Source organism: Leiobunum rupestre, chromosome 10 (assembly GCF_980474605.1).
Source record: "Leiobunum rupestre chromosome 10, qqLeiRupe1.1.hap1, whole genome shotgun sequence".
In the NCBI taxonomy this organism is placed as follows: domain Eukaryota; kingdom Metazoa; phylum Arthropoda; class Arachnida; order Opiliones; family Sclerosomatidae; genus Leiobunum; species Leiobunum rupestre.
In genome coordinates, this window is record NC_143393.1 from 6331471 (window position 1) to 6469749 (window position 138279).

Below are 138279 nucleotides of genomic sequence, written 5' to 3' on the forward strand. Positions count from 1 at the left end.
CCTCTAGGATTGTGAAAAAAGATCAACCTGATCATAAAGTTCACATATAATTCTTAAGTGCAACCAAGACCTACTGAAAATTACAACAATATCGTAATAGAGAGTTTCGACAACTCGTGAAAATGCATGGACACGTTTACACATTTTCATGAGTTGACGAAACTGTCTAGTGACAGCTGACGTTTTCTACGGCGAAATAAATTCAAATTATTGTAATCCGAACATAAAATTGACACTCCCTTCTTTTCTGAAGATTTCACTAGTATTTATGGCCATCAACGTAAGATAATAGTAATTCTAGAAATTAAAAATAAGAAAAAACCACTGTTGTACAATTTAAAAGGCTTTATTATAAAAACAGCTACGGCCGTTTCGACGCCAAACACCGGCGTCGTCGTCAGGCTAAATAACAATTGAAACAATAACAAGATCTCGTCTGAGGCGATAGACAGAGTAAATACAATTTGAGTAACACTCGCAGTGAGTTAACCGTCAAACTAAATATTAGGGAATCTGTGGAAATCATCAAATTGAAATTAGAAAACAAACTCATTAATAACATAGATGGCCTGCGAACGAATTGGTGTTACAATATAGTATGTTGTTCAATTCCAAACGCTAATATATTCCGTGTGGTTGGTTTCTCTTTCTACATCGGTTTTGTGGTTTTATCCTGACGGTTAACTCACTGCGAGTGTTACTCAAATTGTATTTACTCTGTCTATCGCCTCAGACGAGATCGTGTTTTGGTTTCAATTGTTAATTAGCGTCGAAACGGCCGTAGCTGTTTTTATAATAAAACCTTTTAAATTGTACAACAGTGGTTTTTTCTTATTTTTAATTTCTAAATTATGTACAAGATTTGTCCTTCATTGAGTTAATTTAATAGTAATTCTGCCAACAAAAAGAAAAGTACTAGCTGGTCGTCAGTAGCTAAAGTATAGTGTTTCGTATGTGTACGAACTTCAAAGCCCCTAGTTTAACAATCAGTTAATTAAGTGTTTAGAGGGCTACCAAATAATAAAAATAACATTATACTCCTAAAAATATTCAAAGTAATTGTAGCGAAGGAAAAATGATTCCGCATTTTGAAGTCGCAGACGGTGATTGAGCAAAAATTGGAAGAAGCCAAAAGGTGTCGGCTATACGATCCATTTTATTCCGCCATTTGGATCGCTAGTTGCTAACGTACAACACTAACTAATTGTTAAAATTATTGAAATGCCTCTCCTAAGTTCTAGACACAGATAAGATAAGCCATTGGGCGTATACTCTGCGCAATAATTAAATTATCTTATCAACGATTTTTTATCCGCAATATAAAAGCGAACAGTCTCGTTTGCACAGGTTTTTCGGTGTTAATCGCGGTTTTGCGTCGTTCAAACAACTACAGGTTACCTTCAGCTCCTCAAATAAAATCATGTCTTACTGTGGACGTGAGTATGCGTTTATTTTTCATTGTTTGTATAAATCGCGGATAGAACACGTATCGTTACCTTTTGATTGAAGTCTTTATTGGTCGCGTTATTTTATTTTACGAATGAATGAACTGGTACCCCTCTCCTTCGAAAAAGCTATCTTTAGTTTTAAGGTACACGAAGTGATTGTAAGATTTAGTTACCTTTTGAATTTGTTGATATATTCTAAAGAGGAACGTTTTTCTTCGGACATTGTCGTGTATTACCGCTATACATTTACGTTACAAATTGTTCAATTTAAGGACATCTTTCTTTTCAACAAAAATTCAAATTGAAAGTAATAAGGCCGCTTCTGTACGTATCTTATCTCGCGTATTTATGAATGTTCCACCTCTCTAAGACTTTAACCTTACCTTAGTACGAACACTCGAAATTCGATCGATTGGCGAGATACGCTCCCCTAATCTTAAATATTTGACTGACACCTTGATGTTAGACATAACGAAATGTCACGAGTAGATACGGCGAAAGCTTTCGGTTCCCTAGCTCGCCTCGAAGCTGCGCCCATAACGCGTCTTAAATCCTATAAGGTAGATGAGAATCAGTTCTCCATGGTGAAATTGACGTCATCGATATGTTTTATCCCCGACCAGATGGGGTCTCGAGGCTTGGATTAATAATACTATCAGCTATACTGCGAGAACAATAGTTAAAATACAACTACCTGTATGATAATGAATACGCCAGTGATTCTGATGTAACGTATACTTATAGCTACTAGTTATCGTCCCATTGCCGAATGGGTTGAAGCTAGCGCCGGAAGCGTACCTGATAACGCCGTCCAGGGTGGATATGACGTCAGCGACCCAATCTACGTCGGAAGAGCCCACCAACAGGGTGACATCATCCCTGGTAAAGTAGTTCCTTCCCACGGAGTTTGTTACATTCCTTACGCCGGAGAAGAAAAGGCATCCGGCGATTACCAGGTAAAACCGAAAGGTGAATATTGGCACCTGTTACATAGATCTAAAAGACAAACCCTACCGTCTCAGGTACTTACCAACCCGTACGGGTGCCAATTGGAATGGCAATTTTGTTCCGGCGGAGCCATTCCTCCGGGAGCCATGCAAGGCGGCACCACTTCCGACGGCGAGCCATTGTACATCGGCAGACACGAACACGAAGGCACCATGACTGTCGGCAAAGTCCATCCCAGCCACGGATGCGTCTACATCGCTTTCGGTGGCCAGGAGCACAACTACCAAGATTACGAAATCCTGGTCTGCAAAACTATCGTTTTCTAAACCGAAACTTAATTCGAAACTATTTTAAAAAATAAAGGAGTTTTTGTTCTTTATTTGGTTCCATTTCAAAACGTTTTACACAAAAAGTATAAGCTGAAGTTTTATTTCATCGTCAATAGAATAAGAGCCAAGTTTAAATCATATTTGGTCATTCAAATTAAACCAAAATGCAAGATCGGATTCATATTATTGTCTGGATAATACGTTTGGCAGAAGTATTAAACTAGCGGTTTTTATAACTCCTTAAAAAATGGTTTATATTAAAGTTATGATTAAAAAGTTTTAAAGGGGGTATCTCTTTGTCTATTTACAAAATTTAACAAACGAAGAAAAAAAGTAACAATTTGCATTTCTTCAATTTATACACGAAAGGTGGTAGGTTTCGAAAGATAAGGAAATTATTTTAATCAATGAACCAACACCTCATTCTTAAGGCGTTAGTCACCAGAACATTTCGCGCGATTCTTTAAATGCTTGACACACCTTTCTACTTACTGTAAAAAAGAGCTCTTAAATCTTCTAGAAAAATAGAACATCTAGGCACTGGTATGGTTTAACAGTTACATCTTCGCAATAGTTAAATAAAAATATTAACTATATTGATGTATAAAAGAATTATATGGTACTTCACTAAATATTAAGTAAATCACACTTCATAGTTCATTCTTTTAAATTAAATTTTTTTTCAACGTTGATTTCGCGAGGAGTACCGTAAAATAAGTTCGCATAAACGTTTAATAGCCCAGAAGGTCGAAACCTATCGGAAGTTACTATTGGTTTTCCTCAATTGCTTCATCCAGGGATTGGAGGTAGCGACGGCTTCCGGTTGCTTGGGTGTCGCTTCCGATTCCGCTTGCTTTGATACTTCCGGTTTGGTGGTTAACTCCTTGATGATAACGTTGGGAAGACCGTCGTTGGTTTGGTTGGTATGGGTGTTGGATGGCAACGGACTATTGACAATTGTCTCTTTGGGAATAATTGTGGTGGCAGTGACGACGGGAATGGCGGCGGAAACTGGCTCAGGAGGAGGAGGAGAAACGACAGCGGCGATTGCCGCGGCCACTACAGGAACTAGCGGTTTCCTCACAGTGGGACTATGGGAAATAATTATGGACGAGACGGCACAGTCAGGCTTGAGGGTAAAAATTAACAAATGGTCTGCCAAAATAACAAAAAGGAACTTTGTCTCACGTCTTTAGCACTTACTTTGGACTCGGGTCGCGACTAAGAGGATCCTTCTTTTGCAGCAATTGCCTCTTCCACGGCGGGATCGAGCTCAAGCGGCGCTCTTCGAGTTCGCGCTGCCTCAGCTCCTCGGCTTCTTTCTTGGCTTTCTCGGCCGCTTTCTTGGCCATCATCTGTCGCTTCCATTGAGGAATGACGCATCCGTTCACGTCGATTTCGGGCACTTTCTCGACGAACTTTTCCGTCACGAAAGTCTTTTCCAACTCCGACTGTTGTTGTTTCTCCTAAGGACGAGAAATTACAAACAAATTTTAAGTTGACAACAGCGACCATTTCGAGGCTAAAAATTAAATGACTTACGATTTCAATTTCCTGTTTGACCCTTTCTTCTTTCATTTTCTTGACCCCTTCGATGCACTTGGACTGTTTCAACTCGGCGATCAGTTCGTTCTTTTGAAGCAAAACTGTCCTCTCTAAAAATAACGATATTTTAAGGACGGTAAAGATCGGTTCTCCATAAGCGATAGAAAGGTTTACGATACCATTTCCGGCCGGTTTATCCATCTTCTTCAACTGTATAGTTTGCAACTGCTCGACGGTAATGTTAAATCCGGTTGAGGACGCCGAAGACACCGTCTGAGTTAGAGGCGCGTGACCTTCGCTTTTGATCGGACTTTTGACCATGGGAGGTGGTTGAGGAGGAGCTGGCGCGTTCGAGAGGGATGGAGCGCTACTTTCCTCCGAAACGATACTGGGTGGTTCCAGAGGCGCGATTTCCTTTTGACTACTCTCGACGACCGGCTTGTTGACTTCGACGTAACTTTTGATATCCACTTTAGACTTATCGACGCTGCGATCCCGACAAAGAACCTCCATGGACTGGGCCTTTGTCAAGGGAGACTTACCCGAGACCACGCTACCGTTCTTCGGACTTCCCACCACCTTGCGCAAGTACTCGGATGGTTTAATATTGGTGTCCGAATCGGGAGGGTCGTTGAATTGCGGAGGAATGAACGGAAGGTTGGCGTGAGCACTCATGACTCGAGATTTCCTTTTCCCGCCGTCCTCTGAAACGGCGTCATCGTCTATGACGGACGCGTCGTCCTTGATGTCCGCATTCTGCGGAGGCATCGAAACTGGCCTGGATTTATCAACGGCGGGACTGGTAGCCGTTAACGGATTTTTAGGTCTGAGGACGACCTTTTCGGGTTGGATCGGCAAATGAACCGTATTGTTTTTGGGCAGCGCGACCGATTCGGTTTGCATGGGCGGTTTGTTTTCGGCCGGAGGTGGCGGGGGCGGTGGCGGAGGAGGCGCGGGGCTGGTCGGGTCCGACATTTGACGACTGAGGACGTCTTTAGCTTTACGTTCGATCTGTTGGGTAAAAGGGCTCGATTTGCTTTCAGTCAGGCCCAATTTAGCATAAGAGTTGTTGTTGTGGTTGTTGTTGTTTTCGTTGCCCAAAGTGGCGCCTTGGAACAGTGCCCTGGCCTGCTCTATATCCTGCTTCAGCGTAAACGGCAATTTGCGTTCTTGGTTATCTCTAGTTGATTTATTTGATCTAAAACAAATAATATTTAGAGGAACAAAATACGTACAAATTTAAAAGACTACGAAGAAACCTACTTCAAACTATCGCTCTTAAAGGGCTTTCCGTCCATATTTTTTTGGTTATTGACAGAAACGTTGTCGATTTCGGAGTACTGAACAATGTCAGAGCCTTCTTCCTCGGCTATGTCGTCTTCGACTTCGTGGTAAAATCCCTCGTCGGTACTGGTACTGCAAGCCTCCGAAGATGGCAACGATTGGGCTCCGAACTGGGTTCTATGATGGTCATCGTCCCCGCCGACGCGAACCACGCTTCGATTCTTAATATTGGTGGTCAAGGCCGGATCCTCGTAGTCCGGAATGGGGTCACTGGCGTCCGATAAACTCATAGAATCGTCTGAATTATGAATTTCGGCGTTTACTGGAAATCATAAACGGAATTCTTCATATTCCCATTTCATGAAATTTATTTAAAAAATGCCAAGAATTACCGAGCGTTTTCCCGTTCGATTTGTGCGAACCTTCGCTGTCTGATTTTCCGCTGCTGGACTCGAATAACTGCTTCACGCGGTCATTCGAGGTCATACTAGGTTCGTGCAAGAAAAATGGTTCTTGGATCTTGCTGATATCGGTAGTGACGCCAGTTTTGCAACTGCCGTTATCGGTTCGCCTACGCGTTGACGCGGGAATAGCGCATTAGCCGTTTGTGGTAAATTGTTTTTTCAAATGTCAAGGTAATTCGCTCCGTTTACCTGGTACTGACGCTACTCTCGCTTCCGTTTCTTCTGTGGTCGCTGTTGGGACTTCCGTGCAGGTGAGAAGAGCCGCTGGAAGAAGACGAAGAATGGCGAGCGTGAAGGACACCGTTTCCGTTGGTGGGCAAGTGATGGTGGTGGTGTCGCGAAGGGGAGTGCTTCCGGCGAGGCGGGTGCTGTCCGTTGACGCGAACTTGCGCGCCTGTGGCTTCGGAACTGGGATATCCGTCCGACCAACTCTCCTCGGAACCGGTTGATTGACAGGAACAACCGTCAGAGTCCTAGCGAACGAATCAAAATCGGTACAACCAAACCCATCTTGAAAGAATCACTTGGCCAAATGCGAACAACGCGTGCGTCGAACGTTAAAAAAAAAGCACGATTAATCATAAGTTCCCGGTATACCAGATTAGATTAGCGAGAAATGTAAACTAATTTCTATAGTTTTTTGCGCAACAATTACGAAGCTATAGATAGAGAGGGTTGCAATAAAATTATACATTCTCATTGTTAAACGTATATTTCGAGCGAGTGGGCTTCAATTAAGCTTTCCAATGAATTTTATTTATTGAGTTAGATAAATATACTTATCTATAAGGACTGGAAAGACGATGCTTTTACTTACCGAGCGTCGATGAACTTGGAGAGGGTTTGACCTCTGTTGCATAGGCCGCCTGCAAGTGCAACGCCTTTGTCCAGGTTGACCGCAGCTCGTGGGCGGAAGGACTGCCGGCACTTCGTCTTGGTGGCGAGGGTCCGAAGCGTGCGCGATCAACAAGGCCAAACACTGTTGGAATAAAAACGAGCCGTTAGCACGGTTACGGAATCAATTGGACCTTTAAATCAGCTAGCCAATTCAGCTCAAAAGCGGGTACAGTCACGTTTTATTGAGCGAAACGGTATCTATCTTAAAAAGCGATAATTATCCTTCACGTAGTTGTGTCAAGAAAACCTACTCAACTTGAATATTACCCCGTTCGCTAATTTCCCATACGACTAAATTACCCCTATCCTCTAGGATATTACTAACAGGTATAAAATTCACCGTATCTTATCTATGGAAAGATATAAGTCTAAGCCTAAGAGACCTTCAAATTGCGGTTAAGCCCAAAGTAGAGGAGATACGTTTAAAGCTTGTCAAATAAACTACTGGACTTGAATCTAGATTGGTTGTTATAGAACAGCGCCGCTCGTAGCACCACGGTGTCCGATATTGGATATATTTCCACCCAAATATTAAACACGCGCGTAATATATTAAACAAACAGATAGTTCTCAAACCTATTAACATTTAGCATTTTTACACACGTGCTTTCTATTTGGGTAGAAATGTTTCGAGATTGTCTCGGTTGGTGCGCTAGTGGGCGATTCTAGTCCAATCGTTTTTTGTTCAAGACTAATGAGTTTCATTGTTCGCGGAATGAAGCTAGTTAGAAAGCGATCATGTGACCCGGATTTCACCACATAATTTTTCAAGTTCTCCGTAATTAAAGAAAGTCACGGCTCTATCGAAAAAAAGGTGAAAAGCAACCCGACAAAACGCTTCCAGAAAGTATTTGTAAGATTGAGCGAAAAGCGAAATGTGTGCCATCTATTAGTGGCAACGCATACTTAAATACGGAATATCCGGGGAAAAAATAGTTAAAGAGTAAAACTATTATTCAAAATGGACCTATTTTCCTTTCCGTATAAAAATATTAAAAGCGCCGTTAAGGGCAGGCTACAGTCTGGCTATGGGGTCTCTAGGGTCCATAGATTTCTTAAAAAGGGGTCTATCTTTTTTTTAAATTTCTGTTACCCCCCCGGAAACAATTGTTAAAAAACAAAAGCTCAATAACTCAGCAACAAGGGACCCGATTTCGGTAGCCATAATAGGTTCAGCAACCTGTTTCAAAAGCTATTCTAGTGCCTTGGATGGTGCCGGCACTTGCAAAAAATTTGAGGTAAAACAACCGGAAGTAACGCTTACCTCCATGTGTTCATTCTCAGCAGCGTCGTTTAAGGGACTTTTCCCGAATTTGTCCAAGAGTATTCTGCCACCGTGTTTGATGAGCCACCTGAGAGTCTCCATGTGACCCCTGCTGGCGGCGAAATGGACGGGGGTAGCGCCGTCGTTGTCCCTCATATTGGGGTCCACCCCTTGTTCCTCCACCTATTCGAGTATTAATAACACTTTAATTAAGTATTTATCCCGGTTAAAGGATTTTTCTTAACAAGCCATCCTACCATCCATTTGACGCATTTGATGGCTCCCATTTGAGCCGCGGCATGGATCGGAGCCATGCCATCCTTAGCTCGCAAGTATAACGAACCATTGGCTACTAGGACTAAGTACTTTAATACTTCCAGATGACCCTCTTGAGCGGCGAGATATACTGGAGTTACGTTGTTTTCCATCTGAGCATTTGCACTGTAAAGTATACGTAAAAGACAAGAGCGTTAAAGAGGTAACTCAAACAAACGTAATTTTATAATTTAACACTATTTTAAGGGTTTAAATTAGACCAAGGAGCCTAGTATGACATTAAAATGGTCGTAGCTAACCTAATTTCGATCGTCGGGGGACCACCCAACGCAGGGTATCACCCAAAAAACAAACATTCAGGAAGTAGTAGTTCCGCGTTTCTTCAACAGATGCCACCACCGCGTAAGGCAACGAATCTAAACAAAACACAGGATGGCGTCCATTTTTAACTTCGCCCAATCTCCGCCTCACATCGTGAAAAAAAACGCGTCTAGAACGCGATGCGAAATTTCAGCTCAATAAATTTACTTTTATCAGCGTGTCTTCACTAAATTCTCTTCCCGATAGAATATTTAAAAACATTTTTTTTAAACAAACTATTTCCACCAAAATCCGGATTTCGAAGGTAAAAATTCAGTCAGTGCGTTGAAGCGAGACGATTATTTTTTCCCGCAAAACACAGCGTGGCTAAAGCTCATAGTCACCGAAGAGAAGCGGTCACTCACCGGTCTCATTTTTAATTGGAGATGATACAGAACCGGCGGTCTGGCTCGCCCCGAGCTAACTCTCCAGCTAGCTTCATCTGGTTCTTTATCCCGATCACTTTTATTAATGGCCATCAGAAGCTAAGGCTTGGTCTCGCGTTTCAATAAAATTAGCCAAGCAACCACCTTTTACGACCGATTGCCCACGACTTAGAGCGGAACGGGACTGGAAACGTCCGAAACATGACGGGGAACGCGCCAAGGCTTTACGGAAAACAGACATCACCTTCAACACTGAAAATAAACGCTCTCTTTTATAGGCCTACGTCTTTCTTGGTGGTTTCTTTTTGCCTAAAAGTGTACTCTCTTTACCCTAAAACATTTTATTCGCTTGTTCCGGGGATGATAATTACCCTGGTTCATAAACTATTCGCTTGTTTCGGAGTATTAGGGCTACTCTTTTTACTCCTTCTGGAAAGGAGGTGTAAATGGAGCAGTGTTTCCACTCTGCGGTAGAGATTTTCGCCTATTTTAGGGGCAATTTTACCAGTTTTTGCCGGTTCTATAGTCGATTTTTACCGCCGTTTTCGCCGCAATTTCCCCCCATTAGATTTACCTTAATTTTTTTTTTAGTGAGGGTCACTGCATATTTTACTTATCTTTATTTCCAATCTTAGATTTGGGCAATATTTTTTTATATAATTTTTTTTTTTATTTCTTCAAATGTTATACATTTTTTATTGGTATATATAAAAATTGAATGGGCGGACATAGGGTCAGAGTAGAGGGACTACAGAGACGACGATTTTTTAGTTTTTCTGACTGAAAATATTGAAAAATATTTTCGCCGCAATTTGCACCGTTTTCCATGGTTTTCGCCGCTTTTTCGCCGGTTTTAAAATTTATGGTGCCCACCGAGACAGTTTTCGCCGAAAACGCCCCTTTTCGCCGCAAAGTGGAAACACTGAAATGGAGTAAATCGGATTTTGTCGTCTGCTAGCCAGAATTTATTTGCTAAGCCACGGGCAGCCATTATGGAATACCGTTTTTACTTTGACTCAAACTATTCGCCACCACAGAATCGGAGTAATATTACGTCATTAGGGATGCACCGAAGCCACCGATATATCGGCTATTCGTGGCCGATAATATCGGCAGTAATATCGTACGATATATCGGCCGATATTAACAAAGTTATCTATCATAACAGTAGTGTATATGATAAAATCATTGTAAAAACGGTTCTGTGCACTGCCAAACCATTTTACTCTATTTATTCGTAAAAAAAAGTTGGCAAGAGCATATTCGAATATGTTTCTTTTCATTTTACCAAAAGTAAATGAACCAAAGTTATCAGACTGCTATACATGTTACTCTCCATGTTGGAGGCGTTTTCCTTATAAAGTTACATTTTGACCTCGAATTTGAAATTTTGCGCGCTCCTAGGCCAAAAAAAAGGTTTTTGTTTTTATGAAACCATTTTTATACATAGAAATAGCTATACCCACATTTCTCAGGTGCAATTCATCGCGTCAAAAGTTGATGGAAATTAGCTTTTATTTGACTCGATTTTCTCATAATTTTCATCAGAAAAACGCCCTCCGATTCTGAGCGCGATTTCGATTTCATTTACTTCTGATTTTACGTGATACATATTTTCTATCACAAATCGAATATCGTTGTTTTTTATTTGTTTATACTCGTAACCCCCTGCCAAAAAGAGGTATGATCTAGCTTCTGAAGTCTGGCGTCGGTGGCGCGGCCAATCAAATAAAATGTTATCATTAGTTAGTTAATCGAAAATTTTCTTATTTTTAAATGTTTTTCTGAAAATATTTTTCTAATACCGGTATCGGCCAATATCGGCTTCGCTTAATCCATTAATACCGATGTTAGAAAAAAAGGCATCCCCATAGCGTTACTCTTTTTACCCTACTCCGAAATCCCGGAACAAGCGAAAAGAAACAACCTAATATTGTCATAATTTAAGCCTTGGTTTGATTCTCGTACTTGATTACGCGCGGTTTTTTCCCCGGCAATAGTAGACTGGAAATAATCCCGCCAGACGAGGGCGTTCTTCCCCCTAATTACTGTAAATAGATCTCGTTTAGTTGTTGCCTGGCGCTATTAATCTCACTGACCAGAGCCTGGCTTCTTTTCGCGTTCGATTCGCTGACGTTATTTTAATTGGATATGTTTACTTTTTCGGGGTGGAAAATTACGTTAGATGGGTCATTAATATCAATTTCGGGAGATGTTTCCCGCAGCTTGCGGTTCTAAATGGTTTATCGTGGGCTTTCAAGTGACGTCATTGTTGGTATACAGTGATAGGTTAGCCCCGTCTCTCGTTATTATTATTATAAGTAAATAATATTGTTATATAAGTGTGACACTTCCTATTCTTCACATGCAAAAGTTAACCTATGAGCAAAAGATGTGTATGACGTGAGCGCCCCTAGCGGATTATTATTTTTAGAATAGTTTTTACATTGAAGCCAATATAAAAACCGAGCGTGGCGCTGAACTCCTACACGTTATAGTACAGTTTATAGGGGGAAAATCCTTGCTCGCGGGATTTCGACGAATGTGTTGGCCGCTGTAGCGCGAACAGCGCGTGATCAAAGTTGTCCGTGGTTTTACTGAGAGCTATTCAAATCACAAGACAGACTGCATTACGGGCTTCGTGGCCCAGTGGCGGCCTAAAGGGGGGGGGGGGGGTCCGCCCCGGGTACCAGGGCAGCAGGGGGTGCCATCGGAGAAGATCGAGGGGGGGGGGGTTTGCGTCCGCTTGTTAACGCGTCACACAGCCTTTGACAGCGCCTAGCTAGGGGAGATTTTCTTGTGATGACGTCACTCCGCTACTAGCTCTCAGTAAAATATTCCCCAAAGTGACAAACTTATGGAACAATCTTATAGACTTATGGTATTATTTATATTTAAGGAATTGGACATGTAGGAAAGGTAAACAGTTTATCTGGTTTTATTTATCATTAGGGAATCGCGGGTAACACGTAAAAAAGGTAAAGAAGAATTCTTAGCACTGAACGTTGAAATGGGAGGACACGTTTGCTTAAATGAATGGACACGTTACAGTCAAATTAGAGGGACTCTTAGCACAGACTACGCCTTCTGGAGATGTCTTCATCAACCATGAGGTTTGGGGAGGAACGCGTTGAAATAGAACTTTCTACGTTTCCAATGTCCTGCAGGTATTTATAAAGGAGGCTTATGTTGCCGGAATTTATATATGAATACACTTAGAATTAATAATAAAGACCTATTTGGACACCGATGATTATCATAGAAACGGGTGTGGTTTACAGATTTGATTTTGAAAATGTCCTACATTAGGTTCACTTTGAGGAATTTTTAATAAATTAATTAATAAAGTTTAGTAGTGAAAATTGTTTAAACAAAGTTTTACAATATTTCGGGAAATATTAGAAACTAATTAGTATCGTATGCAAATTTGTTGGTATTGTTTAAATTTGGGTGGAAAATAGGCGCTTCAATAAATGCCGCTCTCTTTTTCTTTCCTCTCCAACGCGCACGCGCGAGCCACTGAATAAAATAGTCACGTGTTTATGTTAGTTTTATTTGTAAGGCTAAAGTTGATTGCGCGTGCGCATTTTTTTCTTTCAGGTTGCGCGTGCGAAATTGATTGAGCCCTTCTATATTCAAATATTAAGCAGCGCGTTCTTTAAAATATAACACTTTAACAAGTATGTGTGGCTCTCTGTATTACTACTTAAATAAAAGTGTCTATTGGGCTACTTTTAAATACGTTTTGGGCGATAATCTGAGAAGCGACCTGGCAACCATGATCCGTATAAAGTTTCCCGATAACATTGATCGGAAAAACGTGAACTAGAAAATGCAACAAGCGTATTAGATAATGAAGTCCCCCAACTCGGGAATTGGGGAAATAATAATGGTAAAAACTGCAGAAGCTCTGATATGTTGACGTAAGATAATTAATAAACGCATCAGCGAGCAAAACGTTAAACCGAACAGAAGCGGTTCCAAGTGGATCCCTACCAGTCTCGGGGGACCTTTATATTTTTGGCCAACTTCGGCAGAGCCCAATAATTAAATAAAAACCCAGCAGTCTGCGAATTAGCGCGCGCGCCAGGTGATTAACGACTGTCACGACATTGCCTAAAACTCTCAATCAGGAGAGCCCCACGACAGAGCTGGCCTCCAGGGCGAACCAAAGTGGCCCGGTCAACGTTTCGGTGTCCCGAGGGATTCTAAATGATGTATAATTTGAGAGGAATTTCTTGAGAATAGGGAAAAATATCAGGGTGTTTTGTTTGTGTAGTGAATACGAGATTATTTCGATACAGCAGAGCTAGAGAGAGAACGTTATATATATAGCCTAAGCGTAACCTAGCCATACTCAGATAAATGGATGAACTAAGACTATTTTATTTTCTTCAGTTTGACTTCTGTTGTCAGCTTTGAGCGATTTGGGTGGTGTACAGACGCCAAACTGATATTTGGGTCAAGAGTCACTCCTCGCCTATTTGGATGTAGAGACGCCTCAAATTGACACTTTTCGTAGGACTAATTATAAAGCCATTTAATTTAAACACGAAATATTAAACGTATAAAGGCTGGTTTTCACTAGGTCAAAAACGCCACAACGGTGACAGGCGACGCAAAAATATTGCATTAGGCCTAACGGAAATTTTTCGCGTCTACGTTCACCGGCCTTTATACTTCAATGGTGGCAAAGTCTATGTTTTATTTTCAAAGGTGTTTTTTTATTGTTTAAAACCAATTTCATTGTTTAAACCGTTTTAAATTAGGATTAATAAACATTTTAAATTTTTCTTCGTACTTATTTTTCCAATAGACCCGTAATAAAACTAAATAAAGTAATATTATAGGGGATGGCTAACCATTAGTATTTATTACCTTCGTCTAAATCGTCGAAGTCATCCAAGTTGTCTACTACGTCACGGCCAACTTTGATCAGGCGCTGTTCGCGCTACTACGGCCAACACATTCGTCGAAATTCCCCCTATAAACTGTACTATAATGTGTAGGAGGTCAGCGCCACGCTCGGTTGTTATATTGACTTCAATGTAAAAGCTATTCTAAAAATAATAATCCGCTAGGGGCGCTGACGTCATACACATCTTTTGCTCATAGGTTAACACAGAAACGTCAACGAAGGAGATGGCCGCTGTAGCGCGAGAGATGCGCGAGAAATCAAAGTTGGCCGTGACTACGAATAGTCTGTAACCTAAACATTATTTTTATAATATGCTATTGATAGGGTGTCCGTACGAAATTTGAAGTAGATGATCTACTTTTTGAGGCGGAATGATATTAGGCGTGGTATATCCTTCCTTGTTTATCATGACCCCACGTCAGGAATTCTCCATCAATACATTCTTGGCAGATTATTTGGACATTAAATTGAAACTTTGACTTCGACGGTCTTTTTATGAGCTTCTGTAAGAGACATAAAAGATGCACCTGCGTGTGACTTAAGGCTGGTTTTCACTAGGACCGAAACAGGACGGCAGCGACGGCGGACGCAAAAATATTGTATTAAGCCTAATGGGGATTTTTTGCGTCGAAGCTAACCGTCGTGGCGTTTTTGGCCTAGTGAAAATTAGCCCTTATATCGGAGAAACGGTAGGGGTCGTTTAGCTTTAACCGTTGTTATGGAAAAGAGATTTCCTAAGTGAGTAATAAATATTTACAAAGAAAGTAATAAATTTGTCAAGATGCAGAATGCTGTTTATTGCTTCCACCGAAGATAAAAATTACGACGGTGATTTCTTTAGTTTCCAGAATATTCCTTTTTCAGATACGGAAACTAACGCGAGTTTTATAACGGGACAAATGCTGGTTTCTCGTCATAAGGGAGTTAGGGGATTAAGGGGGAAGACTACAGTGGCCATTGTCTACTTTCGCGCTATTTCAAGCTGAACTCTTTTAATTTTGTATTTTAACTTATATAATTAATATTTATGTGTAAAACAACCTCTTGTTTAGTGACTGAAATAATTTCTACAATTTAAAATTTAAAAGTAATTACGTTATTACGTTTTAATTCGGACCCCCGGAGCTAAGCAAGTTGGGCAAGCGCCCAAACTACCCTTTAGCTAGGACCTTATATCTCGTTAACTATTAATATTAGAATTATTAAAATTATTTTAAGCACTAGAGGAAGGTTCAGCCTAATAAGAAAAATTTAATTCAATTATGTAATTGTTAAAACAGAAACGTTCAGCTTGAACGAAAAAGAGGCTTTTACTGTATTCTTCCCCCTTAAAACTACGCTGTTGACACCTTTACGCCTAAATGTCGTTTATATTATTTTTTTTTGTGTCGAGATAGTACGAAAATTGCTCGTACGAGTGCGCACGATTTCGGTTCCTCCAATGGTATTATTGGGATTTTTTTATTATCGTCTAGCTGCTATAATTTCCTGTATCAAATTTAGAAATTAGGTTGAGCCTGTTATTTATTTAATTATAATAATAATAATTAGCTAATACCCAAGGTACCACCTTAGGCCTAGGTCACCTAGGGACTTTTACTGCCATCTAGGGGCAACAAACACAGCACCCCACACAAGGAGAACGCAACCCGTCAAAAGTCGTGGATTTCCTTGCGTACAGTTTTCATGGGTTAGACGTTTTAGCGCCTGTTTCCGTCGGAAGGGGAAAATACGGAAATTGTCTTCCCCCCGCCCGTAAAACGTTCAGCGTAAAGACTCGTCCAATGAAATTGGTACACAACACTGCGTTAGCGTGTTTAAAGGTTAGCTGAGTTATCTTTGTGTTTGTTGCTCCTAGCTGCTATTAATTCGGTTGGCTGGTTACAGTGGCGTAACCAGAAATTCGCCAAGGGGGGTTGAAGTATGTGAATGGTAAGAGGGGGGTCGAGAAGGGGGTGGAAATTTAGTACAGTTAAAGGTAGGCCCAAGGGGGAGGGATCGGGACCCGGAAACCACCCCCTTATCTACGCCACTGGCTGGTTACAATAAGTAGAAGGGCGGTGACAAGGTCTACATGCCGAGCTAACCAACAGCTCCTTAGACTAATATTATAGAGTAAGCATAAAACGGGTTAAAGGTTTCAATAGATTAATTTCAAATATTTTTTATATCTCAAATATATCGGACATCCCAACTACCCGAAAACATAGCGTTTAGGTTTCCCCAAAGATATTAGGCAGTTAACCAATATCGTTTTTGTCTTACTTAACTATTACGTTACTTATGTTAAAACTTGGGGCATAAAGATTATGTAAATACCATCATAATAAAATTCATATTTTGGGCATCAATACCTCTCCAAAATTTGCATAATCTTGTATTTACTTAATTCCTTATTTTTCCAATAGAAGGAGTTTCTATCCTCGTATTTCAAACTTTTAACAAGTTCTACGTTTTTCTGGGAAGGACGTATCGTTGACCTTGCAATTAAAATGATTGTTAAACAAAAATAGGTAATTTTGCCTAAGGTTGCAATAAAATATAAAAAAAATGAATTTTATATATAAAAAGGAAATATGTCGAAAAGCATAAAGGAAAATAAAATAAAAATTCTCGACTCGTGCCGAAAGAATTAAGGGTTTTTAATCAAAATTCCTTTAAAAAATGAAGACCCGCTGGTCATATTTCATTTTCTTATGAATTCCGCTTGCTATTGAAGGAAAAATCAAACGAAATAACGTTAGGAAATTAATAAAACCACCATTTCAGCTTTTAATAAGATAAAAAAAGAAGTATTATTAAATAATCTTACGTGTTAATTTATAAATATCCTCTTTAATTTTACGGTTTAAGATAAAGGGAATTGAATAAATTAATTTGGTTTACAATAGAACAAATTTAGCAGACTATTAATGGAATTTGCCCATTAACTATAGATTAAAATTCAATTAAATATAAGAAAAGGAAAAAAATGTATTTTACTTCAAAGGATGCGGTTCCTTAGAAATCGACGCCATAATTGACAAGTGTTTTATACGGAAGGTCAATACGTATTGTCATTTGAAATAGCGAAAGTAGCATAGAGGACAATCATAATTTGCAGCGCAATTAATTTGAAGCTAACAAAGGTTATCTCGTTACAGATATAGTTTTTTTTTCTTTCTTAGAAACACGGCGTTGATATAAATACAATGGAAAAAAATATCAAAAGATTCTAATGGGTTAAATTTGAAAACATATTCAATATATATACAATTTAGATAAATATTGTATTGAGTTACGAAGATAAATTTTAAGTTTAAAAGATAAATTTAAGTTTAAAAGATAAATTTAAGTTTAAAAGAAAAAATTTAAGTTTAAAAGATAAATTTAAGTTTAAAAGATAAATTTAAGTTTAAAAGATAAATTTAAGTTTAAAAGATAAATTTAAGTTTAAAAGATAAATTTAAGTTTAAAAGATAAATTTAAGTTTAAAAGATAAATTTAAGTTTAAAAGATAAATTTAAGTTTAAAAGATAAATTTAAGTTTAAAAGATAAATTTAAGTTTAAAAGATAAATTTAAGTTTAAAAGATAAATTTAAGTTTAAAAGATAAATTTAAGTTTAAAAGATAAATTTAAGTTTAAAAGATAAATTTAAGTTTAAAAGATAAATTTAAGTTTAAAAGATAAATTTAAGTTTAAAAGATAAATTTAAGTTTAAAAGATAAATTTAAGTTTAAAAGATAAATTTAAGTTTAAAAGATAAATTTAAGTTTAAAAGATAAATTTAAGTTTAAAAGATAAATTTAAGTTTAAAAGATAAATTTAAGTTTAAAAGATGAATTTAAGTTTAAAAGATGAATTTAAGTTTAAAAGATAAATTTAAGTTTAAAAGATAAATTTAAGTTTAAAAGATGAATTTAAGTTTAAAAGATGAATTTAACTTTAAAAGAAAAAATTTAAGTTTAAAAGATAAATTTAAGTTTAAAAGATAAATTTAAGTTTAAAAGATAAATTTAAGTTTAAAAGATAAATTTAAGTTTAAAAGATAAATTTAAGTTTAAAAGATAAATTTAAGTTTAAAAGATAAATTTAAGTTTAAAAGATAAATTTAAGTTTAAACTTAAATTTATCTTTTAAACTTAAATTTAAGTTTAAAAGATAAATTTAAGTTTAAAAGATAAATTTAAGTTTAAACTTAAATTTATCTTTTAAACTTAAATTTATCTTTTAAACTTAAATTTATCTTTTAAACTTAAATTTATCTTTTAAACTTAAATTTATCTTTTAAACTTAAATTTATCTTTTAAACTTAAATTTATCTTTTAAACTTAAATTTATCTTTTAAACTTAAATTTATCTTTTAAACTTAAATTTATCTTTTAAACTTAAATTTATCTTTTAAACTTAAATTTATCTTTTAAACTTAAATTCATCTTTTAAACTTAAATTCATCTTTTAAACTTAAATTTATCTTTTAAACTTAAATTCATCTTTTAAACTTAAATTCATCTTTTAAACTTAAATTTATCTTTTAAACTTAAATTTATCTTTTAAACTTAAATTTATCTTTTAAACTTAAATTTATCTTTTAAACTTAAATTTATCTTTTAAACTTAAATTTATCTTTTAAACTTAAATTTATCTTTTAAACTTAAATTTATCTTTTAAACTTAAATTTATCTTTTAAACTTAAATTTTTTCTTTTAAAGTTAAATTCATCTTTTAAACTTAAATTCATCTTTTAAACTTAAATTTATCTTTTAAACTTAAATTTATCTTTTAAACTTAAATTTATCTTTTAAACTTAAATTTATCTTTTAAACTTAAATTTATCTTTTAAACTTAAATTTATCTTTTAAACTTAAATTTATCTTTTAAACTTAAATTTATCTTTTAAACTTAAATTTATCTTTTAAACTTAAATTTAAGTTTAAAAGATGAATTTAAGTTTAAAAGATGAATTTAAGTTTAAAAGATGAATTTAAGTTATAAAGATAAAATTAAGTTTTAAAGATAAATTTAAGTTTTAAAGATAAAATTAAGTTATGAAGATAAATTTAAGTTTTAAAGATAAATTTAAGTTCTAAAGATAAAATTAAGTTATGAAGATAAAATTAAGTTATAAAGATAAAATTAAGTTATAAAGATAAAATTAAGTTATAAAGATAAAATTAAGTTATAAAGATAAAATTAAGTTATAAAGATAAAATTAAGTTATAAAGATAAAATTAAGTTATAAAGATAAAATTAAGTTATAAAGATAAAATTAAGTTATAAAGATAAAATTAAGTTATGAAGATAAAATTAAGTTATAAAGATAAAATTAAGTTATAAAGATAAAATTAAGTTATAAAGATAAAATTAAGTTATAAAGATAAAATTAAGTTATAAAGATAAAATTAAGTTATGAAGATAAAATTAAGTTATAAAGATAAAATTAAGTTATGAAGATAAGGCGTAATTAGGAGATCGTGTTAGGATTGTGACGCAGGAGTATTATGCACAGCCTCTTTGCGCTACATATAGTCTCCCTACGCGTTTTTTAGAGCCGCTTAAACCAAGGTTTTGGGGGTTCAACCCCCCCCTTGAAATTTTCCCTCAAAACCCCCCCTGAAATAAAATCCTGGATACGCCCATGGCTTAAGCTATCTATTTTAAATCCTTTGTATAAATTTTGATAAAATAATAAATTTTTAAATAAGAGATGTAACTTAGTAAATGTACCGCGACAAATTTAAACTACCTTAAAAATTAAATGGCCGTGTTCCCAAAAAGTTCTTCTCACTTAGAGCGAACGTAGTTTTCAATCTAAACCAACAAACTACCTTATTCCTCACATTTTAAAGGGGTTAAAGGTTAAAAGATAAAAATAAAGTTTCCCTGGTGGATGATCCAAAGGGTCGAATACAAATTCTAACAAGAATTACGAATAGGCCACCACGGGAGACTAAAAACACCGTTAACAGAAAACATTTTGTTATTTTTTTTTTAACATCCGTGACAAAGAAACTGTACTTGTTATAGGCGAAAAACAGTTCTAGTCGTGATAAATACCGTTTTCGAAATCCCGCTGAGTGTAATATACGAAAAAAAAGTATAATATAAAGAAATTTATTAAGAAAAATATTATCTCCAAGAGATATAAAGTAGATTCTTCTCAAAGTTTTTGGTTAGTTTTGAAAAATGGTCCGTGAAAAATTAGGAACTCGAGTATTTTGGTGGTTTCATTTTTTACTCTCCGATGTTTCGCCTCACGAGTCAAACGCGTGATTGAATTTTTGAAAAATTGGATTCTTTGCTACTACACCGATTCCATTTATTATAAATCTTCGAAATTTTTTCAGGTTCGTAAAGAATAGACGCATTCACATCATATTGCCTACAGGGAAATATTCAAAAAGGGGCTAAATCCACCCGAGGTACCTTCCTATTTAATAATGTTTGAGGTAGATGGCGACTCTATGAAGTTTATGAAAAATAAACACTTTAAAAAGTTATTCATTAATTACTAAATTATAGTACTTTTAATTCTTATTAAAAATATTTAATTTTGTAATTAAAATTAACAATTTATTTTAACAGTAGTTAACACTCTCCGCCATGGATGGCACTATAATACAATTTTACACTATCCAATCAGGGAAGATAATTTTGTATTTAAAATCTCGACAAAACCGTTTACCCCTAAAAACTGAAAAATTTCATCCAATCGTTGAAAATCAAAATTATGACGTCATGTTGCTATTAGAGCGCCATCTACTAACAAATAACGCCAGCACCACGTACCTCGAATGAATTTTTCTCCTTTAAAGTCGTCTTTGCCCGTTAAAAATTGTAAATCGATCTATTGCCCGAGTATTTTCTAGATATAATGTAACGTAGTTCCGATTTACGAAACACCAGAATTTCCCCTTCGTATTTTGAGAGTAAAAATTTAATTCTCCGTTCACTAATGCAACTGGCTTTTCAGTATTTTTATAATTACATTAGATTCGTTGCTCTAACACCAATTAGCAGAAATTAATCTAAGCTAGGAGCAAGAAACACAGCACCCCACATATTATTCGCACACTATACAACACTCTGGCTCTCCCAATTTATGATTATTGTTCCCCTATCTTCTTTCCTTTTTCTCACTCATATGATCTCAATGTGGTGCATTATATTCTGGATTCCCATTACTTTTATATCTAATCCGCAGTCTGTATATAAGTCGGCAACGGCTTCACAAATGTTTACTGTTCAATAAATAAATAAATAAATAAAGGAGAACGCAACCCGTCAAAAGTCGTGCATTTTCTTGCGTACAGTTTTCATTGGTTAGACGTTTTAACACCTGCTGCCGTCGGAAGGGGAAAATTCCGAAATTATCTTCCCCTTCCCGCCGTAAAACATGCTGTGTAAAGGCTCGTCCAATGAAATTTCTACACAACACTGCGTTAGCGTGTTTAAAGGCTAGCTGCGTTCTCCTTGTGTTTATTGCTAAGGATGCTACCAAATTTCTTTAATTTCCACGCATTTTTTAATGATATAGTTTTTCAACTTAGACTAATTCTAAAGTGTATGTATGGATTTAATAATATTTAGTGTATTTATTTTTAAAATAAATGCGAGCTAGGTTATATTGTCCAAAATGCCTAATATAAATATTTAACCATACGTATATGAGATGTTGAAAAATATACTTTAAAATTAACATTATCAAATGCATAAATTGGGAAAAAAATTACTTTTAAAGCCAATAGATGGCGGTAATATTATCGAAACTCTCTTAATACAACCGTTCTTTAAATTTCCCTACTCGTAGATCGTTATAAAAATCATTCCATAAAATATTCTACCGAAGCAATTCTAAACGTCCAAGTTGGGTCATCAGTGAAAATAATGTGCAGCTTCTTCCTTTTAAATACACGGCTGAATATTCCCTACAGCTTTTTATGATTATTTGATTTATTTAAGGGCTATGAAATAAACGTAACCCACTATTGTACAATAATTTTTTTTTTATTTATTTAAAAATACAAAAAAAAAATTATTGTACAATAGTGGGTTACGTTTATTTCATAGTATATTATGTACAAGAGGGTCCATTCTCACATATAGTTATTTAAGGGCACAATGGGATTTTGTTCTCTCTGCACCGGTCAAAGGAAAAAATATTTCGAGAAGTCGAAATGACAAAGTCTCCTCCTCCTTTTACGGGCTTCAAAAGTGGGGAAATAAATTTATATCGTCTGACAAGAAGAATTTGACTTCTGAAATATTCAAATTATTAACTCTCTCGGTGCTTTCATAATAAAACTGTTTTCGATGTGCTAAACCCTCAATGCATAAATAACGCGGTACGGAAAAAAAATATGACATCTTTATTCAAATTAATTTTCGCGGCGGGAGAAGATGAATAAATTAAATGTAAATCTTCCGATGCAATCTAACCCTGACTCGCCCTCAGCGAAATAAATTAATTTGTTCATGCTATACAATAACAAAGAATGTTTATGGCTTGGTATTCGAGAGTTAATTTTAGATAAATTATCTAATCAATAATTTAAATATTAACTGTTGTAGAGTTGTTAATTTTCCGAAAAAATATCCGGAAAGTTAATCTCAAATCGAAAAAGAAAATTTGACACATATATTACTTTTTAAGGGTTTTAATACTAGACTAGTCTAGAGGTTTAGTATTACTTTGGGATTCGATAAAATGAACCGAAAATGCCGCGAAATTTTAATTGACGAACAATATTATTCTAATCATGGAATATAAACCCTAAACGGAGAATTTTCTGGAAAAAAGGCCTCCGTAATTTTCCGGAAAATTATTCTTTGGCATAATTTGTAATAATTATGTTCCATAAGTTAGCCATCTATAATTTTGGCGATCTGTGTAGTGACGTGGAATTGACGTCATACCAAAAAAATCACAGCCTCTAAACACGCGACTTAAATAATTATACATTTATGATTGAACTATACGCGTAACTGTCGTATTTTACAGTTCCAAATTACCTTGAACGACATGGTAAAAGTTCATTTCCGATTTACCAAAGAAAGAAATTGGAAAACCAAGACACGTTCAGAAGAATTTAGCGAGTTTACTTTTTAAAGTAACTGGCGAAGAGCACGAGAAAACGTGTTTCTTGGCAAACTGCCAGGGGATTTTTTGATTGAAGATCATCCGCTCCTTAAAATCGCCTTCGGATCGGCCGAGAGAACATAATTACTAGCCACGGAATGAATGTTGCTAATTCATTTCGTAACAGTTATAATCGCGAAACACATTTTCAAGTCAATTTTCTTCCATATAAATCACACGGAAGTTATTACGGTGCATTTTTTCTTTATCATTAAGTGAAAGTGTTTCGTACAATACATTATTATGATGAAATACAATTAGGATGATTAATATTCCGTGTAAAATCATGGTATGGAACTGAAAGCGTTATCATTCGAATAGTTAGAATACAATCTACTGTATAGCAAGAATGTATTTATTTATATTTAGGGCATCATGAGGTACGTCTAGTTTGTCAGAATTCTAACTCGGAAACTCAGAAATGTTTCATTCTGAGAAACTAGCCGGCCACCTGAATTAAAGGCTTCAAAAGTCGCTTGATGACTTAGGCCTAAGGTGGTGCCTTGGGTATTAACCTAGCTGATTATTATTTATTATTATTCTTCTGACCGGAAATAGAATCATTTGTTTTTACACCATTCAGAGCCAAATAGTCAGAATATTTTCGAGGTATTTGGCCGACAGAAATCAAAATGGCGGGGTGTAGTGTTGCTGATATTGATGTGACACTATACGATTCCGAAACAGATATAAATTTTATTTAACTTGTAAAACAGCGGGAATACGAAATAACGGAGAATGGTAAATAATAGTGTTGTTAATTTTTCGCAAATCGGAAAAATTAAAAATAATAATAAGGGTTTTTAATGTTTTTAACTTTTTATCAATATAAAATGTCTAATAACAGTAAACATACTACAAAACATTAATAGTGTTACATTGTTAATCAGGTTTAGTTTTACTTTCAGATTCGAAACAATTAGGCAAAAATTCCGCTTTATTTAAATAAATTTGCAAACAATATATTAGACTAATCATGGAATGAAAACGTTTTTTATTTTTTTCGTAAAAACACGGAAAGTTTTACGGAAAAAACCCTCGGTCATTTTCCGACTTGCAACACTAGTAAATAATATTTCGTCATTATTGGTCATTTAACAGTTATTTTAGTACCTATTCATTTAAAATTGTGCTCTAGACCCAAGGCCTAACAGAAACACGTACTTTTTCTTTTGATTTTTTAGATGAATTTTATAATAAAGAAATTCTGTTTCGAATCTTACGCTAAGAATTTTTCTAACTCAGAAAAAATATTTTTGTCCAGTATGACAAACTAGACGCACCTATGGTCTAGTTTTCTCACGGCACGAAAGGGGGAACGAAATTCGTCACCCACGTGTGCTTCAATCGCATTACGACGAAGAAAGTATTGGGGACCCAATGAGATACGAGGCTGAAATAAATACATGATTGTTCCAACGAAGAGAATACCTTCATGGAGGTATAAGATTTAACTCGATAGTATTAAAGACGAAATTGACGGTGTTCTATATTTGCTAAACCGCGCAATAAATTAGCAACCACGTACTCCGAATCTGCCATCGAAACGAGAAAAATTCGCATCGGTACGAAATTTTAAGCAGATGATCTACTTTTTCAGACGATATGACACACGTATACCGTTTAGCCTTCCTTGTTTTTCCATAACCCACGTCAGGAAACCATACCTCTAACCTAGTTCGGCCCACGCTTAAACTGCACGTTGTTTCATATAAATTTACCGAAAACACAGGTCCGTAGCCAGGATTTTTCAGTTTAGGGGGCCAGGAAAATTCCTAAGGAGTACCCTTAAAAATCAATGTTTTTCGTAAGACCCTTAATTAGCTTCAATGGCGTTTGACATTGGAACACGTAATTTAAATAAATATAAATTAAATTTAAATAAAAGGTAAATCGAAAAGCTGAATATTGAGTTACGTTACCATGACTGATTATTCTCGTGCTAGCCGATAGCGAAACTAAAATGGTGTAAACTTAAAACTCGACACAATTAAGTGTGTATAGTTATAATGGTGGAAGTGATACTAATATAGTGAAGCGAATGTTCGGAAAGTAAATAATATAGTTTGGACTTAACTAAATGTAATACGCGAGTAGGGTACTATTTAATGATTTTGTTTACTAACTTTGATATTTTGGTAGGCGCACAATATTTTTAAGGGGACACTCTCAGGTTTTTTGAGGGGCACAAATTATTTTTGAGAGGGCTGAAAAGATAACAATCTGAAGATGAAATAATTAAAAAATATTTGGCTAAATTATCAGTTTTTTTAATGAACACTATTAATTTGATATTTATTATCATTTATAATAGTATAATTATTTAACATTGTTTTATATTTATTCTGAAAATAATAATGTAAACAAATTCAAATACTTAAATTGTAAAACATTTTGGTCGTAAATTCCCTAATAAGTTCCTTTATTTAAAAACATTGGGAAATCAAAGATTAAAAATTTCAATACGAATTAGTTCAATACAATATTATCTACATTAAAACATTTTGGTCGTAAATTCCGCAAGAACTTTAAAAATACTTTTAACATCAGGAAATCCAAGAGTTCAAATTTCATTACCATTTGTACGAATTTTAAGTGAAATATTTAATGGGATTTTTGTATAATTAACTGTTTTTCCAGGAAATTGTTAAATATTACAGGAAAGTGCCTTATAAATTGGCAAACGAGTCGTAATTAAATTCTACATACGTATACCAGATTTCCAGCTAGTGTTACTACTCATCCGACGAAAAAAAATAGTTTTTTTTGGCGTTTCACGGGTGAAGTGTAGCCATCAATTTTGGCCCCTTCACGGCTGAAATAGCCACTTCCGCTTCGTGAGAGAACACTTTGCGTATTAAATGTTCGCTCAAATGAAACAATTAGATAAAATATCCTGCTGTTTTATTTAATGAAACTCAGCGTATTGTTTGTGCTGGTCGGTAGCTGTTGTTTGATCACGTTTATGGTTTGTTTATTGTTGTGGTTTGCACTTTTGGAAAAGGCTTCGAAATTGGATTTTTTTTAAAGATTTATCTTATTATTTTGAAGGGACCTTAAACGTGCGATTTCAAAAGTTTTACAAGTAGGATTTTTGAAATTTAAAACACAGAATTTCAAACGTTTCAATCGAAGGATTTCCAACGTTACAATCGAGGGATTTCAAACGTTTCAATCGAGGGATTTCAAACGTTTCAATCGAGGGATTTCAAACGTTTCAATCGGAGGATTTCCAACGTTTCAATCGGAGGGATTTCAAACGTTTCAATCGGAGGGATTTCAAACGTTTCAATCGGAGGATTTCCAACGTTTCAATCGGAGGATTTCCAACGTTTCAATCGGAGGGATTTCCAACGTTTCAATCGGAGGGATTTCAAACGTTTCAATCGGGGGATTTCAAACGTTTCAATCGGGGGATTTCAAACGTTTCAATCGGGGGATTTCAAACGTTTCAATCGGAGGGATTTCAAACGTTTCAATCGGAGGGATTTCAAACGTTTCAATCGGAGGATTTCAAACGTTTCAATCGGAGGGATTTCAAACGTTTCAATCGGAGGGATTTCAAACGTTTCAATCGGAGGATTTCCAACGTTTCAATCGGAGGATTTCCAACGTTTCAATCGGAGGGATTTCCAACGTTTCAATCGGAGGGATTTCCAACGTTTCAATCGGAGGGATTTCCAACGTTTCAATCGGGGGATTTCAAACGTTTCAATCGGGGGATTTCAAACGTTTCAATCGGGGGATTTCAAACGTTTCAATCGGAGGGATTTCAAACGTTTCAATCGGAGGGATTTCAAACGTTTCAATCGGAGGGATTTCAAACGTTTCAATCGGAGGGATTTCAAACGTTTCAATCGGAGGGATTTCAAACGTTTCAATCGGAGGATTTCCAACGTTTCAATCGGAGGATTTCCAACGTTTCAATCGGAGGATTTCCAACGTTTCAATCGGAGGATTTCCAACGTTTCAATCGGAGGGATTTCCAACGTTTCAATCGGAGGGATTTCCAACGTTTCAATCGGGGGATTTCAAACGTTTCAATCGGGGGATTTCAAACGTTTCAATCGGAGGGATTTCAAACGTTTCAATCGGAGGGATTTCAAACGTTTCAATCGGAGGGATTTCAAACGTTTCAATCGGAGGGATTTCAAACGTTTCAATCGGAGGGATTTCAAACGTTTCAATCGGAGGGATTTCCAACGTTTCAATCGGAGGATTTCCAACGTTTCAATCGGAGGATTTCCAACGTTTCAATCGGAGGATTTCCAACGTTTCAATCGGAGGATTTCCAACGTTTCAATCGGAGGGATTTCCAACGTTTCAATCGGAGGGATTTCCAACGTTTCAATCGGGGGATTTCAAACGTTTCAATCGGAGGGATTTCAAACGTTTCAATCGGAGGGATTTCAAACGTTTCAATCGGAGGGATTTCCAACGTTTCAATCGGAGGGATTTCCAACGTTTCAATCGGAGGGATTTCCAACGTTTCAATCGGAGGGATTTCCAACGTTTCAATCGGGGGATTCCAAACGTTTCAATCGGAGGATTTCCAACGTTTCAATCGGAGGGATTTCCAACGTTTCAATCGGAGGGATTTCCAACGTTTCAATCGGAGGGATTTCCAACGTTTCAATCGGAGGATTTCCAACGTTTCAATCGGAGGATTTCCAACGTTTCAATCGGAGGGATTTCCAACGTTTCAATCGGAGGGATTTCCAACGTTTCAATCGGGGGATTTCAAACGTTTCAATCGGAGGGATTTCAAACGTTTCAATCGGAGGGATTTCAAACGTTTCAATCGGAGGGATTTCAAACGTTTCAATCGGAGGGATTTCAAACGTTTCAATCGGAGGATTTCCAACGTTTCAATCGGAGGGATTTCAAACGTTTCAATCGAGGGATTTGAAACGTTTCAATCGAGGGATTTCAAACGTTTCAATCGAGGGATTTCTAACCATTTAAACGTAGGGTTTTAGACGATTTAAAAGTATGGTTTTAGACGTTTCAAACGTAGGGTTCCAAATTTTAACAGTCAGTATCACATGTTATATCCTTGTAGAAATGCGTTTCAAATATATTTGAATTTTCGAATCTCTTCCAATAAGAATTTGAAATTATCGAAATAAATCTTTCCCCGCCTACCAATTAATACTTCTATGGGAAAACCATTCATCATATTGAAAAATCTTTAAAAACAATCGCTGAACAGCAGATTGTCGAAGAAACCACATTCCAGCAACTCTATCATAGAAACTTGAAAACACAGTCCAGTGAACCCAATAGCAGATGGTGAAGCGGTTAAAACCTATTACAAGTAATAGTAGGAAACCGTCTTAAAGGAAACCTTAAAATCGTCCACATTAAGACAGTATTTAGGAAGACATGGCGGTAATTAATATGAGCAGGCTGTAGGCACTAGGTACATAATCAACGAGGTAGGTCCAGCCCATTTTCACGGCCTCGCAACAACGTTAAAACTAGAAAAAGGGGTTCAACATGACACGCGTACATCCGTTTTTCAATTAATTTCTTTTTTGCTCCTAATTAAAGGACCTCGCTTCGGGACACGGCGCGCAACACCTCGATCTTTCGTGCCTCTTTCTTAGAATTTTCCCACCACTAAAGAACGATTGCCCTTAAGGTAATTACGCACCCAGCCACTTCGCACTTCTAACAAAGGCTAGGATAGAGTTTCCTACCTTACGTATCAAGTGTTAGATGACCGCGTATACAATAAACCATCGTATGACGTAGATAAAGGTATAATATTCTTTGCAGTTGTACCGATGTCTCAACTGCCCAAAATTGATTAATTATACTTTTACCGTTCTTCTATATCGAAAAATTGCGCTTAGATTTTCTCGATTTTAAGACGAAATTTCTAAATAGTAGGATGGTCTAGTTCCAGAGTGTGGAGTGAATGCTCCAAGATAATTATATTTACAGCAACATAAGTATATAATATTCCTCTGAGAACAGAAGTACCCATCTAGACCATAACACGTACCTCGAAGGTTCCAATTGGCTCAAAATATCCCGCGTTAATTATTCCGCCTGGCGATGTAAAATTACATTTTCTAGAGGTATTTACTCATATTTTGAACAATTAGAAGTTTCATTTAAATCAAGGAAAACCTATGCGTATTGTTCCATACCAGAGTGACTGAGAAAAATCATATCACCTCGGGCAGGAAACGAACCTACGACCTTTGGATTACCATCCCAACGCCACTACCATTGGACTACCGAGGCCACGAATAATCAGGCCTCGGACATCCAATTTGAGAATGACTCGATCTGGTTCACAATATTGATGGGATACATTTAACCCGTTCCTTGATTTAAATGAAACTTCTAATTTTATTAATTCCTGCGTAATAATAAAAATAATTTATCAATATTTTGAACAAGATGGCACAGGCCATAATAGAATCATCACCCCTGTTATTTATATTCATAATTATTGCCTCCGTGGTCGCTGAGAAATTGAGGGTCCAAAGTTACGCCCCCCCCCCCTACGAAGGCACGAACGGGTATCAAATCTGAGACAGTTATATACCCCTTTCATGGATGTATCGTTCATATTTGTCGACTCAGTGGTCGCTGATAAATAAACCGACGGTTTCGCGGGGACTTTCGCTTAAAAGTTTTGTTCGGGGGCGAAAAAAAAACCTTTAATTAACAACAAAGGTTCGGCACTGGTATAGATAGATAGATAGAACTATTACCAATCGAACGACGTATCAATTAAATTTTATTGAGTGCCGTTGGAGAAAAATCGCAATTTCGTGGGGACTTGGAAGTAACTTTTGCATTTGGGGGACAAAACCCTCCCTTTGATTAAAACCACGTCGCTGCTTTGGCATGGTTGGATAGAGATAACTAATACAGGGTGACCAGGGAAAGGCTTGGAAAATTTTATAGGAAAAATAGGAATTTTAGAGGCGAATTACAGGAAAATATAGGAATAGAAATAAGCAAATTATAGGAAAATATATTAAACTAAATAGGAAAATATAGGAAAATAATAAGGTAATTATTGCATATCGGTATATTTTGACTCGAATCACCTAGAATATTGATAATTTTTTGTTCACTGCTTTCTTGCATTATTGGATCACTCAGCGGATTTACAAAGCCCGCACATTTCAAGATTTGGTTCGAAAGTGGCAGTTTTTTCACTAGATGTTCTATGACAAGTACTTAAAAAATTATCTCATTTTCAAAAGCTCGTGAAATTTTAGGAAAATATAGGAAAATGGGGGAAAATAAAGGAATTTATAGGAAGGAATTAAAAATATAGGAAAATACCAATCAAACGACGTATCAATTAATTTTTTATTGAGTGCCGTTGGAAAGAAATCGCCATTTCGCATGGACTTCGAAGTAACTTTTGAATTTGGGGGACAAAACCCTCCCTTTGATTAAAACCACGTCGCTGCTTTGGCATGGTTAGATAGAGGGAACTAATACCAATCGAACGACGAATCAATTAAATTTTTATCAAGTGCCGTTGATGAGTAATCGACTTTTCGCGGAGTCCCTTTCGGAGCTAGCGCCACGTTGTATTCATCACCACCGATAACAACGTGTTATTTACTTGTGGTAATAATGGTATTTTGAAAACATGTGGCAATTTTTACCGTTGAAAAACATTTTTTTCTAAATATATATATTTTTTATAAACGGAAAACCACTTTTGAAAATTTAGTCTTTCACAATCAATTTCTCTCACGAATGCTTTTAGCGAGATTGGCGGCTACTGTCTGAAAATCCGCTCTAGAAAGGAAAACCCCTCTTGATTTGATGGCGGAGGCGTCTCTCGATTGTCATTCAAAAGTGACGGCACATGCAAAAAACTATCAAGTAAGAGCTCAACGGAAGATGCCCAGATATTAATCTTCCAAAGCACGCGACTGCCAAACTGATCTAGTGGCCAAAGGAAATATCGAAAACTTCACCGCGAGGGTTTCGTGAACGGCGAAATTTTACCATAAAAAAATCTAGCAAAAAATTAAATATTTAACACGTCAAGTACTCATTTGCCAAGTACTAGCAGAATCAAAACACGGGTACCATGGTCTAGTTTTTTCAACGCGCCATAAGACGTATTTTTTAGGGAACCAATGAGATTACCTGGTCGATCTGCTTGTACTTTTAAGGGTACGAACGTACTAGCTGACCGTGAAGTGGATCCTCCCTTAGTTCAAAGTTTTTTTATGTGATATTGTGGATAATTAATGATAGATTTTTCCGAAAAAGTTGAAATGTAAGTGATACGTCAATTACAGTATAGTTTTTGGCGTAAATGTGTAAATTTTGGAAAATGTAAAATAATTATGATATGATAATGTTCTTATTGTTTATGCGCAGATAATTTTCTTATTGTTTATGCGCAGATAATTTTCTTATTGATTATGCGCGGATAATTTTCTTATTGTTTATGCGCGGATAATTTTCTTATTGCTTATGCGCAGATAATTTTCTTAATATTGCTTGTGGCTCGCGTGGCACGCAGGGCTTGCCACCACCCTCCTACGCATTGTAACCCGGCCACCTGAATTAAAGGCTTCAGAAGTCGCTTGATGACTTAGGCCTAAGGTGGTGCCTTGAGTATTAGCAAAGATAATCTAGACTACGTATTAGCTAGCTGATTATTAGATAATTTTCTTATTGCTTATGCGCAGATAATTTTCTTATAGTTTATGTGCAGAATATTTTCTTATTGTTTATGTGATTTTCTTATAGTTTATCATTATTTATACAAAATAGACGACTTAATAATAAGAATCTTCATTGATTAAGATCAAAGTGTAGTATTTTGCCCATCAGCTGTTAAACAAATCTAAATTGGAATCGATCTATGCAAACCTACAATCTCCCCCACAATACTCTCAACAGAAGGTTACCACAACCTTGATGCATGTAGCTTCACGAATTGATATTCCTTCCCCCCCCCCCGTTGCATCTCAGCAATGGCGCCCCCTATGAATCTAAACGGCCCAAAAGCGGGTTCAACCAAGTCCTAGTTAAAATTATACCCGTTCTTATAATGACATCCTTCTACCATTTTTGAAAGAAACGATATTAAGGTCAAATTTTAAGTGACAATTAAAAGCCCTACCTAATTTAATTTGAGAATATTTTTAACGTATAAAGACTGCTTTGACCTTTCACACCTTTGAAGGTGATAGCATTAGTCATTCTTTTGACTGTTTACCGGCGCCACGTGTGAAGACCCGAATGAGTTTTTTACGACTTGAAATAATTTAAAGGCAGAAACTAAAGTATAATATCATCACGTTGAGTAACTTTAATGGCTCCAGAGATAAAACGAAATACGAGCTGTATAATTTGTTTCCTCTAGTATTATAATTATTGAAATAGCCCCGCCATTAAATAAATACGTGCAGTTTATACTTGGCGTCATAATTTGTTTCTGTTTCTGTAAACGAGTTATTTCTGTTTGGTAAGTTTACATTTTAGAATCGTGAAAAATTTTCTCGAATGGTGAAAACCAGGCTTATTTTATAATTAAATTATTAAGATTTGATTTATTGACATTCTAAGAAATAATGACTAGTTAGCTTTCTCCGATTATTATTATAGTATTTATCTATGTATTTTGTTTTTGCGTCTTCCGTTGGGTTTTAAGAAAATGGCGGATAATTTTTAGCTTGGAACTTAACACCGAAACGAAGATAACTCTAAATAGTGTTCGCAATTGTTTATTCATTATCCACAAATTTTCCAATTTATTTAAAAAAACGTTGGTAAAACGAATATCATTTTAACTTATTTAATTATGTTTTTTACGCAACCAAGCATTAATTTGAATAAAAGTGGTATTTATTTAAATAATTGTTTGTTTTATTTAAATAATAGGTTTATTCACCTTCGATTATTTAAACATTTTACAATTTTTATTCAACTATTGGTTATTTAAATAAATATTATTTAAATATAGCCGAGCTTATTTTATTCATGGATAAAAATTAATCGACTGCCGAATACTAACTATAAAGTTCTGCCAAAAGTGTGTGATATTTAATCAGAAGTAAATGAACCGAAGTTATTGGAATTGACCTGAAAATTGGGAGGCATTTTCCTTACGGAAATCTAGTTAAAACGAAGCTGATGTATAGAGCCATCTACTTTCACGATAAATTGCACTAGAGAATTGTGGGTACTATATATTCCCCATGTAAACGCTGTATATAACTCTTGTTATTTAAGCGCGCGTTATTTCAATATCACGTGTTATTTTAACCATTGAAATGTAACTTAAGCCTAACAATGGGTGCCTAACTGTTTTCTCCGAGAGACGGTAGGTGGCGATAGTAAAACTTAGGCTCTATAGCTACTCAGCGCGTCAAATTTTAAAGGATGCTTTAAACTATGGCTCTATAGACCCATTCACATATTTCCTACAGGGAAACATTCAAAAAGGGGCGAAATCCACCCGAGGTACCTTCCTATTTAATAATGTTTGAGGTAGATGGCGACACTATAAAGTTTATGAAAAATAAACCTTTTTAAAAAGTTATTAATTTATAACTAAATTATAGTACTTTAAATTCTTATTAAAAATATATAATTTTGTAATTTAAATTAACAATTAATATTAACAGAAGATAAAACTTTCCGCTATAGATAGCACTATAATACGATTTTAAACTTTCCAATGAGGGAAGATAATTTTGTATTTTAAATCTCGACAAAACCGTTCTCCACTAAAAACTGAAAACTTTCAACCAATCGTTGAAAATCAAAATGATGACGTCATGCTTCTATCAGAGCGCCATCTACTAACAAATAACGCCCTCACCACGTTACCACGGATGAATATTACCCCTTTAAAGTCGTCTTCGCCCTTTTAAAAATTGTTAATCGATCTATAATTAGGAAAACGTCTCCAACATGGCCAATATAGCGGTCGGATAACTTCGGTTCATTTACTTCTGTTTTAATTTAATTAAAAGTATACATTTAACAAGTACTTTTCCAGTAAGCGGTTTCGTCATCATCGCAATATTTTCAAAAATATCCATAATTCACACGAAACCGGCACCCAAATTATAAAAATTGAGATGCATTTAGGAAGTAATTAAACGGCAAATTACACGTAAAAAATCTTAGTTTTTTTATAAATACTTTATTACTTTTTTATTTAATCTTGAAAATACCCATTAATAAGCCTGCCGCGTTGAATAATATCGCGTATTAAAACCTTCGAAGGTCGAGTTAGACCAGTTTCGAGGATACGTTACACCAGAAGCGTATAATAGCTCTCTCTTACGAAAGAAGTGACCATCATTTAATTCGTGGCTTCAATTAGTTTTCAAAGGGCGCGAATCTCATGTCAACAAGGGGAAACATACAACGCGTCAGCTCCAAAGAAAACCTCTTGGACGCTTTTAATAATTTAATATAATAACTCTATGAGAAAATACCGCGATTTCTCAGTTAAATAAGCCTTTCTATAACGTCATTACGCTTGTTTGAATGTATCGCTTTCGTCACGAGATACGTAGGAGTTCAGTTCAGTTTCGAAGTTTAGATCTTTATAAAAAGGGCGACTCGTCGAATTTGAATTCGTATCTTGTTCAACTTGCTAAAATGTTCCACGAGCTCTTTAGTATTTTAGCGTAAAAGGCTCGCGCTTTTTTTTATTTCAGGGAGCACGCGCGAAATCGCTCGAGCCCGTTTGCGCTAAAATATCAAGACGCGCGTAGAACTTTAAACAAGTTGAATAAGACACGAATAGAGTTTATGCTAGCGTCTATTGGCTGTCGTAGCGAAACGTCACTTCTACGTCACGAGTGACGCGCATCTAAACAAGAAGGCCAATGTTACTTTATAGAAAGGCCAATGACATACCTTCTAGCATAAGTGTATAATATTTTTATATAAGTGTACCACTTCCTATTCTTCACATGCAAAAGTTTTACTGAGAGCTATTCGCAAGACAGACTGCAATACGGGCTTCGTCGCCGTTTCGCGTCCGCTCGCTAACGCGTCATACGTAGCCTTTGACAGCACCTCGCTATTGGGAGATATTCTTCTTGTGATGACGTACCTCCTTTACTAGCTCTCAGTAAAATATTCCCCAAAGTGACAAACTTATGGAACAATATTATAGACTTACGCTTCTAGCTTACCAAAACACGTTATAATAGGTGGATACTTTTCGCACGGACATTTTATTACCAGGACTGCAGGACTAGAATAAATGGCACCTTAAATGTCTTTGTTTACTGCGCATCATCCTTGGCGCATTTAGAGCCAAAAGGGAGTCGATGTAAGCAAACCATGACGTCACGTTTTCGACAGAGTGTTTAGAAATTTTTAAAATAAGAATTAGTTAGCTTTACACACGTAACTGCGCTATTCGTTAAGGTCAGAATACTGAGGCTCCTCCTCAAAAGCAGGAGTAACAAGTAATCTGATAATATAGTCTGCTTATCCAGAATGTATCTACGAAAATGGCCACAGACAATCATTTAGGCATAACATTTTTACCTTGACTCGAACTATTCGCCATCACAGAATCTGAGTAAAATGACGTCATAGGATTAATCTTCTTACCCTACTCTGAAATCCCAGAACAAGCGAAAAGTATCCACCTTTTATAGTACCACCCTAAAAATGCAACCGATTCTGAAGTCTCTTAACATTTACTTCACCTACCAATGTAAAATGTAAAAGCATTTTTTCTGAGAAAACCATTATGCGATACAGTACAAAAATAACACGATCGTTACTTCCATCGTATGAGATATATTATATACTTCTGGTAAAACGTGATCATCATTATCGTTACAATCTGCTTTTAAATACGGTGAGACTTTTAAATCCTCTCGCCTCGAAAGGATGAAGGATGAAGGATTCCCGGCTACAAAGGAAGGCCCCCAAATCCCCTCCCTAAACCATACACTTCCTCGTTTCTAATGGAGAAACAAGAAGAAACTTTTCAAATTCTCTAAAACCAAGAACCTGACTTGAATAAAACAGCCCCAATTTGAACTACGACCTCATTTTGGTGGGAATAAGCCGCTTACGATCGCCTTTTCAAAATCTCAATACACAATATTCTATCAATATAATCCAGAGATTATTTATCAATATCAACTTTATATAAATATATATATTTATATAAATTTGAAAAGACTGGAGTATATACACTCTAGTCTTTTGTACGGTTATAGTTTGTGTATAAATATTACCGTGAAAAAAATATATCGTCCGGTAAACTTTAAAATATTCATAAATTTCAAAAAGGTGGGCCATTTAGTACCTTTGAATTTTTGCTCAGGTAAAAACGTTCAACTGAACCCGAGCTAATATAATAAATGATGGTACCGCCCAAAGAGATGAGAAATTATTTCACCTCCATCTTAATAAATTAAACCCTCCCCATGAGAACCATTTTTCACAAAATTATATTTCCTTGTTTATAATATTAGGTGTTAAACCCGGGTTTACGGAAACACAATGTGTAATGAAAAATTAAACAATATTTTTGTTTAATGATAAGCGTGTTGATTCGGAAAGTAAATAAATGTAAATAAATATGAATAATATTGTAAAAAATAAAATACGGTTCTTACGTTTAAAGGGGGTAAAACTCGATTATTTCATAAACCAGGAAGAAATGACGGGTTTTTTTTAATTTAGTAGAGTACTCGAAATATTTCCAACTACCGGATTTCCAACAGAAGCACGATATACGTTTGCACGATACGTCAGCACTCGGCCACGCCCCTTACCAAGTCCGGATTTATCGCTGTCACGCAGTTTTGGAAACTATACAAACGTATTAATATATTTGAACCATCTATATCTAAGTATAGGGGTATAATCATCCATTTTTGATGGTGTGAGGCCGTAGGAGGGCTTCTTTCCGACACTAAATGGTGTTCGTGATTCATTTGAAAGGCCAAGGTCAAAGGCCAATAAGCATCGTGATAAGGAGGATCGAGCCTCCAAATTTTCCGAAGAAATTTTTTTTAAGATAACCGTTGGAGCCAAGAATGTATTTAGGGGAAAAGAGAACATGCGCTCGTGATTACCCGAAGATAAACCACGCCTCTCGACCTTTCCGGAAGTAAGGGGGTTGGACACTATAGTACCATCGTAGGCTCCCTGTTTACGTGAAGGTGACATACATCGGCGGCTCCAGCCTCCAATCTAAAGTCTCCGAACTCCCAGACCGGAGACTTGAAATTTCGACGGATACTGGAGGCGTGGAGACCGGAGATTATTAGTTGTGGTGGGCATTGGAAATCGGAGGCATACACAGCGGAGCTAAATCAGCAGCTTGGACCTCCAATCCCCGGTCACTGAAAACAGAGACTGGAAATTCCGGGAACCAAAAAGCACCGTGGAGACTGGAGACCCAGATACCGCTAGGTATTTAAAATAATTTACAATTTAAAAACGTTTAATATTAACTAAATGTAAAATAGGTAACACAAAGCGGCTTCCTTTACATATTTTAATTAAAATATGAAATAGATAATTACCTATAAAGGATTTAAACACCGAATGAAGTTTGTTTACTTAACGCTTTTGTAAATGTTGGCACCCTCTTTTTCACGCCGAAGACCAAACAGTTTTACTTAATAATATTCTTAAGTCTCTAAACAATCGAAACTGGATACGCGTATGGAATTAAACTGCCAAAATTTCAATATATTTTTAAATTAAATTAATGAAAAATCCGCCGATAAATGAGGTTGAACCCAGACGACCTTGTAACATATATAACGGGCGTATAGTATTCCGAATGGTGTCACGCGTATCGGAAGAATGGCCAGGACAATAGAGAGCAGCACGCGAGGGCTCCAACGATGGAATATCGGCGACTGGGGAACCTAGATACACCAAATTGATTTACATAACGTTCAAAAGAGCGCTTCGATACGGTACGCGGAAAGTGCAACCCTTTAAGAAGAGATCAAACAGCGCAACGTCCCGGCAACTGTAATAGTGGCAGAAGAGCCCATTGTTGCGTGATCCAAAAGACCAAAACAACGTGTACTCGAGCGATTTGTAGGTTAAGAGCATGCTCGAACGCGCAACTTCGTAAATTCAATTATGCAGATTTCATCCCGGCTTCTGGATGAACAAAAGCTTAGTTTTAATTGTACGATAAGGGTCTGGCGTCGTATCGCTGTGTTCTAACGAAGCCCGATGGATTAATCATCGCGATTTAGAAATGTCAATGTCCGGAAATGTATACGAAGATTGTCATCTAAAAAGAGACGCTATCACTACAGGAACCGCATTGTCTGGTTCGATCTAAGCGTTTGGTGGGTCTTTGAAGGGTACCTGGTTCGAATTTTTCCGACAGCGCGTTACTAAATTATGGATAACTCTCTAGATTCAAGACGATTACAGTAGCTTCCGCGACTCCAATCACGCGTGGTATTGAGAGTTCATAAATATTCCAGGAAATATTATTAAAGTTATCGGTAACTATCGGTAAATCCACTGGTAGGGTTGCCACAATATTTTCCCATTTCCTGAATTTTTCCAGTTTCCCCTGACTTTTTTAAGGACAACATTAGACCATTTTTTAAATTTACGCTCTAATTTTTTAATAAGTTAATTAATATTTTAGCATAAAGGTGTTGTTTTAAAAATAATATTTTTATCACATTGTAAGAATTACAAAGGTTCACAAATTTTATGAAAATTATCTTTATGGACCAATTTCAAATTTCCTGACAGTTTCCTGACCAGGGAAAGTTGGCAACACTGTCTTAGAACTAACTTGTAAGTCTTACACATATTGCCACCTAAGAGAAACAAACACAAGGAGGAAGCAGCTAGCCTTTAAACACGCTAACGCAGCGTTGTGTACAAATTTCATTGGACGAGCCTTTACGCTGAACGTTTTACGGAAAGGGGGAAGACAATTTCCGAATTTTCCCCTTCCGACGGCAGCAGGCGCTAAAGCGTCGAGCCAATGAAAACTGTACGGAAGAAAATGCTCGAGTTTTGACGGGTTGCCTTCTCCTATGTTTGTTGCTCCTATAGTTGCCACTGACATACGCAAATAGACAAATACAATTGAGAGTGTGCTTACCTGAGATCGGTGCAGGATTCGACGAGTAGCTTGACGCAATCAAGACAGCCTTTGGCCGCGGCGTAGTGCAAGGCCAGAGCCCCCGTAGCCGTTTTTTCGAGGGCCGGCATTTTAGCTTCTCGTAGTAACCACTTCAGCACGCTTCTACGGCCGTACCTGAAACACGAAACAAACAAAGACACATTCAATTCAAAGCTACTTTTCAAAATACAAAGACACGTTACGTCTAACAAGAATCTATGCCGATGAACAGAGCATGGTAATAGAATTATAGTTTTATATCAGCCCCATCAGTTTAACGTCCACACGCGAATAAGTAATCGCCTTTGGGAAGTTAACTTGATACACCACAGATACTTAAACCCAGTTCGACCCCTTTCGTGAAATTCAATCGAAAATTTATGAGGTGTAAAATCATAGGTTTCAGAATAGACGCTGTCATGATTTTGTCAAAGAAGATATCAAAGTATTTCCGTTAACGATTCAACCAGACAACAAAAGGTACTCCAAAATCGTGGTGGGAACGTAACTGTTTAAGGAAGACTCTGAGACTGTACTTTTTCCCTCCTTTGATTACCGCTGACTAATGACTCAAGACATGATTACTTAATAGAGTAGTAAATAAATCGTTTAATAAAAACTTTTCGAGGTTAACGGTAATAGTGAGTGTAGGGAGCTGTTGGCTCGCGTGGCATGAAGGGCTTGCCCTCCTACGCATTGTAACCCGGCCACCTGGATTAATGGCTTTAAAAGTCGCTTGATGACTTGGGCCTATGGTGGTTCCTAGGGTATTAGCCTAGCTGATTATTATTATTACTATTATTATTATTATTACATTTCTGTTGATTTTTATTTTTTTGATCGAAATAAACCTGATTTATTTGATTTAACTCGGATTTTTATTGATTTTAACGTTTTGCGTGTCTTTTCTTGACAAATTGATTAGGAATTTCAGTTAGACGACAAATTAAAATGAATTATCTTAATTATATTTGAAAACGTTTTGATATTGTTATAGAATGTACTTTCCTAAATTTCCTATTGAAGTTTAATTAACGTTTTAAATAAAAGTTTTTAAAAATAACTTCATTTAAATCGCGATTTAAATAAGATAAGCCTGTTAAACTTAATGAGAAAATCTAGACTATGTCATCATGGACAATTCACTCAATTAATTCGGTTTTGTCCTCTTGAGTTTTTTCGTTAAGATTCCAAATTGCTGTCTTCAATTTGATATTTACATGATGATGTTGGAATGAGGTAGATTTCAGAATGAAGAAAAAATGAAGAGTCACTACGTAGGCAAGGCGAGTGACTTCTTTCACGGGGTGTCCACAAATTTCCCCGTACGTGCCTAGTCACGCATCGCGAAAAAACAGTACACCCCAATCCAGCTCAAGAAAAATAACTATACAAGCTAAGAAAGGCGTTGGGGAGGGTTCCACAAAAGCGCCTTGGGCTTTAACCAAATCGAAGCCAGAAACAAGTTTGACAAGAGCTTTGGAAAGTTTCACTTTCAAATCGTACTTGAATCTAAAAAGACATCGATTTGTGCAGGGGGTAATAATAATAATAATCAGTTAGGCTAATACCCAAGGCACCATCTTAGGTCCAAGTCATCGAGCGACTTTTAATGCCTTTAAAACAGGTGGCTGGGTTACAATGCGTAGGAGGGTGGTGGCAAGCCCTTCATACCACGCGAGCCATTTTACTAGTCACTAAAGTAATTGGTGTAATCACTGGAAATCACCTTAGAAAATCATTGTAATCATCGAAAAATTGTGAAAACTCAGTGGAAGTCACAGAAAGATTGTTAGAAATCAGGTGAAATCACAGAAATACTGAGTAAGGCTGAAAATTGGGCAGATACAAATTTGACTTTAATCGATAATTACATTTGCAAATGTGTTATGTTTGATCCAATCCGATTGGGTCTAAATTAGGGATGCACCGATATGTGTACCGCTCATATATCGGCCGATATTAACAAAGTTATCTATCACAACCGTAGTGCATATGATAACATCATCGTAAAAGACGGTTCAGTGCACTGTCTAACCATTTTATTCTAATTTTTAACGAAAAAAGTTTGCAAGAGCATATCCAAATATGTTTCATTTCACTTGATGCACATTTTCTATCACAAATCGAATATCGTTGTTTTTCATTCGTTTACACTCGTAACCCCCTGTCTAAAAAAATTGTATGATCTCGCTTCTGAAGTCTGGCGTACGTGGCACGGTCAATAAAAATCGAGAATTTTCTTATTTTTAAACGTTTTTCCTGAAAATATATTTTTAATACCTGTATCGGCCAATATCGTTTTAGTTTAAAGGCCTTTCAAACAAATATCCTGGTGGTAGGCCAACGTGTTCTACTGTTGGCCTACAACCGATACGATAAAAATCGGCCGATATATCGGTTGGTAACCCTATTCTAAATGTGTTATGTTTGATCCAATCCAATTAGGTCTAAATTATTTGAACAGAATTTGATTCAAATTGGATGTGTCTTCATTCCATTTGAATCTAAATTTGGACATATTGAATCAAGTCTATTTCGTAAGCGGACTCAAATGCAAATCACAGAAAAATTGTTAGAGATCATTGAACACAAAATGTTATTCGAAAATCAGTATTCGAGTTACAAAATTTGGACAGATCGTATTTGTGGAAATGGTAACTCAAACAAGTATCTTCATTTTATCGGGTGCTTCTTCAAAGAAAACGGGTCTAAGCCGAAAAGTAGACCGAGATTTGGGAAATCTAGGAAGCACGTGTACTGAACTTGTTAGTTTGATAATCCTGAAGATCACGTACGAAACACGACCTTCACGACGCAACAAGAAGAAAAGGATGATAGAAAAAAGGCGCGTGCGCTAGAATGAAGACGGCGCCAGCGACATTGCGGGGTGAAAATCAAAAGGGGGACTTTCCAAATTTAAAAATAAAGTTCCAATTCGATCGGGAGACAACGGCCCCAAAGCGAAATTACCTCCGGTAAAATTAAATCTTCAAAATAAAATTGATAACTTAAGAGGATGGAAATTGGAAGATTCCAAATTTCGACCAAGATAAAATGCTTCATCCAAACGCGAAATGATAAGAAATGAAGGATTAGCGGTCCTGGTTTGGGTCAAAGTCATCGTTCGCGGGCAACGGGCGGGATAAGGCGCCGATGTGGTTGAAGTCATTACTAATTTAGTCTTGTTCGATTGACTAAAAGTCAAAAATTAAATTGAACAAATTGGACGACTATCTTAAAAAAAAACCTGCCGAAGATTATGGGTTCGAAAAGTGACACTTCATTGTCGAAGGCGCTCCGGGAAACGAGCTGTTAAATGAAAAATTATGCGTTTTTAATGAGTATCTTGTCTTCCATACCAGAACTTCTGCTAATGGATACGGGGTGATCAGATTTTTGATGGAATATATATTTCGCGACAAATTTCTTCGATTTTGGGTTAATTAAGACGATTAATTAACTTTTAACGAATCTCGAATGATTTATATTCCCAACGGTCAATGCCGTCTCGACCTAAAATACGTGACTGTACGTTAGGATATAATTTTAACGTTTTGACGGATCGTACCGCGTAGGTTGATCGTGGTCTGATCCACTTCCTTGTCTAATGGTGCCTAAGGTTTACTTAACCTTATCAAGGATAGTCACGATAACTTCAATATGCTGCGGACGTCAAATTTAATTTTGGGAATATATTTGCATATTTTCAAACAACAAATTTACCGAGAATTTCACGAACTTTGATTGAATAAAATCCAAAACGTAACCTTAGAAGGCGAACGTCAAAATTTAAAATGCCAACGTTTGAAAATCAAAATCTATTTCGTAACAGTAGCGGCGCCAGGATTATTGAGGAGGTAGGCCAACCATTTGGCGCACCCCCCAACGAAAATTTGGAGGGCCCCCCACCACAATTTTTTCAAATCCGTCCACGTGGATCAAGTGTTGCAATTTTAGGGTAAAATGGGTACGAGACGAAACAATTAGAACTTATTATGAATTTTAACATTACTAAATCAGAGTGTGTGTTGATCCTTTTTTGTGTACCGATAAAACTTAAGAAATGAGTGGTTATTTAGTTATTTCTACCACTGAATTCCAGGCTATCAATTTACATTCATTCCTTCGGTACTTCGCGTGTAAATCCCTTACATCAGAACTTACAACTTTACTACTGTCTAAGAAAAGTTTATCGTACCTTTGAAAGGAATAAAAACAGCAGTGTCGTTAAGCGAATCACTCGCGTTGAATATTGAAAAATTAATAAATAAATAAATTATTTCGCAAACAAATTCGAATTAATTCGGTTCACGTCGAAACTAAGCCAATACAAAAAAAACCCACCCACGAGATAAAGCAATCTGGCTTACATCCTGGAATACAGCCCCGGAACGCAAAGTGCCAAAATTTTTCCCTCAAACTAAACGTAAGCGAGCACCCAAGACACGAGCCAGAAAATGTAGTCAATAAAAGCACTCCCAAAAGTCATAAAAATCGAATCGTTGTTGGGCACGGTACTATACATCTAGATAGGCAGCCATTCAGTGATCCGGAACGTATAGAAGCGACGCCTTTTCTTATAAGAGCGAGCCGGCGTCTCTTCAAATGACCTAGTATAGTAGACCATTTCACCCCTGGGCCACGTTGAAATATTTTTGTTTGTTTGACAAACTTGACCAACTACGATATAGGTAATAGTGTCTGGATGACTGAGGGTCGATAAGACATTCCGGAAAAAATGTTGCGGATTTGAAAAATTTACTAAAGCACTTTGATCGTAACGGCCGCAAGTTTTAGAGAAATTAACCAACCTTATCACAGTCAAACATTTCTGTTACCGTCGATATCGTACCAAAATAATAAACATAATTAATTTTTTACGTAACTAACTTCAAAAATAATTAGAACCAAGATCATTTGACGTTTAATGTTTGACAGCAACGAAGGTTTGAAACAAAAAGAATGACTGCTATTTAACATAATTAGTTTAATAATTAATTTTATACGTAACTAACTTCAAAAATAATTAGAACCAAGATCATTTGACGTTTAATGTTTGACAGCAACGAAGGTTTGAAACAAAAAGAATGACTGCTATTTAACATAATTAGTTTAATAATTAATTTTATACGTAACTAACTTCAAAAATAATTAGAACCAAGTTCATTTGACGTTTAATGTTTGACAGCAACGAAGGTTTGAAACAAAAAGAATGACTGCTATTCAACATAATAAACATAATTAGTTAAATAATTAATTTTCTACGTAACTAACTTCAAAAATAATTAGAACCAAGATCATTTGACGTTTAATGTTTGACAGCAACGAAGGTTTGAAACAAAAAGAATGACTGCTATTTAACATAATTAGTTTAATAATTAATTTTATACGTAACTAACTTCAAAAATAATTAGAACCAAGATCATTTGACGTTTAATGTTTGACAGCAACGAAGGTTTGAAACAAAAAGAATGACTGCTATTTAACATAATTAGTTTAATAATTAATTTTATACGTAACTAACTTCAAAAATAATTAGAACCAAGATCATTTGACGTTTAATGTTTGACAGCAACGAAGGTTTGAAACAAAAAGAATGACTGCACCTCCCGTTGCTATTCAACACAGTGCGCCAAATAAAATAGGGCATAACGTAATCAATTTTCGACGAAAAAAAACAAACGAAAGGTTATTAGGGCGCGCAATTATACCAACTGTTTCTCTTTATCCTAGCCTTCAACTTAGTAAGCATTTTCACAGTAAGCTTTCGTTTTGTTACACATCACATAATTTTTCTCATTTCGTCTTTTATAAACTCAAACCGGTTCGGTAGGCGACATAAATCTATTATTATAAAATTGGTTAAGGTCAAATTTGTCGACTATCGATAATAATAGCGCCTTTTATCCCTCGCAATAGGCCGACACGAATTGACAACCTAAGCCTCGACCACTTTTCATCGTGATATTTATACCTCCGATATAGTAAGCGTAACAAATTATTCAAATTTGTTAAGACGCCTTCTTTGAAATCCGGATCTCCTTTTAATAAATTACAATAGCCATTCTAATTATAATTAATGGCAATTCGGAGACGTAAAGCTTTTTAGTTATAGGTAGAATTGCGAATATCAGATACGCTTACGAGAAATCTCAATAAAGAAATAAAACCTTTTTATTTTCCTCTTCAATTTATCACGACCAAAAGATGAATGTTATAAGCGTTCTGCGAAGGCGATACAAATTTATGTAACGCAGTTCTAAATTGATTCTCTCCGGGACTATTTTCGGAATCGTTTTCATTCGCGAGATAAAGTAGTTCTACACTCCAGTGAGAACCCGGTTATATTTTGGACATTTTTGGGGGAATGACGCCACTTTAGATTTTACCCTCTCTGTTGATTATGACCCCGTGGAGACCTTCGATTCGATTTGTACTTCTTCACAGAGCGATCTTTGATTTCAAAAATGAGGAAGTTGTTATTTTTACATACATCCAATACTGGTTCGATTCGCAGAAAGTACTTGAACGAGATCTCAAAGACTTAAAAAGGTCGAAAGAGCTCCGAACTTTGATATATTTAAAGAAACATTTATCCTTTTTAGAATAGATTGGCTTGTCTCTGATTACTTTTTTAAAGTTCACTCATTGTACCGCGTAAAGTTAATAAACGAATGAAACAACTTTCCTCTAATTTAAAGACATAACCGCCAACTTTCTCATCGAAACAGCCCAATACGATTTGAGCCCGCACACTTAGAAGAGCGTATAAGTGGAAAATTGGATAAATACAGCGCGATTGGGCTGGCTATCGTTACGTTCGGCAAGAATTTCAAAAATCGCGACCTTACCGCATCTATTTGAAGATTTTAAGTCGGTGGTGATTTATTGAGTCAGATACGGTAATCCACTTATAGAAAAGACATAAAGATACCTAATGTTTTAAGAAAAAAGGGTCTGGTTCAGATCGAATGAAAACCGGATAAAGAACCGTTTATGTACAAGCCAGACTAGAAACCTCTTACAAAATATACTTAATCAGCGAGTACGAACAATAAATTTGAACAAAACTTGAAATGTTTAATTTCGCCGTTTGACACCATACCACGTCCCTCGGGAGTTTAATTTCCTGGTGGCTCGCCACGTCAAATGTACTTCAGCTATAATCAACAATTTAAAGGATAGACCGCGGTCTAGTACAACCTACTTTCCATAAACCAATTCATAGGTCCGTTGAAGGATGGAAACTCCCAATCAAAAGGGCGTTACGAACTTACGACGTTATAATAAATTACATTTGCAAAGGCGCGTGCCTCACTGTTTCTTCAAAACACTCCCAAAATAAAACGTATAAGACCGTCGCGAACGGTATTTACATAACATTTTCTTAAGCCTTTTTTTATCTTAATACCTGACACGTGAATTACAGATACGCCTAATTTTTCATCGTGGAAAACATAAAAGGGATCTTGTCCTAGAAAAACTACCACAAATTCTTTAAAAAAACAAAAAACCATTAAGCCTAGCCAATTATAGTTTAGATTTTGCCGCTGACGTTTTGAGTTTGACAGCGCCGTGGTTGTCTTATCTTTTTCGTCTTGTTTACTCGTAGCAAACAAATTGTTGAATGTTAATTTCAAAATCTGTCTATCAAAATGGGTACAGCGGACCCAAAGTTTCGCCTTATTTAAAAGACTTAAAAATGGGGATAGATTTTCCAGATTGATTGATTCTCGGGGTTTCAACACCTACTTAGATACTGTGATGATCGTTAGATCTTAGCTTACGTTCAAACCAGCATCCACTAAACTACTCGACGGGGAAAACTGGGATGTTATAAAGATCGGGTGAAGAGAGATCGGTGAAGGTGGTTTTCAGCTCATTTATCCTTCTTGCCTGGATCGTTATTAATAGAATTCGCAGCGTGGCGTAAACGTATCCCCGACGTTTCCTCCTACATCCAAATAACTCACAAATCGAGCACCCATTTAGTTAATACGTTTTTCCCCTTCCTTTTCATACATCCTTTACGCATTCCAATAAGGCCACGGAAGAAATATGTGGTATCTCACTAAAAACGCTAAATATTTTAACAAATACCGACACATTGTTGGCAGAAAAATTCGTTCCCTAATTTAAAAACATCTTAACTTTAAAAACCTACTTTGTTTCACGAATATCCATAAAATATTTAATGTAAATATAAATAACAAATTAATTTAAACTACGTGGAAATTTTCGTTCCAAGATATCGTAAATCGAAGTTATTATAAATAAATTAACTTTTTTAAACAAAAGTAATGCAACTTCAAGTTACTTTAAAATTACATTTTCCAAACAAATACAAAACCTAACTAATTGATGTTATTATAAAAATAACGTACCTTTTTAAACAAATATTAAACGGATTTTTAAAGCAAAATAATTTTTACTATATTTATAATTCTCTTAATATCGCCAAATAAAAATAATTGAATTAAATTAATTAATTAAAATAAAACGAATTATGGGATAGCCCCATTTCCCAGTATAGAAAAAGTTCGAAACCGAGTAACAATTTTTTTTAAGCTCAGATAACGAACGATGGTAAAAGACCTTGAACGCTTATGAAAATGTGTTTACGCAAGGGTCTCGGCAATTCACGAAAGTTTCCTTTTCACATTGTTCAGCTGTTGAAATAAAATACATTTCAGCAAATTTAATTTGGAGCGCGAGCCGTTTAATCTAGGCAATCATCAACATCCTGAATTTTTTCAAAAGTCTGAATTCCGAAACGCCCTTATTTCTAACGGCGGCAATTTGCATAAAAACCATCCTCTGTAGAACAGAAATTTCACCTCCGTATCTACGCCTAAATTAGCCCGCCAACGAAACAACAATAACGAGATGAAAAAGGTTTTTTTCCATCATAATGGCAGGAAGTATAAGTTATAGCATCCACCCTCTATTCAGACCATTGGAACATCCATCAAAGGTCACATTCGAGAAATAATCCAACAATATACGGGTGTATATGGCGGCATTATTATACCTAGAGTATGTACGCTTTGGTTTCATTGTTAAAGGGTAATATACTTATATACAACACTCGTGAGTGGAACGTACCGAAGACATTTCTCAAGTTCAAAGTATAAATCGACTCTTTTCGCAGATGTAAACAATCTTAAATATTATTTCTAGCAATTCGGAGGTAACGTAGTAAATTGATGAAGGTGGTTTCTATTGTATTCTAAAAATATTTATTGATAATGGGAAAAAGACTCAAAAAGGTTTACGTAAAATGTTGCCTATAATATTTTGACCTAAGCCTTATTTTATGTTTTTTTTTAAAGATTTTATTGGAAAGAAATTTTTCGAAAAGACCTGGACTAAATTTATAGCAATGGAATTTCAAAAAGTATATTTCCCCGCGTAGTTTTATGAAAATAGCTACGAGAAACTGGGAGTACAGGGTTACCACATTTTTTTTAGATTGACATTCTCTGAATTTAACATGTTTTCCCTGACATTTAAGTAAATGTGTTCCAATTTTTAAGGTTAGTTAACTTCAAAGCCTTCTCCAACTAATTTTAAATTTCTAGAATTTCTCATACCATTTTACCCGTTCTTAATATTTCCTGACGTTTTAGGTATATTTTCAAAATCCATAACTTTTCCTTGATTGCTTGGTCTAACCTGTGGCAATTCTATATTTTCCTAATAAAAAGACGAGGAAAAAGATTTCCTTAGAATTTTCGGTAATTCTTTATCAATAAAAAATGCAATCTAAATAAAATTTTAGATCTATGGGAAACCGAATCATCAACTTTAAAATATATCAAAATTCCAGGTGATAAATTATACAGGGTGCAGTGGCGTCGCTAGGGTGTTTTAGGCGGCGCTGGAGCCACCTGAAAAATTTCTGAAGCGCCTCCTAAAATTCAGAATTTTTCCAATTCACTTGGCGAAAAGTTTAAAATGGGAATCAAAATTTTTCCTAGTCGGCCTCAATGTTTCAACTTTACAAACCGTTTTGGGAGCCCCCCCCCCCCTCCCCCATATCACTCAATGAGACGCCCTAACCAGTGCTCATGGCTTAAGCGCCACCAGTTTTGAAATCCTGGTGACGCCACTGACAGGGTGTCTCAAAAGGTTATGCAAATATTTGAAGGAATTGTAGGGGTGAGTTGAAAAGTATGCATGTTTTCCCCATTTTCCTACGATGAGTTAAAAGAGCGCCAGAGAGCTTCAAAGTGTGGCCTACTAGCCCCTGCAAGTAGGCTGCAACAAGCGCGAAACCAAGCAGCAGGGAAATGCGAACATTAAGGTTTGGGTTCGTGTGTTAGGTAAAAAAGGACTTTGTTAACAAATCGAGGTAACCAGCGTACAAAAGTAAACTTACACCGTATTTAAAGTCCCTGCTGCTTTGTTTTGCGCTTGTTGCAGCCTACTTCCAGGGGCTAGTAGGCCACACTTTGAAGCTCTCTGGCGCTCTTTTAACTCATCGTAGGAAAATGGGGAAAAAACAGGCATACTTCTCCACTCACCCCTACAACTCCTTCAAATTTTTGCATAACCTTTTGAAACACCCTGCACATGTTATATGAAAATAGCAAAAATAATACGATACCACAAATTTAAATACTGATCCAAGCCAATATCTGTGGGTAAACTATGATGGGCGACCTTACTGTATCCTTTTTGAAAATGCATAATAAGGCGATTATTCGAAGTAACATTCACAAGCCGAAGATGCACACGGTACAACGAACTAGTCACGACCACACAAGTCCTCGTCGAAATGCGCCTATAAGACCCGCAAACACAGTCCGAGCGGCGGTCAAAACCTCCAACACCACAAACGGAGACCTCTAAATCGTGAATACAGTAGCGAAGGGAACTGGTCTACGGGTCACACCCCAGATACGGTGGTAGCCATCCCTGTCTATCAGCGCCTAAATATCAAAGAGGAATTCCCGAGAACAGATTTTGGCCCACAGACGAAATGATCGAATTCCGTGATGAGTGCCATTTGCATTTGGTTGTTCTACCCGCCATAATGAATTCATGAATAATATTTTCAATTATCACGGCGTTCTTTTCAGATTGCTCGCGGCTTCAGCCGGGGTCCAGGCTTTCTTGATAGAAGCAAATCTCGGTTGGTTTGTTATTACGATTCCGCGACTGACGGATGAGGAAAATTTTATCGAAAGCAAAAGTTTCAGGTTCTTGATCTCCCCGCGCGAAGGAAAAAAAGGTTAATTTAAGCAGTATTTACCCCGTAGTGTGGTATTCTATAGAATCTTAATGATTTTGTTGATGAAATTTTATATTTTATTATCACATACGACCGACCACGAATTTCTTTTGCCCAAGGAGGACTTATGCCATTTTCAAAAGAGCGAACTCGAGATTATTTCTGCCTTTAAATTAGGGTAATTATTAAACGGCTTTCATATCTGAGCTTAGCTTTTTTCTGTCAATAAGGAATTACATTTCAAAAGCTGTTTTTGAAGGTTGTTGTTAGGCCTAGTCAACAAAAAATAAGGAAACCTATTTTAATGAACAAATTTAGCGTTTCGTACAGACGTGTGTATATAAGATTTTAAACTTTTCGAAATCATTTGAAAGGAAGAGGCAAAAAAGAGGAAAGGACGATACAAAGAAGTATCCAGACAGACGTGAATAAAGACGTTATATTCACTCTATAAGTAAATTTATAGAAGTATATATATACCATATTCTATAGACATAAATGTTTTTTATAGAAACGACCTTTATTAAAATTTTGCTATGACAATAAAATGGCACAAGGTTATTTATAATTTATTAGGCTTATTCTATAAGCTAGAATAAATGATACGTTTCTATAGAAATTAGGTAGGTTATTCTAAAGAATGTCTATAAAATGATATGTGTCTATAGAAATTAGGTAGATTATTCTATAGAATGTCTATAAAATGATACGTTTCTATAGAAATTAGGTAGGTTATTCTTTAGAATGTCTACAAAATGATACGTTTCTATAGAAATTAGGTAGGTTATTAGAATATCTATAAATAATACGTTTCTAAAGAAATTAGCTAAGTTATTCTATAGAGCGTCTATAAAAATTACACGTTTCTATAGAAATTAGGTAGGTTTTTATATAGAACGTCTATAAAAATTACACGTTTCTATAGAATTTAGGCAAGGTTTTATATAGAACGTCTATAATAATTACACGTTGTTATTGAAAATATTTAGATTATTCTGTTGAATTTCTAGTTTTTCTACGAACAAAAGAGGCAATATAATTGTCGTATAACACCAGGTTAAAGGTCCGTAATAGAATTTGAAACTAAGAACAAATTAATCACTTTAAAACAATTACTGTAAATATTTTTTAAATTTTGGGAACCAACACAGAAGTGTTCTAATCTATAGATCCCTAGAAATCTATAGCTGATACAAAAACATTGCCATGAAATTCAATAAAATAAAACCAGCGTATAAGCGCATTATTGTATTCACAGAAGCGTAACTTTGAAATGGACTATTATTAGATTTCCAACGAATCCTTATTTCAAATTTGAAAATCGAAAGTGTAGGTATCAGATAAAAACCCCCGATAAAGAAATATACACTTTCCATTTAAATATTGGAGCGAGCGCTGACGCTTGAAATAGAATCTAATTGCGATAACAGAAACAAAAGCACGATTCTAAAACGTTTCTTTTGTCTTCTCGAGGAGCACGATGTGTCGAAACAAAGAACTACCATTTTATAAAAGTAACGAATTTTGAGTCAGGAACGGGAAGTATAACGGAATCTTGCCAAATTTCGCAAATATTGTATAAAAAGAACAATTGTAGGAAATAATTTTTATTCAATAAAAATTACGGTTTTCGCCGCTGTTTCTAGGTATACACTAAAAATAATTATCACGAATATTGTTCCGATTAAATATTTGTAAGGAACAAAAAGCGTTTTAATTTTTGGGAAAATAATTTAAAAAAAATATTTCTATAGCATCGTTACGAAATCGTGATATAAAGTTTAAAACTTACATTGTTGCTGGATGGGAAATATCTTAGGTTACATTTCGCGAAATGTATTATATTTTTGAAAAATAAACTTAGTAAGGCGTGATATCACAGAAATGTAATGTATTTCGTACGAGAGAAGTAAATTTTTACCTTAACGCAATTTTAATTAAACCAAGAAATTATACAGTTACAAATTGAACTTCGGTTGATTAAACTCACAAGTCAGTTTAATAGGGGGTGTATCGTTGTAAAATGTCAAAGTTACATCAAGAATGTATTTATTTATATTTAGGAAGAATGATTATGTTGCGACAATCGCCGGGCACGTTGAACGCCTTTCCACCGTCTCGCGCGGGGGGAAAGACAAAACGTCACCGGCGTTTGATTTCCATCGCGTTAGGTGACGTAAATTTTAAGCAGCCAATGAAATACCGGGACTATTCGTTTTATTTTAAACGGAGGAGCGTACTGGGGGGACCAACGGGCTAAAAACCGTCTGTCCATAGACATTCTCCCTAGGACCTAGGTATAAATAAATACATTCTTGGTTACATGATGTAGGAATATTCACTTATTTATGAACTATTTTTTTCTGATTTAACAAGGTTAGAAAATTACTACGTGAGGTATTCACCACGCACTATTTCACTTTTCTACCACTAGGTTTAATTGGCACTGGTTACGTTATAAACAAGTTGTAGCTCGTGTTAACAGATGATTTTTCAGTGTAGAATATAATCCTTTTAAATTTGGGAATTTACAAGGGGTTAACTAATATAGTATCAATGATTTAAGTTGAAACATTCACATTCCCGACCATTTTCGTTCAAATATTTGTTTTCCAACCATTACCATTCCATTTGACATGGGTTTTTCATTCCCGATTCAAAGTATCTTGACTAAATTGAAATTTCATTACCGACCATTCCCGAACTTAAAATTTCCATTTCCATCCCTTCCCATTCCATTTAATATAAGATATTTTGAATTAGGAATGACTAACCTATGTCAAATGGAATGGGAAGGGATGGAAATGGAAATTTTAAGTTCGGGAATGGTCGGTAATGAAATTTCAATTTAGTCAAGATACTTTGAATTGGGAATGACTAACCGATGTCAAATGAATGGGAAGGGATGGAAATGGAAATTTTAAGTTCGGGAATGGTCGGTAATGAAATTTCAATTTAGTCAAGATACTTTGAATTGGGAATGACTAACCGATGTCAAATGAATGGGAAGGGATGGAAATGGAAATTTTAAGTTCGGGAATGGTCGGTAATGAAATTTCAATTTAGTCAAGATACTTTGAATTGGGAATGACTAACCTTGGTCCAATGGAATGGGAAGGGATGGGATGGGAAGGGATGGGATGGGATGGGAATGGGAAGGGATGGAAATGGGAATAAAGTTCGGGAATGGTCGGTAATGAAATTTCAGTTTAGTCAAGATATTTTGAATTGGAAATGACAAACCTGACTAAACTGAAAATCCATTACCGACCATTCCCGAACTTAAAATCACAATTTCCATCCATTCCCGAAATAAGATATCAATTTGATTCCCGCCAATCAGCGTCATTTCCACGGTTAGCGAGGTAATTGATTAAAAAACGTTTCCAAACCGCTCTTTAATTTAAACACGCTTAAAAAGTCAGATCCGGTCAAGAAATGATTTATGAAATGTCACCCAATATTGTCCACGAATGCGTATAAAAGATACACGTTCAAATTCAGTGGGGTAATCGGCTAATGGAGTTCACGGGGCGGCCATCGGAAAGAAGCGTATTTGGGCACATTCAGAGTCACTGGCGACAAATAGCATAGTTGGTTGGCTATTAGAAGTGCTCGCGAGAAACGACTTGGATTTGCTCCAACGCTTTCTTAGACACGCCGAAGTGAACCGGGAAAACACGCACCCCCCTTTTAACCCATTCGAGTCATTCCACCGAAAGAAATTACATTATAATTTATTTCCTATTTAATAACTTTTCTAACGTACGGGGACAGATTTTGAGCTTCGTGATTTTTGCTCTAGGTTAGTCGGTCTACCATAAAAAATAATAATCATCACAATAAAAATAAATATATACAAATAACAAAACGAAACACATGCTTCATCTTGGACGAATAAGCTATTGGACCCGAATCTAGATTGAGCTCTTGATTCTATCACGGCAGCGTCGCTTGTAGCGCCACGGTGATAAATATTGGAAAGATTACTACCCGTTTATAAACACAAGCGTAGTATAACAAAATGCCTGGTTTTATCTTGGACGAATAAGCTATTGGACACGAATCTAGTTTCCGCACATTATTCTATCACAGCAGCGTCGCTTGTAGCGCCACGGTGTCCAATATTGAAAAGATTTCTACCCATTATTAAACACAAGCGTAGTATAAACAAAATTCATGGTTTCATCTTGGACGAATAAGCTACTGAACCCGAATGTAGATTGAGCTCTTGATTCAATCAAAGCACCACCGCTAGTAGCGCCATGGTATTCAATATTGGAAAGACATCAGATATTAACCACACACGTAGTATAAGCTAATTTCTTTAGCTCTTAATCTATCGTTTTAACGCAAGCGCTTTGAATTTGGGTGAAAATATTTCCAGATCCCCTCGGTAGGAGCGCTAGGTGTTAATGCAATTTAAAGAATGAGGTTTGTCCTTATGATTCGGCTCCAGTACTTTATTCGTTCAAGGTTTTAATGTCATACTCTGAAAAATTTCGCGCTACATTTACGAAACTATGGAATGCCAAATTTTATGGTATTCTAATTTATATTACGACTGGCACTAGAAAATTTCCGAGTTAACAAGATCATTTTACCTAAAGTTCGTTACTATTTTTTTGCTTAATAGCGCACCCTCGTCACATTCCGAAGCTAGATATTTGAACATAATCTTAAAATTTCATGCTATGTTTTAATAATTGTACATTGCGGGGTATAATTTTCTCGGAGACAGCGTTGACTGATTTAAATCAACTTGATTTAAATCAAATGTTTTTTTCAAAAGAAATCATTGATTTAAATTAATTTTTATATAGTATTTTTGAAAAAGAAAAAACCTCGCCAATTGCTATAACTTAGGTTTAAATATAATCTTTCTTGTACTTCCCCCTAATGTTGCATTGGATTCTACCTGTGGGTGGAGATTCCGCCGAATTTTTGTTGTAAAGTACCAAAATAGGTTTAAAAAAAAACCAACTTCTATATGATTATTAGCTTAAATTGAATAAATTCATGATACATATATTTATAGATTAAATCTTTAAAAAATTAAAACATTTGTTTTAGGTAAAATTATGATACTAAATTATATAAAACTTGGAAATTTTAATTAAAATCAAAAAAATCCATAAAAATCCGATTAAAATAAAAAAATCGATTTATTTGATTTAAATAAAAAAAATCGATTTATTTGATTTTTTTTAAATCAAAAAATTCCCAACCTTGCTCGGAGACACTGAAATTAACCCTTCAATTACCATTTTGGGGTGAACGTATAAAAGATCTCATCTTCGTTAGTTGTTGATGAACGAGAATTTCCCAAATAAATGATGTCACAATATAACGACGCGTTGATTCCGGGTCACGGGAATTCATTAGCGACTTAAAACATGCCGATTGTTTCTGTTACGGAGCCCAAGGATTGCACCCGAAGAAGAGCGGGTTACCTAGACGTCTCGCCTCCCAAAAATCAATGCCAAGGGCTTCGTCCCCTTCTCAGTATCGATCCTTACAGACTTCACTCGCTTTCTGTTTCAAGGCGAATTGTCAACTTAAGAAGTCTTATACAAACTGGTATCTATCGTTGTTTTAACTAACCTTGTTTCGATATTGTCTTTTGGTGGGCGCTGGGACGGGGAAAAACTTATCGAGATCGACCATCTTAGTCGAAGCGAGACACTAATAGACGGACTAACCTATAATTCCGGATCGTCATTAAAAAGCAATTATGGATTTAGACTTATTATGGGTTGTAAATTATATTGGGGTGTTATGGGTTGTTTTCTTATCTATGTTGTGGCTTACATACGTTCGAATTCAATAAGGAACGAAGTTAAGCTAAGCCACGTCGACGTTTTAACGAACACTTCCGAGTAGCTTTGTGAAAGCCTACACCAGGGTTCGTACAAAATTTCCGGAATTAAATTCCCTGACATTTCCAGGTTTTCCCTGACTAAATTGCCAAATTTCCCTGACCATTTTTGTTGAATAAATTTATGTTTTGAGGTAAAATCTTGAAAAATGTTAATTATGTATTTTTAATAAATTTTTCAAACATTTATTTACCGGATTTGTTTTTGGGGTCATTTTAAAATTCCCTTACTATTTCGGACCATTTTAAATTTCCCTGACTTTTAACTGACCTTTTGGAAACATTTTCAAATTCCCTGACATTTCCAGGTTTTCCAGATATTCCAGGTCGTGTACGAACCCTGTACACGCTCCCGTTCAGAACTAAGATTGCTTAAACTCGCTAATGTCACGTACGTATCGGTTTTGTACTTGTAGAAAGGATTTTTTAGAAGATTGCGTTATTTTATACTATTATAAAAATAAGAATTGATGTCCAATTAAAAATAGGTAAAATTTAATTTAAAAATAGTACGTGTTAAGAATATTTATTTTAAGTTAAGTTCCTTAGTATAGCTAGTTTTAAAAAAACGTAAAAGGTGAGTAAATCCACATAAATATAAAAACTATTAAATATGATAGTATATGAATAAAATAATCCAAATAATATTATTGATAAATATTATTTGAAATATTTTATATACGTAAATAATCATTATTAGGTCAATGTCGTTAATACAGCAAAACAAAACTTGTCGTATATAACCATTATGGTAATAATACAAAAAGAGCAATTAATGAACAAACCGTTATCAAGGACAAAAATATTACATATCCATAACACCCAAGCGCCAGATAATATTAAGGAAATATTAAAAATAAAATAGCTTTTTTATTTCTCATTCTTTGGCTATATTAGGAACTATTAAACTATAAATATCGACACTGGAATAATATCTTCCTTCAGTCTTCAGACTCGTAAGAGATAAACGGTTCAGATAAACTTTGTATCTTCTTAAAGAATCAGTGAGAAGTTCTAAAAATCGGAGCTCGAAATAAAAATACCTACACACTAAATTCTCCGTTCATTTTCAAGCGGAAAGTACTTTTTTTTTCTTAATGTTAATATATATTTTTGTAAAATAACTCTAAGCTTTATATAATGCGGGGTTCTGTATGGTTTTGAAACTTCAAATAATAAAATCACGGCTCCACACGCTTTGGACCCTCACGTTTTGAGTTTTCAACGTGCCGATGAAATATTTCGAACGGATAATAACTCACCTCCGTATCGTTTTAAAAAAAAGTTCAATTTTGCCAACACGAAGCGCAATATACTTAACACCTTAGGGTGGAAATTAACTTTATGTCTACACTAATTTGTAACATTTCAGAGGCCCTAGAGTATGAACCTTTGCCCTAACAATGCACGAAACGGTAGTTATAAGAAAATTTATCAAAGCTATAATGGTATTCTGTAATATTTTATGTTGTTATATGTTCAGGGATAGTTTTGTTATTATATTATTGTAAATAATAAAAATATTTATTCCAAATTATTAATATTTTTACGTAAATTTACGAGCTTCAAAATTATTAGGTGCACACCCAATTATTTGGCTCTGATATAGAGCGAAACAGATTGTAATTTAAAACAAAGGAAAATATAATATTAACCCCTTTAACAGAAAAACTCCGAATTTGATCCAATTAGGAATTTAACTAGGTCAGAAATTAAAGTTTTAAAAATTAAAATTAATTTTAAACAAAACCCTGATGTATTTAACGAAATTAAACAACCAATTTAATTCGGTACAAATAACAATGTACAATTATATCGAATTACTACGATGTATTTTTAAGTTGAAACCATACAGGTATAATCAAAGATTTTACTCCCTAATCTCCGCGCTAATTATATAGTAATTCTCTCGCGAAGGTCATTTACTCGCGTTTGAATGAATTACAAATATATTTACAGAAATATAAATTTTTTCTCGAGAAACAAGCGGCTATATTTGGAAACCACTATCGTATCAATTTATCCTTGAATTTATTAAGGTTGATAAAAAAAAACGCTTAAATTCGAATACGCGATCTCGTTATTGAGATTCGAAGCTGTAGTACAAGACTAAAACTAGGCTGTGTTACATTACACCGTTTTCGATCCCACCTACTTGATTGGCACTAGATATAATTGCGCCTCCTAACAATACCGTATTTCGTTTTTGTTCTCGAATCCCTTTTTAAATGATCGTTGAAAATGTTTAGGTTAGTGGACCACGGAAACGTATACTTAAAGCACAGACCACCTACCCCAAGAGGACATGTATCGCTGGTAGTAATTTAAATTGTTTTATGTCTCTAATGTGATGTGGCTTTTTTAAGAGAGCGCCATCTTATGGTAAGTAGAGGCAGTTCTAAAGGTATATACAAATACAGACACGGCTTTTTCATTTTAATTTCGTAAAATAAAAATTTTCTGTTTGCCGTAAATAAAGCCGCATCACTTTTGAGACACCTTTTTTGAGAGGTTGATGCGAGTCCATATTGGGGTAGGTGGTCTGTGCTTTACGATACTATTATTTTTGACTGTCCTCGTTAGAAGCGTCTATTAATCGCGAATTATAGTAATATTATGGCAATATTTACTTTCTATCGGTTAGCAGTAGCTTTAGAAATTAATAAAAGACATAATTAATTTCTTATTAATTAATTTTATGAGTAATTTTAAAGGGTGTAATTAAATTTGGTAAATATATTAACGTAAGCTAATTTTAGATACGTTTTTAACCCCAAAACCCAGAATAGAATACATTTACTTTAGATTAATTATTTATTATTAATTAATATTAAGACAATTATTTGTGTACATAAACTAATTTAAAATAAATATTCCGGAAAAATATTCCCGTTATTATAAACTATACTGTTAATTTTAAAGCGATATTTAATTCTCAATACTAATTACTTTAAATTCAATAAATCTTATTTAGGTACCACTAATATAGCACTATAATATAATTCAACATATATTACCACTATTGCAAATGTTTTTACTGTGCAATAGTGGTTAAATTTATTTTAAATTAATATTAAGACACTTAAATATTCCGGAAAAATATTCCCGTTATTATAAATTATACTGTTAATTTTAAAGCGATATTTAATTCTCAATACTAATTACTTTAAATTCAATAAATCTTATTTAGGTACCACTAATATAGCACTATAATATAATTTAACATATATTAAAACTATTTTTTTAACTACTTTTACACGTAATCAGGCTCTTTCCTCTAAAAAAAGCGGCATAGAACTACAAAAGATGCAAATTCAAATCCCGAGATAAAATAAAAATCGACCCTAATGTTCATTCGTTTATCAAATTTCTCCGAAACGCAACATTGTTTCCCAAACAAACAGTCGGAGAAGAGAAAACCAAAACATCGCCGTAAAACCCCTTTACCCGCGTTAAAAAATAGCCTTAAATAAAGATCATTAACCTTGAAAAAAAAATTGGCAGTGGGAGAGAGAGCGTAAAAGGTCTAATTGACGGGAATCCCTCATGCAGATTAGAAGAGTTAGGTATTCCTAAATAAAAACTACTTTTCACCAAAAAAATCCTGTTGTTTAAGTAGCAATTTTACCTCGAAATTCGGGAATACACCTACAACAATTCAAGGTGCTATTATAGACCCCGTCAAAAGCATCCCGCCTTTAGGTGAACTACCCTTAATTGTGGTTCCCAAGTTTTAAATTGAAGAAAACTTTAATTTCCAAGAGAGCAAAGAATCTTTGACCGCGAAGGAATTGGTAGCTTCGTTGAAGCGCGTCGTCTCAAACATTTTTCTTTTTCTTGGCTTTCTCAAATGTTCCTTTAGAGTAACTTATTTAGAATTTATTTTTATTATCAAAGAAACACGTATTAGTACTTAGTATTGACGCTAAATAATATGGGCGCCGAGTATTTTTAAGATCGTTAAACTCAATGACTTCTATAATACGTTCTAAGCGACCGAAATTTGCACTGTGGAAAATTTACCGGAAACCACTATGCGGTGAAATACATATATTGTTTTTTTTTAAAAAGGTGTGGTTTGAAATATGGAAAAATATATTGGTTTCTTTTGTACCGAGTGACAATATGACGGAACGGAAGTTGTTTAAAATGTTTCAATTTAATACTCCACTGGTTTATTATAATATAATATAATATTATATTATTATACTACGTCATATATATTAAATTCTTAGTTCCAAGTTGGATTATTAATGGATATTATTGTTAATTAACTGGGATATAATTTATTCCAACGATGTTTAATTAAATATTGCCATTTCATTAAGTTTCGTGTTTTAATTACACAATCAATTAGAATGATTCCTATACAATCATTAATGTAAATTTTATTTAAGGGTTTCTTAATTATTCGTAATCGTTCTTATCTAATTGAGAGTTGAGAGGCGAATAATGCTTTTAAGTAAAATTGTAAACCTATAACTACGTATCGCGATGTAGTGGGATGGCCAGGTAAAATTAATTAATGTTATTCCTTAAATTAAAGATCAATTAAAACGTTGAACGGGCAAGCGTATTTATTACCGTCAAAATAATAATTTGCCATTATTTATTAATAAATAATCATTTAAATTTGACTTAAATACCAAACGAAAATAATATTTACGTCTGAATGAAATATTTAATATTTCCCAGGTTCGTACGCTAGACAAATCCAAACTTGACATAAATCCCTCCAATAAAAATATACAAAACTTCGGTAAATCTTACCTCAATCAATGGCCATTTTGTCAACAAAAGAACACAATCCGCAGAGCACCAAATCTTAGAACGGAGTTATACGCGAAACCAAAATCCCAACGGTATTCAATCCAATCCCGAAAAAAAGCGCTCTTGAAATTGCAGCCGAGTCGAGGCGCGCCGCTTAATCTAAAAGAGGTCGGAATCCTCCACCAACGACAAATGAAAACGGGCAAAGGTGTAATAACGGCGGGACTGACATAGAACCGCTTGATCCCCAGCCGAGACTCAAGTTTTAAATGATGGAAAAAATCCTCCCGGAAAAAATGGAGTTTTCCGTGACTCCTCGGGTATTGGAATCAGCTCTTCAGCTCCGTGCAATTTGGCTCCCCCATATTCGTCGTGGTGGATGCTACTACGATTTTAGACTGTTCTACTCGGCGCGAACCTCCCGAGGGCTGACTCGTTCCACTTGGACGATTTTTTCACGTACGAAAATAATCAACTTTAAAATTTTAACAGCTGGAAGAGATTCTGCTACTCAATTTCGTATACGCGGGTTACGTTAATTACACTTTTTGGTTGAAAAAAAAACGGCTTTAGAATCGACATTTTAATTAATATTAAAATATTTAAATGGTCTCGCCTTAATTTGGTAAAAAGGTCGAGTGTCCGATACTTCGGTCACAAAATTATTAATCTAAAAATTTCTTAAATTAAATTTAAATTAAAAATTAAAAAACGAATTTAATATTTGAAATTTGTAGAACAATATGTCGTCAAAAAGTGCCTTTTCGTAACGATTTATTTTACAAATAAAATATGAAATTAGTGGTTTATTAAATAATATGATCTCTTCCAGCAAGAGCGCGAAGCTGTTTATAAAATCTGGTATAAAACCGCCATTTTTAAATCATACACCCTATGGTCATTTATACTCGAGACCAGTTTTGAGCAAGAAAGTTCGTTAGAGTGACGACGATTTTGACTATTTTTTCAACCAGATGACGTCATTCTGAACTTAGCTACATCCTCAAACGTCTAAATAGGCAACAGACAGTGTTAGGCAACAGACAGTGTTACGTGGTATAAAACCAATATCACCTCCACAACGCGATAACGTCGAAATTCAATATAAGAGAACCAGTTTAATAATTTATCAGCGCCAGATCTCTAACGGAAGATACCCTACGACCGTTAATTCTAACTCCTTTCCCGAATTAAGTGAAATCTTCGAACCTGGGTCGATGAAAACAACTTTTTTCACGTTTTCACATAAATCTATCGACAGATTGGGATCGTCTGGCTATTTGGTGTAACATTGCTAGGTTCTTCAAACCTTTAATACTGACTAAATTGGTTCGCAATCCAGACCAAATTCCCAAGTCTCGCTGGTAACCGCTCTTTTTGTACAGTTATAAACAAATTTGATTAGGATCAATAGATTCAAAAGACCTTTGATATAAATATTTAAAAAAAAAAGTATTTTTCTGTTAAATTCCTTTCGAACTATTTATTCACCCGTTAAATTTGTGAACCGTCAAATATTGGTATGAAATAATAAAAGCTAAAATAAAACGATTTAACGTTCGCGAAAGACAAACAAATTTCGAAAGAATCCGGGCAAGAACTATTGACATTAATACGAATAATTGTTGTTGGGGAACCGTTCAGTTTGATCAGCCACTTTGTAGAGAATTTCTGTCATTTTAATTTGCCCGTTTCGCAATAAATTCCGAAAGAAATTTTTGTTTATCGGCTCAGATCTGGGAAACCGTTGATTATTCAAAACAGTGACGGTACGCGCCTGAAATGCTATATTTAAATTTTGGCTAGAGGTAGATATTACTTATACAAATATAACGATTCAGATTGCATCCCCTAGAGGCCGATAAACGTATCTTTAAATGAATGTCAATTACGTATTTTCCAACTGGGTATAAAAGATTTTGTAGACGCATGTACTATAATGAGGCATTGAGGAAAGGTTGACGGCGGGAGTTGAACTTAGCCGAGGGCAATTACGATACCATGTTAGTCGCTAATGAAGACACTTTATATTTCGTGTAATAACCCCCAAAGTATTAGTCTAATTTAAGGTTAAAATACTGCTATGATAATCTTCCAAGTCGTGAATATTGTATACACTCTTTTACGAAGTCGGCCATTTCTTTACAGGCCTAATTTAAAATAGTACAGGCAAGGACGCCTGCACGTGCTCATCAGCTCGAGACGTCGCGTGCACTTGACCGCGTGAAGTGGCCTTGTACGCGCTATTTGAAATCAGACCTGTAATAACATGGCAGCTCTCACAAATAAGGATATAAAAGAGTGTATACGATTTAAATATGTTGCTTGAGATTACATTTCAAATTTTATTCACCCACTCGGTTGTAAATAGCCTATCTATCAAATTTGATTTCCCGTGTAAAAAACCAACGAACAAAATGTAACTTTGTAATCAGGGAAAATTTAAATTAAATTTCGCTATCGCGGCCAAAAAAATCTCGATACTTCTTGAATTTATAAAATTATCTGACATATTACAAGTTCTTAAAGAAGAAATCACCAGCCATTGGTTCGATAGTGGAACGTAAAGAGGAAAAAAAGGGACTATGACTTAAGATGACGTCACGTGAAAACTAAATTTAAAAGTTTCAGCCGAAAATATTGTGCTAATCCCAAGATTTACCTCGAGGTAAAAAGACTTCAAACGTTAAATATAAACATAGTATTTCTCGTGATAAAAAAAAGTCCCTGGCCAAAACTTATCATCCTTCACCCTATCGAAATATCGCGTGAAATTTGTGAATATTTAAGACTTAAACGGAGTATAACCTTTATCGGAATTTAGGGTGAAAAGTTTTCCATTCCTCCCAGGCGCCTAAGATAAAAAATAATAGGAGTGTTTTTGGGATAATAAATAAGATTTTTTTACCACGAATATTCTTCTGAATGCGGATCAAGTCGATATTTAATAGATAGTTAGGGAAAACTACAAGAATAAATTATATTTCAAAATATAGCACGTTTATGACTTAACTATTTACGTAATCATTGAGATATAGTTAATTCACTACTTACGATGCTTTTGTTTAAAAATATAACGGGGAAATCAGTAGGGTTATGACCTTAAACCCAAATCTACAAGTAGATTTTTAGTATAAAGTATAGGTCATTAGCAGCGTGCTATAGAGGTTTTATCTGGAAATCATCCTACTATTTCACCGTAGCGCCTCGTGTGGATTTTTGAGTAAGCTTGTTAGTGCACCCTACCAAACACGTAGGGTTATACTCCCTTTAAAGAGCGATCCAATTATCATGGCGCTTTTTGAAACGATAAGAGAATCGATACATCCAAGGGCCATTAATAAATAAATTCTTAACTCTAATTAAAAAAATGAACTAGACGGATAAACGGATTTTAACACTAGAAGTTACTGGAAGATTACATCTGCCGCCACACTGGGGCCATGTGACGTAATTACCATTAATTATTTGCATTCAAACATATCTTGTTTATCAGAACTTCCTTTTTGTTTTGTAACTCGTTTTGAATGTTTTGGGGCGTATAAATAGCTTTTTCTCGAAATTAATTGTTAGATTTTTTGTCGGTTTTAAAACGTAGATTTACAACCGTATAACAGTCTTACTACTTACAGCGAATATTTTAATTAAAATTCATAACTCAAAAGGTTTTTTCACAGTAATTTTCTTATAATACCGAGGCCATAAATTTAGTACAAAAATTAACAAACATATTTCGAACCAAAGGCAAATACTAATTGAAAATTTATTTCAATTTCGACTAAGAATATCTACCAAAAAAAAATCTATTAAAATCAGTAATCAATGTTATGTAAAATCTTTAAATAATCACTGACAATAGAGACTTGGCACTCCGTAGCTTTGGCCATGGCCGCCATTGTGGTCATATTTTTCTCCCCACGATAAAAATTATTGAAAAAAAAACTGTGACGTAGCACTGCCAAGACCCTATAATATAACTCACAAAAGGTAAATTTACACGAAGAATATCAATTGAAAAATGGTATCATTTGATACAAATATAATTAAAACCAATTACCTTCATACTTTTCAAAATATTTCCTTTTTCCAATATATAATACATAAAATCTTTTAATATTTTTTTTTCAGAAGATCTACATCTGTTTCGCGGAATAAAAACGTAATTTTCTTTTTCAAAGAATTAAGGAAAAACTTGACAACGATATGGTGGTATTTCTATCTATAACGTTTCACTCGTTTTCAAAACGCATTGATCACAGGGTGAGATTGCCAAATGGAAAAGGCAAAAAAATAAAGATATTTCTCGAAAAAGCCATTTAGAGTGATTTTTTTACGCGTAAAAACCGCGAAACAACCTAAATATGGCGCATTTTTAGTTTGCAGTAAAAGTTGAGACTTGAATTTCCAGTAAAAAATCCGAAATGGAAAGAAAAATATTTCGTCGGGTTATCGACACTTTTCCGCTGCACGATGCTTAAGCTAACGAGTGACTAATTGAGGGTTAATTTCGGAGGAGAAAGTAGTTCCTATCATGAAACGCGACCGTTAACGGTCATTGCACGACGTGATTTGTTTGACAATAATTTAATAACCGGCCTTTGAAGTTTGAAGTCGCCCGTGTATATCGATAAAGTAATTGCTCGTATCTAGAAATTTCAGGAATTTTACATTTTCTTGGAAAAAAATTAAATCCGTATTTTTGTACCGGGGCTCCAAGCGATTTTTTTTAATATTATAGGAATTATAGGAAATTTCCTAGAAAATATTGGAATTTATAGGAAATTTCCTAGAAAATATTGGAATTTATAGGAACATTTTTAGCCAAAAAAAATGGGAAATTTCCTAGAAAATATTGGAATTTATAGGAACATTTTTAGCCAAAAAAAATGGGAAATTTCCTAGAAAATATTGGAATTTATAGGAACATTTTTAGACAAAAAATAGGGAATTTCCTAGAAAATATTGGAATTTATAGGAACATTTTTAGACAAAAAATAGGGAATTTCCTAGAAAATATTGGAATTTATAGGAACATTTTTAGACAAAAAATAGGGAATTTCCTAGAAAATATTGGAATTTATAGGAACATTTTTAGCCAAAAAAAAATAGGAAATTTCCTAGAAAATATTGGAATTTATAGGAACATTTTTAGCCAAAAAAAAATAGGAAATTTCCTAGAAAATATTGGAATTTATAGGAACATTTTTAGCCAAAAATAGGAATTTATAGGAAAGTTTTAGCTAAAAATAGGAATTTACAGTAACATTTTAACTAAAAATAGAAATATATATGAACCATTTTGAAAAAATAGGAAATTATAGGAGTATATTGAAATTATTGGAATTTATAGGAACTCTGGGAACTCAACCGTTGATGTTTTCGGAAACACCGGACCTAAGCCAGATCTAAGCTCTATTTAGAAGGCAAATTTTACCCAAACGTTAAGGCTGTTTTCTAATACATTTTTTTTAAATTATAGGAATTTCTGGATATAGCTATAGAAAAGCTAGTAAATTTCGAAAAAATAGGAATTTATAGGAACAATTTTGAGAAAATAGGAAATTATAGGAGCATATTGAAATTATAGGAATTTATAGGAATTATAGGAACTCTTGGAGCCCTGTTGTACGGGTAAAGTAGAACTGGTGAAGCGATATTTAAACCCAAAGTTGCGAGTCGGCTGAATTAATTTATTATAACTTGGAGCTTAAGTTTTTAATTATTCGCGTAATTAGTGGACTTCATACTATGTCATTAGTCTTGACTCGTAGTCATAGTGCTATAATTTTTAAGTTGCCCTAATATTTCAAATGTCCAGTTCCCTGTCCATCTTTAAAGATTTTCATTTACCTTTTCTAAGGCCAAATTAGTCAATTTTAACTTTATATTTTTCTTTTCAGATGTGAAAGTATCAGAAGTTAATCAATTTACTGTAGCTTATATTTTAGTACAAACCTTCAGGTCATGTTTTAAATAAAACACATTTTATTACAACGTTAGAATCACAACCTTTAAAAATGACCAGAACATTATGAAACTTTAAAATAATCACATAATATATTAGTGAACTATAGTAAAATTACAATTAAACGACCTTTATAACATTTTTCTGAATAAATTTAAATTACCCGACTTTTAACTGAATTTTTACAAATTCTTAAAATTACCCGATTTTTTCTTGAATAATTACAATTTCTTAAAATTACCCGATTTTTCCCTGAATAATTACAATTTCTTTAAATTACACGACCTTTCCCTGAATAATTACAAATTGTTAAAATTTCCTGATTTTTCCCTGAATAATTACAAATTGTTAAAATTTCCTGATTTTCCCCTGAATAATTACAAATTGTTAAAATTGACTGATTTTTCAATGAATAATTACAAATTGTTAAAATTGCCTGATTTTTCCCTGAATAATTACAATTTCTTTAAATTACACGACCTTTCCCTCGTGGCATGCAGGGCTTACCACCACCCTCCTACGCATTGTAACCCGGCCACCTGAATTAATGGCTTCAAAAGTCGCTTGATGACTTAGGCCTAAGGTGGTGCCTTGGGTATTAGCCTAGCTGATTATTATTATAATTACAAATTGTTAAAATTTCCTGATTTTTCCCTGAATAATTACAAATTGTTAAAATTGCCTGATTTTTCCCTGGATAATTACAAATTGTTAAAATTGCCTGATTTTTCCCTGAATAATTCCAAATTGTTAAAACCGCCGGATTTTTCCCTGAATAATTACAAATTGTTAAAATTGCCTGATTTTTCCCTGAATAATTACAAATTATTAAAATTGCCTGATTTTTCCCTGAATAATTACAAATTGTTAAAATTGCCTGATTTTTACCTGAATAATTACAAATTCTTTTGTTCGACCATTCCCTGAATAATTACAAATTCTTAATATGTCCGACCATTCCCTGAATTTTTACAAATGCTTAAAATTGCCTGACCATTTCCCAACATTTCCTTAACTATTATCAAATAGCCTGAATTTTAGCTGATTTCCCTGACTAGCGCGCAACAATGGTTTCGGTAGTGATGTCAATTTTACGTCACGAACAATTTCGGCGACTAATCATTCGTTATTTGCGGCCATTTAAAGCAAAGATATGATTTATATTGAAAGTTTTGAAAATGGGGGAAATACTTGGAAGTCAGAAGTCAAATCCTTAAACTACTAAATCAATCCAGCCAATAAACACCTGAAAACAAACTGGGCCGGTTTGTCGAAGCGAATGCCAGGTCAATAGTTCAAACTCATTCGAGCATCGAAACGACCTTCCAAATCCCCGATAAATAAAGAACGCGCGTCACAACAGCTACGTTTGCAAATTCATCCTATTTATTTACTGTCAACGCGTCGACATTTCAAAACCAGCGACCAAATAAAGCAAAGGTCGTGGTTAGTTCCTCTTTGAACGGCGAGCCAGCCAGAAGCCAAAGAAGCCCGCATTATCACCTGACCCCCAAAAAAGCTGTCTTGTACCTTGTCAAAACCATCATTTCCAAAAAGTGAAAGAAAACAGATATACCTCAGTTGATAGTCAAACTTGTTTAAAACCTCGCAGACTATACCCCCTCTTTACACTCGAATCTAAGCCAGTATCTTACCCCATTCGCAAACTAAGAGCAAATGTCAAGCAAGTCTATAGAAACCCTAATGTAAAAAAACACGGAGATTTTTAAACCGAATTTCTTTCAAAAGTTGCGTGACTTTTGCGCTGAAGTCGACATCGCCACAAAATCATAGTTTTGACGCGTTATAATCTCGAACTAAAACCGACTTAAATGAGATCATCCCGAATTGTAGACGAGAATATGAGGACAGTCATCAACGTAACTTCATCAACTGTTTATTTTCTTGGAAAGAAGCACCCAACCAAAACGGTGTGTTCAATTTTTCTTTTAAGGCGCCAAAAATGCCATTACTTATTTGTTTCATTATAGATTGAATAATACTAACGCCAGACAGAAAACACGTCCTTTGCTGAAAAATAGTTTCAAATGGATAAATGACTTTAAATGGACAATGTATTTTTAAACTTAATAAATACAGTGGAGTCTAAAATATTTAGGTCTACGAATAATATGAAATATAAGGGGTTTATCCGAATTGGCACTTAACGGTACCGTTGTACTTTTTACTTTTGATTGTATTACATTTATAAATATAGAATATTGATTCGGGGTCGTATTCCGAAATTGGTTTTCAAATTATTCTGATAGACTATTGTTAACCATTTCTTATACGTTGCGAATGATTGAGAGTAAATTTTGTAGCAAATGACATCTATCGGCTATAAAAGGAAACGTTTTGTTGCAAGGATATATGGAATTGAAATCAGTAACGTTGACATGGCGTCATCTAGTAACAGCTTCAAATTTGTGTTTTTCAAATTTTAAAAGACCGTTTAAATTAAGGGCGTTAATTTATTATTTTCATATCTAAGACTGATCTGAACTGAGATTGACCGAAAGTCATATTAATAATGAGCTGAGATTAACCGAATGTCATATTAAACTGAACTGAACTGAGATTAACCGAATGTCATATTAAACTGAACTGAACTGAGATTGACCGAATGTCATATTAAACTGAACTGAACTGAGATTGACCGAATGTCATATTAAACTGAACTGACCTGTGATTGACCGAAAGCCTTATTAAACTGAAATTGAGCAAATGTCATATTATATTGAAACTGAGATTGACCGAATATCATATTATAATGAAACTGAGATTGGCAAATGTCATACTATAATGAAACTGAGATTGACAAATGTCATATTAAGCTGAACTGAACTGCGATTGACAGAATGTCATATTAAACGGATCTGATCTGAGATTGACAGAATGTCATATTAAACTGAACTGAACTGAGCTGAAATTGACCGAATATCAAATTAAACAAATTTCATATTGACCGAATGTCAAATTAAACCACTTTCATATCTACCGAATGTCAAATTAAACCAATTTCATGTTGACCAAATGTCAAATTAAACCAATTTCATATTGACCAAATGTCAAATTAAACCAATTTCATATTTACCGATCGCCAAATTAAACTCAATTGACATTGATTAAATCGAACTAAACTGAGAAATAATTCTAAACTTCAGAATTATACTGAAACTAATATTGACCGATCATCAGATTAAACGGCTAATTTAAGAACTGATAAACCTAGCGGAAAATGAAGCTCGCGATGCTTGTAACTAGTGTCAAAAGAAAATGACCTTACCGATGCTGTTTCTGGTAGTATTCCGAGTAGGCGTAATAATGTTCGTAACGAATCCCGTTGTTAAAGACGTTCATCATGTCACAAATACACCGTCCCTTCACCATATAAACAAACTTTCACTTGCGCCAAAACAAACTGCGGGCGACCACCGATCTTAGCGACACCCGTAAAATGAATGAGCGCGCGGTTAAGGACGGACGATAAAACTTCCACCCATGGAAGATAATGGCAATTAGACGTTTTCCTCCAAAATCCATTATTTCTATCGTTAAAACAACCCTGACCAAGTCTATCCAAATTCTAAATTTACCCTATTGAAAAATATCCTCGTTTTTTCCACTGACTTTAGCGCGTTTAAATTACGCAATGATAAATTAAAAGGAAAAATAAGTATGAAAGCGTCTAATAATACACCGACGTAGTACCGTATCGTTTCCAATTTTTTCCTCAAAAAGCTACTTTTAAGCTTTGTATTTTGATAAAACTTTCAAATTCTTCGAGTTTTTGCCAAATAAAGATATTGCGAAAACTACGCCCAAAAATGAAAAGATTGTGTAAAGGAAAACAAAAAGATTATAAGCAAACGGAGGTGGACAATGTGGGATTTTTGTAAAGTGGGAGACATTTTTAAGGGAATTTTTTTTTGTGACTTGATAAAAAATTTGTCGGTCGGGGAATCCGAGAATCAAACAAAAAGTGTTCTTGAACCCAACCTTGTCTCATGTTCCACTGCTCCACTTTTTCCTCGATCTTATTCGAAAAGGACCACTCGTTGCCACCCCCGAAAAAAGTAGAAAGGTTTCCCAAACACCCACGCGCGGAAAAGTGATACAATACTTTGGTTGTGGGTGTAATCTTGTTGGTCCAGTTTCATTTGGGAAAAGTTTCGCTAGTAATTGCGGACCAGTGAAATGATTGCGAAAAGAGTTTTGTTAATTTTTATGGGTTTGAATATTCCCATTTGAATTATTTGAAATTAATTCCCTCATGGACAGTAAATTAAGAGGACAGGTTTTCGATACCCTTCCACAGTGCATTTTATTTCTCCCCGCGTATCAATCAGCTCGAGAGACTCCGAGGGAGTCTTGCAAGGTCGTTTGTACCACGTGATCTTAAAATTTCAAAATGGTTGATATTGTTACGTAATTTTTTACTCTTTATATTTTAGTAATTTTTAATTTTGGTTTTTTAATTCAATAAAAACTATCAACTGATATTTAGTATATCATATTTAATCTATAAAAACGTGAAAAAATACCTTTTGGCGTAAAAATGTACTTCGTGTTTATCTTTTTTCGTTTTTCGAACAGTATCGTCCACTCTTAGCGATACTTGTTGTTTTCAAATAACCTTGGACGACTCCCTTAGTGTGATTGGTTTACGGGGGCTAAATACCAGGCTTTTTACCGATCCTCTAAAATCTACTACCCATGATTCACTTGCCAATTAACTCCTTCAAAGGAGTTTTAATTAAATCCTTTATAACACTATACCGAACCTTACAAGCGCGATTAAGAATTACATAATTAACATACGCTTTACCAGAAATAAATTAGAGATTTCTTACGAATTAAGTATTCATCTAAGCTACAAAAGTTAAATATAAACATGATTAAAATATTATAAATTCAGATTCAAATAGCTCATAATTTTTTGGAAAAATCAACGATTTGAAATATATCAACCTAATAAACTCCATAAATTCTACATCAGGAAATAATTTTAAAGTCGTAAGAAATCGAAGACTGATTTACGATTGAGGCGCGAATGAAAACAGAAAGCTAAAACGCGTTTAAACTTAAATATCATCCTCTAGGCGACTGTAAACAAAATTGAAAGGTTCGATTTGAATTATTTGAAGCGAGATTGCGTAAACATTTTCATTTACAGACGGTAAACGCTTTCATTAGACAGCCAAATAAATTAAGTCATAAAAATTCCTCCGTGGATGAACTTCGGTTGAAGGGTGCGACTACCCATAAGGAAGATCTTTCGATTTTGACTCGCAAAAATCCTTTTTCAAAAGCAAAATTTCGAACTTGAACTCACGTACTCAAAAGGTATCGGAGAAAATACGAAAAACGCCCGCGAGAACCGTTCGTTTTCACGACATAAAAGTTACGGTGAACCTTTTCTCTCAAGGCCACGCGGCAATTTTTAAGTTTCGGTCAAATTTTATCTGTAAAATTGACGGACTTTATCGTGGATGGTCTCCCTTAAACTAGGCGGGTTTATTATATTAGAAATATTTTAGGTGTAAATTATTGAACGTGTTTGAAGAACTGGGTTAAATACTAGCGAATGCCTCTTCCTGGTTTCGCCAAACCTAATCTACTTCTATCTTCTAATCCAATGTATTTTTGGTGTACCGAGGCAATGGAATAATTGATTTCACTCCTAATCTAAATTGAAAAGTGCACGGGGTTTTTCTGATACCCATGTACTTCTTGACACTCGCTTTAAATCCTTACTTGGGTGGTTGGGGGACATTCTGGGTTAAAAGTGTCTGTAGGTACAGTAACTCGTTTCAATATTGTATCATCAAATTTATGAGATAAAAGCGAAATAAATTACCGCATTTTTACTTATTTATCTTCCCAATATTCACCTAATTTATTCAGATTTAAATAGATACCAATTCCCAAATTAAAATTTAAAAATAATTTAAAACAATTAGACGGAATTATTCATTAACATGAATTAATTTCAATAATTACAAACATAACTATTCCCAATATTCACCTAATTTATTCAGATTTAAATAGATTCCAATTCCCAAATTAAAATTAAAAATAATTTAAAACAATTAGACGGAATTATTCATTAACATGAATTAATTTCAATAATTACAAACATAACTATTCCCAATATTCACCTAATTTATTCAGATTTAAATAGATTCCAATTCCAAAATTAAAATTAAAAATAATTTAAAACAATTAGACGGAATTATTCATCAGCATGAATTAATTTCAATAATTACAAACATAACTACCTCCTAAAAAATCATTCAATTATCGAGTCGAAACAAAAGCAATTCATCATAAAAATGCTATAAAAAGAATACCAAAAATAAATAAAAAACGTTTCAAGAAAATCCCTAACGCAAAAATATTTCCAAAGTATAGCTATGAATATTTATGACATTTATTTATAGTTTCTGAATCGGGACTGCTAAATATTCATACATTAAATCATTGACGCAGAAAGCGCAACCGATTTTAACAATCGTTCCAATTACGCGATCCACGAATATATTTGGTTAAACAGAGAATATGTTACCTCAATTATAAACTCAGGTTTCATGATTTCCGGGAAATATTCTCCGCCTACACGGAGAGAAAGCCTGGGATCGTATTCGAGTGTCTTCCCCCCTTACCATCGAAAAGGGGGAAAGATAACGCTAGGAAAGGTGGAGGGGCGTGGTTTGTTTGCAGGGTGCCGCCTACATAATCAATGTTAACCCGAATAAATTGTTCTACGAACTAATAAAAGGAAACAAACGTCAATAATAAAAAAGGCTGAGATCGCGAGTCATTCTTACATCCTTTCGGCTAAATAATGTGCTAAGTTAGCCACGCTGGTTGAAAGGGTAATTTAGAATTTTCGGCGGGGTAGGGCCAATGATTTGAAAAATTGAGTGCGAGCAATTTGCCTGAGGCGTAAATTACCCCCCCCCCCCCCCTCGACATCAAACGCCCATAATCATCATTAATAATCTACCGTAGATAATGTTAATGTTGGTTTTTTTTCTCACTGCTCATTCTGGGCCTTGTTTAATTAAAGCAACGGGGATGAGCGCATTTACTAATATCGCCATCTATTAGGCTGAAAAGCGTAAAATGCCCTCTAGGTGCTATATTTTATTTTCTTCTTGAAGGTTTGAGGTTCCTTATTTAAAGAGATTTCTGAAAATTCCCGGGAGGCTTCGTTTGATTTATGAGGGCGTTTCGATTAAACTTCATTTTAAAATATAAAGCGTGAAAAAAACAATAATTTATTCTTGTTTTGTTTTAATTTATTGGGACAATAATTAATTTTTTTTTAAAGTTAGTGAGAATTACTATGTTAAGACGATATGATTTATATAGGAGGAGGAGCTTACTGGTAAAACGTGATGGAGATCGTGAACAACGCTAATAATAGTCTCCCTAATTGGAAATAATTTTTTATAGAGCGTTGCAGATGTATGTATAAGATTTTGTAAATTACGTTAAAATTCCACTTTTTCTAGGTAAAAATTATTAATTATTTGCTGATAATTTAATCTTGAAATTTATATTTGTCGATGCATTTTATATATTTTAAAGCATTTTAAGTAAAGCCTAGCGCCGCCGATCAAACGCCGCCGCCGAATTGTTGTTATGTAACATTACTTTTCCTTCAAAACATTTTATTTTCCTAATTTTCAAAAGGGCGGAGAAAAAAAGACATTGGAGATATTTAAGTTGACTACATAAAATACCAAACCAATTTTTAAGTTCTAATTGGCATAAAATTTAATTTTCCACCTTAAAGGGAATATAACCTCAACCAGGAATCCATAGCTCTACTTGGAATGCTAATCTTGCCGTATCGCGTATGGTAAAATTACTCTGACGGCTTTGGCCCCGCCTACGAGATACAAAATCCCCTTTGCGCGCGCTCCCCTCTCACGTTTTTGTTTTTTAAGTTAACATAGTGACGTCAAAAAAAACCGTCAGGCACATCGAGACAAAAATTTGCCGCGATAAGCATTCCAAGTAGAGGTATGGATTCCTGCCTCAACGTATTCTTCAAAGAACCCCATAAGGGGTTTTCCCCCGAGCTAACGGTAATAGTGAGTGTAGGGAGCTGTTGGCTCGCGTGGCATGAAGGGCTTACCACCACCCTCCTTCGCATTGTAACCCGGCCACCTGAATTAATGGCTTTAAAAGTCACTCGATGACTTAGGCCTATGGTGGTGCCTTGAGTGATTAGCCTAGCTGATTATTATTATTAATTTGAGCAAGAATTTTCTAACTAAATATCGAAAGCCAAGTGCCAATCCCTTTAAAATATATCAAATTAAGATCATCTTTGAAGTCCAGGTCACCCTGTAAAATGCTCAAGTACTACAATTTTTTAATACCGACTATAACAATACTATTTAAAGGATATTAGATTAGAGGGTACCAAAGAACCATTTTAAAATCAATTTGTCAGAAACAGAGCGGGTTTGAAAGACGTTATATTTATAGCAAAACCATTGCCAACGGGACCCGCATCAAAAATATAACATTTTGCGTGTAATATTAAGCAAGTTCTGACACGTATCTATTTTCTCATCGGGGGTGGCCCTATTTAAGTGGAATGCTTGATCGGGAGAGCTCGACAATGACTCGTTAGGCAGGGATTTCCAGTAAAAGGTTGCTCGATCCATCATCGGGTACATTTGTAACGCGTCAAAATATTTCCCATTCAAATATTCAAAACGTCAGATGGAGCAGTGAACTTAAAGAAATACGAATTGAGAAGCATCAATGATTTCGAATAGTCGCCATTTAGAGGTCCGACTAAATATTGGCCTCGATAACAAGGTAACAAATTATCACTTTGCATTTAAGCTTCAAAGGTCAAATAAAAAGGAATTAAACTGAGCGTAAAATTCGCATTTCGGCCGGAAAATTTAAAAGGCGCTAGTTACGTAACCTATTTTAGCAGACGATTTTTAGTTTTAGTTTATTACCCATTTTTTAAATAACATAAGCATGAAAAAATATTTTGATTAATAAATAAGAAAATATACTTGCAATTTTTAGATTTTATATCATCTATAATACCAACCACTAATATAAGAAATAAACGGCTTTTTTTCCACGCCTGATTTAAGTAGTTTAAGCCCAATTAAAAAATGACACGCAATAAATTATGTGAAAAATTTCATTTCTTTGAAAACAGGTTAAATTAAAAAATCTGGTTTTAAAAACTTTAAATAATATTCGTTAAATGTTTATATCTGGTTTTAAAAAGTCCGTTTACATATAATTTTATTCTGTGTCTCCTTTAAAAATGTAAATACTTAAATAAAATGAAAAAGGTAAAATCCTGTAAAAATTAAATATAACAAAGAAACAAAAATTAAGTATAACAAACAAACAATATTAACAATAACAACAATCAGCTAGGCTAATATCCAAGGCACCACCTTAGGCCCAAGTCATCTAGCGACTTATTTTGAAAATATTTTTTTAAGTGTTTTAACTGTTTTTGTAATGTTTTTACCACATATATAACCAATAAACATTTAAGTAATACTATCACACTAGTAATTTTTAACATTTTAAATGCAATATCTCCTCTCAAGCAATTATTGTCCATTATTAGCCATTATTAACCACTGGCTAGAAGTTTTCTTTACCACTAACTATTACCGTTAACCTCATATATACTATAAATCTAATCTTGCTTCAAACCTGCAAAAGTACACGTTTCATTTAAATGGCCTATCGTAAGTCATACATATACCGAGGGGCTGATCACTCCGCGTAATCGGTGTACAGAGCCGTACCTTTGACTGTACTAATGGGATTACGCGTAATCTTTGAAGTCCCTGCCTTTGGCAGTGCTATTCTAAGCGTAATCCGGTGTACAGACTTTCTAAGAGTGGTTAGCCCCTCGACATATACTTCTGATCCATGGATCACTGAAAATGCATTCAAAACGGGACACTTCGCGTAAGAACAAAAACCGTAACTGGATCAATTTTACAACCACTTCGTGAAAATCCACTTTGTAGAAATTAAAGGTAACAGCGCTCCAAATACATCGGAGAAATTAATTCTCGACGCGAAAGATAAAAAATTACATTCTAGTTTAAGTACAAAAGATTTTTTTCCAAGAGCCAAGAAAAACGAGTGTGCGATTTAAAATGAAAAATCCGCGATCACGACCAACTTGACAGAACGAGGAAACCGACTATTTCTCGGGCAAAAGGCGGTATAGATCATCTTCCTCTTTAAAGAAGAACTTCAAAGAAGAAGCTCGACTGTCGGATTGAAAGGAATACGTCTTAGCGGCTTAAAGCGGACAAGGTCGAGCGCTCACTTGACGAGACAGACGCGATCTGGTCTGGTTCGGGACCTCCTACTCGACCCCTTCTACCGACGTAATAGAGTTGAAAAGAACCTGACGCCGACGACGACCAATTCGCGGCTATTCTCGAGACAACCTTTTTCATTATATTTAGCTTCTCTACAATTTATATCCTGGAAACCCTAAGCCGTATATCACAAAACGAAATAAATGGATTGAGTTTTGAAAGAAGTCGAAGGCGTGTTTAATGTTACGTTTTTACTCTCTAGATTCGTCATTATTGTATGTCTTTTGATGGTAACTTACTTCTTAAGATTTATAAGGAAAAGGCCTTACTATAAAGTAACATTGGCATTCTTGTTTTTATGTTGCTGCTGCATCACGGGTGACGTATCGACGAAAATCCCTAGACATAAGAGTAAATTCGACGAGGCACCCTGTTTTTAAGCATAAACTGAACTGAACTTATACGTATTTCGTGACGAATGAGCTGCATAAAAATCAGTTCAGCAAACGAAGCTTATTTTATAGAAAGGCCTATTGATTTTTTTACTCCAAAATATTTTACCCGAATAATAGTGTTAAGCTTATATTTGTGTATTTTTTTGGAAAGTTGTAATTGCTCAGTCTATAGTTACTCTGTATTTCTCGCTCAAACTGACCACGAACATATCGTTTCATTTCATTACAATTCCAGTGCTTCGTTTTTTTAGTCTTAAAGGGACTTTTTCAAGGGAGAGTTGCGCGGGGTCGAAGTCAATTTAAAATACGTCATTCGATTACCGTTGGTCACATTTACAAAGTTCCACTCTGATGACGTTTCAGTGACGTTTTTTGAATCGACTTCCGACCCCTCACACCCCACTTGAAAGTCCCTTTAAGTTGTATATTCATCTAAAAGTAGTCTTAAACTAAATTAATCAAAACGCTACGTTAAAATTAGGACAGAAGAATTTCGTAGAACATGGAAAATAAACATTATGCATACAATGAAATTCTGAACCGCTTCCAAAGCTATACTATTCTTACAAAATAATTATAACTTAAATGAGTAAGCAGCAGATAAATTATTAGAATTTCTTTTAATTTAAACATTTAAGGAGATGAAAAAAATTGGAAACTAACTTGTGAAATATTTCTATTTTAAAACTAATTCGTGGCTGTATTATTTTGAAGTTAAAGAATCAGCAAGTACAACAATGTTGGCCGCAAAAGTTCCAAAATAAAAATAAATGGTTTAATAAATAAATTGAATTAATTTTTTTCCCTTGTTACGAAATCGAACAATATTTAGCCCACGTAAGACGATTTACACGTCTAATTATACGGAGGAAAATACCGAAAATACGGTTGTCAAAAGGTAATCGACCTATAAAATATCAGACACCTAAGTAAAAAAAGGGACTACAAGGACTAACCGCGACTAATTGTAATTAAACTTACCTCCCCTTCCTCACCCCCTTCTGTCAACCCTGTATCAATGATCGAAGCGTGCAATTGGAAGCGGTAGTAATGAAGGGGCGCTAGTGGCATTTCGGCATGAGTGCTTCCAGGTGGTGCGCCACTAATTAACTCCCAAATATCGCTCACAAACCAATTCGACTGTGCAGTTTGGACTTTAGTCGTCGGGTGAAATAAGCGATTGTACGATTGACCAATATTCAGGAAATGAAATATCGTTTACGGAAATGTCGCCAAATGATGTATCGTGGTTTTGTAAATTAAATCAACCCCATCTTACGGCGTTAACGGGAAATATAACTTCTAGTATTAGTAGAGTTCCAATATTAAGAAATTATTTTTAATTATTTTAATATAATTTTTTAATTTTATTTTAACCAATATCAAAAAGTTATTTCATTTTTAATACTTATTATTATTTAATACATGTTAATTAACGTGTAATTTAATGAAGGGCTTGCCACCACCCTCCTACGCATTGTAACAAGGCCACCCGAATTTAAGGCATTTAAAGTCGCTAGATGACTTGGGACTAAGGTGGTGCCTTGGGTATTAGCCCAGCTGATTATTATTATTATTGGCCGTTCCCTATTATCAGTGTCCTAGACAAGGGGGGTCTGGGTGCAGATCCCCCCTTGGGCCTACCTTTGACTGTACTAAATTTCCACCCCTTCTCGACCCCCCTCTTAACATTCACATATTTCGACCCCCCTTGAGGAATTTCTTTCTACGCCACTGCCTTTTATTGCTTTTGAAAATTTTGGTGCTATGTAGTGGTTTGTTGCTTATGTAATTCCTAACATTGTTGGAGGTTATATTCCCTTTAAGGTGAATTCACGTCTATTTGATAAGATATGCTGGCTTTTCTTGCAAGATTGTAAGAATTTCTACCTTCTAGCTCTGCTTTTAAAATACTATATTGCAATTCATTGTTTAAGATAGTGTTTAGTGTTTAATGAATAATCTTGGAAATAATTCCTGAAGTCTGTTGTTCCCATATTTGCGTTACCTAAGTTTAATATTATTTCTAAAACGTCTCAGTTCTTGACTTTACGCGTTGAAGTGTATTTTGAAAATGCATATACATTGGGAATGTACTATAAAAATTTTTGAGTCTAAAACCTAATTTATATTGGATTTGTTTTACAAAAAATATTGCAAAATCGATAAATTTTAAAAACAATTCTTATTTTAAAATTTTGAGGTTTGAAATTAAATCTAAAAGAATATATATTTATATTTTTAAACGTTTGACAATGTACGAGCAAGTTCGGTTGATGAATTTACTTAAATTGGCGATTTTCCTAGAAGCGGATGTTATTACTTACGTCACAGTGTTAATTTAAGTTCAGTATTTTTATGATAAAACAATTTTTTTACAAGCCCTTTCGTGTTAGTGGCAGCTAGGAGCAACAAACACAAGAAGAACGCAGCTAGCCTTTAAACACGCTAACGCAATGATGTGTACAAATTTCATTGGACGAACCTTTACGCTGAACGTTTTACGGAAAGGGGGGAAGACAATTTCCGAATTTCCCCCTTCCGACGGCAGCAGGCGATAATGCGTTTATTAATGAAAAATAATGCACGACTTTTGACCAGGGTGGGAAAAACCGGGTGGAAAAAACAAGATTTTTCCGCGGTTTTTTTTCACCTATTGTTTTCCTGTTAAAAACCGTGTGGAAAATCGTACTTCCATGGTTTTTTCCACCTCTAGTGGCAAAATTCAATAACAAATAAATAATAAAAGCAGTATATTCTTCTATTCTATTCACTCTTCTTCTGGCCTTTTTTCATCTCTCCTATTTGCAATGACCAAATTAGTCACTTAATAGATATATCAATGATTAATTTAGCATGAAAAGAGTTTTTTCCAGTTTTTACCAGTTTTTCCCACATGTCCCGGCAAAAACCGGTTTTTGCCAACCCGGCTTTTGACGGGTTGCGTTCTCCTTGTGTGGGGTGCTGTGTTTGTTGCTCCTAGGTGGCAGACAATAAATTTCAACAAACTTTCATTTTATAATATTTCAAATAGATCACTTCATTTAGCGGACTATATTTCCGGCGGAGGTTGAAAAATTCCGCCTTTGGTAGTGGTCGAAGGTAACAGTAACTTAAAAGTATATAAGTAAGATATAATTTTCCTCGCGGAGACGTCGGTATAAAACTAATCTTGTGTTTAAAATCAACCAATCATGCGAAAATAAAAACTAAATTTCCGGATCTCGTTGAAAACTATTAATTATCCCGCCTATCAAAATAAAGGGGTAGGTACATTTGTTCGAATTTCAATCGTCCGAACGGTGGAACAAATGTTCGAATTTCACTCGTCCGAACCGCCGAAATAACAAATGTTTCAATTGTTCGAATTGGACAACTTGTTTGTTTCATTCGTCCGAATCGGTAGCATCACTTGTCCGATATCTGTCGCTAAATTAGTATTTCTTATTGCTGTTTTTTTGGTCCGGATTTTTTTTAGTGGAAGAATAAAAAATAAAAAACTACATTGTAAATATCGTTGTTTGTTAGTAAATGGGAATTGCGTTGAATGTTATGGATATTTTAGGTTAGGTTAGGTTCACGTGAATGTTACTATTTTCTTATATTAACAATATTTAAAAAAAAACAACCAATTCCTAATGTTCGAAAAAACGGACAAACGATTATTCGAACAAATTAAATTCGCCAGTAAAGTTAACATAAATTGAACGACTAAATCACCAACAAAAGTTGTGATAAATTTTTCGGCCAAATGAAATACGTTTTCGGACATACGATCCTGTTTTCGGACATTTGTACCACCGTTCGGACGAATGAAATTCGAACAAATGTACCCAAATCAAAATAAATATCTAAAACAATAATACTTCCAAGTCTAAATTTAGACGTTAATTTATTACAATTTGTAATTAATTTACAACCCGCTTCAAGTAATGTTATATTAATATTTAGCAGAATGTTTTCGATTGGAAGCTTTATCACGATTTTCACGTTTCCCAACGCTTTAGAATTGAAACCTTCCAACCAAGAAATTATGATTAAAATGGTTTCCGTGTTTTTTTAAATACAAACCCGAATTGAATGGAATTATTATCGATTGATAAAGACCAATAATAGAGTGAATTATTTTCCAATAAACATCACCGTTATGACCCCGACAATTCTGTAGTAAATAATATAAATTTCCAACAGTTGCTTTCAGTAAAACGTAATAAATTAATGAAAATATTTTTCCCAAACAAACGAGCGCGGTGTATTTAGAAGAGAAAAAAAAAAGGTATTTTCCCAAACTTAACGGTTTCCCTACAGAGAAATTACTTTTTTGTTCGTCGAACAAAAGACGTACAGCGTTCCCATGCATCTCTCCATTTAAAATTAAAAGACTCGGATAGGGTTCAATAAATTTCCGTTAGACTTAACGGAGGCCACAAAAAAAACTTTACTCGAATTTATCCCCTTCCTATTCCCGTATATACCTTAAATTATAATAAACAGTTACGGATAAGCCTTGGATCGATAAAAAAACAAAATAAAAATATCACGAACCAATTTTATAATCTTTCCCAAAAACAGAATGTATATATCAAAAAGGTTTTCCAAATTCCTCAGAAGCAGAAAACTAAATCTAAATAAACGGTGAATCAATAAAAACTAACTTTTTTTGCTGGTTCACAGCGGAATTTCGTTTTAGCAAAAGTATATAATATTTATCTTACTAGAGAAGTATCTTTCTTTGCTAAATTGAAATCAATGACGTAATAAATTTTGTACGAGCAAAGCTACAGGTTTACACACCGGTATGTGATCTGAAATTTAAAATGCGATTATTCGGAAATTTAATTTTAATGCGATTATTCGGAAATTTAATTTTAATGCGATTATTCGGAAATTTTAATGGTGATTTAATTCAGAAATCGGAAATTTTAATGCAATTATTCTGAATTTTAAATGAACTTCTTAAATTTGATTGTTGATCTAAAATTTAAACGCGGTACTTCCAAATTTAATTATTTATCTTAATTATGAAGCGGAGTTGTTTTATTATCTTTAATTTCATTTAATTATTACTCAAGGCACAGAATCAAATAAGTGTGTACACTTTGTATTGGGTGTACATTAAACTCCTATTATAATAATTATTATGAGATTTTTAATTTTAACAGCGTAGTTGGACACTTCTTTCGTAAGAGATAAAGTTAGTTTTCTTTAAAAAAATTGAAGTTCAAGGGCCTCCCAAAACGTGATACCTGAGAGCTATATAGATTCGGTAAGTAGTGACTGAAACACGTGTCCATATGACTGATGAGTCTTTTTAAGAAAAGTACGCAGTTGGTACTAGGCCTTAATTGTTTCCAAATTTCACCTGCTAGCTAGAGAAGAATAATAGGATATAATTAAAGATCTAGTGGATGGCGGACAATCGTGCCGACGGTTTCAATTTAGAGCGTTTAAAACGCTTTCGTGACCAAAAAGGATCTTCACTTAAATATTTCACCTGTGACATATATTTAAAAAGAATTTAAAGTGGAGTATTTTTCAAATAACTCAAACTTTCAAAGATTTTTAAATTAAATGACATGTTAAAATCATTATTGAGAAGTTATCATTTTATTATTAATTTATTATTTTTATTTTAAGATAGTAAAAAATCAACGTTGAGAAGTTATTAATTTTATTATTAATTTATTATTTTTATTTTAATACAGTAAAAAAATAAATATTGAGAAGTTATATAATTTTATTATTAATTATTTTTATTTTCATATAGTAAAAAATCCATATTAGGAAATTATTTTTAATTATTTTAATATTAATTTAATATTTTTATTACTTATTATTTTAATATAGTAAAAAATCAATATTATTAATTTTAATATTGATTTTATTACTTTATTAAAATAATAAATAATAAAATCAATATTAAGAAATTATTTTTAATTATTTTAATATAATTTTTTATTTTATTTTCAAGCTAAACTCTTTTAATTTTGTATTTTAACTTATAAAATTAATATTTAAGTATAGAACAGCCTCTTGTTTAGTAACTAAAATAATTTTGACAATTTTAAATTTTAAATTAATTAAGTTATTTCGTTTTAATTCGGATTCCCGCAGCTAAACAAGTTGGGCAAACTACCCTTTAGTTAGGACCTTATATCACGTTAACTATTAATATTTGAATTATCAAAATTATCTTAAGCACTAGAGGAAGGTTCAGCCTAATAAGAAAAAAATAATTAAATTATGTAATTGTTAAAACAGAAACGTTTAGCTTGAACGAAAAAGAGGCTTTTACTGATTCTTCCCCCTTAAGCTTAAAAAATGTACTGATTAAAGTCAAAAGTTTACTAGTTTTATTTACACCAGTTTTTTCTAATTATCTAAGAATTAATTAAATAAATGTATGTTTCTACGTAAAAAAAGTGTTATTTAACTTTATATCATAATATCCAACATATCTTATCGAATTTGGTACAAAATAATGTATTTTTCGTGGTTATCAAGATCAGAACACCCCAAATTAAAATACCCAATTTCCAGAACCAGAATTTAAATTTTTCTCTTTTGAGACATGATTAATTACTCCATAAGGGTAGGCAAGTCAGTTTTTTTATCCCTTACAGATTAATAGCCAAACGGGTCTTCTCCTCTTTGTAGACTTTTCATACTTACCGCCAGTCGCTTTCGTTATACATTGATTTCTATTACGGCTGTAATTACGTACCATTCTATCGACCATTAAGGCGAGACAACTGAAGGGTCTTAAAGGCGACTCATCTGACAGTCTAACCGAAGGGGAGGAAGAGGGTAAAGTGTAGCGCATTCGTAAAGGCAAAAGGGGACAGCAAACGTAGCCTTCATTTCCGTCAAAACGAATTTAACGAACTTGCGGAGAATACAAAGTGTGACAGTCACGGCAATTTTCGAGTCAGTCATTGTCAGAGGCCGCCTTCCGAATGCGTAGAAAATATTTGTCAGCGAATGGCGTGAAAAGGGCTAACATTTACAAAATGACTTACATCGACAGATACCATGATTAATTTAGAATTTGGTTTACGGTCCGTTTAGAAGCACGCGTGCTTTCAGGATTTGGATGACATCGCGGAGATTCAAGAATGTATTTTAACTGGACGATTTTTTGAGCTTCGCACGCTATCCCCCTCAACCTCTAAAAGAAATCAAATCAGCATGGTTGTTCAAAATGAATTTTTAAAATGAAAATGCAAAATGGTATTTTGCATTTTGAGTTAGAAAAAGTATTTCGCATTTTACATAAATTTTGCATTTTGAGTTTCCAATATTATATTTCGCATTTTGCATTTTGAGTTTCCAGGAAACTGTTTTGCATTTTACATTTTGCATTTTGAGTTTCCAATATTATATTTCGCATTTTGCATTTTGAGTTTCCAGGAAACTATTTTGCATTTTACATTTTGAGTTTCTAGGGAACTATTTTGCATTTGAGTTGCTAGGAAACTATTTTGCATTTTACATTTGCATTTTGAGTTGCTAGGAACCTTTTTTGGATTTTTACATATTGAGTTTCTAGGGAACTATTTTGCATTTTACATTTTGAGTTTCTAGGGAACTATTTTGCATTTTACATTTTGAGTTTCTAGGGAACTATTTTACATTTTGCATTTTGAGTTTCTAGGAAACTATTTTACATTTTGCATTTTGTGGGTTTTATATGTGGAAAAACATTTTCAAAATGCTTTTTCAAAATGTTTTTACTCTGATACCAACATCGCAGTTCTTGTTGAGAAAGTTCGTCTGCTATTTACTCTCAAGTAATCCTAGATGGCGATACTCAGTGACTCACTAACTCAGAAGCAGACGAACATTCGTACAGTGCCACCGCTTTGTTTCCCACGCTGGCTGCGAGGATGGTTTTGAAATCTCTACGTAATTATTATTAACTAATAATTAATCATAATAATTAATTAGTAATTCATATTTACTTTTTGAATGTTTCGAAGCAACTTCTATCATCATACGCTCTGATTTAAATCACGTATTATACTTCAATATATTTATGAAAATGTACGAAAGTAGGTTCTTTAGAAATTTTAATTTAGAGAAAATTCAATTAAATTTTATTATTAATAAATAAGTCAATTTAATAAAGATTATTTTGAAATATAGTTTACGTTATCGCAGTCAAATTATTTATCAATTTGCCCAGAAAAACAGGCATCAAACCTTAAAAAATCAATAAAACAAAAAACTCAATGTAAATCTTTAAAAATCCAATTTAAATCAAATAAATCGATTTTTTGATTTTTTTTTTAAAAAATCGTGAACCACGAAAATTGTAAAAATCACAAACACACGAGCTTCAGATACTAAATAAAGTTGATGACGTGTATTTCATATTGGAGTTAGAAGTGACGTAATTTACATCATATCCCGTGAACAAGGTTTCATTAAAGAAAATACTTTTATGTCATACTTCTCTGTGATTATGTTACTTTTGCTCTCTTAGCTGTGAAAATTACAGTAACGCCATCTATCGAATCAATACAAAGGCTAAATAACGTATTTCAAAGACAATTCTACGCCCACGAATAAAACCCAACTGTTTTTTTACAGTATAAACAATCTTTTAGGGCAGTTAGAATTTACTTGTGCTAAAACCTTTTTTTTAAACAATATATATATTTTTTCCGGTTACTGTTGGTCTGTTTATCCTTAGCTACACTTCACTGAACGACAAAAGTTAACCTCTTAGACGCCCCAAAAACAAGAATTATCAGAAAAATATCTCCATAATTTTGGAAACTAGAAATAGCGTAGCCGAAATCGGGGTGCAAAATCACGAGGAAAAGGAAACCGACAAAAAATCATTACATCGAATTTTATAGACCAAGGGTTAAGCATGGAAGCTTTTTCTAAGCATAGACCAGAAATACGGAAACGTACTTATCGGAATTTTAGTGTTTTAATATTTCAACGAACAACTTTTTTCCCCTAAAAGTTCCGTTATCTGGTTCTGTTAAAAATATATTTAACGACAATTTTCGCGTAACTCAATACGATAACCAGACTAACTGTCCAATAAACGAACGGTCCGTAAATATATAATTTTACAACTTCGCAAATAAAAACTTTGGAATTTGGATTGAAGCGAAAAAGGTTTGCAGTTATTTCTCGAAACAGCTTTGGGGAATTTTTTGCCATAAGCGGGCTTAGAAGATGTCAGACTGAATCTAATATCAATCAAGGGATTAACTGATTGTTAGATAATTATTGGCATCAGTTTTTCCGCGTTTTGTTTGAGTAGGTGTTTTCCCTTCAGTGTGGAAAAATTTGTTGTTCCGCGATACTAGACTTTTTGGGGCGATATTAAACGTTCGGCCATATTAAATTGAATATTTGCCAAAATTAAACATTCGGCGATATTAAATTGAATATTTGCCAAAATTAAACATTCGGCGATATTAAATTGAATATTTGCCAAAATTAAAAGTTTTCCGAAATTAAACGCTGGCCGAAATTAAACGTTTGCCCAAATTAAACGTTTGTCCAAATTAAACGTTTGCCCAAATTAAACGCTTGCAGAAATTAAACGTTTGCCCAAATTAAACGTTTGCCAAAATTAAACGTTGGCCCAAATTAAACGTTGGCCCAAATTAAACGTTGGCCCAAATTAAACGTTGAAATTAGAAGAGCCAACGTCTGAATAAGAACTCAGAGGTAAGCATTCTGTATGCATTCCAAATAATTCATTTATTTCATTAACACTAATAAACTTTAGGGCTTTGTCATATAAGCCGCACGTATTTGTATAAAACGCAAATGCTGGAAACCACGTAAATTTCACGCAATATAACGCCCTTTCCAAAATTATACCGCACGCATCCAAGAAGGATTCTTGACATATCTAAGCGAAACCGCAATATCCCATAGTCATTGGGTACTTAACGCAAAGGCGGGAAATGGGTATTGTTTGACCCTTTAAAACTAGCAGCTGATAGCGCGCCCTATATAAAAGTTAGAACGTAGACTCACCGAGCGGCGATGTGTAGAACGGTGGCGCCATCTTTATCCCGATCCCAGAGACTACACTCCGTATTCGTCAGCAGCCAAATGAGGGCGTTGAGTTTCCCCATGGCGGCCGCGTCGTGCGCTGGCGTCGCTCCCACGTACGAGCGCACGCTCGCTTTCATCCCGCATTTCTTGACGACGAAACATAAAACCTGCGACAAATATGTTTGAATTATTAATCGCTTTATTTACATATATAAATAATAATTTTAAAAATCCCAGTGAAAATCATATTCTCAAAATAAAACATGTCTAGGAATATTTATTTTATAATTCGTAAAGTCTTATTAGAACGCTGTAACGATTTGGCCTATTTAGGTCTAAAAACCCCTGTAGAAGTGTTCCAACCGCAAAGCACAGTACGGTTGCGGGGAAAGCTGAATACCAGGCGCGTATCCAAGGTGCCACTTTACGATGCTTAGATTTTTTTATTAAGTATAAACCGTTATTGGAAGAATAATCACCATTAATTGGTTAGTATTTAATTAAATTAAGTATTTTATTTTTTAAATCTGCTTAAATATAAGGTTTTAGCATTTTATACAATTAAATAATTCAGCGATAATAAATCACTAAATTAAATCCCTTGAAAATCTAATAACTCACTTAAAATATATATAGATGGCGCTAGTGAGTCGCGTTTAATTTGAAATTTGACAAGGGACCACGCGTAAAGGCGTAGCACGCTTGAATGATTCAGAGGGTGGTGTATTTACCTTAACACTTCCTCCCCTGGCGGCGTAATGAACGCAAGTTGCCCCGAAATCATCCTGGATGGTCGGGATCAACTCCTGGCTCTTCTTGAGCAGTTGAAGACCTTGAAGGTCACCTTCCCTGGAGGCAATCAGGGCCCGGTGGATCAGGGGAAGCTCCGGCATCGTCCCCACCAAGACTTTCAGGTACCGGAGTCGACCAACAAGTAGGTTACGTCAAGGGCAGACCTATCATAAATTAAAATCAACAAACATAACAAGTCAGTCATCTTCGGCAAAGTAGACATCAATTACGACAAATTCACGCGTACATTTCCTCGTTAAATAAACATTATTTGCAATCTCAACAAAACCGAAAACTCGTTTTTGACTATTTTAGCTTGGTCTTTTCTTCTCAATTTTAACGCAAAGAAAACCCTTTTATTAAATAAAGTAGCTCTTAAATATTTCCTCGAAAAAACCATCACAAAAAAAATCGGAACGAAGTTATATAAAATATTATTTTCAGATTTCTAAAAGAACGTAAAGACGTGGGGCTTTTGATAGACGGGGAAATGACTTCTATCGTGGAAGGGGGGGAAGGGCTTTGAACAGTTCGTTTTGTTCAAATTGTTTCGATGAGTGGTTATTCCGTTATCTGGCGAATATAATTGGACGTCACGATCGCCCTAAAGGCATGTCTTCTATTCATTTCTGAAGGGTTCATCGCGCAAAGTTTACGCCGTTGCATTTTCCATTTTGATATTGACACGTACCCGTTTTAGGATTTGCCTATTATGTAGGAATGATTTAAATAACACATCTGCCTATATTTACTAGTTGACTTAGGCCTGTGTGGTTCCTTAGCTGATTATTACCGTGATGGTTAATATTCAGGTTTGAGAAGGGCATAAATATCCTAACCTAATGTATCATTATAATTGTTATTAATACCTTTTCAGAATTAAAATTTCCCAGACTTTTAAAATCCATAAAATCGTTGCCTACGTTATTACAAAGGCCCATGCACGCCCCTCTACAAAGGGGAATACTTTTGCTTCTGATTCACGAAATATGGCTCTCTTTACTGGACGTAATAAGCCCCCCCCCCCCCGCTCAAAAAGTTAGACTTAAATTTTTCCATTGAAAGTTAAGACGTTGCTGTTACCTAGGCAACGGGATTCAGATACGCGAGCGCCAGAATTGTCGAACTAAACTAGGTGGTTTTTTTCGCCTGTTCTCGGTTTTTTGAGCAGGTTCAAAAGTGTAGCCCTATGACGTCATTTTACTCCAATTCTATCTTGACGAAAAAAACGAGTTGGAGTAAGAAGGGAGTAGTTAGAGGTTAAAGGTTATATATTTGTTTTGTTTTTAAGATGGTGACCGGTGGTGAGATCATCAATATAGGACTCATTTTTCTTATTTATTTAATAATAATAAAAATCAGCTAGGCTAATACCCAAGACACCCCCTTAGGTCTAAGTCATCAAGCAACTTTTAAAGTCATTAAATAGCATTTAACAATTGGATATTCGTTATTAAAAGCTTGCCACATGTGAAGATGTTCAAAACCCGTTATGTTTTCGTGAAACGAAATTTAAGCAGACGAATTTTCTATAGAAGCTAGATTAGTCCCTCTACACCTCCTTTCGAGGAGGAGTAAAAAGTGTAACGTTTGAGCTCTGGAACAAGCGAACAAAATTCGGGACAGGGTAAATCTTACCCCAAGAATAGGCGAATAAATCGTTTTAGGGTAAAAAGTTTACACTTTTTGTCCTGGGACCATTGAGTTGGGAATATTAATCTAGAGGTCCAATCAAAACGTCGGATTTCAGTATTTCGCGAAACAAGTTTTTAAAAATAAGAATACTGTCGTCTGCTCCCATCGGCGTCCCAAATGACGAGAAAACGTTATCATTCTACCCGTGGCGCCGTCTATCTCTCAATGGTTCGTTCAAATAAGACGCGTTTTCAAGCAAAAATATTTTTTTCTTCAAAATAATGGATGGCGCCACGGGTCATATGATAACGTTTGCTCGTCATTTTAGAGCAGACGGCACATTCGTATTTTTCAAAAACTTGTTTCGCGGGGAGCAGATTTGATTGGATCTCTAGATTAATATTCCCAACTCAATGTCTGGGACAGGCGAAAAAAAAACCACCTAATGGCAGCAATGAATCGAAGATATTCGCCACGCACGGACCTTAATAATACCGTAGGCTACGATAAAAAAGTTTTATTTTGTTTCACGCGCCGGGTGATTTCAAATTGCATGTTTTCACTCGTGAGTTTGCGTAAAAATAAAACCGCCTACGTTTTGAAAGCGAAAGGATCTTCATAAATAGGCTTAGACAACGAGAATAATAGTATCTGACCAAAACAAGATAAAAGATGGTGAAAATGGCAACGCGGCGTTTCGTAACTCGGATAACATTTGTTATTGCATTTGTAAGCGCCATCGAAAGTATCGGAGAAAACATCAAAGAATCTCAAGATGAACGAGAAGAAATTGTTTCAATGGTCAGGGAGGATCCGAGGCGGTTTCGGAGGAACTACCCTCCCTCGGGGAGGCTCGGAGGTTTGCCAAGCAACGTCTACGAGTACTTGGAATCCGTCAGACAACCGGGAGCTCCGGCTAGTGGATACCAAGCTGGATACGGAGCCGTTGAGGAATACGCACCCCAGAACAATGCTCAACAACAACAACAGGGTAACGGTGGATCTGGCATGGAGTACGGCGCGGCTGACTCTTTCAACCCTTACGGCAGATATTACAGAGCTATTCCACGACGATACCCATACGAGGAAGAACCCAGTAAAGAAGCAGAAAATTCATAGACTATTCTAATAAATTCAATTTGGTTTGGTATTATGAGATACATTTTAAATTTGTTTTGTATCGTAAATATTAATGTGTTTATTTTGGTATTGTGAATAAATTCAATCTGTTTTTTTCCACTTTAAAATATTTTGGTATAAATAATTGATTTTGCCAAGAATGTATTTATATTTATTTTCAGACGATTTTTAGCTTGGCTCCCATTCCCCTCGATGCTCACGATTTTTGGCTTGGCTCCCAGTCCCTCTGATGCTCACGATTTTTGGCTTGGCTCCCAGTCCCTCTGATGCTCACGATTTTTGGCTTGGCTCCCAGTCCCCTTGATGCTCCCGATTTTTGGCTTGGCTCCCAGTCCCCTCGATGCTCCCGATTTTTGGCTTGGCTCCCAGTCCCCTTGATGCTCCCGATTTTTGGCTTGGCTCCCAGTCCCCTCGATGCTCCCGATTTTTGGCTTGGCTCCCAGTCCCCTTGATGCTCCCGATTTTTAGCTTTGCTCCCAGTCCCTCTGATGCTCACGATTTTTGGCTTGGCTCCCAGTCCCTCTGATGCTCACGATTTTTGGCTTGGCTCCCAGTCCCTCTGATGCTCACGATTTTTGGCTTGGCTCCCAGTCCCTCTGATGCTCACGATTTTTGGCTTGGCTCCCAGTCCCTCTGATGCTCACGATTTTTAGCTTTGCACCCAGACCCCTCGATGCTCATGATTTTTAGTTTGGCTCCCAGTCCCCTCGATGCTCACGATTTTTGGCTTGGCTCCCAGTCCCCTTGATGCTCCCGATTTTTGGCTTGGCTCCCAGTCCCCTTGATGCTCCCGATTTTTGGCTTGGCTCCCAGTCCCCTCGATGCTCCCGATTTTTGGCTTGGCTCCCAGTCCCCTTGATGCTCCCGATTTTTAGCTTTGCTCCCAGTCCCTCTGATGCTCACGATTTTTGGCTTGGCTCCCAGTCCCTCTGATGCTCACGATTTTTGGCTTGGCTCCCAGTCCCTCTGATGCTCACGATTTTTGGCTTGGCTCCCAGTCCCTCTGATGCTCACGATTTTTGGCTTGGCTCCCAGTCCCTCTGATGCTCACGATTTTTAGCTTTGCACCCAGACCCCTCGATGCTCATGATTTTTACTTTGGCTCCCAGTCCCCTCGATGCTCACGATTTTTGGCTTGGCTCCCAGTCCCCTTGATGCTCCCGATTTTTGGCTTGGCTCCCAGTCCCCTTGATGCTCCCGATTTTTGGCTTGGCTCCCAGTCCCTCTGATGCTCACGATTTTTGGCTTGGCTCCCAGTCCCTCTGATGCTCACGATTTTTGGCTTGGCTCCCAGTCCCCTTGATGCTCCCGATTTTTGGCTTGGCTCCCAGTCCCCTTGATGCTCCCGATTTTTGGCTTGGCTCCCAGTCCCTCTGATGCTCACGATTTTTGGCTTGGCTCCCAGTCCCCTTGATGCTCCCGATTTTTGGCTTGGCTCCCAGTCCCCTTGATGCTCCCGATTTTTGGCTTGGCTCCCAGTCCCTCTGATGCTCACGATTTTTGGCTTGGCTCCCAGTCCCTCTGATGCTCACGATTTTTGGCTTGGCTCCCAGTCCCTCTGATGCTCACGATTTTTAGCTTTGCACCCAGTCCCCTCGATGCTCATGATTTTTAGTTTGGCTCCCAGTCCCCTCGATGCTCACGATTTTTGGCTTGGCTCCCAGTCCCCTTGATGCTCCCGATTTTTGGCTTGGCTCCCAGTCCCCTTGATGCTCCCGATTTTTGGCTTGGCTCCCAGTCCCCTTGATGCTCCCGATTTTTGGCTTGGCTCCCAGTCCCCTTGATGCTCCCGATTTTTGGCTTGGCTCCCAGTCCCTCTGATGCTCACGATTTTTGGCTTGGCTCCCAGTCCCTCTGATGCTCACGATTTTTAGCTTTGCACCCAGACCCCTCGATGCTCATGATTTTTAGTTTGGCTCCCAGTCCCCTCGATGCTCACGATTTTTGGCTTGGCTCCCAGTCCCCTTGATGCTCCTGATTTTTGGCTTGGCTCCCAGTCCCCTTGATGCTCCCGATTTTTGGCTTGGCTCCCAGTCCCTCTGATGCTCACGATTTTTGGCTTGGCTCCCAGTCCCTCTGATGCTCACGATTTTTAGCTTTGCACCCAGACCCCTCGATGCTCATGATTTTTAGTTTGGCTCCCAGTCCCCTCGATGCTCACGATTTTTGGCTTGGCTCCCAGTCCCCTTGATGCTCAAGATACCCCCGGGATCATCTTTAACTACTTTAACCAAATTCATCCTCAAAATCTAACGACCTACAACCAAGATAATTAATTTATTGAATTTTACTTATATCGGTTAAATGTTTTTAGCAATACATTCATTGTTTAAACGTCAAAAACCACCCCCTAACTCAATTTACGTGATTTTACCATCGAGGTAAGGTACGCATGTCATTGAGGACAGTGTAACCCACCGGTAAAAATAACTTAACCAAAAGGAAAGGGTATATTCCCCACAGAGAACAACCGCGAAATACCGCTGGCCCACGTACAAAATCATCGAGTTATCCGACGTTACCAGAGATACGGAAAGCGCGTTTGCAATCCTCCGAGATAGTCCAAAGAAAAGGATTGATATATGGCTCTCTAAAAGATAACAAAACTTTCGTACTTTAAGAAACCTTTTCACGTCAAAACAAATTTCTTCTTTTAATACAGAAGCACCTACGATATGGTGTAGAAAAGACGAAAGGACGAAAGACTTAGGTGTAAAATAAAACTATGTAAACCTAATATTTCTTTCTTTTTAAAAACTTTTTTTTTTAAATTTGTGGAGATGAAAAGGATAAAAAAGGGGGGGGGGGAACAGTTCGACCTGAATATGTCGGCGTTTCGCTTATGAGAAAAAGAATATTTTTTAGCGACCTTCATGTTAATCGGCGCGTAACGCAACGTAAGTTAATCCTAAATATCCAAAGATCCTTTTCATTATGAGAACGTGTTAAATAACTCAAACTAAAGGGCAATTACACGGTGGAATCGCGTCGACTCATCTGATAGTAGAGATGGAATCCGTTGGAAATGGAAATTGTATCGCGTTCGGAGTGTCTGGTAAGGGAAGGTGTTACCGTCTGCTTTTTAGGAATTTTCACACCGAGAGAGTTTTTCGGTGTTTTTTAGTAAATTTTCGTTCGCTGCGAAGATAATTGGAAATTAACTCAGGCGAGCGCCTATGCGACTAGGAAATAGAGCTTTTAAAGGGAAATTTGATAGGCGTCAAAGATTTTAAAAATTTGGGGTACACTTTCGTCTGGTTTAGACATCGTTAAGAAGAATCGACTCCGAGAACATTGTAAAGGTATAACGACACCTGTCAATGTTTACAATAATTAAGATGATTATATACTTTAAGTATGGAACGCGCTTTCTTTAAATTCTGATTATGTTTTCTTCACGGCTTCCAAAATCGGTTAACTGTATAGTAAAATTTGTTTTTGTTGGGGCCTATGGTACATTAAAGTAATTGGCAAGAAACAAATCCATTAAATGTTTTATTGACAACATATATAATATAAAAAATTATCAACTGATACAATATGTCCTAAATAATCAAGATTATACATTTAATCATGATTTCATCGGTTTTAATTTTCGAACAGCCGAAGCTACAGATTTCATTTTAATCAGATTTAAAAATGATTTAATATTATTATTTCAAAAATCATGTATATTAAAATTTTCATTTTGAATTTTCAAATCATGAAGTATAATCGAAATTAACTACAAAAGACCTTAGTTACAAAAATAAAAAAATCAGTAAAAATTATTTAAAATTCCAAAAAATAATATTACGCAACGCTTTTTAAAAATTATATAAAATCAATAACTTTAAAATCTATTATTAAATTTGAATTATCAAATCATGAAGTTTCAAGTTAAAATCAAAATAAAATTGAAATTAACTACATTAGAAATTAGTTCCAAAATTTTTTTTAAAAAAATCAGTAAAAATTATTTAAAATTCCAAAAAAATAATATTACGCAACGCTTTTTAAAAATTATATAAAATCGATAACTTTAAAATCTATTATTAATAATTTTAATATAAACGAAGGTTGAAATGCTATTTCGAAAAAAAGCAAATTTGAGTAAATCGAGTTACCCGGTTTTTCAAGTAAGGTAATTGCAATTGCTACACACTTTCTAATGCAAATTCAAAGCCGCTCAAAAAAAGTGTATTCTCATGAAATTATATTTCGTATGAAAATTTTAAAAACTAGACCAGCCACTATATATAACAGAATAAAATACATTTAATCATCAATTTTTCAATTTCAAAAGAAAAATTAAAGATAATTGTTTAGCGCGTTTCATTGTTAATGTTTTATAACGAAACTGGCACTTCTTTAGAATCAAGTATGTATTTATTTACATTGTTGCTAGAATGGCGGACATCATTTTATCGAAAAATAATTTTTCGAGTTACAAGGTTTTGAAAATAAGGTATCGAAACGCGAACACGTTAGTTTAAATTAATTTTTAGACAAACCAAATTATCTCGAGTTATCTGGTTTTGGAAATAAGGTATCGAAACGCGAACAAGTTAAATGGCGCCTGTATCAATTGGCACGAAATTCAAATATGACAATAGTGCGTACGCGGGTTGTGGACAGAAATCTCACTTACAATTAAAATTTCTTAATGCAACCGAAAGTAGTTAAGAAATGATCAGTACTGACTAAAAATATAATATTCAACCAAGTCGCTCTTAATTTAAAAAAATAATGTAGGTTTTAAGGCGAAAATCGCCAAAAATCACTAAAATGGAAAAACGATTAAATTCTTTAAAAAAAATTATTGGGATACCGAGGCCGGTAAATGTAGCATCGAACTAGATATCGTTGAAATTTATAACCCTAACTGGTAAAGAATTACGGCGGCATCGGCTACACTGTACGTGGAACCATAAGTGTATAATATTGTTATATAAATTATATATTTTCTCATTTTATTTAAATTTTCTTGAAACAGTGAAAAATTTATAGAAACTCGAATTTTCGGTCAAATAACTACTATCATAAGTGTATAATTATTCATACATAAGTGTGACACTTCCTATTCTTCACGCGCAAACGTTTTACTGAGAGCTATTCACAAGACACACTGCATTACCGTCTTTGCCAAAGTTTTGCGTCCGCTTGCTAACGCGTCACACGTTATCTTTGACAGCGCCTCGCTAGGGGGAGATTTTCTTCTTGTGATGACGTCAATCCGTTACTAACTCTCACAAGGAGACATCCCGAAGTGTAACCCACCGATTTTGTTCAAACTCGGGGGATTGGTAGACCTTCGTGTAACTTGAAAAATCCTAAAGGGAATTTATTCAATGGGCAACCGTTTTGCCATGGCAACGAAAAATGTTTTTGGCAACACAAAATATAAAATTTTACCATTGAAAATAACATGGGATTTTGACCTCAAATTGATCAAAAGTTGATCAGTTTTGATGTTTTTTTTTGTCAATTTTTATCTATTTTTTCTATTTTTGGCATTTTTTAAATTTGAAATTGGTTAAAATGTTTCTCGGAGGGGGGGGGGGGCTAGGAATCGTTCAGAATCCCATGTTATTTTCAATGGGAAAATTTAAATTTGTTGTTGTCAAAAACATTTTTCGTTGCCATGGCAAAACGGTTGCCCATTGAATAAATTCCCTTTAGGATTTTTCAAGTTACATGAACGTCTAATAAAACCCCGAGTTTGAACAAAATCGGTGGGTTACACTTCGGGATGTCTCCTTGTCAGTAAAATATTCCCCAAAGTGACAAACTTATGGAACAATATTATAGACTTATAGTGAAACCAATGCGCACAATTCCTTTGGATTGTGTGTAAAAACGTCGGCAGCGTGTTTTTCAATCACTGGGGAAGACGTCATTGTTAGGGAACTCAATAAGATACCCGACTGATTTGATTGACTCTTAAGAATAGGATCGGGAACTGCGCTAAAAATAGAATCCACATAGTCAGCCATTCTCTCGAAGTAGAACCCAAATAAATTCTTGTGGGAAGAGCGTAAAAACAACATTATTCTGTTTTAAGAGTCGCCGGGTTATCAAAGGGGAATCTGCCGATCTTTCAACGTCGCCTCGATCACGTTCGAATATCTGCAACCGGTTAATTCCTAAAGGGAAAAAGGGGTGGAAAATGTCCCGTTAAGATGACCCCCCCCCCCCTTGATTCAGTTCGATCAAGCGAGATACTCCAATTTAGTTTCTTTTTCGAGGAGAATAAATAATTTCTCGACATGTTTTTCGTTTCCTAAAAATGTCAGAGTGAGGATATTTTGGAGCGAATTTATCGAAAGCAGTTTTTTTTCTGTGACGGGAAAAAGTTGAAGGAAATCCAGTTTCGATTAAGATCATACTTTCCGACTTTTATTTATTATTTATTAAACGCACGTGATATAGTGATTTTTTATTTGGTTACGGTGTCGCCGATTTTGTAACGATTCGAATAATAATAATCAGTTAGGCTAATACCCAAGGCACCACCATAAGCCTAAGTCACCAAGCGACTTTTAAAGCCATTAATCCAGGTGGCCGGGTTACAACGCGTAGGAGGGTGGTGGCAAGCCCTTCACGCCACGCGAGCCAAACGCTCCCTACACTAACTATAACCGTTAAGCTCAACAAGTTTTTATGGAAGGGGAAACGGAAGAGCTCGGGGGAAAACCCCTAAAACTAGTGGGGAGAGAACTTGCAAACTCAACGCGAAAGGAGTTGTTCCGAGTTTTCACCCAGTGCCGCGAGCTGGGATCGAACCCGACTCCTCTTTCTGCGAGGCGAAAGTGCTAACCACTCCGCCGGTTTATTAAATAGAGTATATTTTCTAAATAGGTAATTTCTAAATTTAATTAATGGTAAGGCTAAAATGCCACTTTTATAAATTTTATACTGCTATTTCTTACAAAAACAAAATCCAATTATTTTAGGTCGGTGTATTGCGGTGGGCATATTTCAGGATTTCCCTGACTTTTAAACCTATTTTCAAATATCCAGATTTTGCCATGATTTCCAGGTAGCTAGGCTAATACCACAGGCACTACCTTAGGCCCAAGTCATCTAGCGACTTAAAATTCCAATCAATTGAAGGTACTAGTTAAATATAAAATTATATTAAGGAATTAGAAAAACAGGGTTGTCTATGTAAATCGGTAATTTAAATCTCGATTTAAATAAAGTTTTTTTAATCATTGATATTAAATCAGCTATTATACTTTAATGTATTTATGAAAAATTCCCAAAGAAGTTTCTCCAACAACATCAATTCAAAGCGAACGAAATTAAATTTAGATTTTAATTACTAATATAATTTAATTAAGATTAATTTAATTTGGATTTTACATTACCACTGCACTCAAATTACTAATCAATTTGTAAAAAAAAGGCATAAGACGTTAAAAATAGATATAATAAAATTGTGCTACGTCGAATATCTTTTAAATAAATTAGCTTTATCGGTTATTACTAATATTTAATATCAAATGCAACGATAACCTACTTTAGCGTCTCTAATATTGAAATATATTTTATTTAAATAAAACTTTTAATTTATTAATGGATAATTTTATATGATCATTTTCTTACAGATACCATTAACCGAATTTTACCCAAAAAAGGGCATAGTACTGACCCAACCTTTTTAACAAATAACCGACATTCGCTATTATAATAAAACCAAGTAAGCTTATAGCATCCAACCGACCCAAGTATTTTATCGAATAACCGATATTCTTCATTATTCTAAAAATCTGTAAACTTATAACATCCAAACCAAACCACCCATTTTAACGAATAACCGATATTATCTATTATTCTAAAACGAAATAAACTTATAACTACCAAGCCGAACTAACCTCTTTATCGAATAACCGATATTCGCTACATTTATAAAACCCAAGTAGACTTATAACATCCAAACCGAACCCACCTTTTTATCGAGTAACCGAAATTCTATTATTCAAAAACCAACTAAACTTAATATATCCAAGCCGAACCAACCATTTTATCGAATAACCGATATTCGATATTATTCCAAAAACCCAAGTCGACTTATACATCCAAACCGAACCAACCTTTTTATCGAATAACCGATATTCTATTAGTCAAAAACCAACTAGACGTAAAATATCCAAGCCTAACCAACCATTTTATCGAATAACCGATATTTGATATTATTCCAAAACCAACTAGAAGTAAAATATTCAAACCAACCCACCTTTTTATCGAATAACCGATATTCGAATTATTTCAAAAACCCAAGTCGACTTATACATCCAAACCGAACCAACCTTTTTATCGAATAACCGATATTCTATTGTTCAAAAACCAACTAGACGTAAAATATCCAAGCCTAACCAACCATTTTATCGAATAACAAATATTCGATATTATTCTAAAACCCAATAGACGTAAAACATCCAAACCGAACCAACCTTTTTATCGAATAACCGATATTCTCTAGAATTCTAAAACCCAAGTAGACTGTGCGGAACAGCATTTGAAACAAATTTGATCTCGAAATACGTCCAAATTACTGCTGATATATTTATGATCTGATATATTTATATATTTTTCTTCGAAAATAAACACAAAAAAGCATTTCAGTGAAAAATAAGATTTCAACGCATCTTGTACCAATAATAAGGTAAAATAGATTTTCTGCTTGGAAAGAGCCGAATTTAACATTTTTCTGGGCCGCGTGTCGAAGCGTAATTTTCAAGTTCATTACTACATCCTTAAACGGTCCTTCGCAGACAACCGACATGCGTCATACCCTAGCTTTGCAGGCGTTGTAGCTTCCAATCGAAAAGTTATAAACCACCAGAGCTAAAAGGCAGTGGACGGATACGCGTAATTAACGCGTACTAGAAGGGGTGAAGTTTTTACTATACGATTCTAATATAACTGTCTGGCCAACTTCGATTTGGGAACTCAACGTCAAGGACTAATAAATGCATTTTTAATTATAGGGAACTGTTACGTTTTAAAAACTGTCGCGGTTAATGTTGATTTAGTTCTTCATTTTACACCTTCTGCACAGTGGTTGAGCGTAGAGGTAGCCGAGTTTAAAAACACGTTTAACATTTCCTGATCTAAGAAATATAGTAGCTCTGAAATGATTTAAGTTATGTTACTATTGGTTTGGAAATGTAAATTAACTTTATAGTAACTTGAAGTTACGATATTATTTGTGTGTGAAAAAGTAGATTAATTTTGTAGTAATTTCACGTTACCAACTTACGATAATATTTGTGTAGTGAAAAAATAAAATTAATTTAAGAATTTCACGTTACGATATTATGTGTGTGAAAAAGTTAACTAATTTGATAGTAGTTTCATGTTAAGATATTATTTGTGTGAAAAAAAATAAATTAATTTTATAGTAATTTCATGTTAAGATATTATTTGTGTGTGAAAAAGTAAATTAATTTTATAGTAATTTCATGTTAAAATATTATTTGTGTGTGAAAAAAGTAAATTAATTTTTAATTCGATGTTACGATATTATTTGTGTGAAAAAGTAAATTAATTTTATAGTAATTTCATGTTAAGATATTATTTGTGTGAAAAAGTAAATTAATTTTATAGTAATTTCATGTTAAAATATTATTTGTTAAGAAAAAGTAAATTAATTTTATAGTAATTTCATGTTACGAAATTATTTGTGTGTGAAAAAGTAAATTAATTTTTTTTAAATTTCGTGTTAAGATACTATTTGTTTGGGAAAAGTAAATTAATTTTATAGTAATTTCATGTTACGATATTATTTGTTTGGGAAAAGTAAGTTAATTTTATAGTAATTTCATGTTACGATATTATTTGTTTGGGAAAAGTAAGTTAATTTTATAGTAATTTCATGTTACGATATTATTTGTTTGGGAAAAGTAAGTTAATTTTATAGTAATTTCATGTTACGATATTATTTGTGTGTGAAAAAAACAATTTATAGTAATTTCATGTTACGATATTATTTGTTTAGGAAAAATAACATGAAAATACTATAAAATTAATTTAAAATATTTTTTAAAATGCAGATTCATTTTATAGTAGGATCCGTTACGATATTTTCGGTGGTTTAATAAATTCTGCAAATTCGAGTTAATTTTTTCAAAATTGGAGTTACAAGATACAATAAGTATTTTCTCTATTATAATTTATTTTTGGGTTTACAATAAAAGTGGGCTATCATTTCATTTACATTTTCTCAAAACTTGGTTTTCAAAGTTATGATGTTTTAAAACTCAGAAAACGGTATAATCTTTTTACTGTGGTTATCCACCGATCCACGTAAGAATTCTTAATTCAAGGACACCACGTCCATCCGATGGGAATTTCCTCTCATTTGCATCTCCGATTAGCGATGTCTTTAAAAGCTCTCCTAAATTTCTTAAGAAGTTTTAAATAAAGTCGTAGGATGGATTAGACTTGACTGCTTAATTCCAACTAAACTTTACACTAGGCTGGCGTTTTGCATAAATGTATTATGTTAAAATAACAAAGATTCCGGCCAAATTTACACTGTTTACGTCGACATTAGCCAAATTGTTAGCGGAAGAAAAGTAGTTTATACGAATACAGTTTCGGATGAGGCAAACTATGAATTAGTATGATCAAAGAAACCTCCTTACAAAGAAATTAATTAAGATATACTTAAATATAATATAATTAAATTGAAGTTCGAATACCTTCACTCGTAATAATTATATTTCTAATAACAGAAATGTATAATATAGCACTAAAGATAGAAGTATGGCAGTATGCACCTTACGAGATAAATAATAATAATATTTTTAATTCTTTAGTTGATTTTATGGCAGAAATATAGAAGATTAACGTAACATAAAAACTCAGGGAACATTTTTATTCATGTATTGATGTAATTTTTCTATAAAGATTTGTTAACGCAACCGAAAAAGTAGTTCAGAAATAATCAGTACTAACTAAAGATATAATTTACAACAAAGTCGGTCTTAATTTAAAAAAAAAAGTTATGCGCATTTGAAGTCGAAAATCGCTAGAAATTGAATCACCAACAATTACTAAAATGGGCAAATGCCCCACTTACGGGCCTCCGATCTCACAAATGTTAGCAATGCCCACTAATACCCACAAATCCCCTAGGATTATGTGTAAAAACGAGTTTAAAATGGCGACCATGGACAAAGCTACTGAACAAGTGAACAGATAAATAGATTTCGAAAGTCTCGTACAATTTGACGAAAACGTATTTTGATAAATCAGCGAACAACATGAGCAAGATAGGTAAATTAATACTTTCCTTAAAACATTACATTATTATTATCATTATTATATAACGGGAAAATGTTGATTAATTAATAATTGACGATTATGATTCGTACATAATCCATTAATCACGCAGAGATTGTTAAGAAACGTTAATGTTTAAAACGGCCAAGTCATATAAAAAAATATTGAACGCTTGTCGGTAGTGATTGAGACGAAAATGAGGAACCAAATTTTGAAACCGTCTCTAATTGAAAAAAGGATAAGTTACTCCCCGTGAATTTTCAAACACACCCAAATTCTAGATTCCAGACCCATAAAAACCACAAAAAAAGTAATAAAATTCAACCACTATTTACAGTTACTTCCCTATCTCCTACAAATTGGTTAAAAGTTATCCTTAACATTATATACATGTTAAATAACATCACAATTTACAACGAGCTCATAACTTACGAACTTTGCTCTCAAGCCTATAACAGAAAAAAATACGGGTTAAATTACGTAGAAACGTGAAAGGTTTTTGGTCCAATTGTTAATCTTTTTTTTTAGATAAAGGCTCCATTTAAAATTCTAGATTTTGAGCTGTGCTATGATAGAACTAGTTTCGACAGAAAAAAATTAAATAACGAACTTTTTTTCAAGCGAAGGTTTAGATATTTAAAAAGTTTCACCGTGAAACTAAAAATAAGGTTGCCATGACAAGAGTTTAAACTGATACTAACTAAAGTTCAAATTTTTTTTATTAAAATTATAAACGTATTATATTTTAAAGTTAATATATTAATGTCTAACAATATTTTTTAACATAACTTTAATCAAATATTATTTCAGAACCTTTGTAATTTTCCATAAAATAATAGAACTACATGTTTAAATAAATCGTGGTAATCGTTTTTTTAAATTTTAACGAAATTTACAATGTAATTCGTTCTCAATTTAAAAAGTAAACATTCTAAAATACTAAGAAAAAATCAAAGAATTGAAGAAAACGAAAAACCATGAAAGACAGATTTAAAAGAATTGGGAATTAAATAAGTACCAAGCGGTTCTCACGAACAAAAACAGATCAACAAACTTAGTTTTTCACTGTCGATGAAGGATTTGGTTTTTATCAAAATAAAGCTTAAAAAGAAACAAACCCTCAGTTTAAAAAAAAAGAACTGTTTAAGAAAAAGCTCTTGTTCAAGATGCTCAGAAAAAAATCGATTTCTTCGAAACTAATACGAGTTCGAAATGAACTGTCAGCTTCTTTTCAGTGAATTTTTAACGCGCGCAAAATTAATTTTAAAAGTCGTCAATTACTGATAAACATCTCCGTTAAGGAAAAATAATTTTTTGAAGAGATTAATTATTACGAAATTTCTTTTGGGGGCAAAAAATCCACAGTCTTGGCGCCTCCAATCGAAGATTCACCGTAAAGAATATCCCCAAAGATAATATTAGGATTTTTAAAATACCCCAAAGGCCTAACATTTCATTTACACCAGCCCTAATTAAACCAGATTACCCGAGGAAAAAAATCGGTTGAGTTTTAAATGAATTTCGATGGTGGGTTTGTTAAAAGGCGTACGAGCTAAAAACGTTTTTTACATATAGGGTAAACACGTTTAAAATCTTTTAAAGAACTAGCGTGTCCGGTCTGAAAACTGCCGAGCTGACCAAGCGGAACGCGATTTCCTCTAGACTATACGGTACATACCAGTCGAAATTGAAAAACATTTAAAAGATTTTCCAACACATTTTAGCGCAAACCGCGCCTAATCGTAACGTTAACAGCCCTACCAAATGACGCCCAAAAGTAAATATATAAAAAATATTAATATTTAAAGAATGGGAAAAACATTAATTTCGAAATATTTTTCAAAAGCGGAAGTGAGTTTTTGATGAACTACGAATAAAGTATATTTGAAAGTGGGATTAAATATAGGAGCAACAAAACACAAGGAGAACGCCGCTAGCAGTGTCGTGTACAAATTTCATTGGACGAACCTTTACTCTGAACGTTTTACGAGCGGGGGGAAGACAATTTCCGAATATTTCCCTTCCGACGGCAGCAGGCGCTAAAGCGTCTAACCAATGAAAACTGTACGCGAGAAAATGCTAGACTTTTGACGGGTTGCGTTCTCCTTGTGTGGGCAGTGCTGTGTTTGTTGCTCCTAGGAATTTAGGATTAAATATAGTCAGATTTTTAAAAGCTTTCAGTATCAAATAACTCGATCAGGGTACGTAAAACTTTGAGTGAAAAGGAAAGACGTTAATGCGTGGGTGGAGACGGACTCGCGACGGGCGATATAATTATAGTGGCCACGAGTTCAGTCCGCTCTCCATCTCCTTCACCCTCAATTTCTTTGTTGGCGTCGTGACTTTGAAATTACACTGCTTTCTCTCGGTATAAGGTTGCAGAGACCTTTCTAGGACATTCGTTTTGTTAGAGAGTATAGTTTTTATTTTTTCTTCAAATATTCGGGAGTTGATTATCATAAGGTGCTTTAACCCGCGTGTCTAAGAATGCATTGGGTGGATTACGTCGTTGCGATATCTTTGTTCCGCGTCTTTATAATGTTCGATTGAATTTGAGAATTGCGGAAGCAGGGTTTGACCCTTTATTTGTATAAAGTCAACTTTTTATCATCAGAAGCAGGAATCCATACCTCCACTTGGAACGCTTATCGCGGCAGATTTTCGTCTCGATGTGACTGACGGTTTTTTTTGACGTCACTATGTTAACTTAACTTGAACAACAACGTGAGAGGGGAGCGCGCGCAGAGGGGATTTAGTTTATCGTAGGCGGGGTCAAAGCCGTCAGAGTGATCTTACCATACGCGATACGGCAGGATAAGTATTCCAAGTAGAGGAAAATGCCTCGAAAATTTTATAGAAAAAATAGGCAATTTTAAAGGTAAATATAGGAAAAAGCATAAGCAAAAATAAGGATTCTTATCGAAAAACAGTAGCTAAAATAAAGTGAAATATAGGATGAAGAAGGGACGGGATGTTTTCGGATTATACTACACGAGAAAACCTAAGGAAGGTATTGAAAATTAAGGAAATGTGGTCAGCTTTTAAATGTTTTAGAAATGTAATCATTTTGGTAAGAATAATTTTTAGTTAATTTAGAAAAACAAATTATTAAAAAACCATTGTTTTTTTTAAATCACTATAGTTTAAACCAGCGAACCCTGCCTCTACATTTATGTATGTTATTCGCTTAAAGTAATACTGCTGCTTATTCAAAATACGTTTTGAAATAAAAATACGAAATACGTCATATCAGGGGGAAAATAAGGTTTATAGTAAAGTAAATATCCGTAGGTTGTGTAATTTTTAAATTTTACACGGTTAGGCGGATAAACTCACGAAATATATGCTCAGCTTCCAGCCTACAAAGATGCACTTTCAATATTTATATATTTTAACGTTATTTTGCAGACAAACTAAAACGTTTAAAATATGCAAACGAGTCGTATTGTTAAAGAACAAAGAACCAAAATGACATCGGGTAGAAGAATCTATTTTAGGAGCATACCCCGCCTCGAGTCAAAAACCACACGCCATCAAATATCTCTAGACCATAAACCTCTAGAAAATAATGAAAAAAGGGTTTTCGAACTTTCAACTTTCGCTTCAAGAGAGCTCGTGGGACTCTTATAATAATAATAATAAAAAGATGTCTTGCCAGGAAAAAGGGGGATCCATTCCATCCAGTCTCAAATCCGTAACAATGGCAACGACAGAGAGCCCTCGAAGACGCGGGGTTAAAGAACAATTTATTTTATTGTACATATATAGACAAACGAAAATGGAAAATAAAAATGACCGGTGTTTTATAATGAAAGAGGAATAATTTCCGAACACCGGATGTACCGGTATCTAATCTTGGCTTGTCGAGAATATAAAAAAATATTGTCCTTGTCGATTCTTTTGTCTCAATGAAGAGTGTGTTGAACGTTGGGGGGTTCAACAAGCGTCAAACTTTCTAACGTTAAAGACGCAAGTCGTTCGTCTTTCCGCACGCATGCCCACGCAAATTTTGACGTGTCTACGTCCCTCTTGGGGTTAGTTTCGATCGACGCGTTGGTTGAGTGTCGTACTCTCATTAGAACAAAAGATTGTCAAGCGGATAAACAAACCCAAAAGTGAGCGCGCGCTGTTTGTAGGGATTAAGGTTAAATAGTCGATCGTTATCGGGTTTATTGGCTGCGTAATTTCGATTTGTTAACACAGATCATTGGGCAAATACCCTCAATTGCCAGAAGATTTTATCGAAGATATTGTGTTCAATAACCTAACGGTTCGATCTTAAGAGTCTTAAATTTTAAATTGTATGTATATGTATTTTAATTTAACTATTATTTTTTAATTTAAATTTTAACGATTAATATCTTTAATAGTAAATTAACCTTCTACGGAAAATTAAGCTATTTGTTTTAATTTTAGCGATTAATATCTTTAATAGTAAATTAACCTTCTACGGAAAATCAAGCTATTTATTTTAATTTTAGCGATTAATACCTTTAATAGTAAATTAACCTTCTACGGAAAATCAAGCTATTTATTTTAATTTTAGCGATTAATATCTTTAATAGTAAATTAACCTTCTATGGAAAATCAAGCTATTTATTTTAATTTTAGCGATTAATACCTTTAATAGTAAATTAACCTTCTACGGAAAATCAAGCTATTTATTTTAATTTTAGCGATTAATATCTTTAAGAGTAAATTAACCATCTACGGAAAATTAAGCTATTTATTTTAATTTAAACGATTAATATCTTTAATAGTAAATTAACCTTCTACGGAAAATCAAGCTATTTATTTTAATTTTAGCGATTAATATCTTTAAGAGTAAATTAACCATCTACGGAAAATTAAGCTATTTATTTTAATTTAAACGATTAATATCTTTAATAGTAAATTAACCTTCTACGGAAAATTAAGCTATTTATTTTAATTTAAACGATTAATATCTTTAATAGTAAATTAGCCTTCTACGGAAATTCAAGCTATTTATTTTAATTTAGCTATTAATATTTTATTATATTTTTTTACGATTAATACTTTTAATTCTTAAAATTATTTTCTACGGAAAATGTATTTTAATTTAACTGTTAATATTTTGTTATAATTTTAACGATTAATGCATTTTTAATGATTAATTATTTAAATTGTTAAATTTACCTTATACGGAAAATCAAGCTATGCATTTTTAATTGAACTGTTAATATTTCTATTAGAATTTTAACGATTAATGCATTTTTAATGATTAATTATTTAAATTGTTAAATTTATCTTATACGGAAAATCAAGCTTTACATTTTAATTTAACTGTTTAAATTTTAGCTATTAATATATTTAATAGTTAAATTTATCTTCTACGGAAAATAAAGCTATGATTTAAAATTAAAATTAAAAATTAACAGTTTCAGTATTAATATCTTTAATGATTAACTTGATTTTTTAATAATAACCTCGATAATTTAAAGTAATTTTATTACATTTTCGCAAAACTTTTCGTTGAAAATACCCCAAAATAGCGAAATATTTAAATGATCTCCCAGATTTAAGAGAGCAATCAGATTAAACCACAGTACAAAAGAGCTACCAAAACAATTCATATCCCCCCCCCCAACGTAATGGACGGCTAAAGAGGCAAATTATTACTACCCGTACAACACCTGGAAACGCGTTAATTTTCCGCACCATTATGATGTAAATGCTCCTTTCACGCGAGGTAGATGCTTTTTAAGGTTATCACCCAAAAAAAGGGTTTGCAAAAAGCCGTAAACTTTGTTAGAAGGAGGAATGCGTTTAAAATATATAGATACACATGAGCCACTACTGGCCCACATTGCAGCTCGATTGAAAAGGCGGGAACAAGGGGGAACGGAATCGGAATTTGGGATCAAAAAGCGAATAATACCTAGAACATCGTGTGGGCCGTGCTGTGTGGAATCGAAAATGGCTATAAAATAAAGTTTTTGACCCTCTTTTTAGGGAAATGAGAGGTTCCACGCGGGTGTTATATATTCCTGGCTCGCGATCATACCAAACAGTCCATTGAGATTATTTTAAGGGCCCTTATATTTCTATTGTAATTTTATATAATACTGATTTAACTGAATTGTTATTTTTTGGCGGTTATACGCTATTCCGATTTGTGTCAAGGATTTGGTCATTTGTGAATCTAAGGAGGGTGTGATTAAATGCTATTAGTTAAAAATAAATTCTGTAGGTAGCTCCACGATTTACGAGACAAATATTGTGATAATAATATTTAAGCCTAGTCAAAAAAAATATGCTTAGGGTCATTTTGCTATAACGTAGTGGTTATACTATTCAAAATAAACAAATCCATATTGAAGCGTATAATAATAATAATTAGCTAAACTAATACCCTAGGCACCACCACAGGCCCAAGTCAGCTTGTGACTTTTAATGCCTTATTTACCGGTGGCCGGGTCAAATACCAACCGAAATCAGCCCAAAAAGGCTTACTTAAGGGCTTAAAATATTTTGGCTGACTTTTAGTCAATGACTTGAAGATATTTGGTGCGAATTAAGCATATTTAGCTCAAATTTGAGGGTGTAGCTTTAATAAAATATGAATAATTAACTATTAGGTTTAAAAATTTCCGAATAATTTTATTATACTATTCGTATTCCAAGTCGATGGCATTTGCAAATTTTGCGGGATTTTAAATCTAAAAGTGATTTCAGAAACCAGAACCTAATTTTGAGATTTCAGAGAACAATATTTCTATTTTTATAGGGTGATTTCTAAATTTTGGAACTGTTTTTCAAGTCCAAATTTCGGGATTTTCAAGTTCATTTCAAGATTTTTAAAATCATTTTTCTTTAGAGTGTACTGGATTTGTACGAATGTGTTAAAAACCAAAATAAAAAGGTTGTAATAAATAAGGCAAAGGTGATACTATCCTCTTAAAATCAAAAACTATTGTTGTTTACATTAATATCGTTTTAAAACATTCCACGTGCGGCAAGGCCATCTTTACAGGCCTTAGGATTGGACAAATGGACCCCAAGACACCTTAACAAATGGCCAAAACATACCTTTTAATAATCCAAAGTGTCAAAAATCATCGTTGATAATCCATTGTTAGAACGTTTCTTATACAAGCACAGAATAATTGAGCAATAATCAGCGTGAATCAATCAATATAACTAGAGGTAGGTTTCAACATCCACACAACATTGACAATGCGACGCGATGAACAAAGGCGAAGAAGTATTCATTCATAACGCCGCTGGAAGTAACGCGCCAGAATCCGAGAGCGTAAAACACCCCTTCCCGTCGGTTTAACTTTTGGAAATCGAGTAACCAAAATATCAGGCGTATTCCCCCAAAAAACCGCGTTCCCCGCTCGCCCCCCTTTCGCCCCTAATTACAAGCACCCTCCGTTCCTTTCCACTGAGCACGCTTCGAGACTGAGAAACGACCAAAAAACTCTCCCGCGCGCCGAAAAAATTCCACTTTTTCAAAATCCTCCCCATTATTTACGCTACCAACTTCGTATCTACTCATCAGACATCCCGGCCCGTCATCAAATCGTACAAATTGTACCATCAACTAAGCCTTAACTACACCATCAACCTGAAGAATAGTCTATTTTCAAACCATCCTCGGGTACGGTAATATCCCGACAATTACGTAGATTTTAGATGGAGAGCCGATTTCGATAGGGCATTTTATCCGGTATTATTAAGGGGGACGCCATCGTCCCACGCATTCAACTACCGAAGCTAAGATAGTCGTCAAAATGGCGGCGCCCGTAGAGGAACCATGTCGTATTGGTTAAAAAACCCTATTCCCATTTTCGGAAATATAAGAAATATTTTTTCTTCAAGGTTGACATAAATTCTCACGGACGGTTGGAGATGAATCGGTGTCAATTGCCATCCGAGACAGAAGCAGTTTCCGTAGAAAATAAAATTGGTCATTTTTCAAGTGATCTTCGTATTCTAGCTTGTCTCCCCAAACGGTTCCGAAATCGAAAAAAAAAACGCGCTGCTCTAAATATTTATTAAAGTGGAGTCCTGAAATAGAGGGTGGAATCCTTAAATCGTTCCTAATTGGAACCAGGAATTGTCGGCAATGTAAATCACGTACCTACATAAGTGTCCAAAGATTCGTTTAATGAAGCGAGTTAATCAGAATATTCTTGCAAGGTGCAATTAAAATTTACAAGGAAAGTTTCTTCCTTTATATCACTCGTCAATTTCGACATTTATTCCCCAAATTCTTCTAACAAGTAAGAGGAAATGATAAAGTGTTAGCCGAATTCTTTACATCAGTTCACGTGTAAAAAAGGTATACGTAGACGCTTAAGAGCTAACTTAAATCTAAACAAAGTGCTCTTAAAGGCCTAGGTTTTCTTCTGCCTGTTTTCCTTTAAGTTCACTTCCCGCCGCGCAAATATCCTGGTGGTAGGCCAACGTGTTGTGCGGTGGCCTACCACCAGGATATTTGCGCGGCGGGAAGTAAACTTAAAGGAAAACAGGCAGAAGAAAACCTAGGCCTTTAAGAAAATGGTGGGTCGAATTTTATTACAAAATTATATCCGAAACTATAGGCAGATGCAATGTAGAATTTGATCGAATATTACAATTATACTTGATAGAAATACGATGTATGACATTCAACGTTATCAAAATGATGTGATCCAAGCAGAATTGGATTCCAACTGGATGTGTTATATCCAAATTTGGACGTGGCATCAAGTCATTTTCGAGTCGTAGTTTTTTAAAACAACTTAACGTTTTAAGGAAATTTTCAATCTCCTGACTTTTTACTAATTCTTAAAATTATCCTGACGTTTCTATGACTTTTAAAACCCATTTTAAAATTTCCCGATATTTCCCGGACTACATACAAGTAACTCGAAACAATTAACATAGAATTGGCGAAATCAAGGGGGTCTCCTTCAAAGTCCAACCCCTTTTTGGTACACAACTGATTGGGTAAAGAACAACCAAATGAATGAAATCACGAAGAAACTAGATGGCACAGCCACAATAGTAGCTTTTTAATCCTAGCACTCTTGATTTTACCCCTTTGATTAAAAACCGCGGATCGGCACTGGCATAGGTAGATAGAGATAACTAATACCAATAGAATGACGCCTGGATTAAATTTATATCGAGTGCCGTTGCAGAGCATTCGTCGATTCCCGGGGACCTATACGGGGTTATAGCTTCCACTGTATTATTCACCATCACCACCACCAATAGTTATGATTTGGGTACATTTGTTCGAATTTCATTCGTCCGAACGGTGGTGCAAATGTTCAAATGATCATTTGTCCGAATGCCGGAAAACAGGATCGTATGTCCGAAAACGTATTTCATTTGCCCGAAAAATTTATCACAACTTTTGTTGGTGATTTAGTCGTTCAATTTATGTTAACTTTACTGGCGAATTTCATTTGTTCGAATAATCGTTTGTCCTTTTTTTCGAACATTAGGAATTGGTTGTTTTTTTTTAATATTGTTAATATAAGAAAATAGTAACATTAACGTGAACCTAACCTAACCTAACCTAAAATATCCACAACATTCAACGCAATTCCCACTTACTATATCGACCAAAGGAAAAATAGACATAATAGGATAAAATGATTAGACATTATAATGCCAGCAAAATAAATACTAATTTAGCGACAGAATTCGGACAAGTGATGCTACCGATTCGGACGAATGAAACAAACAAGTTGTCCAATTCGAACAATTGAAACATTTGTTATTTCGGCGGTTAGGACGAATGAAATTCGAACATTTGTTCCACCGTTCGGACGATTGAAATTCGAACAAATGTACCTACCCCATAGTTTTGCACGGTTAGGGAATCCTTTACCAACTTCGAATCGGTTAACAAATACCAAATAATACCATAAAAGAATCGTTTATTCCCATTCGACCGAATCCCATTCGACCGAAATAATTTTAAAATGTAGCCCAATTGGCGGGGTGATTTGGTATTTTATTTATAAGGTATGTACTATCATTCCATGCTCCATTGTAAACGACTTCAGTAACTAAATTGAAAACATAGCAAAAGCCAATTTATATAGCAGCGTTCGGTCGAATGGGACACATAAAAACCGCACGTTTCGGCGGAATTCGGTCGAATGGGACACCTCAAAAACCGCCTTCGGTCGAATGGGATTTCGGTCGAATGGGACTAAAACTAAAAGAATGAAGCCAATTCGATCTATAACCATACCCACTCGCAGCGTCTCCAATTCTGGTTTGGGTAATCGGGGGGTTCCAACATTGACCGTCAAGCTCACTTAAGCAAGAAATGCCTTTATTGGGTCCATCCTCAAAAAAATAAATAACAAAAAAAAAGATCTATCCGATCCCCACTCGATAAATACGCTTTATAGGGAAAAGAATTGGGGAAAAAACTAAATAATAAAGCCAGATTGAAAAATTGAGCGTTACAACCCACTAAAATTCCAAGTTGATCAGATTCTAATCAAACAACCATTATGTCTCAACATCAGCGTATCATTTTCCCCAGAAACATCATACGCCGCGCTCTGAAAACTTTGCTTCTTCTTCGCGAGCCCCGAATAGCGTCACTGCAATCTACTTTCGTATTATCATTTCGATGGAAAAAACCCGATATGTATCACCGACAATAGATTCATTTCTACTTCGAGAGAATGACTCTGTTGAAACGTTTTTCTGGCTTTGCTTCCAATCCCTTACGCTCGAACAGGAAGCTCCTCCCTCCTAACTAAAATCAACTGCGCAAGGTATCTCATTGGTTCCCTTAAAACTGACGTCATTGACCGTGATGCCCACGGATCGTCTCAACATAGTTTTATTGTACAAGTCGATAAATTCGAGATAATTTTAAGAACGTACGATATTTCAAGATAATTTTAAGGACGTACGATATTTTCCATGTCGTACTATGGAGTACGCATTTTTATACAATTAAGATTACACGTACGCTAAGGTACGCAAAGGTAAGATAAGGTAAGATAAGGTAAGATAAGGTAAGATAAGGTAAGATAAGTTAAGATAAGGTAAGATAAGGTAAGATAAGGTAAGATAAGGTAAGGTACGCAAAGGTAAGATAAGGTAAGATAAGGCAAGATAAGGTAAGATAAAGTAAGTTAATTCAAGATAAGGCAAGGTAAGGCAAGATAAGGTAAAATAAAGTAAGATAAGGTACGCTAAGGTAAGATAAGGTACGCTAAGGTACGCTAAGGCACGATAAGGCACGCTAAGGTACTATAACGTTCGCTAAGGTACGCTAAGGTACTATAATGTTCGCTAAGGTACGATTACGTACGATAATGTTTTTAATTTGGCTGAAACTAGTTAAAACTGCATTTTTTTAAATACATTTTAATAGGTTTTTCTATGAAATACTAGAGGTCACGTGTGAATGTTTTTTCTACGTCACTATCTATAGCTATTGAAAATGGAGAGCGCGCGCTTAAGTCGATAAAGATTTTCGAATTTGTAGTTCACATGCGAAACGCGCGTGGCAATAAAGTTCTAAAAAACTTAAAATCATGATGCAGTTAAACAAAATTATACTTTTAATTTTTTTATTGTTTTATTTTATGGTATCACCTTGTAACAATTTTTAATATGTGTGGGATTATACTTAAATGTTATTAGGGAAGTTAAATTATTGGTTTAGTTGTCTAGGGGTTAAGGTTATATAATAATGATTAAATTTAAATTGTTACATTGGAGAAATAAAATAAAGGGTTATAGAAGTATTTGATTAATTATAATAAAAATATAAAGGCTGGTCAGGCCACAATTAAAAATATACACAAACAAATTATTATATACAATGAAAAGAATATATTTACAACCGATAAAGGTCCATGGCGTCCCAAAACCTGTTGGTCGAACTTTAGGTCAGTATTTCGAACTTTAGGTCAGTATTTCGCATAAAATTCAAATTTACCGCCATTTTTCAGGCGTACGATAATAATTTTCTGAAATCGATATTTTTCTGGCTCTTATACGATAATTTAAAAAGATTTTCGGTAGAGCCGATAATTCAACATCAGATTAAGGATGTATACGTATATTAAAATACAATTCTTGATAAATTTCGCGTTAAATTATAAATAGAATCATTTCAACAGGTGTTGAGCCATTTTAACGTAGATCATCATTAATCATAAGACAACGTAAAACCACGCCAGGTTATTCGGGAGTGCATTTGGCATCCCAAGACGGATACACCCGAAAGTCTTACGTAAAAAAATAAAGCACGTAATGTTTATGTCTACAAAATGTCATCCCACCTATTTTCTTCCAAAGGGAGGGTTTATTCCAAACCTAACTACACCCAAACTCGACAGATATGTTTATGAAGTAAACAATGTTCCAATAACAATGGGCAGAAATTGCAAATTTTCCAGACTCCTATATCTAAGAAGATGGTTTCACCCAAAAAGGTAATTAGGACTAATTTGAAGTTCGTAGCTTTTAAGTGGGTTATGATATCTCTTACCAAACATTTTTTTGATGTCTAGTTTGACAATGGGCTTGTCTTACTATCCAAAAATTGAGCATAATATTGTTTTATCCGCGATTCTGAAAGCATTTGTCACAAGTGTGATAATGAAGTAAAATAAGATGTTTTTGTTTTTTTGATTTGCGGAAGATTTTCCGCATTTTATTTTTCCGGAAAATTAACAACACTAATTTGGTTTTTTCTAACAAAATTTATAAAGATCGATTACGTATAGAAATTTAAATAAACATCAAACATCTGTAAAAAAAATTAAAATTTAATAAATACCCCTTAGGTATCATATAAATGTTTGGAAATGTGTAATATATTTAAATTCCAAGGACTTCAACAAAACGAGTCTAACTATTAAAAAAGGTCAACATACGTATTACATTTTAATCTAATGAATCAGAAAATTCTAATAAATAATACTTGAATTACCATCAACAAAATTAATTATATCGAAACATTAGGAAAGGAAATTCGATGAACCAGCCCCTAATTAAACACCAAATTAATCAATGGTATACTATATTTATGATAAATTACAAGGTAATTCGGCCGACCAAAGTCAAAAACAAAAACAGTAACGCCTCGGATATTTTAAAAATTGATATATAGAAAAAAAAATGAAAATATAATAGCATTTTTGGGTGTGGGTAAAGAAACAAAAATGAAATAAAAAGAAAGCCCATTTGAGAAACTGACGAAATCGGGACAGAATTCAAGACGGCGTGAAAAGTTACTCTTCGCAACGCATCGAGAACTTTCAAACCGATAAAAATGAAATCCACCAAAATACGAGCAAACTTTGGGCACAATTCTATGAGAAAACTTGGAATTTTCGCCTCCTCCGAAATTGTCACACGCGAAGCTAATGAGGCTTGGCATTGACCTTGTACATTTTTTGAACGCTCGTACCAACCATAGTTGACAGTGAGAAGGATAGCCTAGACCCCATTGTTTCCTAGAGACAATTATTTGGGCTATCATCTACGAGTCTACAACGTGGTTTATTTCTTGACGCGAAAATGAACGTATAGTTCTACTTTTGACCATAAATACTTTACCTAAAATCTTCGAGTTGCGCTAGTAATTTAGTATTATTATCGTGTCAATATGAAGCGTATTGTAAAGAAAAGTTATATTTATTACAGTACCCGCCAAAAAAAAACGTATTTTCAAGAGGAAACTTAATATTTTAGCGTGTTATTTGGGATGAAATATTAGTTGGGATTTCGGTTTTTGAAATTCGGTCGAGCTTATTAAGCTCACTTTAGTTTAATGTATTAAGGGCCTGTAAGAAAAAAGTTATATATTTATTTAGCTTTTAAGCGCCTCGTTTTATGCAAAGAAGGAAAATATATTGATGAAACTTTTGAATCCTGTTATTTTTTTGGAATTTCAATTCTATAGGTTATACGTAGGAAACCGTTTGTCCATTGACATTGCGGGTCCATAGTTGATTGATCGATGTATATGGGGTTGGAGAAGAAATTTTCGATATTTCCCCAAAACATCTGACATATTGAACTTTTTATTATTGATTTAAAACCTCAATAATTTAGTTGTATATATTTTTATATAATAGATTCCTGGTAATATTCGTTTAAGTGGGTAAAACAATTTAAGGTATAAAATAAAATGGTTTAGATATAATAATTTATTTCGAAAACGCTATACCCTAGATCTTTAAGGTGGTTATAGTATGGCTTAAAAGACACGTAATTCCACTATTTTGAACTATAATTTCGACAACTTAAATCTAGCATTAAAATAAGCTCTAATATATTGTTTTCAAATAATATTTCGGATATATAACTAAACACAGTTTAGAGTGTGGTAACAATGAAGATTGCAACAAAAGAATACGTACCTAAAACCGGTTGAAACAAACCTAATTAAGCTAATTTAAATCCTAGACGGCATAAACGACACTGTTAATGCGTCAATTTACGGGAAAACTTGCTCAAATTATATTAAAAAAATCCTTTGCGATTTGTACGTGTTAAATAATTCAAGGCGAAAATTGACCCGTGCTAGAGACGTTAATAGTTGGTCAAGAACAAATCCGAGGCACACACCCAACACCCTTGGGGCCTACATCAAAATTCAAAGCGAGATACAATATAAAGAAATTTAGCCAGTGTACTGAAACCCGCATTTAAATTGTTTTTATCCGAGTTTAAATCTGTCTGAACCACTCCCATACGCGTAGACTACTATAAAGCGAAGCGAAAAATTATAGAGCTGAGTGTTAAGAAAATAAATTATTTGGACGTAATCCTTAGAAATATCTACGAAACCCGATATATCGTCACCAGGGAACGAATGCCAATTATCGAAGACTACTTATCCTTTCGAATCTATGGGAATTAACTACGGTTTCCAGGGAAATCTATTGTTATATTTGAGCTTTGCAGGGTTAAATAAACAAGAGCTAGTATTATTATCAACGAGCAACTTGAAGGGTATCGCGGTTGCAAACGGAGAAACCCCGCAAAAGTCCCTCCGAGTCGTGCGTCATTACCCATTCATATTATTTGGGGATCTGTTATGTCAAACTCAATGTATATTTTCCTGGTTCCAGATATTGCAAAATTCATTTCAATTATACAGAGTGTTTCAAAAGGTTATGCAAAAATGTTAAGGAGTTGTAGGGGGTGTGTTGAGAGGTACGCCTGTTTATTTACCATTTTCCTACGATGAGTTAAAAGAGCGCCAGAGAGCTACAAAGTGTGGCCTACTAGCCCCTGCAAGTAGGCTGCAATAAGCGCGAAACCAAGCATCAGGGACTTTAAATACGGTTTAAGTTTACTTTTTTACACTGGTTACCTCGATTTGTTTACAAAGTCCTTTTTTTACCTGTCACAGGAACCCACACCTTAATGTTAGCGTTTCCCTGCTGCTTGGTTTTGCGCTGGTTGCAGCCTACTTCCAGGGGCTAGTAGGCCACACTTTGAAGCTCTCTGGCGCTCTTTTCACTCATCGTAGGAAAATTGAGGAAAAAACAGGCATATTTCTCAACTCACCCTTACAACTCCTTAAAGTTTTTGCATAACCTTTTGAAACACCCTGAATAGTCAAAGCTTTTTTTATACTGTCAACTAGCTTTGGTTAAGTTATGCAATTCTATTAAGTTTTTCGTTGAAGTTGACAATAGTATTTAAGGTGGTTAGCTTCCATAGTACTGAATCTTGAGCATGAAAAATGCTTAATAAAAAGTGAAAAGTCTATTTTTTAGTTATTGCAACTGAAATTTTAAGTTCATTTCAATTAAAAATTTTAAAATTAGCCTAATACAAAAGGTACCACCTTAGGCCCCAATCATTTAGCGACTTTTAATATCTTTAAATCAATTGGCCGTGTTACAATTAGTGGGAAGGTCTTCTAACCACGCGAGCCAACAGCTCCCTGCACTGACTATTACCTCTACAAGTTTTTATGAAAAGGGGAAACCGAATAATTCGGAGAAAAACCCCTTTAACCAGTGGGGGGATAAATTTTGATATTATACCGTATTTAGAATGTACATAATACTAATGTTGTTAATTTTTCGGACAAATAAAATGCGGATAAAGTTCTGGAAAATTTTCCGATTTTCTTTTTAAGGGTTTTTTTTTTTACTTTTTATCGAGATAAAATGTCTAATAACAGTAAACATACTACAAAGCATTATTTTAATAGTGTTACATTGTTAATCAGTTTAAACTAGTCTGGAGGTTTAGCTTTACTTTTAGATTCGAAAAAATGAGGCGAAAATGCCGCTTTAGTTAAATTTGCAAACAATATATTAGACTAATCATGGAATTAAAACTTGTTTTTATTTTTTTCGGAAAAATATGGAAAATTTTCCAACATAAAACGTATAATTCTGAAAGTTAACGATTATAAAAATTTTGTTAATTAAAAATTTGAGCGGTAAGGACTCAAAAACTTTTATATTTTAAAAAGATAGTCAGTAATGGTGCTACCGGTAAGCTATCCGCAATTTAAAGGGATATTTCCACATAAAACTGTTAACACCGATTCCAATGTGGTTTTACATATAAATAATTTTATTTTGTAGTTCATCTTATGACGTGATAAGGTTAGAAATCCCCCATTGGCTGTTAGAAAATTTAATTTAATAAACAGCTACATCAGTATGGAAATTCAAAATGTTTGGAGGGGAACGACGGTGTAAGCGATGACTGCCATATTTTCGCACTCACAAACTGAAGAGGGCGCTACCGTAAACAAACACAAAATCTGGAACTATCTCTTCGAAAGTTCAAGCACGCGCTAGAAGACCACCTATAGAGTGTAAACCTGTCCTTACCGTGCGCTGACTAAATTTAATACGGGTAATAAACATAATTGTGGTGGTATGCCGTGATCTACTACTTATTTTTCAATCCCCGTCTATTAACCATTTCGTGGCGTCCTCTGTTGACTGAATTGCCACTACATTTTTAATATTAAAAATATTGAATACATGTATTAATATATTTTACATTAAACAATTTATTTAAAAAGTTTAATATAAATAATAATTGTTTGGTAATTAAATGTGAAATATAATGATTTATATTAAAAGTAATTCATTTGAATTATATTACTCTTACTAACTTGAATTATAAATAATGAATATAAAAATTTAAAAATTACATTAATTTACACTATAATGCATTTCACGGTTTTTAAATGTAGTAGTATTATTAACCTACAGATGACGACAACGATATTGTTTAATTAAGCTCCGTCCACAAAAATCGAAAACGAGTACATCATGGCAACATGGGGATACTCGTTTGTTTGTTCTCAGTTCATACCCTAACTTCAATATCAAGAACTCAATTGTATTCTTCAATATAAAAATGGGCTTTAAAATTAATAATTAAGATTTCAATCGTAAATTTTTAGTCTACCTAAATTTTTTTTGTAGTTTTCAAAAGATAGTTTCGCAAGCTAACGCGCTTAGAATCCACTTTAATAGAACGACAAATAACGCAAACAAAAGCTTTTTCCGAAAGCGAAAAACTATTATACCAATACGAATAAAATTTTCAAAAGGGAAAGTTTTCATCAACAGCGGCTAATCAAACCCAACACCATTTCCCCATTAAAACCTAAACAATATAAATAAAAAAAACAGATTTATCCGATTGAGCGCGATGTAGTTCACAAAACATTTCATCACATCCCAGATAATAACACAATACATACTCATAATAACCATTATCGTCGGAAACTTTCCAACCGAAAGTATTTTAAAATGAAATACACCCTTTTCCAATAACATCCCGTACGTCGGAGCCCTTGGAATTTCATCCTCATCTTCAATGGCCATCCCAATCAATACAAACCCTAGGCATCTCCGTAACCCAATTACACTGGCTGCTCCGTTGAAAAAGAGTAAAACCCCATCGTACGCAAAAGCGAGATTTCTATCTCGGTGTTAATTATCGAGTTAACGTCGAAATCAGTACTCCCAGAGTGTTGCCAGACCACTAGCACTATTCTCTGATCAAACAATACTTAGGCGATACGCTTGGCGAACGGCACCCGACAGCCCGGCTGTTCCAAGCAAATTCCCTAACGGCAGACTGCGGCGACTCTTACGAAATATTCTATACGTTTAAGGAGCAGCGCGTAACGGGTATTATCTTTTATTTTCGTCCGCAGGAAATGGAGAGCTCGCGGAATTTGCGTGGTCAATGGTGAAGTGTATGCCTGTTCTCACCACCGGATACATGATGAAAATCCGGAACGATTTTTTTTTTAAAAAGGTACTTTTTTAAATGGTTTATTTTTTGGTGCATAGAAAGACCCTGGCAGACATGTAGGACAAGAAATGGAGGCCCACTTTTTAAGCCAGACCCTTATCTACAAACGGAACTAGTTACGAGATTAAGCAATTTTTTATGGACATTTAGCGGTGCATTTACACTGGAAATTAACATGCAAAATTGATAGTTTAGAAACTCTTGATTAACTTCATTACAAAGAATAATTCAGAGTCATATAGGTACACTTTTGGCGATTGATAGATTTTATATTGTTCTATAGACATTTCTGATAAAAATAGAATGATTCTGATGAAAAAATAGAATGATTCTGATGAAAAAATAGAATGATTCTTATGAAAAAATAGAATGATTCTGATGAAAAAATAGAATGATTCTGATGAAAAAATAGAATGATTCTGATAAAAAAATAGAATGATTCTGATAAAAAGATAGAATGATTCTGATAAAAAGATTGAATGATTCTGATAAAAAGATTGAATGATTCTGATAAAAAGATTGAATGATTCTGATAAAAAGATTGAATGATTCTGATAAAAAGATTGAATGATTCTGATAAAAAGATTGAATGATTCTGATAAAAAGATTGAATGATTCTGATAAAAAGATAGAATGATTCTGATAAAAAGATAGAATGATTCTGATAAAAAGATAGAATGATTCTGATAAAAGATAGAATGATTCTGATAAAAATACAATGATTCTGATAAAAATACAATGATTCTGATAAAAATACAATGATTCTGATAAAAATACAATGATTCTGATAAAAATACAATGATTCTGATAAAAAAGTCATTATCCCTAAGTTGAAATAAGTACATTCTTAATATTATAAAAATGTTTAACTTGATCCAGGTCAGAATATATTTTAAAATAAAGAGCTTAGTTATTTTATAAAAAGTAATTTATTGAGGCATCTAAACCCAATGTTAAATTTTGTCATCTTTATCGTTAAATAAATTAGGTTTTTATATACTATCCTTTTCACTTTCAACGCCTCTAAACGTGTAACAAATCTTTTTTTTTTAAATTTTCGAAGCGTACTGTAACAGGTTCAAATTTCGCTTATCGTAAATAATCAACAGAAAGCGATGCTGACAAATGCTTGCCCCATCTAATGGCAGAAATCGTTATTGAACTTGTATAGGGTTTCAACTTAAAATTATTCTAAAGGTATTCTTAATTTTGTAAAATAAATACGTATAGAAAAGTTACCCAAGCTTAAGGTATTTTATAGTTATTTTTATAGAATTTTGTGTATAGAAATCTTTAAGAATATATTTAGAGTTTCCATGCAAAACGTTTGGTTAACATTGGTAGCTTGTTAAATGAGCTGCCATATTTATGACGTTTCTTTAAGGAAGATAACAAGTTACCGTAGCTTTTAGTGTGGTGGAATGAAGTACGCTCTAAAGTTCCGCCCTTTAAATTTTACCCATTGAACGCCATCTGGGGAACGACTTAACATTTCAATAATTTGGCATTATTTCGCCAAACTAAGCGTTAATGTTATGATGAAATCTTTTAAATTTTGAGAGGCCTTGGTCTTATCTTCGTTCCCTGCGAGGGGCAGGTCACTTCCTTGATTAACGACGCACCCCTCAAAAGATTAAATCCGATTTAATCGTGATTATTTGGATTAAATTCAATTTAATCACGATTATGTTGATTAATACACGATTAATACACGATTAATCATGATTATATCTCATTTAATCATGATTAAATGATTAAATTCAATTTAATCACGATTATGCTGATTAAATTCAATTTAATCACGATTATGTTGATTAAATCACGATTAATCATGATTAAATGATTATATCTCATTTAATCATGATTAAATGATTATATCTCATTTAATCATGATTAAATGATTAAATCTGATTAAAATGATTAAATCCTGATTGAAACGATTAAATCCTGATTAAAATGATTAAATCGCGATTAGTATGATTAAATCGCGGTTAGAATCAAACACAATTGCGATAGATCCATCAATATTAATAATTAATATTAAATTATCGTACTTTAGTTTTGATTTTAGTTATAAAATCTCGATTCTACCGATTTTATTGATTAAATCGTGATTAAAATGATTAAATTTAATTAAAATGATTTAATCTGATTAAAATGATTAAATCTCGTTTAAATCGTGATTATATTTTCTAATCATGATTAGATTTTTTAATCTTGATTACCCTGATTTAATCACGATTATTCTGATTTAATCATTTTACTATGATTAAGACGCACCCAAAATGGAAGTGACCTGCCCCTCGGTTCACTGGACGTTACACAGCGCCAAGTTCTCTGGTTTATAGGCCATTTAAAGGGTCACACCGACATTTGAAAAATCTGAGTAAAAATGCAGTAGCAAATCCGGGCAATCATATTCTTCGAGTTTTTGTGGACAATTAATAGTTAACAAAACAAGGTCGACGTAGTACCAAGCTCCGCCCATAAAATAAAAACAAGGCGTACGCTAATGTAATACCACCGATAACTTGTTCTTATAAAACGTTAATACGTTCTTGGTAAGTATGTTTTCATCGTAATTAGTTAACAAGATTGGTTACCGAAGAGTTTGTGGAATAATTGGCATAACGCCCAAAAACGACCACCATATTTAACCCCGTCCCGTAACCAAATTACGTAAATACACAGATAATTTCAGCTTCATAAAAATGTTAATTCCTTGACCCCGTAAAACTGGTTTTTGCAAAACTTCCCCAGGTTCGGAAGCAAGATTTAAAGATTTAATTGGCGTAGCAACAAAATATAATTACTCAGAGGCGAAAAAACGATATTTTTTAGCGTATAAAATACTTAAATAAAGAAATAAGTGCCTTAAACGTTTTTATCTCTCAATTTTATTGAAATAATTTCAATTTAAGTTAATACAGCGAAAATATAGGTCAAATCTCGAAAACCAGTTTTATTTTAAAATAAACGTTTGCAAAAATGTCCCGTATCATAATAAACGTTGCCAAACTCTCTCGTTGAATTTTCTAGTTTAATTTAGTAATTATACTTTAATGCGTATAAATGTAGTAATGTAATCTCGTCATTTGAGAAGATATTTGATCGAGCCCGCGAGGCGTTATTGTGGTTTGTGAATAAATTAAGATAATTGAAAACAATTTAATGAGCTTTCGTATTAGCAATATCAAAAATATACCTCGTTAGACTTAACTTTAATGTAAGAATTAAAAGTAATTTAGAAAAAACATACTAGTATTTCCGTACCAGTATTATCAAAAGTAACGTAATAATAAAAAGTATGGCAACTGTAGCCTTGTATCATTTTTCTTACTATTTATTTTATTTGATATAAAGCTATATTGATCATCCAATAAAAATTCGAATATTCTGATAATATGCAAAATTTCACATTTTTCAAATTATAATTTAAAAAAACGAAAAGTAATAGATTTAATAATATTTATTTTACCAAGTAAGCCTTTAGTTTTTCTTTTAAGGCATTTAAAGTCTTTTCTAATTAAGCATGGGTTTAAAATGACTAGAAAGCTAGCAGAAAAGATTAAATCCCCGTACGTAGAGTTAACAAAATCACTACCGGAAGGCGTTATTTCGCTATATTTATGTCTACACCGTGAAGAAATGCAAGATTAGTTAAACCATTTATCTTAGTGACCTACTTATTATCTTATTTTATTTATGGTATCAATAAATTAACTATAAAACATAAAATAATAATAAATAATAATAATCAGCTAGGTATAAGCCATCGAGCAACTTTTAAATCATACATCTTGTAGAGGTTAACGGTAATAGTTAGTTGGCTCGCCTGGCATGTGAAGGGCTTGCCACCACCCTCCTACGCATTGTAACTCGGCCACCTGAATAGGCGCTAGCATAAATTATTCATGTCTTGTTCAACTTGTTAAAATGTTCCACGCGCTCTTTAATATTTTAGCGTAAAAGGCTCGCGCATTTTTGTTTTATTTCAGAGAGCATGCGCGAAATCGCTCGAGCCCGTTGACGCTAAAATATCAAGACGCGCGTGGAACTTTTTAACAAGTTGAATAAGACATAAATAGAGTTTATGCTAGCTAGGAGCAACAAACACAAGGAGAACGCATCTAACCTTTAAACACGCTAACGAAGGGTTGTGTACGAATTTCATTCGACGAGCGTCACGAGCCCTTACGCTGAGCGTTTTACGGGCGGGGGGAAGACAATATCCGAATTTTCCCCTTCCGACGGCAACAGGCGCTAAAGCGTCTAGCCAATGAAAACTGTACACAAGAAAATCCACGACTTTTGACGGGTTGCGTTCTCCTTGTGTGGGCTGTTGTGTTTGTTGCTCCTAGATGCTAGCGTCAGTATTAATGGCATAATAAGTCGCTAGATGACTTGGGCCTAAGGTGGTGCCTTGGGTATTAGCCTAGCTGATTATTATTATTATTACTAAACAAATACTTAAACTTCCACACGACCATCGCAGTTAGATCTTAACCTTTAAAAGTCAAAGGTTATTTCTAGTCTTTTAATATCAAATGAAGTCAGTTCCTATGTAAAAGCAATCCCCGGAATTCAATTTGTCAGAAAGAATAAAATATTAATAACAGCGACCCGTAAATCAGGAAATAGGAAACCGGCAATGACCTCAAGAGTCGTCCTTCCATTGTTGTTCGCGCGCTGGAAGTAATGCCGTTAGCTGCTTTAATTACGGTTGCCAGGGTGCCAACGCGACATTCGCGATACGAGTAGATCAAAATGGTATTAACACTTGATAATTGAGCCAAAGTCGGGGAGCCGGTAAAATCAGTGTAGCCTTCTTTGTATTTCGAATCCAGATGACTTACCCCAACGGGTCAATTGACGCAACAATATTTTTTGGGAGATCGGGACACGGGAGGGTCGATGGTCTGGCGGTACATTTATTTTTCATCAAGCGTCGCTAATTAACTTTCATTTATTTGCAGGAAACACGAGGGCGAGAACGGGACGAGCATACTGATCTTGATACGAACAGGAAAAAAAGTTACGATTCGTATTAATTTCATTTTTGCGGTTCGCGTGGACAGATTCGATCTAGGATATTAACCTCGTTTTCACGCTTTTTGGGAACATCTTCAGAGGTGGATCGCTAGGGGATGCCATCATGACCTTGAAGCGATCCTCAAGGTCATGATGGATGACCGAAGAAAATGGTCAATTTAAATTGATATTGCCATTCGTTTCGATCACGTTTAATATTCAAAGGATGAAATACGGATTAGAATAGGACGTAAATAAAATAAGAAACAGTTGGACATACGATATTTGTAAATTACACGTATTGTTTTGAATTAATTTCCGGAATTTATTGACCTAATTCCCATATCGAATAAAATTTTTATAATTTAATGCATTTCAAATTCCAATGGATATTTTATAATTTATTGGATTTACAGGAAAAATTCGAGATTTGTTTTATTTTGTTGTGTTAATTTGAAAATCCAGTGAAATTTTAATAATTTATGAGATTTACAACAAATGTTCGAGATTTTTCTATTATATGTATTTTTGTATATTTTTTCATCACAATTTCAATTTCCAATGGAATTTAGTATAATTCATCGTATTTGAATTATAATTAATTATATTTAGCGATTTTTTAAATATTTGATTGACTATTTTTAGGGTAAAATTAGCGATTTTGTAAAATCTTTGACGACTTTTTTAATGTAATTAGAGATTTTGTAAAATCTTTTACGACTTTTTAGTATAATTAGAGATTTTGTAAAATCTTTTACGACTTTTTAGTATAATTAGAGATTTTGTAAAATCTTTTACGACTTTTTTAATATAATTAGAGATTTTGTAAAATCTTTTACGACTTTTTTAATATAATTAGAGATTTTGTAAAATCTTTTACGGCTTTTTTAATGTAATTAGCGATTTTGTAAAATCTGTGACGATTTTTTAATATAATTAACGATTTTGTTAAATCCGTGATCGCCGGTTTTTGTTAATATAATCAGCGATTTTGTAAAATATTTTATTCAGATTTTTTTTTAATTCAATGTTAGAATTTTTAAGAAATCATTATGGAGATTTTAATGGGTTTCTAGGAATACCATTAAAAACCAATCAAACACGTCGTTTTTTATTCCTAAACAACATGTTGAAGAAAAGTTTAAAAGTCCCCCATAAATCAACCCTAAAAATAATGAAGCGAAAAAGTGGAATTAGGCATTCAGCGGAACACAAACGTTTATTTGTTGTGAAAAACAGCGCGAAACATACATTCTGTCGGGGTAATTACAGTGATACAGTTTAAGTTCTAGGAAGTAGCTAAACATTACCGCGAATGAACTGGCGCTTTCAAATTCGATCTCTTTTCTTATTCAGAATGCATTTTATTTTTATCCGGTACCGCAATTACTAGAAAAAAACGTAATGAAAGAATTATGTTTTCCAGAAAGAGGAAAGCTCTCCTTGTTTCACGCGAAATAAAGAAATATAAAATGTGTGTCTATTAAAAATAAGATTACGATAAGAAAGCTGGGATAAAGTAATAATAAAAAAGTGTAAGTGGGCCAAAAAGTGAACGTGTTGTTGCTCCTTTCACCCAAAACTTCCCGTCGTCTTTTGATATCATAAATCTCGTTTTCTCCTTATTTCCAGACAGTGAAAGTACATAAGCGCGTTGTCGTGCTAGGTGCCGTTGAGGAACAAATTTATCTTGAGAATAAATTAACGGCTCTATATACATACAAATTAAAACACTTTGCATATTGGAAATATCCTTAGGCATTACTGTAACTTGAATGAGTAGAAATTAGTATCTTATTTTATTTATTAATTTATTAATATATGGGATAGTTCCAGCTAGGAGCAACAAACACAAGGAGAACGCAGCTAGCCTTTAAACACGTTAACGCAGTGTTGTTTACAAATTTCATTGGACGAGCCTTTACGCTGAACATTTTACGGGCGGGGGGGAAGACAATTTCCGAAATTTCCCCTTCCGACGGTAGCAGGCGATAATGCGTCTAACCAATGAAAATTGTACGCAAGAAAATGCACGATTTTTGACGGGTTGCGTTCTCCTTGCGTGGGGTGCTGTGGTTGTTGCTCCTAGGTTCCAAAAAGAACCTCCACTTGAACCAAATCAATCGGACCAAACAATTTTCTGATCTAGTAAAATAATAATGGTTGATATTTTAGTTTTAGACTTAAGTTTCAATTTCATTTTCGTATTGGTCATAATAGCACAAGACATTTAAAACATCTATAATGCTAGATATTAATTGGGGTTTATCAAGATAAGAGTATTTTACAAATAACTGCTAAAATGTTTAGAGCATAATTTGTATGATTTGTTGCTTTGACTTTTTAAGTTTAATATCTTATTTTTCAACGTTCATTTAATTTCGCTAGGTCAAAAGAATTGCAACTGATAGCGCTTCCCTTACTTAATATCGGTTTCTTTTGGTATTTACAAGATCTAATAACTAGGGCTGTGCGATTAATGGTTTTAGGCAATCGAGTCGGTTATCAAGTATCAATTATTTTCATCGAGTATTCGAGACGAGTAATATTGAAGTGGATTCGAGTAATCGAGTGCTTGATTAACGGGAAACTTTCTCTTATTCGAGTCAAGTAACTAAAAAAACTTCCGAGTAATATTTTTAACGAGTCGGGTTATCGAGTACTTGATTAGGTGCTGGTTTTATTCAAGTCATTAGGAAATTAAATTTAAAAGGAGTATAAAGTAACTTTCAATGCTGAAAAATATTCCTTTCATTTAAATGAACCACAGTTTCCACAACTTTGTAGGTACCGTTAATTGTCCCCCAAAAAGTTTTAAAATCTCCTCTTTAAACTTTGAAGCAACGTGGATAGAAAAAAAAACAAATACTCGACGAGTTTAGAGAGCAGCTTATTCAAGTAATCGGGTACCCGAATATGCAATTTTTTGGTACTCGGTATTCGACGAGTATTTTCCAATTACTTACTCGAGGTCGAGTTCGAGTACTCGACCTCAAAAAAGGCCAAGTACTTGATGATGTTCGAGTATTCGCGCAGTCCTACCAATAACGTTTACTACTGCTGTTTCGGTAAGCTAACACGCGTTTGATAGTGTTACAAGTTCTAGTCGAGCAGTATAAAAGATTTGAGATCGCGTTAGATCAATAATCATTTGAAATGAAGCATCGAGAAACACGACTCGTGGTGACACTTATACTCAAATTCAGTCCACGTTCGGGCCGTGTTTGAAGATCAAAATGAGACCACCACTGTTACATTTGTACAAAGAGGGACGCAAATTTGACTAATGCCCTGTAAATAGCTCCCATTTATGGTTACTCTGGATAAACGCCCATTTCCCGTAGCGGAATAGGCCAAAAAACGCGCACGAAACTCGAAACACGCACCACAAATGAACTATTTTTAAGACCTAATTTCGACAATCTCGATCCCACACACGCGAAAATAAATCTCTCAAAAGTTATTTTGGTTCTATTTCTTCCCATCATTATTCGTAGTCTATTATTTAGCAATAAATAAAAGCTAACCGCATTTTTTCGTTATCTATCGAGTGAAAGACGACTTTGAAATTGAGGTGGGAGGGGGAAATGATTATTCGGTGATTTAGACCTTAAAACGAGCCATCGCTGGAAAATAAAGTCATTTACCAAGTAAATTTTTACGGCGAAACCGAAATGAAGGCCACGGTTACGACGAAGAATGCTTATTCCAGACAATTATTTATTTAGAATAATTCGAGAAATGATTCCATTTAGATTAAAGCTTGCACACTTTCCTCGTGGTCCCGTTTCCGATATTTGAGAGTCGGCCTCTAGTTACAATAAAGGATAAACCATTTGATTGATTTAAATTGCCGGGATTTAAGGTAAAGCATTTTTAAGTGAACTACTTATTCTACCCACAATAGTCCCACATAGCTGGAATCAAAGGTTTAGCTGTTTGCAAGTGCAATATGCGTTGTTGATTATGAAATTAAAAAACGACTTCGTTATATTTGCATATTTAATAACATGATGATATTTAAAATGACGGTCCGACTAGTCCCTGAGGATGTCATGCTAAGCACGACGAAACTAGTCGGACCGTCATTGTAAATATCATCATGTTATTAATATGCAAATATAACGAAGTCGTTTTTTAATTTCATAATAGGTGGAATCAGAAGTATCTTATATTCGTTAAAATATCTTGCGAATGTTAATTATCTTGAAAATGCGCTTCCAAACGATACTCACGTAACATAGTTAATAATTACGATAGATAAGACATCGGATTATCTAACTTTACACTCAGATTTTACCAGATCAATTAATACGTATCAAAATGTAATCCAGATAGTTTAAAAGCGAAACTAATCGCAAGATATATATATATACTAAACGTAGAAGTAGGATAACTATTCAGCTAACTGAATATGATGAGATGAATGGTAGCAGATCAACTCAAATCGGTTACTTGAGATTATGAATTTGAAAACAATGGCTGAGTTATAATTAAAGGCTTTAAAAGTCGCATAATGACTTAGGCCTAAGGTGGTGCCTTGGGTATTAGCCTAGCGTATTATTATTAAAAAAAAAAGATTACCCCTTTTCGACTAACTGATTATCTTCGGATATCCGAGAACTGCGTTCTGAATAAGCTGATCAGTTGGAATCACTAGCTTACGGGGTTGTTTGATTTAAATCAATTTGATGTAAATCTGTGTTTTAAATCAATGATTTTTAAAAAAAAAGCGAAAGTATGTTCTTTAGAAATTTTAATTAAGAGAAAATTCAATTAAATTTTATTATTAATCAATAATTCATTTTAATAGAGATTAATTTAAAATATAGTGTGTTATCGCTGAACTCAAATTATTTATAAATTTGTCCAGATAAACCGCCATAAAACCTTAAAAATCAATAAAATCAATTAAAATCAATAAAAATCCCATTAAAACCAAATAAATCAATTTTTTTACCCTGATAGCTTGGAATAGAATATGTACCTACCCAAGCTTCCGTTGATTTTTCAAAAATTGTTTGGGAAGAAAAAATAGTGCGAGCGAAGACCTCATATATTGATTTTCTAACACTATTTCATAAATAAAATATGGTTTATACATATATAAGTATCCCTACGCGGCTTAATTTTAGATGGATACTTCTCTCGTAAGAGATATCTTATAAGCTTCTGGTAGAATGTATTTTTATTTTATACATAATCTTGGCCTACTTTAAAATAACGGTGACATTTTGAAAAAAAAAATTGTCGTAAATTTGCATTATTCAAATGACTTGACAGCTGGTCTTCCATTCCAAATCGAACAGGAGTCTTAGTTGCACCAGAAGCTAATAATTCATCTCTTACCACTGGATCATCCATTAAGGCCACTAAAATGGAACATGTAGATTGGGAGGCGATTCTGCTGCCATAAAGCGAATCACGATTGAACATTTATCGCGTGTATTAATCCGCCTACTATTGTAAAATTGCAAAAATTACACTGAGTATAGATAACTTATTTGTAATTATATTCCCCTTTTGTTGTAGTCTTAGACACTCTCTATGCGATGTATTTATTTTACTATTTTGGATTTTTGGTTTCGAAAAGTCTTTTGAACAATCAACGAATGCCTGCGTGAGTAATATATTATTTACTTCTGGTAAAACAAAGCAGATAAAAACCAACGAAAGCCTTTGAAAGTAGATATCTCAAACGAATAACATAAGTAGCATATAGGGAAATGAATACTTATCTAGTCAGAGATGTACTATTTACTTCTGGTAATACAAAGAGAAGATAAGCAGAAAGCGAGCAACAACACAACAAACCCGGTTTGGGGTCCGCGTCGAAAGGGCCCATTATCTCCAGCGGCCTTTAAAAGCGAAACAATGCAATCGCGGATAAATCAATAAATCGAATATTTTTCTCGCGAACGAACAATCGGCAGCAAATTGGACGCTCCAACCGAAACTAAATCCGAGAAAGCGCCATTCAAAAAGGTACCAAATCGAGTTACACTCAAGATTCAAAATGTTGGCTTCCAAAAAAAAAAACACACATTTTTTAATAGCCAAATATTGCAAGTTTAAAATCAACTATAATGATTGCTGTCAATTTTGTTTGGACGTTATAAGCTGATATTAATATTTTAATAACAGTACATTTTTCATTTTTAAATCACGAACTATAGCTTTACCACAAATTTTGATAAGTTTTTTTTTTAATTTTAACTTGATTTGAATAAATACTGTTAATCTCAAACAATATTTAACAGTTATTGACTTCTACGTTTAGTATTACATACAATATTTTGTTAAGTAAATCAAAATAAACATAAAATTCTAAAACAATTTAAACTGGGGAATCTGAAATCTGTCAGTTTACAATTAATTCAGATTAATTTCGGCTTTAAACTATCTAGTTTGCAGTTTAACCCAAATCAACTGATCTGATGATATCTGAGCGTAACCGCTGTAGAGCTCGGGGAAATGGATAAATTAACCGGCAAAATTTCAATTAATCATAAAAAATTCGATTAATTGTTTATTTATGGATATTATTCACGACTATTATACGATTTAATACGCAACAAATAAGTTTTTATCCGGATAATTTTCGGATATGGATATAAAAGAAATGAACGGAAAATTTCCTATCCGAACGCCAAGCTCTAGTAAACGCGCGTAATCTGATATCTGATCTATCATAACTTATTTCTTAGGGTCAGATAACGCGACAAATAATTTGTAATCATAAAAAGTTTTTGATATTTAATTTAATTTGAAAAATGCCATCTAAAGAGTTTATATTTTGGTGGTAACACGCTTGAAGCTTTGTGCCGATGGACATACGGTAAATGTGCATTTTATTAATTTGAATTCAAAGCCACAATCAAAACCTTTGTCTCGAATTAATACAGTAACACAACATTTCCTTCAAGATTTGCATTTTACGTTTTAGAAATTATTTTGAATATTTGGTACAAGACACGGATAAAAACGGAGAGTGCTTTTTTATCTTTCTTCAAAATCAGCGACGGTGAAACCATTTATTATTATATTTCAGATTAATACATATCCGGATATCTATAACGACTTTTTTTAATCGTAATTTCGTTAAGATATAGTGTCAAGGCTTGGGAGTGGGTTTACCAGACACAGAGGTGAACGTTTCAAAAGGACCTACATTTCGAAGATTTTTTACAGCGATATTTTTTAACTCTTTTAGTTATCTAACTTTTTGTAACCCGCCAGATCAAGAGAAATAAGTCAATCGTGAATAAAATTACCGATAAGGCCTTTTCGAGATAAGTTATTAGTGATTTAGCATATTGGGATCTCAGGATATGCAAAATGTGGGGGAAATGTTATAAATACATTCTATATTAAACTGTTATTATCAATGTATATTTTATCAAAAGTCAAAATTTCAGCCAGAGATTCCAACAGTAGACCGGTTTCGCCCTTTTGGGGCTCATCAGTACTGTGTAGGAACTCTGGCGTATTAATGTATATTTTGTTAAAAGCAGAGTTGTCAAAAATATATTTTTATTTAAAACACTTTTTATCCACAAAAATTAGTTTTATAAGGGTTTTAAACTATTCGCCATAAGTTCATTTAAGAATTGGAATTTAATGAAAGAATTATCAGAAAAATATTCTTGATAAATTATTTTCTTGAACAACTCCTTCGGCGTTAAGTTTGCAAATTCTCTTCCCACTGGTTTAAGGGGTTTTTCCTCGAGCTCTTCAGTTTCCTTTTTCCATAAAAAACTTGCATAGAGAGTTAGCGGTAATAGTAAGTGTAGGGAGCTGTTGGCTCGCGTGGCACGAAGGGCTTGCCACCACCCTCCTACGTGTTGTAACCCGGCCACCTGAATTAATGGCTTTAAAAGTCGCTTTTAGGCCTAATTTGGTGCCTTGGGTATTATTATTATTATTATTATTATAAAACCAATTTGAATGTTTTAATAAATGGTAGGCTTTGAAATGGTTGCTTGGTTATAAATATTTTATTTTAAATATGACAACCATACTTAAAAGAACTGGTATTTATGGATTTAAAATGTTATATTGTAAAATAACGTTTGGAATCACTTTTCAGGCTTTAATAAAAATCAACGAAATTGTCTTAAGATAAACGATTATCAGGTCCAAATCAATAACAATCTTTTTACATACAGAGAAACTCTGATTTCATCAATTAATATCAATTTGTTGACTGTACAGTGTTTGCGTAATTCTGTAACATACTTTAGAATAACGTAAATAAAACTTTTATAAAAGTAATAATAATTAGCTAGGAACCACCTTGGGTTCAACTCAACTAGCGACTTTTGATATGTAGAAATACTCTTTTTATATCGGTCTATACAATACACAATTGTATTGGAGATTTAACCAAACCTAGATTTAATATATTTAACTACAGGCGTGTTCTTAATTTTTTTAGAGGTAAAATCCATCAATAATGGATTTATAATCAAGTTATTAGGTATACAGGGAAATCACCCCGAGTAACCAAATGTAAAAATAAAAATAATAAATAAAGAAATCAGCCTCGAAACAAGTTTGAGAAACTGTATCTTTAACGGAACAAGGCCAAACTTAACGAACAAAAGAAGTTTTAATTTTTACGGAAAAAAGGATAAAAATAAAAAGAACTGCCTATTGAAAATCAAACGAATTTTGGCCTGCGTTTCCTCCAACAGACATTCGATTTAATTAGAGTTTCGATATATTTTGATATATCTTTCATGTTGAGACGATACGCGGACATCAAGGTCTAGTTATTCCAGGAGGGATTAGAGCAACAAGTACCGGATTTACTGAAGGTGGGGCCCTATAGGTACTAAGTAAGCATATTTTGGTGGGGGCCCATGAATTTTTACGGATTTTTTCAGTGACATAATTTGAGTTATTTCAATCAGGGAAATTAACCTGAAATCAGTGGTTTTTCACTGATTTATTTTAAGAGAGTATATTTAATAATTTAATGGATTAAAGCCATAACAATATTAAAAATCCTTGGATTTTGCCTGGTAAAAAATAACTCACTTATATTACACTGTAGATTTACACCTCTGCAAAACGCAGATATCTGCGTCGCCATTTGATATTCGTATATTGGTTAATTAAGAATAATTATAAAACGTAAAGATATATTTAGTGTTGTAACCAGGCTTGGAAATAAGGTTTATTTCTAAACTGGTCTATTTGGCCAGTGACTCCCAACTCTTGAATTATTTAAGTGGTCACGTAGACCAGTTTGTTAATAATACGGCAGATAATTTTGAATTAATAAACTGGACACTGGACCAGTGAACCTCTAGCTTTTGAATAAAAAAACTGGTCCGAGCAATTAAAAAACTGGTCTTTGACCCAGTGACCACCGCTTATTTCCAAGCCTGGTTGTAACTCGGAAAATGACCGAGGCCTTTTTTCCGAAAAGAAATAAAAAAAAGTTTTAATTTTATGATTAGTGTAATATATTGTTTGCAAATTTAAATAAAGCGGCATTTCTAATTTTTTCGAACCTGAAAGTAAAACTAAACCTTTAGACTAGTTTAAACTGATTAACAATGTAACACTATTAATGTTTTGTAGTATGTTTCCGGAAACCTTTCTGGAAAATTTTCCGAATTTTATTTTTCCGGAAAATTAAAAACACTAGATATATTTAATAGTTCTTGATTACATGGCATTTAGATTAAATATCTAAAACTAAAACTGTTTTCAAAAACTAAGAGACATCTGCTACTAATAAAACAGGGCAGATAAAAAGATATTTATGATTCTGTTTTTTTATTGATATACACAAAAAAATTCTGTTGGTGTGGGCCCATTGGCCTGTGCCTAGTAGGCCTAGTCCTTAATCCGGCACTCGGATCATCGCTAAAAATCGTCAACCGAGTCAATCTCTCTAAGTTGAAATAAATCCTTTCGTGCCCTAAAATGCCGCGCGGATTTCGAAGCAAATAATTTGTCACGTTGTGGGAATAGATATTTTTACTAGGAGGCATCGGAAGGGAAATACCGGTTTAAAGGGGAAAGTATAGACACGTAAATACACGACTCGCCAAATTTATCCGGCGGCTGTTTATGTCTATCATATACGGAGCTATTAACTTTTCACTATTAAAGCCGAGTGTTCAATGTTACGTTTTTCTAACCCACCTACTTTGAAATACAATGATTTTCTATTGTAGGCTGGCGTTGCGTAATAGAATAATTTAATTGGTGATGTCGGAGCGATTATTTAAGGATGATTTACTTATAAGTAGATTATTCATCTGGCGGATTACCCAGATAATTATTATACAACGCGGGTATGGATTTAACAACCTTTTGACTTTCGTCTACCAAATAAAACGTTGCATCTATTTCAACGAGTGCAAAATTATTATGTAAATTTGAGGTTGGAATATGCGCATCATTATTAATTTGAAATTAATTCTAAGGAGCGTTAGTTAGAGCCATTAGAAGACGTAAAATGAGCCTTATAAGAATGATTATCATTTACATAATTAACATACGCTTTATCAGAAGTATATAATTATCTTTATGGGATAAGTGTACATCTAGACTTTAAAAGTTTTAATTCAATTCGATTTAAAGCATCATGTAGCGATAAATGTTAAAGGCATAGGATTTCTTCTGGCTGTTTTCCTTTAAGTATACTTCCCGCCGCGCAAATATCCTGGTGGTAGGCCAACGTGTTCTACAGTTGGCCTACCACCAGGATATTTGCGCGGCGGGAAGAAAACTTAAAGGAAAACAGGCAGAAGAAATCTTAGACCTATAAGATTAAACTTTCTATGGATAATTTTCCTTACAATCGTATTTTAAAAGATGTAAATGTTTCAAGCGAATAACATGAGCAGGTTAGAGATACTTGTAAGGTATGTATTATACACTTCTAGTAATACTTTAACCTCTGTCAGAGCAACGGTTGTGTTGTCAAGTTACCCAAATCAAAATATTTAACATCTAAATACGAATGACTCCCGTACGACGCACCTTCGTAACGCGTAAGAATAAGCCTAGACGTACCTAAATCCAGTTTGAATGGGGCGTTTTAAGAAACCCTATTTTTTTACGACCGGATTAAAAGGTCTCTCGTAAGGTGAAAGTCCTAAATCACAATTTTCGCGACGTTAAAACGGATTAAAATAAATGAGGGGAAAATGAAAAACTAGATTTAGCCCCAGTTTCTTTGAAAAGGCGTTTATCACCCCAAAGCGAACCAAAATTTCTAAAAGCGGATCGAAAATGAAAAGGAACTTTTTCGAAAAAATATTCGTCCCAATTTTTAAAACGGCGAAAGATAAGCCAATAACACGCGGCAAACTTTCCGTTTTAACGACAGTAACAAAAAAAGTTAAATTTAATAAGATCGTAAAAAAAGTTATCACTTACCGAAATATTTGACTGTGTCCACTTTGACCTTTCACGAGATTATTGTACACATCTTTTTTTCGCGTTAATTTCGGCTCTTGACAGGTTTCGCGAACGCCGACCGCGTAAGCGGGGATTATTCTTAATTAATCGCTAATTAACGGCGCGATAAGAATGATCTATTCTTAAGAGGGCACGTGTTAGACTTAGATCTAATTATGCGCACGTGTTAGGACTAATTAGGCTTAGCGAAACGAGAGACCGGCGAGTTAACCGCTCAAATTTGATACTCAACTAAAAATGAAGAGGTGGAACTGAAACCAAAATTTCTGGATTCGCCGTTTGACGCTCGTGGCAGTATGCCAAAACCAAAACGGTCTCTTTTTTTGGCGTTAGTTTTCCCCGTCGGCTGGCCCACCCCAAAATGTAATGCCCCCTTTTATTTTATGAAATCATATCAGCCAAACACACCGGCAGATTCTCCGAACCGAATATCGTTCATATTGCTTCGAGTAAAATTTGCATATCGTCACAATTATTTGTCGAATTTTGAATTTCAAATGGGGAAAACGAAATGTAGAAATATTTTAATTGATTGTTGAAGTACTTTTGATATTTTAATAATTTTATCATGGTACGAAACAAATTGGGATATTATTATCCTTCGGGTAAATTTCATCTTCAAAATAATTGTTTAAATGTTTAACAATTGACACAATT

The 138279-nt window shown here is 34.5% G+C and overlaps 2 protein-coding genes across 5 annotated transcripts; one reads left to right on the forward strand and one right to left on the reverse strand.

The window, feature by feature from the left end:
• The first annotated feature begins 1282 nt into the window (after positions 1-1282).
• LOC149923454 (pfs47 receptor-like) lies at positions 1283-2775 on the forward strand. Its single transcript, XM_090160847.1, has 3 exons — positions 1283-1436; positions 2193-2404; positions 2471-2775. The coding sequence occupies exons 1-3, from the start codon at positions 1421-1423 to the stop codon at positions 2720-2722; spliced, it is 480 nt and encodes a 159-aa protein (XP_090016973.1). The 5' UTR covers positions 1283-1420; the 3' UTR covers positions 2723-2775.
• A 700-nt stretch (positions 2776-3475) lies between these two features.
• LOC149923455 (uncharacterized) lies at positions 3476-88982 on the reverse strand. Of its 4 annotated transcripts, none has more exons than XM_090160840.1 (13): positions 88776-88979; positions 88024-88211; positions 39336-39491; positions 8437-8620; positions 8180-8362; positions 6836-6997; positions 6208-6491; positions 5947-6125; positions 5534-5876; positions 4450-5468; positions 4268-4380; positions 3929-4191; positions 3476-3816 (listed from the first exon to the last, which is right to left on the reverse strand). In XM_090160840.1, the coding sequence occupies exons 1-13, from the start codon at positions 88935-88937 to the stop codon at positions 3480-3482; spliced, it is 3573 nt and encodes a 1190-aa protein (XP_090016966.1). In that variant the 5' UTR covers positions 88938-88979; the 3' UTR covers positions 3476-3479. The 4 variants fall into 4 exon arrangements, with proteins under 4 accessions (XP_090016966.1, XP_090016967.1, XP_090016969.1 ...); XM_090160842.1 differs by having other exon boundaries at positions 3728-3854; positions 88776-88982; XM_090160841.1 differs by lacking the exons at positions 88024-88211; positions 88776-88979 and adding an exon at positions 70498-70613.
• Between the last annotated feature and the right edge of the window lie 49297 nt (positions 88983-138279).

Excerpts from the sequence above, each read along its gene's own strand:
- LOC149923454 (XM_090160847.1), top strand. Across the intron at positions 2,405-2,470 it reads AGGCATCCGGCGATTACCAG|GTACTTACCAACCCGTACGG; the intron begins GTAAAACCGAAA and ends CTACCGTCTCAG.
- LOC149923455 (XM_090160840.1), bottom strand. The coding sequence starts at position 88,937 with ATGCCGGAGCTTCCCCTGATCCACCGGGCCCTGATTGCCTCCAGGGAA. Across the intron at positions 39,492-88,023 it reads GTTCTACACATCGCCGCTCG|GTACGGCCGTAGAAGCGTGC; the intron begins GTGAGTCTACGT and ends TTCGTGTTTCAG. Across the intron at positions 4,381-4,449 it reads GGATAAACCGGCCGGAAATG|AGAGGACAGTTTTGCTTCAA; the intron begins GTATCGTAAACC and ends CGTTATTTTTAG.